At 24.1% G+C, this 130,749-nt stretch overlaps 10 protein-coding genes across 10 annotated transcripts; 7 read left to right on the top strand and 3 right to left on the bottom strand.

The window, feature by feature from the left end:
- Positions 1 to 9,252: 9,252 nt before the first annotated feature.
- On the bottom strand, positions 9,253 to 12,475 carry LOC128961766 (F-box/LRR-repeat protein 14-like). Its single transcript, XM_054308033.1, has 2 exons — positions 12,091 to 12,475; positions 9,253 to 10,401 (listed from the first exon to the last, which is right to left on the bottom strand). Exons 1-2 carry the CDS (start codon positions 12,397 to 12,399, stop codon positions 9,391 to 9,393), a joined length of 1,320 nt encoding a protein of 439 aa, XP_054164008.1. The 5' UTR covers positions 12,400 to 12,475; the 3' UTR covers positions 9,253 to 9,390.
- Positions 12,476 to 16,766: 4,291 nt separating this feature from the next.
- Positions 16,767 to 40,842, top strand: LOC128961262 (protein Wnt-5a-like). The gene is made up of 7 exons (XM_054307479.1): positions 16,767 to 16,840; positions 25,264 to 25,664; positions 36,200 to 36,334; positions 36,588 to 36,745; positions 39,926 to 40,024; positions 40,417 to 40,661; positions 40,728 to 40,842. Exons 1-7 carry the CDS (start codon positions 16,767 to 16,769, stop codon positions 40,840 to 40,842), a joined length of 1,227 nt encoding a protein of 408 aa, XP_054163454.1.
- Positions 40,843 to 42,156: 1,314 nt separating this feature from the next.
- On the top strand, positions 42,157 to 51,207 carry LOC128961263 (DNA polymerase zeta catalytic subunit-like). Its single transcript, XM_054307480.1, has 11 exons — positions 42,157 to 42,338; positions 42,434 to 42,627; positions 42,692 to 42,908; positions 42,980 to 43,054; positions 43,112 to 43,193; positions 43,259 to 43,765; positions 43,812 to 45,216; positions 45,287 to 45,878; positions 46,076 to 49,543; positions 49,611 to 49,751; positions 49,831 to 51,207. Exons 2-11 carry the CDS (start codon positions 42,456 to 42,458, stop codon positions 51,188 to 51,190), a joined length of 8,019 nt encoding a protein of 2,672 aa, XP_054163455.1. The 5' UTR covers positions 42,157 to 42,338; positions 42,434 to 42,455; the 3' UTR covers positions 51,191 to 51,207.
- A 1,370-nt stretch (positions 51,208 to 52,577) lies between these two features.
- On the top strand, positions 52,578 to 56,333 carry LOC128961830 (nuclear hormone receptor HR96-like). The gene is made up of 8 exons (XM_054308120.1): positions 52,578 to 52,657; positions 52,887 to 52,977; positions 54,602 to 54,672; positions 54,760 to 54,864; positions 54,934 to 55,617; positions 55,707 to 55,838; positions 55,914 to 55,975; positions 56,060 to 56,333. Exons 2-8 carry the CDS (start codon positions 52,920 to 52,922, stop codon positions 56,301 to 56,303), a joined length of 1,356 nt encoding a protein of 451 aa, XP_054164095.1. The 5' UTR covers positions 52,578 to 52,657; positions 52,887 to 52,919; the 3' UTR covers positions 56,304 to 56,333.
- Positions 56,334 to 57,241: 908 nt separating this feature from the next.
- LOC128961264 (intraflagellar transport protein 88 homolog) lies at positions 57,242 to 60,311 on the top strand. Its single transcript, XM_054307482.1, has 7 exons — positions 57,242 to 57,337; positions 57,397 to 58,027; positions 58,124 to 58,238; positions 58,322 to 59,203; positions 59,360 to 59,510; positions 59,570 to 59,685; positions 59,753 to 60,311. The coding sequence occupies exons 1-7, from the start codon at positions 57,254 to 57,256 to the stop codon at positions 60,309 to 60,311; spliced, it is 2,538 nt and encodes an 845-aa protein (XP_054163457.1). The 5' UTR covers positions 57,242 to 57,253.
- A 241-nt stretch (positions 60,312 to 60,552) lies between these two features.
- On the bottom strand, positions 60,553 to 62,467 carry LOC128961826 (CCR4-NOT transcription complex subunit 10-like). The gene has a single exon (XM_054308111.1). It carries the CDS (start codon positions 62,323 to 62,325, stop codon positions 60,553 to 60,555), a length of 1,773 nt encoding a protein of 590 aa, XP_054164086.1. The 5' UTR covers positions 62,326 to 62,467.
- Positions 62,468 to 62,746: 279 nt separating this feature from the next.
- On the top strand, positions 62,747 to 63,715 carry LOC128961836 (probable ribosome biogenesis protein RLP24). The gene is made up of 2 exons (XM_054308126.1): positions 62,747 to 62,984; positions 63,187 to 63,715. Exons 1-2 carry the CDS (start codon positions 62,904 to 62,906, stop codon positions 63,658 to 63,660), a joined length of 555 nt encoding a protein of 184 aa, XP_054164101.1. The 5' UTR covers positions 62,747 to 62,903; the 3' UTR covers positions 63,661 to 63,715.
- A 202-nt stretch (positions 63,716 to 63,917) lies between these two features.
- On the top strand, positions 63,918 to 67,613 carry LOC128961824 (protein CLEC16A homolog). Its single transcript, XM_054308109.1, has 10 exons — positions 63,918 to 64,096; positions 64,159 to 64,287; positions 64,353 to 64,486; positions 64,564 to 64,818; positions 64,892 to 65,018; positions 65,088 to 65,878; positions 65,946 to 66,089; positions 66,163 to 66,512; positions 66,576 to 66,696; positions 66,769 to 67,613. Exons 1-10 carry the CDS (start codon positions 64,026 to 64,028, stop codon positions 67,530 to 67,532), a joined length of 2,886 nt encoding a protein of 961 aa, XP_054164084.1. The 5' UTR covers positions 63,918 to 64,025; the 3' UTR covers positions 67,533 to 67,613.
- Positions 67,614 to 67,744: 131 nt separating this feature from the next.
- Positions 67,745 to 69,414, top strand: LOC128961266 (5'-nucleotidase domain-containing protein 1-like). Its single transcript, XM_054307484.1, has 2 exons — positions 67,745 to 67,797; positions 68,217 to 69,414. Exon 2 carries the CDS (start codon positions 68,224 to 68,226, stop codon positions 69,412 to 69,414), a length of 1,191 nt encoding a protein of 396 aa, XP_054163459.1. The 5' UTR covers positions 67,745 to 67,797; positions 68,217 to 68,223.
- Positions 69,415 to 128,002: 58,588 nt separating this feature from the next.
- On the bottom strand, positions 128,003 to 128,997 carry LOC128961835 (uncharacterized). The gene is made up of 2 exons (XM_054308125.1): positions 128,899 to 128,997; positions 128,003 to 128,823 (listed from the first exon to the last, which is right to left on the bottom strand). The coding sequence occupies exon 2, from the start codon at positions 128,799 to 128,801 to the stop codon at positions 128,091 to 128,093; it is 711 nt and encodes a 236-aa protein (XP_054164100.1). The 5' UTR covers positions 128,802 to 128,823; positions 128,899 to 128,997; the 3' UTR covers positions 128,003 to 128,090.
- Between the last annotated feature and the right edge of the window lie 1,752 nt (positions 128,998 to 130,749).

Genomic DNA, 130,749 nt, shown 5'->3' on the forward strand with positions numbered 1-130,749 from the left:
TGTTTGTATGTATGTGTGTATGTGTGTATGTATGTGTGTATGTGTGTATGTGTGTATGTGTGTGTGTGTGTGTGTGTGTGTGTGTGTGTGTGTGTGTGTGTGTGTATGTGTGTATGTGTGTATGTGTGTATGTGTGTATGTGTGTATGTGTGTATGTGTGTATGTGTGTATGTGTGTATGTGTGTATGTGTGTATGTGTGTGTTAGGCTAGAAAGAGGATATGCCAATTGTGCAATGGATGTATGCATCTATGGATATATGGATCTATTCTGACTCTAATTTAGAGAAAGGCTGTCAAATGCTGAGCACAGCTGCACTTTCCCTTCACTATCGCACACAAACATCATTCACTCTCCTGTTCCTCCAATGCCTTCCCTTTTTCCATAACATGCATACATCCAATTCCCTTAACATTGACTTATTTGCTATATTTGGTACTTATTTTTAAGCATTTCTTTTTCCATATTCTTTGTTTTTACAAAATATATTCTCAAAATGAAATCAAAATAAAAGTTCCAAAACTTTTTGTTTTTAGCATTTTATGTATTGTTTTTGTTTTAACTGTTTTTATTTTTTAAAAGTAATATAATTTTTTCATTTTTTTCTTAAAGAATTTTCAGAATTTATATATTTATGTGTGTGAAACATAAGATATTAATAAAACCGCAATACATAGATATTTTTCGATATAATCATAGAACATATAAAACAATATAATAACATATAAATATTACAGCATTATTATTATTTAGAAAGAAASAAAATAATAATAATAATAATAATAATAATAATAATAATAATAATAATAATAATAATAATAATAATAATAATAAGAGAGAGAGAGAGAGAGAGAGAGAGAGAGAGAGAGAGTACCTTAAATTAATGGTATCTTATTTTATTGATTAATGAATTTATATAAGATTTCAATTTACGATAATAATTACCTATTGTTTGAAGCATATCATCAATACATGTGTACTGTATATTCTGTACAAAATAATATCATAACAAAACATTTTATACACATATACAGTATAATATTATATATTAAAGACTACAATACCTTAATATAATATTACAATATACTGTTAGGTATAATATTAATATAAAAAATGCATAAATATATATTACATTTAGTTAATGTCTAATCGTCTTTTATTTTTAATATATTACTATTTCTGTTGTTTTTGACATAAGTATTAATATTTAAAAAAAATATTTTTTATGTATATATTATCTTACATTTTAGCCAGTTATGAAATATAATATATATAAATGTATAGTATATATAATATTTATTAATTAAAATTCAAAAAACATTTTAAAAATAAATATTCATATTTTTGTTGTTAAAAATATCTCACAAAATTGCTTATTAAAGTCATTACAGCAGTTTTGTATAGCAATAAAAATTACATTTACTTTTTAATGTTTTAAAGTGATAGTATGTATATAATTTAAATATGAATTTCCGGTTAAAATATTTTTATATTGTCGTGAATTTTCTTTCTCCATCTTTTGAATACTAAATATAGATTTTATTTATTGTCATTATTTTTTATAATTTCATTAATTGCATTAATTCATACCACAATCGTAGATATATTTTTTGGTCATAATTTTGTGGTGTTTTATAAATATATTAAAAATATAAAGTATTTATGTAAACTTTTTGAATGCAATGATTATTACTATTATTTTTTAGGTGTTCATCAATAATCATAGAAATTGTATATTTTTGTTATTATGAGACTTTGTTTTTATTGTTTAATATTTTTTAATGACTTTGCAATTATGCTAACAAAGTGAATGAGATTTTCATTTTAATGATGTTTCTATTTTTCAACTATTTTTCTATTTATTTTTTATGTTTTTATGTTAGTTATGCTATTTCTTAAGGGTTTTTATTTTATATTCCCATAAATAATTTCACTCATATTGTCAGTGTTGTTGTTTGTATACCTTTTCTTGACTATTATACGATCAATGATTATTGTATTGTATAATATATTAATTAGCTATAACTTATGCCAATAATACACTATGTATTATATAATATTTAGTAGAAAAATATTTTAATAAATTTTAAAATACAATATTACTTTTTTAAGATATAAGATTTATAATATAATTTCTTGATAAGTAGACTTAATGGCCAAACAAATTTATGACATTTTTATTTTAATTGCATAATTATTAAAATATACTTAATTTTTCGTTACTTAAAAAATATGAGATATTTTATGTAGACTAATGAGCTCTCAATTGTTGCACTCATTTGTAGAAATTTTGATAAAATATATATAATTTATTTAAATATAGAACTATTTGCCAATACTTTGCATAATAACTAAGTAAAACCCAAAATATTATTAAAACAAATGCTTACCTGTTTTATGAGTTTTTTTGTTTTATGATTTAATTTTTACTTTTTATTTTAATCACTGGTTTTTGTCTGTGGCAGCACTCAAACTCGGCTCTAATTTATTTGTAATATAATAATAATAAACAATAAAAATAATAAAATTTTATAAATTGATTGCATTACTAAATATTCAATAAATGAGTTAAATTAAATGTGAAAATTATTCAAATTTCTAATATTAAAAACAAAGTTTTATGTAATTTAGTCGCGTTTTATTAATTTGATTTATATCCTACTTTAAGTGCTATCAAAATAATATTTTCTTTCTTTTATTATTTTTCTATTCAGTCATAATTCATAATACTGTATAAACTAATGGTTAYATTAAATAAAATACAAATGTATCATCTAAGACAATAAAATTACAATTATATATTATTAAAAATTAGAGATAAATTATTATTATTATTATTATTATTATTATTATATTATTATTTTACTGTAATAAATACTTGTACTATTAAAATAATATTCAAACTTAGAATCTATTTGCAGTTAAATATAAGAGTATAATAATTATAAACATATAAAAGTTARTATTTCATTTTATTTACTATTAATATATAAATATTACAAATATATSAAAATATACGGTAAATATTTAATACTAATTTTTATGTTRCGATTCAAACTCTTATAAATTTCAGATTTTAAAATCTTTCATTACATATACTGTACTATAAAATACAAATATTTTTTTATACAATCAATCGAACTGAACATTAGTACCAAAAATGAAATATAAATAATTTATATAATAAAAAATAAACAATAAATAAAAATTCTATTTAATATAATAAATGTATAGATTTTGAAAAAAATTAAAAATAAAATATCCTTGAGTTTTATTATTACACAATAATAATAATGTTGTTTCATAGAAATGTTGTTGTGTTTAAATTTTGTCGCTATTTTTCTGCTTCTCTTTTATTTTTATTATAAGATTTAGTTATAAAAGAGAAGCAAAGTTTTTATTTCTTTTTATTTCATTTAAAAAATTATTCCCAATTGTGTTCAGCAAATGAATGACATAAGAAATATATTCAATACATTTCATGTTTTTTTTAAATAGCTGTGAATGAGTGGAGATATAAAAAATGTTCACTAAATTGGTCTCTATATTCAACWTTTTATTTTTGTTTAATAAGAAACATATACAATATAAAAATAAGCAAATTTTTACAAATTTTAGAAATAACATAATTTGATATAAATAGTAATATTTTTATCAARTTTACGTATATAAAATATAATTTTATTTATTTTTTCTATATAATAACTATTAAAGTATTGAACTGTTTTTCTGGTTTAAATATATAATGTTTATAATATAAAGAAACGATATTTTGTTTGATGAATAACTAACACTCTTTTTGCTTCTTTATATAAAATAATTTCTATAATAAAACACTGGTACCTGTCGTGAAGGACATACCTAACACATTAACAACATACCTGGCCTTATGTTTTGTATAAATAATTATAATTTTATATTTTAACTATTATGTCGTCAATATAATAATGCAGTAGACTTACAAACAAAATTATATATAAAACTGAAAATATTGAATTGTATATTAATAAATATACGATTCAAGTTATATGGAAAATAGTGTATTTAAAAATATATCATGGTAGATTTTAACTAATTATGCATAAAATTAAAAAGTTATAGAAAATTACAATAAAATTAATTAAAAGATTGTTTTATTTTAAAATTTAGTCATTATATCTAAAGTATATTTGATCAATAATATACAGTAGATATGTCAACATTTGATATAAATGAAAATTGAATAGACATTTGTATAAATATAAATAAGTCGATTTATACTTTAATCAAYATAATATTATATTTTTTAATTATTATTTTTTTGTCAAAAGCTACTATATTTTGTAAAGTTTTCTTTTCTTTCGTGAAAATTTTATGTTAAAAAAAATTAAAACGAGAGATAACGTAACAGTGAAGAAAAATATTGTCTGTCATATTATAAGACATGATATGCAGTAAATTGTTAATATTATTTTACAACTAAACGTCACCAAAATTGGCATAAATTTTTTAGAGATGAAAAAATTGATTGATTAGTCATTGTTGCCATTAGTTATTTTTTGACTCAAAAAATTTATTTATTAAAATATTAGTGAAAATAACAAATTAAAAATTGATCAATATTATTTTACCGGTAAATAATTATATAACCTGTTAGGTCAATGGTATACATATTTATAGAAAATAAGTCAAATTATAGCCCATATGGTAATTCATCAATAAGTCATCATAGATGTGGTAGTGATGTTGTTTCTGCTGCTTCAAGCCCTGCACATCACCATTAGGTTTAAAGATATATATCTACCGTTTGCTGATTAATGCAATACAAGAATCAGATGCAATATACCAGTGCTGTCTCTCGTTTTCACTCAAAACATATATACTGTATAAGCCTTAATGCATGTGAAAAGTTGAAGCGATCGATAAATGTTATGCTTCTGTGACCAAACTTTTTTGTATTATATATAAATTTATATATATATATATATATATATATATATATATATATATATATATATATATATATATATATATGTGTGTGTGTGTTATAGCTCACTGTAGTTATAGTCATATATGATCATATATCTATATGTATACTCACCGAAAATGCCATACTATAACCAACAACGATAATATACAGTACACATACAATACACTTATATTATTGGTAGTATTCATACTGTGTCTACAATAACTAGACATTAAACAGTACGGTATATACCAGTGTTGTTGATCTAAATTTTTTTCTATCGAAATTAGTGGCACTAACTTTGACTATACATTTATATACAGCACTACTGGTATAATAATATAACTACAGTAGTTTTATACTGTATGTTATACATTATATTGCTCTATATTAAGATTATTATTTTTTGTTAGTTAGTGTATAGTACACGACTGTATCGTTAAAGGTTGAAATACATTAAAAAAATAGTTTTTGAGCTCTTTTTTATGATTTGGTGTATGACTCCTGATATTGTCTGTCAGATATATATATATATATATATATATATATATATATATATATATATATATATAAGTGAAAACAGGAAGCGAATGACAGAAATTTATATATTTTTGTACATTATTTGACTGTTGATTACTATATAAAACTATTGGCGCAATGTTATTGAATGGCACAAAAATTATTGCCAATAATTTCACTTGTTTTTTATGCAACACTATTTCCACTTCAATATTTTGTTTATAAAACAATTGAAACAAAGATAAATTATTTTTTTGGCACTAATTTTCTTATATTTTTATTACTTACTTTTTAATCCATAATATATTTGTCCTTTATTTCACTATTATTTTCACCGATAATTTGGCTAATAATTGTTTGTAGTTTGAAATTATAAATTATATATATATAATAGAAAAACAAATTGATTCTTAAATTTAATCTAAAAGCAATATCACAAAAAATAAGATGATTATATTTATTTAATATTATAACAATGTTTTTATTTAATTAATCAAAAAACAATAAAATTAGTTTTAGACAAAATTAATTAAATATACATTTAATTTATTACTGTACATGAAATATATAATATATATTTTCCTTTATTATTAATTTTATTAATATTCACATTATTGTTATTAAATTTTTGTTGTTTTGTCTGTTTTTTATTAATTATATTATACTGTATTATTAATTACCAATATCAACTATTAATTTAACAAACAGTTACTTATATTTTTTATATTATTTTCAATTAAAATTTGATTTAATATCTTTTAAAGACTAACTGCACTGTATATATACAATGAAATAAACTTTAAATCAGTTTATTATTATTTTATACATAAATATATTATATTACTGTTTCATATAATTCTAATATTTTTTAAGTTATTTTACATAATTTACATGATTCATATACATAAAAATTTACATTACATTATAATTGTAATAAATATAAATTTTATTAATTGAGCATTTTTTCAATATATTTATATAACATTTCAGAGAATATTATATAACTTTCCATATAAAAATTTCATAAATTATTAATATATATATATATTTGAAATTTTGTTTTATTTTGGTAAAATATAAAAGTAATGCTTAATTTTAATAAAAAGTAATTTCTCGTATTATTAATAAAAATAAAACCTTATGTAATATTCAAAGTATTATGTAATCATTTCCACTATTTCTGTCTCCCATTCATTGCCTTTCATTTAATACCTTTAACAGTATATCTCTAGATCTGTTGTTGTCTTTTGAAATTACTTTTTAGGTTATTTTACTTTTTTTGCAAAAATTAAATAAAAAGGTTTATCTGCTTTTTGTAATACACATAGTATTTGTTGCCATAAAGAATAAGTTGAATAAAATAAAATTAATGCATTTGTTATGTTTTTATCATCATATGTCAAAGTGTATGTATTTGAGTGTGTGTGTGTGTATTGCCCACACAAAATTTGAGTTGCTAGCTGTTACAAAACAATTTTCAATTTAAAATTTATCCATCATATATATATTACTATAGCTAATATTATCAATGGCTACTTCATCTATGATACTATATTTCTTTGAGCCCATCATTCCCTCCAACAAAACCCTTGAGATGGTTGATGTGCTATACATTAGCCCTAAAAATAACTAACACATGACATCATATGCTAGAAGATATTATATACAGTACTAATAATACAGTATAAGGGGTACATTTGCTGGTATTTGATTACACAACTGATATAAAGCCCCCTTACACTTGTATGCACTGGTTATGGTTCAAACCCTGGTCATGTTGTTCCTCATTGCCTTATTAATGCATATACAGTACACACTATACCTAACATATATGTACCGTAATATTGGTCTCGTTTTTAAAAAAAAAATAAAATTGTCTGATTTATCACAAAAATAATTGCAATAATAAATATATTAAGTTTTAAAAATACTGAAAAACATTATAAATACGCGGTTCACATATGGGCTGTTCATCACAACCCTAACAACTCATGTGGTGTTAGACATTAAAGTGAAATTAGTTTTTGCTTATTATTTCTCTATACGTTGTTTTTAATTTATTTTTTATATTAAATATTTCATTTATTTTACAATATATAACTTTTATATTAACTTTTGTTGTTATAATAAAATCCATTACTTTTTTCTTAAGTTATATAACTTAAATTCAATGATATAATCGTAATATTTGGTGTGTTATGTAAAAGTGGGCTAATTCTCAGTACTCGACGTGAATGTTGACTTCAAAGACATTGTCTTTGCTATTAATCCTGAAAGACATTCACTCATTCATTCATTCATTCATTTATTTATTATGAAATATACATTATATTCAGTAAATTCATAATAGTTTAGTGTCTCACATATCCTGAATAGTCAACAACAACCCTATTATATAAAGTATATATATTTTTACAATGAAATGGTATATCTAAAAGCCAATGCCTATTAATAATTAAAGCATACATTATTCAGAGACACGCATACATAGCTTATCCCTATTCCTATAGTTTTAAGCTCTTTATATATACTGTATATAAAAGATATTTAAGAGATTTACTTGTTGTCTATAAAGTCTCAATATTATGCAATTCACTTGTGTATAACATTATATTTTAAGTTCACTATAACTGTAAATACCTGTATTCAGTAAATATAACATATATTTATATAGTTTATGTMAAAAWAAAATTTATTTGCTACCAGTGCTACTTTACTAGCACTATCATTGCACAACATATACACACAAAAATAAATTACATAAAATATATTGATACATTGAAAATCTAAATATATATACTATGTATACATTATTATCAATATTTTTTAGTTGACTGAATGATTTTCATTTAAACATATATGAATTATAACCCAAAAATAGTTTCACAAAATAGTAGACGTTTTTGAATACTTATTATTTTGCATAAAATTTCACATTTTGTTTATTAGACAAAAACTTTTTTATTAGTATTTTAAGCAGACTCTTGTTATTATTGAGGCAAGTATTATGTATAACACAAAAYATAGCAGACAATTTTAAAGTCAATTTAGTTATATTTGTGAACTACAAAAAAAAGTATATCTAATCAGCAAAAATATATTAAAACTTTATTTTTCTTGATTTTAGTAGTGACAAACTTTTATGACAACTTRTATATATATAGCATTATATAACAAAATATACAGTATATATTGTATTTTTTATATGATATATATAAAAGCAAATATACGGTATAGAGATAGTAATGCATATTTCTTGGTTTCCACATATGTATAGTATACGTAATCAAACAATAATAGTATTTCATAGACCATCATATACTGTATAATACAGTACACAACATACAGTGTACATACAATTATATCAACTCTAGTGTTTGATATTTAATTTCAATTTTCAAAGACATGTCAATACTGTATGAAAAAATTCACTATTTTTCTCATTCAATATTAATAACTATGTCATTCTCTGGTTATTAATAATAGACACTCATATACAGTACATTATACCATATAGTATGTGAAATCTCAATGATATTCAAGGGTTTCAATAAACTACTTTCAATCAGCAATGGTATTCATAGATTTTTCAGCTATTGTCATATTTTTAGCCTTTCAAACATTGAATATATATCTATAGTTATATTTTTTATCATATAACTTTTTATATAATAAATGAATCAAATTAACACAATAAAATAAATAAGCAAAAAATAATTGTAATAAAATTAATTTTTACTAAAAATAATTTTTATACACATAAAAAGTGGTTATAAATTCTCTGTTATTTCATTATAATTAAACTTAATTATATTTTTTTATTACTTATTGTTATTAGTATGTTGTTTTCGTTTAATTACAATTATTATCATATATATAATAAAACAAACAAACAATAATCAATAATCAAAATTTATGAGTCTCTTAACACTGATTAGATGACTGGCTGGTGATCTGTTGATGCTTTTGCCATAACATTAGATTTAGATTAAGATTTGGTAATTGCATTATCTTTTCGAGTCCGACAGTCGTTATTCGGGAACAGCCGTAGAGATCAATGTGTGTTAAATTGACTAAATGCTGGCCAACAGCGCACAGACCTTTGTCAGTAACTTTGTTGCACTGGCCTAAGTTGAGCACTTGTAAACCGGTCAGTGTCCGCGCAATTTTTATGAGACCTTCATCGGTCACACCCGAACACGCGTTAAGACTCAGGCTCTTTAGATGAATCAGTTTTTGTGAGATATGCACTAATCCCTGGTCACCAATCTTATCACTACTAAAACTCACGTCAAGCACTTGTAGCTGACGAGCCGTACCATCGCATAGATGAGCGAGACCTGTGTCTGTGATGTTGTCACAACTTCTTAAATTGATTTCCCTTAGGCTGAACATCGACGACAAATGTTTGAGACCATAGTCGGTGATCGTCGAACAGAAACTCAAATTTATTGATTTCAGTTTATGTAGTTTTGAAGCGATGTATCGCAGAGAGTCGTCACAAATTTTTTGACAGTCCTGTAAACCGAGGAACTCAAGTGTTAAGATACCGGCGCCTATCGACTCTGTTTGTTGAGTGCTACCAGAGATGTGACCGATGCCGGTGTCCGATATATTTCGACAGCTCCGGAGGTTGAGGTATTTGAGGCGTTTTAGTGATTTTGATAGATGAAGAAGTCCTGCATTGGTTATGTTGGAACAGCCACTCAAGTCCAGTGTTTCTAAGTTCCTCAAGAACTGACTGATCTTATCGAGACTGTCGTCAGTAATTGGTTTACACATACTTAGGTTGAGCTCAGTTAGTGTATCGACGGGACGTTGCAATGCATTGGTCAGCCACTCGTCCGTCAAATTATAACAACCGATAAGATTAAGACTTTCGAGGTTTGGCACTCCGTTGACCACTTCTCGTACCGATCGACGTATGCTTAATATCTATACAATTCATTGATTGCCATTATGTAAGAAAATATATATATTTATTAGTAAAGTATCTAATATATCATTAAAGTTTTCACATATCTTTATTGTTTATGGTATTAAAATTTTGAATATTATTTTTAATTTTTATTTTTTCTTGTTTTTATTTCATTACTATTTCAACAAAAATGTTTCTAATAAATTATTAAATATTTTAGTCTAATTTAAATACACCTGTATTTCTAAGCTTTAGCTATAATTGCAATAACAATCATAAACGAGGAAAAGTTGCACTAAAATTATCTCAAGATTTTCATGTGAACTGCTATTTATTGCTTTCAACAAATGAGAAAAATGAAAATCTAAAAAAAGTTTTACCTTTTAATGTCTATATTCACTGGTTAAACAATATATAGTATTTATACAGTATAATATATATTTATATATATCTGTAATTATAATATCCATAAATAAAATTTTAAAAAACATAAATATTGTACATAATATAAGTACAATATTACTTAAAAACTTATTTACGTCGAGTGAGAGTAATAAAAATAATAAAAATATTTTTTATGTGTTTCGATATATGAGTTATAAGTCAAGCATAAAATGAGTGAATGACAGATACCTTAAAAATGTCTAACTTTATATACCATATAAATGAATATAACGTTATATATAAATTAATATAATGTCTATATCGCACCTGAGAGTAATATTTATTTAGTACTCAAATATTAAACTAAAAAACTAAACTAAAATAATATATATATATTTCATATAAATTTTATACTGCCTTTTGCTAACTATCACGACTATGTGTTGTGAGTGAAATGAATAGAGAAGAAAAATCTTAACAAATCATATAATAAAAAACAACTTTTGATCAAATCTTAATAGTATAATAATAAAGCATATATAGTATGATATTGTTTGTGTGTGTAATATAAAATTTATAATATAAATATATACWATATATATATATATATATATAAATAATATACACACTGTTTGTATGATATTTGTATTGAATAGATAAATAGCCTAAATATCTAGTATATCGTGAATAATAGAGAAAGCATATGAATACATATAAAAACAACACAACATTGAAACAACAAAATATCAGAACAAATAATCCTTAAAATCAAAACAACATATTTTGCAAACAGAAGAGAAAAAAGAAATAAAAAGAGAGAAGAAAAACAAATAAGAAAACAAAAGAAAAAAGTTTCTGAAAAACTCTTTTTTTTTTTTTCTTTAATAATTTATATTATATTATAAGAAGAAAATTATAATAAATATCACACATAAATATATATAAATTTATCGATAATATTATATAAAGTATGTTTGGATGTTAAATGTGGATAATATTTATGACATATTTAAAGCTATTTTTCGTCTCATAAAGCAATTCAAGTGATTTTCATATGTTGTTGATCTCAAAGTTGTTCATAATTTTTGCTATTTTTCAGACATTTTTTACTAATAAAAATTAAAACCTATTTTATATAATATTTTTTGGTGTTTGTAAGCTTTAAAAATATCAAGGTTTTAGATGCTATGGTTATCTGTGTTTATTACCTTATTTATTATAAGTGTGTTTTGTAATGTTATGTATTTATACAATATTCAATATAATGTATGTTTATTATAGATATCATATATATGATAGTAATTTGTGTGTTGAGGACATACCTGTATTTTTTTGATGCCTCGAGTGACCAGACTCTCGAAGAGTGCGTTATGCAGATGACTATTCAATGGACATTCACAACGTCTTTGTTCACATTGTCTCAGATGTATCTTAGCCTCGACACCCTTCCAGACTGACTTATGATAACAGGCATCCCTCCACGTCCGACACACTTGTGCGGCACTACCCTTGTCTCTGACGTCGAGATAGCCGAAAATGAGGGCCAATATCTCGGGATAAAGGCATGAGATGTGAGCTGTCGGCCGGTTGTGCCAAATGACATAGTTTTGGTGTTTGTTTCGTCGACTCATATCAATGAGTGATCAGTCAATTAAYTTATGGTGATCTTAGACACTCACATATAAAGAGGACACCAATACTTTTTAACAAAACAATTTCTACACAATATTAATGATAACACATATATTTWWWAAAAATATTTTAACAAAATTTATTTTAACTCTATTTTTATAACTTAAACAAATTGTCAAAAAATTATTTCAATACATTTGTATTTATTGTTCAATAAATTGTTGAATATTTTAAAAAAATCAATTTGTTGTTCAAAACATGTGATACACTCTCTCATTATTTACATATTAAAAAACTTAAGAAAGTTATTCAAAAACAAAAAATACCAAAACTTTGTTGAAAAATCTCTTAAATTTCAAACCAATTCAGACTTTAGTCTTATTTTTGAAAACAAAATACATTTATTAAAATTGTTTGACGAAGAAGTAAGAGATGGTATGTATGGTATCGTATATATTGGTGTGTGTTTTGAGAGAGTAATGAGAGAGACATAAGAGGAGAGCCCTAACCAATGGTTGATATCACGCCTCTCTTTCTCTCCCTATATATATATATACACATTGAAAGCACACATGCATTGCATTCACGAAATGAGGTATAATATTAAATACAGGCTTTATATCTGTATGTGTTATATACAACAGCAGTACACTCGACATACAGTACTAGTGTTCACATTCTAGTGCTGTGCCTCACACTCGGCGTTATATACAAACTGAGAGTCTGTGTATAGCAGTTCCCAAACTTGTCTGCCTATCTGTAGTATATTTGCCAACATTTTCCAACCACTCTCTCCAGTATTCACATACCAACCCATATGTATGAAATGAGATCGTCTAAGCCCTTGAGGCACTGTTGCAGTTGCAGTACATTTAACACTACCTCTCTCTCTCTCTCTCTCTCTCTCTCTCTCTCTCTCTCTCTCTCTCYCTCTCYCTCTCCTAATGTATGTGCCATAGTTGGTGCACAGACACTGTACCACAGATAACTCTACAGCAGTACAACTATTGTTGACTAAACTCTATACTAGATGTTATACTCCCAGTTCTGCAGGAATTCATGTTTAGGATAACCGAACAAATATTCATTTAATTGAATATAAAATATATTTAATAATGAATGCAATAATTTTTTATTATAAAAATATAAATTAGTTTATTAAAAATAGTTATTTCTATAATATTAATGTATTTTCATTATTACATTAAATGTTAGGTACTATTAATATATTTAAATTAATTATATAAATATATACAAATTTTTTAAATATTGAAAATATTATTATACATAAAAATAATAAATTTTATAATAAATAATTATTTATGTAATAATAATAATAACATGTAAATTGATATTTGGGAGAGTGTTTGAATCGGAAGGGGTGGGACACCAAAAATGTCTAAAACTCGGACGTCTAGTTTGCACTGAGAATACTGTATATTCATGTATTAGATTTGCCTTTATATGTATATTCTCTCTCTCTCTCTCTCTCTCTCTCTCTCTCTCTCTCTCTCTCTCTCTTTCTTTCTTTCTCTCTATATTGAGTAGAATCGTCTATACATATATATTGTATGGAATGGTATGGTTTTATGCCTTCCCTCGGTTTACAGTATAGCCTGTGACTGCCTTCAAGCGTCACATATATAGACAAGTTATGGTTGGCTGAGTTCAATATCTATGTGCCGGTGCGGGTGAGCCAGTGATGCTTCGTTTAGTCCTCTAATACCTTTGCTATCAGTTCCCAAAAACAAGAAAATACTGCAAAACATTAAAACCTATGGAGATATTTACCGTGAATTCTAATGGTTTTAATTATAAATATATACCGTATATAACGTATAAATAAGTTTATATAAAACACATTCATTTTATATTTAAATCAATTCAATAATTAATTCACAGAATTAATATTATATTAATTAATTTTAGTATTTATAATAATATATACTGTAATATATTCATTGATATAATGAATATTTTTATGTTTGCAATATTTTTTGACAATTCATGTGAATTATATTTTGATAACATTTATTTGTTATCATTGTCTGATATAAAAAATAATTATTGTCTTTACCTTTTGAGACTTATCATAAAAATAAATATTTTTGTTTTATATAATATTTTATTTATAAGATACTATATTTGTTGAATTCATATAAATATATTCTAAGCTAAGCTAAAAATTTAAAAGTACTGCAAAATACTATACTGTAATATACTGTATTAGGTTAACATAAAAAACAGTATATATTTCGTATTTTTCATTAATATAACTTTATATTTTTTGTTTAAACACTATACATACAGTATATAAACTATAGGTGCTGTATATACTGTATAAATAGTAATTATTTTTATTTTCATTAACATTAGTAAATGTTAATAATATATACAAAACATTGGAAGACATGTACAGAAAATATTAAAATTCAATAAGACATTTACGTAATGTAAATCCATTATCAAACAAAAAAGTCTGAAATAACATTTGATTACTATTTTTTACATCGCTTTCCTTAAAATAATAGTTATAAAAATGAACATTTTATTAATCAATTTTCATATATTTATAAGAAAAAACCATAATTGATAACAAAATAAACAAAAATATATTAATCTATTAAAAAGGTTGACTTCAAATAAATATTGAATATAAGTTTTACCGGAATTTATATAAAATTTTGTGATAACACATAAAAATGTATTTCATTAGCCATTTGGCGCCGACATGTACTTCAATAGTTGATTGCATATATATATATATACTGTATATATGCATATATGTCGAGACTTGAAAAATCAGCATATATTGAGAAATAACAAAATTTTTGCTCATATTTTTGTGGCCAAAAATTGTTTATCAGTTGAGAGAAAGACAACAAAAATGAATCGGATGTTTAGCCAGAGGCTAGTTATCAAGGGTGGCCTCTAAACACTCATGTTTGACACATGAAAAAAGTTCCCTCCCATTGATTGGCATCATTGTATAGCGTATTATGCCTTTTATAATTTTTTAAATATTTTTTTCAATACTCATATTTATAGAAATAACTTTTATTTTTATTCAATGTATTGTTATTTAAAAATGTTATTTTCTTTAGAGACATCAATTTATATATTTATATTGTATACAGGCATATAAAAATTATCATAATAAAAAATATTAATTAATAATAAAATACAATTTGAATATTAGTTAAATCAACTTAACATATTGAAACATATGATTAGCTAAATAATAAATTATTAATAATTTGTTATTAAATAACGTTTATTGATATATATATAGAGTATAATTGTTTCCATGAATAACTAAATATTAAAAATGATTAAAACTTATTGTTATAAATAATATAAATTTATAGTAAACAAATTATAAATATAAAATAATTAAAAAATAAATACATTTTAATAAATAAATAATAAAATTAACAAAATTTTAATACTTTAATTTAAATTTTAACTTATTTAAACTATTATAAAACACATTTCAAACATACAGTAGGTTTATCAATATGAAAGTATTTAAAAAATAATAATTTGCATCATAACTAAAAATTAAATAGCTAATTCAATTGATTAGCTTATTAAATTTTAAATTTCAAATTAAAATATTAAATTTTATAATGATATTATTCAACATATTTATCAAATATATTTTGTTTTTAATTTTATAAATACAGTATTTGCAATGTTATACTTTAAATTAAAAATCTATCGATATATCGACATTATTCAATATATATATATATATATATATATATATGCGATTGAATCAATTTTTCAAATTTGAATATACAGTATATTATAAACTAATGCAATAGTAATATAATTTAGTACACAATACCCGTCCTCTAGTGTTTGGCGAACAAAACAATTGATATTTTTGTGATAACTTTTATTGAGTAGTTGTTTGTGAAGACCATAGATGTCGATCATTGTTGACATTAATATCATTAATCAATGATCACATTATTGCCATCTATTATATTGAAAGTAAAAATAGTTTTGAAATTTTATTGGATGTCAGATAGTGGTGCCGACCGCCCATTCAAACACAACTTACAGTTTTTTGTCGATCATATCGTTGAACTGTAAGCACTCTGTGGACAGACAGTTGCCGAGAGCTGCATCCAGGAGTCAATTACCGCATCACATATATAGTTATAAACTATAGTTATATGCATATTGTATGATAATTATGTAATTAATAGTTTTTTTAAATTAAAAAGTGTGAATATTTAGACCGAAAAAATTCACTGTTTAACCGATAATTGCTTTAGTGTTAATCTATAAAAAAATAATAATTTAAAATATAATAAAAAGAAAAATTGCTGAAGTTTTGGATATATTGTGTTGAATGATGAGTGCAAATCAATTGGGATTACTTTTATTCACATTATTCCTATATATTCCATGTGTTGTCACCGTTTGGTGGTAAGGATTGAACTAATTTTTTTAAAAAGTGTATAACATTTAATTTAATGATAAAATTTAAATAATTGTTAGTATATAAAAATTTTAATTTTGTTATTTTGAAAATTATTAMGTTAAATAAATAAATTTATTAAATTATTGAAATTTCTAAAAATTAATTTTTTAAATATTTAKTGAATATAAATAAATAAACTATTTAGTTTTAAATCAATAATATTAAAATGAAATAAGATATCATTAGAAATATAATTTTATCAATTAATTTACTTTTTTGTAATTAATTTTGTTGTTTTTGTGAAATTTAAATCCACTTTCTAAATAATATAGCAATGTAAAGTATTTACATATTTTATGTTTTATTAATGAAAATAATGCTTAAAATTTCATTCATTACATAAAACTATTTGTTATTACAAAAAATATATATATTTCAATAGTTAACATAAATACACATTTACTATATAAATCTAAATACAAATTTAAAGCTTTTCTTTAAAACGAACCGCACTTTTATGTCATAATTGCATACCTTTCCACTCACTTTATTATATCAATTGTATGTGTAATATAACATAAGTTTTATAACTTAAAAAAATAAAATATCATTTATAAAAAAATAATAATTGTCAAAATTTAGTTAATTATTGATATTATTATTGGTATAAGTGGTTATTAGGTAAAAATAATAGTCATTATTGTTAATTTAGTAAATTTGTCAATTATGTTATACATTAGATAAAGTCATCTCTTATTTAATAAATCTTATAATTTCTTTCTCTATTTCTTTCTCTTCACTAAACATTGTCTTAAGTTTTTAAACTGCTATTTAATGTCTCAAAAACACAAGAAAATATGATAAATTGTTTTAAGAAAACATTTAGTTTGATGTTTGAGTCGTTTTTTATTTTCTTCAATGTTTTTGACAGAATATAATAAAATAATATATTAATATAGATATAGATATAGTAAAAATAATAATATTTTTGTTTATTACTAAGTTTTATGTTTAACTATAATTTTCAAACACATTAATAATACTGTTTTAATAAAATACATATAATTGAATCACTGATTTAATAAAATACATATTTATTTGTATTTTAAGCAATAAAAATTAAATCTATTATATTAATCATTTTAGTGTTAATGTGTTTTGCCTATATATATATATATATATATATATATATATATATATATTTATATTATATATATRTTATCATTTAATTTTAAAATTACTGGTTGCATATAACAATTTGTTTTTTATATGACTAAAATTATCTTTAAAACAATAAATTAAAAATAAGGTTTATTTAAATTTAATTAGGTTTTGTCGTAACTTTTTTAAATGTTGTTTTTAAAACATTATAAGTGTATTATAAATTATTATAAATGTTGCAAAAATATTTTTATCATTTTTTATGACAAATAAATATCAGTCCTAATTAATAGCATATTTAAAATTATATTATTATCATTTAAGATTGTTTATATGTTTAACCTGTTTTACAATTGATCTGACAATTAACATTTGGACTTTAAATTAGTTTAAAAAATTTATTTCATATATATATATATATATTATTATAAAAACGATAAATGTTATATGTTTTGGCATAAATAAGTTTATATATATATAATATATTAACATAATTTTCTGGTCCATTGTTGTTGGTCTTGTTGTTAACATTGGAAGTCCTCTTTTAAGGTTTTACACGCCGTATGTTTATRTATAGTATATTTATGGCAAAAATAAAGGAGTTGAGGAAAGGTGTTTAACAACACAGGTCTACACTTTTTTTGTTACTCTATTGATGGCTAATTTGAATCACAACTCTATTTAAAGACTCAAAATATATTTGGTTAGAAAAAAGTTTTTATGAATTTAAACATTAAATCCAATGACGAGAAAATGTTTTTTAAATTTTTATATATGGGTTGAGAGTCACSCTGACAGTGCACAGACCCTCTGCCATATCGAGATACTGTATATATCTATATATCTCTATATATTATATTTATAATGGTGTAGATCTCCGGTGACCTCCCGGTGTCTGCCCAGACATTGAATACATGAATTGTGAGTCACAATTAGTACTACAATCAGTAATGTGTTGCTTTAACAACACAAAAGTAGCCCAACATTTGTCTGATTTATGCCATTGATTGTATGCACACACCATTCACTCGCCCCTTGCAATACCCCATATATTCAATACCCATTGAGCTAATCAATTAAAATCATTTCAACCATATTTTTATGTGCTATTTCTCTATTAAATCTCAAATCGTTTTTTTCAATGCTGTTGTTATAATTAACATTATAAATGATTTATTGATTTGAAACATATTTTTTCTTTTCCACAATCAAATGAGATGAGACTTATAATAATAATAAAAGTTTTTCTTATTATAAAACTATAGTTTTGTTTTTTTTTTATATAAAATTATTATCGTTATTATGTTCTTCTTCTTAAAATATTTTTTGTATTTTATATTTGTCTTTCTATAAATATAATCAAACTATTTAATCATTATTATTGTTTTTGATAGATTTGAATTGAAACTAACTATGAAATCCTTTTTATTATATTTTCATGTAATAAAGTGTTAGTAATGAGGCTTTTAGTGTTTTTTGGTTTAGTTTCTGTTGTTGTTGTTGTTGACTACTTATTAATTTACAAAATATGTGATTTTTTTATACACGTCTGTAATTTAAAATATGAATTGTTTTTATTMWAAACCTAAATACTTTATTTAAAAATTTATTTATTAGGGTTGTTAAATACTAAAATGATTAAAAAAATATAAACTGTGCAAACAAAACAAAGATTAGAAAATGCCAAATACTAAATTATCAGTTGACTAAAATTTATTAAATCTATATGAAAATAATGACAATTTTTAAAAACTAATGGTTAAATTTTGAATAATAAGAAATTAATAATTATTACATTATTTCATGATATAAATTTTAATTGAATAATTCAATAAAACTAATATACACCTAATAGTTATTTAAGGTTAATACAATATATCAATAGTTAATGTGAATTTAATATTATTTATACACTAATAATTAAACAGAATTTTTAGACGTAGAATACTATTTATTTTTTTATAAAACATTGATATTTACTAATAATTACTATATTTGTGGTCTAAATATATTTGTCTATTAGACTCACTAAAGGAATCATTTAACTACTGTAATAGCTTTCTGTTTATTTGAAAAATGGTTTTTTTTGGTTAGACTTCTTAAAAAATATATTTTCACACAAAAAAGTAAAAATATTTTTGTTAAACTTGAAAACACCATGAATTTATAAAAATTATAGAAAAAGTACACTTCTATTTAGTACTATTTAAATCAATTCAATATATTAGGAGTTGTCCCTTTTGGGTGGCAATAATACCCTATATAGCAATTAAGACTAAAAATATAACTATATATAAATACATTATACTGTAAATAGTATTTTTAAGTTTATATTTTTGTGGTCTACAATAGCAAAGATTTGAATCACGATTTTGAAAAAAACTTTAATACAGTGACAATTAGATTGTAAATTACAGAAATTATATATTTTAACAAACTCTCACTTTTTCAGTCTTAATTTAATTTGTTTTTGAGTTCATTAAAATGAGAATATAATGTATATAAATACTGTACAATGTTAGAAATTGTTGAATAATATATAAATTATTTTTAGTGATTGTGTGTTGAGATATAAATTTTGATTCAAACTTTTATATAGAAAACCACACCTTAAATTTTCTCCTCTAAATTGTATTGTATATTGTTATATTATTATAATATTTTTTTGATTTACTTTATTACATTCAATAAGGACAGGTAGGACCCAAATGCACAGACTAGATTATATATAAAGCTATGTGTGTGTGTGTGAGTGTATGTATGTGTGTGTTGTGTGTGTGTGTGTGCTGTGTGTATGTGTGTGTGTGTGTGTTTGTATGTATGTATATATGTGTGTGTATGTATAATATTGTATAACATTGTATATGTGTGTGTTTTGAAGTTTTATATAAGAATCRATAATTTCAACAAATTTTTATAAATGATATTGTATTTATACACTCAATTTATTTGTTATATTGAACCCAGAATTTGTTTTCATTTATTTGACTACCAATTCAATAGCGTGTTTGATATTATATTTATGAAAAATATTATACCTTTTTTGTATAACTGTTGTCATATTTGTTTTTTTGTGAATATTAACTATTTGAAGGGTATATGTTTGGCTACCTATTACAAGATGTTTTGCCAAACATATTGTTATATTTGTATTGTATGCATGAAACGAGAGGTCCAAAAAAAGAGGGGTCAGTTAAATATCGTATTTATGGGGACAACATATTTGTGAAGTGAAATCAACAAAAATGTGAATAATAGGACTACTATTAAGTGAGGACTTMTAACCAATAMTGACAACACAACACTTGAAAACACTGTTTTGACCGAYAGAGTGAAGTTCCCTAACATTTATTTATTACTATACAATTCAAACATATTATTAAAACATTTGAAATACACTCTCAGTTTTCCTAACAGTTTTACTCTTCATTTTTAATTCATTTTATATATTAATGTCTAAAATGAATGATGAGTTCTCGTAATTCAATTATAATTAATGACTTATATAATGGATATAATTTGGATAAATGACTGACCATTTTTATCATAATATATTGGATTTAAATCAATGATTATATGAAAATTAAATAAATAGTTTATTAACAGCATTTATCTGACTATTACATCCTATTATTTTATACACTAGGATTATTTGACATAAATAATTGAATAGCTAATAAATAATTCATAAAAAATTATCATAATGTCAATTGCATATCAATATTTAAAAAATATGTATCTTAKTTACAAACATTTTAGAGTACATTTAAAGTTTCTTTTAATAAAAACATTTATTAAGAAAACTAAATTGTGTTATGATTTAAATAGCATTTGTTTTTAGCTATCAAGTTGAGAGACAACACATTTTGATAAAATATTTGATTATAGAGATTGTAATTTAAATTTTAAAATTGCTATTTGTTTTTTTAAAAACAAATTTGTCACAAAATTATAATTTAAAATAAAACCAGAAATACGAGTCATTGATATAGGTTTWSAAATCAGTTATAAAAATAAAAACTTGTATTATTTTAACACATTATTTAAAATGATTGATGTCATCTAAAATTAACAGCAAAATGTGAATAATTAATTAACGACAAGTATAAAGTGTTATATTTTAATAATTATTATGTTAATTATAGATTAAAATTTTTATAACATGTAGTTATGCAAATTATTTATAAAATAAAATTTTTTAATATTTTAAATATATTAATATTCTCGAAAAATTAATTAAAACTTTCATTTTTTGATAATATATATTTTGCTTAAATTACATTTTAGTTTTAGTAAAACAAAATAATATTAGTAAAATAGAAATTCAAAAATAAATGATACAAAAAATTAATAGATTGTATTAATGACACATATGTACAATACATGACTTGAACATAATTTATTTAATATTCTGTAGATATAGTATTATATGTTTATTTAATAATTATTACAATTTAATATTATAGTATTAAATATAATAACATATAATAAAACTATGTTTAAAAAGCTTTACATTTTTACTTTACTTTTACTTAACATACATTTAAAACACTCATATCATTAATACTGTATTTTTCCTGTATTTAAGGTGTTTTATTAATAAAAACAGGGAGATTATGAACAATAAAATAAACAGTTATAAAAAATTTAATATTAAGTGGCTTGAAATAATACATAATAATCATTTATATTTGTTATTATTAATATTTTTATTGAATTTTATAACAGGTATTTAGTATTATATTCGTAGATTACATAATAAGATACTATATTTTAAAAATATATTTACATAACTTATTTTGTACGCTATATTGTTTGCACTTATGATATATAAATATAACATTAAGAAGCATAAAATTTCATGTAATAATTATAATATAACAGTACAACAGGTGATATGATTTTGTATTTAATAAAATTTACATCAATTATGAAAGCTATTTGAGAAAAATATATTTATATACTAAATAATGTGTTTAGGAGTATATATGTATACAATATTACCTATAAATTTATACAGAATATTACTTAAATATCACTTTTTCCTGTAAATAGAGGAACGCCTGTCTATCGCTAGTAGTCTATCGTCTCTCTCTCTCTCTCTCTCTCTCTCTCTCTCTCTCTCTCTCTCTCTCTCTCTCTCTCTCAAACTCTGACACTATAATTAATGTCTAAATTGATCTCAAGACAGTACATCTTAAGTGGTATACATTTAGACATATTCTTGATATTCASTCTATACAGTATACACTACGTACTGGTAATTGTTGAGAAAAGGAGACTATTTTTTGCGGTAAAAACTGACGATTCATGAGAGCACCCGAAGTCATACTAGTGTTGCTCTCATTTACTTTATTTTAGTCAAGTCTTAAAAATATACTATTTTTTAGTTTTTATCCTATAATAAAACACTGTTTGTCAATATACATAATAATTATTTGGTAAAATTTCAAGTATTTTTTTGCTAAACTAATTAAATTTGCAAAACTATATGTATATAATTTTATAAATTTCTGTCTCAACTTTAACCTCGAATTTGAATTGTTAAGAGTATTCACTAAAAGATTATAAATTTATATATAATTATTTTAATATTATTTTGTTTTGTTGTCTAATCTCGCAATAAAAACTTTTTTGTGTTATAATATTGAGTGACTATAAAAAAAGATTGAAAAATAAGTAGCATTTTTTTGTTAAACTCATTTATATGGCTTACTTATTACCCAAATCATGCAAACAATGTGTGTGTATATCAATATATGGCATAAATTTTATTGTCATTCAATAGCTCCCCAAACATAGGCAGTCATTCACTATGAATGGTCAATACAATGGCTGTGCCGGTGGGCACTCATACCATAAGTAGTTGTGATTTTTTTTCTCGTCATTTGCTTTTTATGTATTGCCTCTACTGATGGCGTAACAGATATAATAAGCCAACAAATATAATAAAAGTCGAAAAGTGTTGTTTAACACTTGACTTCAATATATGCAAAGCTGTGCAATTCAAAAAGCTCTCTCTCTCTCTCTCTCTCTCTCTCTCTCTCTCTCTCTCTCTCTCTCTCTCTCTCTCTCTTTCCGCTCACTCACTAATCTCTAAAATTTTTATTTAAGTTTTCCATTGATATGAAACTACAATTAAAGCATCAATTGGGAGCAATTATTTATTTTTAATATTATATACTAAATTAAATATAAAACAATTTCATTTTGGTTGAGTTTTTTCCCCTTAAAATAATATTTATATTATACAAAATATTTTGAAGAAAGAGGTTAGCAATTTAGCAAATAATAAAATATCATAATATGAAATGTCATAAATATTTAAACCCATACAAGTATGTACTGTTAAATTGAAATCTCACATATAATAAAATCCATTTAAAAACTATAAGATAAAAATTATTGTAACTTTTACTTAGCATTGCTATTAAATAAATTCTTATATCACTTTAAAAAAGTTGATAAAATGTTTTACACCGTCAATATTGTGGCGACTAATCTCTTCTCAGACTTGGGAAACACCAGTCAATGGCACAGGTATTGAGTGTCTGTTCACCGGGTGGTCACCCAATGACAGGGAATGGCACTCTTCTTCATACATAAAAGCATACCTTTCAACAAAAAACTGATAACATGTTTATAACTATTACTCGAAGTTATTTTTATGTTAACCACAACTATGTTTTTGTGTAATGTATATCATATATGTTTAGTACTGTTTATAATTTATATATAAATTTATATATTATATATTGTAAAATCTAGTTTAGTTTGTTATTTTAAAAAGTATTGAATTTTTTAATATCAATATTAAACGTGAGTTTTATAAATAAAAATAAAATCATACAAATGACAAAATTAAAAAAACAATTTTTATGCTATATTATTGAAAAAATATAATTAAAATTGTAATTATTTCTATGATAATTAAAAAATACAATTATAAAAATAAACAACAAAAACAATTGATTTAGTAATTTATTTKATTTTTTTAGATATGGTTTGTCTTATAAATTATATTAAAATATGTATTTATGTCAAAACTCAGATAACAAAAATGATTAATCATTAGATAAATAAAAAGATTAATCAATTATTTTTTTGAAATAATATAATAAATAATAAACTGTTATTATTTACCTCTTTCTTATTGATTAAGAAAATAAAATTAACATTTGTTTTGAATAAATGATAAATACTTATAATTAAAWATATATATAAATAATAATTTTTATGTATTATTTAATATGAATACAAAACATAGGAACCTCGGGATGCAAGGCATAGGAATTATGAATAATGGTCTCAATCCGTCAGATCTATCATCTTATGAGACAATAGTTGCGGGAGAGCCGGGTCTCACTGGTATTGGTCTATCAGTGTCACCATCATCAGCATCGGCACAATTGCCAGTCGATAACAATATGTTAACATCTGCTCCCCAGCTCTACGCACAGGACAAACTAAAAAAGTTGCCCTGTGCTCAGTTAAAGGGACTTAGTAAAGGACAAACACAGTTATGTCACATATATCAGGACCATATACCACATATAGGACAGGGAGCTAGACTTGGCATCGGTGAGTGTCAGTGGCAGTTCAAGAACAGGAGGTGGAACTGTTCCACTGTTGATGACTCATCTGTCTTCGGACAAGTGCTTACAATCGGTAAGTCTATGTGTTTATCAATAATAATAATAATACTTTTGTTTTTATCTCACAAATTATTTATGTATTAATACATTATTTTAGATCAATGACTTCTATATTACTTAAAGCCATTACTATATTTTTTTGTGAATATTTATTAAATACTTATAAATGAGAACAAATTAAATAATAATAAGATATTTAATTATTTTTATATTTTTTGGTTATATCGCTAAAACATTTTTTTGATGATTTCTTAATTAACAAATTAATTTTATCAAATTKACTGACAATTATCTTTATTTTTTGTCTATTTTTTATATTTTATTCATTTATTTTGGTAATTACATTATCAAATTACACATTTTAATAAAGTTTTTCCAAATATTTGAAATAAATAAAAGTAAATAATATTTAGTATAYAAAATAAATTGTTGTTATATAATATGATGTGTGCTAAATACTTAAATGTTGCTTATATTATACTGTATATATTAAGACAAAATTATCTTTATAACTATGTTTCAAATTAGATTTAAGATAAAAATTTTAATTTATTTTAAAGATTATAACATTTTTGAATAACTGTTTAATAACGTGATTGTTGGATAAAAMATGCATTTCTAATTTGATATAACTTGCAKTATATTATCAATTTTTAATTGACTTTTTTATTTAGAATTAATTAATCAAATATATAAATAAATATATTTAAAAATTAACAAAATTTATGATGATATTAAGTAAATTGAAAATAYARTTTGTTTATTATATAAATCTAATTATTGTCAGAAAGTGATAGAAATATTTTTTTAACATTAAACTTATTAATTGACAGAAAAATCGTTAAAGTCAATGAAACTCAAATTAATTAAACATCTAAACATAACAACAAATATATACCAAATTTAGTCATAAATAAATCATTAATTTTGTTTTTTCTTATTTATTTTGGCATCAAAAACAAGAAATACACAAAACTAAAGTTAATTTTCACTTTATTTAACACAAAACTTGATGTCGATTCAAAAAACATGCTAAAAATAAACAATTTTAGTTTTTATTAATTTTTAAAAACTAACTATAATTRTTATGTGTTATTGTTTGCATACAAACCTATAGCATATTTTGAGTATTAATAAAATATATAAAGTTACACAAAAAAAGATTTATTTTTAATAAAAACTAAATTTCAACAAATACTGTATTTTAATACTCATGACTAAGTAATAGTTTTGATTTTTTTGTTACAATAATCTTTAAATCACGAAATTTTAAATATCAATCAAACAATGACTTAAYCATTCATTCAATACAACATTTAGAGCATATTTKTCATTATTTTTATTTATTGAAATGTTTAGGCGTGGTTCACATATTACGTTCGCACTTATGAACTTTTAGACTTTAAGAACGATCGCATTTAGATAATACAGTATCTTATTTCTTGTGATGGGGGGGTAGCGGTTAGGGATAAGCGAACGTAATTTTTTTAAATGACTACATGCGAACAATTGCGAACATATCTAGATTTCTTAAAAAGTGCGAACGTAATATGTGAACCATAGCAATATGTTATAAAATACGATAAGATATGTGACACATGGCTTCATATTTTACTTACAAATATCAATATTTTGTTAKTTGTCAAAAAACTTCACATATAGTAAAAAATATTTTAAAATTTWGTAATATATTTATTATATATGATATTTATAAMAATTTATATMATACAACCAAATTTAATCTAATGRTCTTTTACATTTAGCAAATGATTATTATGCTATTAAACAATATATATATATAATATAAAACAATTTTTATACAATTACTTAAGATCATTACAAGCACTTGTTTTTTCTCTTTGAAAACTAGAGTTTGGATGTAATGATAATTTGATTAGTGGGTTATGTCAACAAATGGCCACAGATTGGCCATAAATGCCTAAAATTTTATTGCTTTCCCAATATATGACAATATAAGCTTATTTTCGGTCCATTGATTTATAGATAATAAGGTATTAATCGCTATTGAATTAAATTATATTTCTTAATAGTGAATGTTGTATAGAGAAAAATGCYRTAAATGTATTGTTTGCCAGATTTATGTTCACTCAGATACACAGTTTGTAWGACTATAATAGAGGGTACTATTGATGGATATACAGTATTTATAAATGCATAAAAGCGGTGACAGTTTTATGTTAGTATAATATAACAGCCCTCTTATATAACCATTTGGACCCGTTTTTAACATCTGTACCATAATATCAATCATTTTCATAACAATAACTGAGYAATAAAAACTTTATAAATATTTAATGATAAATAATTTTACAACAAAATGAATGTTTTATAATTRTTACTATAATTATATTTATAAAAAACTAATGTTATACAGTATGTTAACAATTATAATGAAGATTGACAATGAAATATTACATTTAAAATACAATTATATATTAAAGTGTCACATGTCATGTCATTAACTTAATTTAATGATGTAATTAGAGCTAATTTGTTAATATTTAAAAAWAWAWATATTTTATTAAATAATTTTAAAATACAAATTTAAAATAATAATTATATGCATATAATTTACTAAACAGAAACTATTAAATATAGTTGTATTTGATTRCTTATTCATATGTGTCAGTTTAAATTATATGCTAATTTAATAATACTGTATATTATAGTAAAATATGAATTTTAATATATAATGTAAAGMAAAAAATATAAGTAATATAAATTACATTAATATTTTAAGCTAAATTTACATATTATRYAGTGTTTACTTATTATTAGTAAATACTGTATATAAAATATACAGTATTGATCTATATGTACAGTATTATTAAGMTAATTTTATAATTTTTTTTACAATCAAATATTTTTATAAAATTAATTWCAATAATTTCSAAGTTTACAAATTTTTAAAACTCTTCCATTAATTACAAGTTTTTGTTATAAGTAATTTAAAACATTATTTCTATATAAAGTACTAATAGGTGTTGATGTTTGTTGTAAATAAAAATTRTAATATTGTTATCAAAAAATGTTTTAAAATATATGTTTATATTTGAAATTATTATATACAAGTTTTTCATTTATTAAGTTAGAATAATAAGTAAAAATTTAGTTGTTAAAATAGTTTATTTTTTAATTTATTATATAATAATAGTGATGATAATAATAATAACTTTTAATGCCTAAACACGAAATRAAAATCTAATGGAAAATATTTTTTTAGTCTAAACAACTCTTTTATGAAAACCGCTTCTATTATRATAAATATATACAGCATTACATCTCTCTCTCTCTCTCTCTCTCTCTCTCTCTCTCTCTCTCTCTCTCTCTCTCTCTCTCTCTCTCTCTCTCTCTCTCTCTCTCTCTCTCTCTCTCTCTCTCTCTCTCTATTTATTTATCTCTCTCTCACTTTCATATTTCTATTTACCATTTATTGACATAAAAATGTATAATGAGATCTATAAAAAACATCGTTTACCGTATAATATATAAGTTATTAATTTTACTAAAACGTTAATTTATATAATAKAAAGCATATATAAATACTAATATTATTCAATGCTTTCTAAAAGCTTAAAGCAAAGGTTCGTCGCTCTTTATAAAACTTAATTATAAATATAGTGTCCATAAGTTTATAATATTGTATATAATTTATTTTATTTTGTATTCAATATTATAATTWGTTATAAAGCATTGTTTACAAATCCTARCAGATTTTGGACCTAATATTACTTAWATATTATTATAAATAAAGGTTTTATCTTTATTTATCCGTTYACTAACAATAGAAAGTATTGTATTTTTGACAAATGTGGCATTTATTAATATATAATATTTATTAAATTAATTTTACTTAAAAATAATATATATCAAAAAACTTTATTATTTATTCTATACCCGCAACAAATTTCTCTAAAACTTTTAATTCTAATAACTTAATAAAATAATCAAATTTATATATTTAATAAAATTATAATGAATAAAATATAAAATAAAATATAAACTTTTACTGTATAAAATAACTGTAACTAAAAACTACTATTAATATTACTATAATAACTACGTTTTTATTGTGTCGCTAAACGGCTAGTTTAGCGATACTTTTGAGAGTGATTTTAATGTTCAATAGTGTCCARTATTTATACAAAAATTAATATTAAACTTTGATTTATGTCTAAAATTATATGTTTTTGTGTCCATACATTTCTATWTAATTTTGTCTATTTATTTCTGTTTTAATGGAAAATTAGTTTAAAGTAATATTTTTTACAATATTTATGTCCATAGTTTCACTGATGGACATCACTTGTAATTGTGTTGTGTGTGTGAGTGTGTGTGTGTGTATATTTAAAAACAAGTAGTGTTAAAAAGAGAAATTTATAAAATAAAATAGAAATTTCTAGATAAAATTTGTAAAAGAAACTTCTATTAATATTACTATGTTAATTTTGTTTTTCGATATATGTTATTATGTAACAATATATTGGTTTACAAGTAATAATTAAATATTAGTATTAATATTTTTATTATTATTTAAACAAAAATTAATTTATTTAATTATCTTTGATTTATATATATAATAAAATGATTATTAAAATTTTAGAAAATATTATTATTAAATAATATAATTATTTTACATATATTTATTTTGTTTAGTGTAAAGTTATGTTATATGAATAGTAGTATTGTTCATTATTTCTATATTATTTCAATAGCTATAGATATGGGGAGAATAACAATAAAGTTAAATTTCTATAGAAATTGTGTTGTGTGTGTGTATTATGTGTACAAAACATGACATCTTTTATTAAAAATTCATAAATTATAATTAATAGTATAATATCTATGTTTAAGAAAAGAAATAATATCATATACAGTAATTCAATGTACTYTATGTAACAAATCGTTTATAATTTATTGAAATTTGTACTTGATTAATTTTCTAGTAGCAATCTAATTTTAGAAATATATTTTATTTGGATCCATGTTTTAAATTATAATTATACAACAAATCAGTACAAACATTATAATTATATTATACCATAATTACATAAATTAAATATAAAAAATTGGTTTAATTGCCGAAATTAAAAAAATTGAAAACTAAATAAAATACTGTTRTATATATASATAATATATATAMTGTATAATGTTATAAATGGAAATTATTGTTTGCTTATGTAATCAACATAAAAACTTATGGATATAACTGAGTTTCTTCTTTAAATTAAAATATGATTTATGATAAGCTAATCATTTAAAAATCATTATATTATACAGTATATTAATTTTTGTATGTTTTCAAAACAAAAATAAAATGTATTCSTTATATATTTATAGTATATTTAATTTATATATTGAGATAATGTTATTCTAAAAAAGTTTATATTAAACTATTTTTCTTATTTTTGTTATTAAAATATTGTTTTATTGCAAAGGTTTGTGTGTTGAGTGTATTTATTATAAGACAAGAAAGACGAGATTATTGTATAATAAAAATTATATTTATTTTTGTTTATTATTTATTATATGCATAACTATATTTAGACTTACAAAAGTAGTAGTTTTATTATTTGTAAACTTTATTTTTTTGCAACATTATGTATTTAGTCTTGAAATTTAATCAAAAAGTGATTTATTGCAAATTTGTATAATAAATTTTAACTTTTATGTACATTATTGTACGTCATTTTGGTGTTTTTAGTATAAAAATTAATCTTATCAATATTTTTGAAATAAATGATAAATATCTAAATATTATTTAGTTTTTGTAGCAATTTATTTGTATACATATTATATAATAAACTTAATACAGGATACTGTAATTACAGTATTTTTACATAATTGTAAAGATAATTTATATATAATCTTATTATATTGTATATTATAATAATGTTTTTTAAAATAAACTTTGTATATTTTAATTTCCTAACACTTTTCTACATACAWATMATAATTAGAGTATATTATTTAAAATTATATTTTAAAATTRCAATTATTATAAAATTTATATATGCTAAGCGTATTACGTATGCTACATTGATACTTAATTTGAAATTGATGCCAATGTAAAACAAATCATATGTTATATGAATGAAAATTTTTCCATAAAAACTGAAWTTTTGAAAAAGCAATAAGTTTTTTGATTGTTTGATATATMGATTTCAATTTATTCAATGGTAAGTTAACGGAGATATGAGTTAAATGACTGAAAGATTGTYATATAAAAAGRTTTAGCTCTAATTAAATATTTATATTACTGTATATACTGTATGCATATATATATATACATAACAKTGTATATAAATTAMAYATATAAACCCATTACTCGTGATCCCAATGTTTGTATTTTGTGTACATTCTGTATCACTATATGTACTGTAYATATAAATGCTTAATGGTTTTCAACACTGTTTCACTAAAAATTATTGAATTTGTAATTTTTTGTGCAAACTTTTTTCAGTTTATTGATTTTACTCYTACTAGTTATATACAGTATAGGCAAATGGTTTTTTAAAGTATATTTTGTTTAAAAATATTACATATGCTATTTTATTGAATATATGTTAAAAAATATGTTCATTAAATTGTGCGCTTATTTAAATATTTTGGTTGGTTTTGTAAAAATTAATAATTTTCATATTGAAAACTTTCTGGTAATTTATTTRRCATTAATGTTAAGCATCAGTGTGTTATATATTTGTACKGTATATATAAATTATATGACATACACTGTATATTATATTAATGTTTAATCGATGTCCAAACAAAACATTAGAAGCAAACAAAAATGTTTTCTTAAACCATATCATTATTTTCCCCAAAAATAGTAGTCAATTGCTATTTTTRAAAAGAAAAATGATTTTGTATTTTTAAAATTACATATTAGATATAATAAGTGCTAAACTTTATGTTTGAACTTAACTTTTACAGTATATCCTCGTTATACTGTAATTTTTAATAACATTTTCAAAAATATTATTATATATAGAAATTATTCTTATTTAAAAAACAATTTATTTTAATCGTTCAAATATACTATTAATTAAATACACGAATTCATGAGTTCTRAATTTTCTTAYTATATTTTTAACCAAAAATATATGAAAACCAAAATTATATCCAAAGTTTTCAGTGTAGTTTCAAATAAAAAAATTCTATCAACAAATATTTTACTATTTAAAAAACTTTACGTTTAACTATACGTTAGACAAAAAATGTGTTAAAAAGATAAATATATATATATATTGTTTTTTAAAATTATATATATATATATATAATACAATGTGTTACTTGTTTTTTGTTRTAATTTTCACGACTATGTAGAGCCAAATGTTGCCTTTGAATTGTATGCTATAAATTGTTTCTCAAGAAAACCTTACACTTGTTCTCCTTTARAGAGAAACTCAACTCAACTGTTATTATAATCAAAAAGAGGTAATCATTATTTGGCAGACAATGACAACTAGAGAGTCAGTTATTTTTCAAATGTATTTTTCTATCCATAAAACCTCTAAAGAGTCCTAATTTTTTCAGGTTTATGGGGTCTATGGGAGACACTATATAATACAAATAATGGAGTTATAAATATTATAAATAGAAATGCATTATTTTATAGTTTGCAACAWATTTATCTTATTTGAARTATATTTTTMTTGTTTATATCTATTTAATGTTTTTGAATTAATTATTTATATATATAATATTCTTAGTATTATATCTTTTGTTTATTTTAATTTGTATACTAATTAGAAAATACTAATTATCACTTGATAATTGAAATATGTTAATAATAKCAATAAAATGATTATAAAGTATTTTTATTTATRARTAATACCTGTAGTATAAAAATAAATAAAGTATATTAGCATCATTAATATACAATATTTTATAATATATGTAAATTTAAAATGAAGTATCAGCCACTATATTACACAATCTTTTATTAATACTATTTTAAATGTAAATTTTAACTATTTGTATGTCRTAAATAAGACATTTACAAAATAATTCAATAATGCAAATTATAACATTGAATACAAACTGTTTATTGCTAAATACAAAAACAACTTTATTTAAAAATTACTAATTTTGGAGAAAAAAACTGAATTCATTAATATTAATGTGAGAAAATATAATAAAATATTTTTACAATATTATTGCTATTATAAGAATAAAACTAAATCCTATTTTATACCATTTAATATTTTTACACAAATTATATAATAATGCATTCAAAAAGAGAAATATATATAATTTGATTCTACAGTATATGTTTAGTATTAATATATTTATTATATAATTTTATTTATTTAAAAAAATAATGTAATACACGCAGTATATTTATTCATTTAATTAAAAATAAAGATAAATTTTAGTGTTATTTATAATAAGTCTAATAATGTATCATAAAGTGATTTATAATATATATTTATAATTATTTAAGATATAGCAGTCAAGTTTGTATAAAAAATTTAGCATCTAATTTATCAAGCAATTAGCACCAGTATTTAATAGCCTTATTGACCAATCTCATGATTGTATGTCACATTAAAATAATTAACAATAATCCATAGTATACAACATTGTATACATTTATTTAGCTTAAAGTAAAAATATTTAGCTTTTTATTAGCAAACTGAGATTTACTATTAAAATATCTAAAGACTATTTTAACATATAAGATATGGATCATAAATAAAAAATATAATGTATATAAACTTTATATGATATGATATATTAGTATTACTATTAGAGATTTGCCCACCTATTAGTGTCTCTTTTTAATAGCGTTTAATGTGTTAGGTTTTTGCCATATCTGTTATCATTGGCCAGAGATTTCTCATCAAATTGTCAATAGTCTTGAGATTTTCCTATGCTTTCATGTCATCCCAATATTACTGTCAAAATTTAAACACACAAAACAACTCACGTTTTATTAGTTGCAGAGTTTTAGGGCATCTTTTTGAGTGCAATTTAATTGCTACTCATATAATCATTGGAGTATTAGTTCACTCAACAAATATGTAATGACTATCTTATTGCAATATTTTTTAAAAAATTATTATATTTAATGTATATATTATATTGATACTATTATAGATGTATTATACAAATTACTAAAAATTGTTTAAAATAATCTTTATATTACTTTTTTCAAAATGAATGAGTTTTATACAATATTAATATAGTATTTGATTTGTTTAGCGCTAAACATAGCCTTAGGGGCGCTTCTATGCAATGTCTATATGTGACTCAAATTTTTGTCATATAATCTCGTGAATTGATTTAATATAATAGAGATTATATTATTAATATTACACAAACATGTATTCTCTCCTTTAAAAATGATAGGAATGTTAATAATAAACACAAAATYCAATGAATTACTTGTGTATGAAATGAATTAAATGAATGAATAAAACTTATTTTAGTAATACACGAAAAATATTACTAAAATCATTAYAAAAATAGTTTCTAAATATTTTCTTTTTTTATACATTCATTTGATTCATTCCTCAGATTTTTATTAAGACCAATGTTGTATTGTGTTGTATAGTCTAACGTATATAATATATAAATATACCAACAATTATTGTATCATTAAATTTCAATTGTAAACTTTTAATGTACATAAAATTAATAAATATTTTGTATCCATTTTCAAAATATACAATTATTTTACAAATAAGCAAACAATTTAGTTAAGATAGTTTGTTCATTGAATAATACATAAACAGGGGTTTTCTGCTAAATTTTTACTAATTATTATACTGTATATTATTTGTTATGTAATGTATTATATATAYACACACACACTTAATYGCATAWGATATATAACTGTATTTATTTRTWAAATTTAGATTGTTAAAAACTTTAATTACTATATCAATCAAACAATATAATACTTTTAAAAATAAATAAAAAGCTATGTATTATAATAACGTTTAACAGCTATTTATACAGCAAAATGTTTATCTTATAATTAATATATGTATTTTTAAAAATGTTTTTACATCTATTGTTTTTTAAATTTTKCTAATAAAGTGTTAAATTTAATTACGTTACAAATTATTTGTAATTATAAATCTTTAGAGCTATCATAAAGTTAGGACTTAAATATAGAATTGAATAAMTATAMATCTAAAAATATAAAGATATTTCTAAAAACATTTTTAAATGATTTTAATTTTAAATAGCATATAGTATATCATATTTAAATATTTAAAATTATAATATAACTTAAWTAATTTTATTTTTAGGTTATTTTTATATGATAAGGCAAATTTTAAATAATATCTATATTTTAATTTTGCTTTAAATTAAATACTTACAAGACTTATAGAAAAAGAAATTTCTAATAATTTTTTTATTTGTAATTTTTATTTACTAAACATTAGTTAAATATAGTTACATGACTTAAATCATTTTGGTGCTAATGTTTAAAAAACATGTATAAAATTATTATTTTAATAATATGTTTTTTGTTTATTATTTAATAATTATCTTAACTTTTATAATTAATAGCCTCTCGGGAGACGGCATTCATGCACAGTATAACAGCCGCTGGTGTTGTTCACGCCATAGCCCGGGCCTGTAGGGATGGACAGTTAGCACATTGTGGATGTAGTCGTGCGGCCAGACCTAAAAATCTTAATAAAGGTATTACTTGAGTATTTTAAATATGTAGAAAATTTTTGATATATATAGTTAATAATAGTTACTAAAAACATAACTTTTCTATCATAATATCAATTCATAAGATTATCAACTTTATTTGATTATTGTTTTATATACTTTATAATAAATTTTTTAATATATTTAATTTTCATAATATTATTATATGATATTTCAAAAATGTTAATTTGTTTAAYTATTGAAAAATAAATTATTTATTATAAAATTTGATGTCTAGAGTGGATATGGGGTGGTTGTGGTGACAATATAGAGTACGGCTATAAGTTTGCCACACAGTTTGTTGATGTTAAGGAACGGGAGAACATCCATTCTAAGGCTTCCCGAGAACAGGGAAAGAAACTCATGAATCTACATAATAACGAAGCCGGGCGTCGAGTAAGTCATTATTTTAATTGTTATGTTATTTTTATAATTTTATTTTTTAAGTAGTTATTAATTTTTATTTTTTTAAAGTTTTAAAATTTKASCACTTAAATTTTTTAAATGTATTGATTTGTATATTACTAGTTAATTAATTATAATTAAATAATATAAAATACATAATTTATATAAGTGCAATTAGTAAAYCTTAATTATTTTAACTCAACATTGACTATACTATTGGTAATAAACATATCACAAAAATACACAATTTCTGATATAATCTACATTCAGGATCTAAAACTTATGTAAATTTAAAGATATTAATTAAAGCTTAATATTTWTCTCATAAATGTTTTGTGATATTCATAGTTATAAGTCAGTTAAATTAAATTAATATAAAAATAWRYATAATAATATTATATAATGAATCACTAATTATATGAACATGATATTCATTGTATCGTTGGATATAATAAATATATWAATTATTTAAATTATAGGATAAATGAAATAAAAAAAACGTGAGGCACTTAAAAAAGTGATAATTTCTGATGAGTTTAATTGTTATGACAAACCAGACACTATATGTGCCATCGATACACAATAGCATACATCGGTAATGGTTGACATTACTATTGTATAGATATAGTTGTATAACAAATTGCTTGTCACTAACTGTTCACTGATTACCCGATTCTTTATATTATTTTATGAAAAGACATTTTTGTGTTGAAGARCTCATCTATTGTTTGCCGCAGATATTGCACTCATTTATATGGCATTTCATTTGCAGTAATATTTTCGGTTGCTATAAATTTCAGCGCCTAATATATATATGGTATGTTTGATGCCCTCCCTCACCATATATATTGTGTATGATATGTGTACAGAATTTATATGAAAAGAGATTAGTTGTGTATCCAAACCCCACTTTTACAACAGTAATGCCGGTCTACCGCTCTTTCATGTTAGGACTGTGTTGAGCACTATTATGGCCACTGTGTTGGAAAAAATAGTGCACACAATTGTTATATACCGTAGCACAAGTACCATACCATACAATTATTATTATTATTGTATGCCATATGAGGAATGGCAGTTCAAAAAAGAAAAGAGTCTCTTATGACTACCATTATTAGCCATACCGTATAGTATACTACTCTCTGACTAAAACTACTACAAGTGCACTCATATAACATGTCCCGGTCATACTTAACTCAGGTATGCCATTGAATACAATCGCTCATTTGATAGGCCTGTGAACATTGATAACTAACTATATATTTATTTGGAGAATTAGCTCTCAATATAGCCTATGCTGAGCTCATATATCATTCGTAGGTCTTATTTAAGAATTACTAGTTATTCACTTTGAAAAACATAAAACTTATTACAAGTTATTATATATAAGAATTATCTTAAAGAAGCCAACATTCCTTTTTGCACATATACTTCATATATCAATAGAAAGTCAGATACAGACAAACATATAGATAGAGACAGAGAGAGASAGAGAGAGAGAGAGAGAGAGAGAGAGAGAGAGAGAGAGAGAGAGAGATTTAGCATAGAGTGCTTATTTCAAGAGGTTTTTACTTTCATATACTTTTTATATAAGGTAAGCGCTTGTAATAAAAAAGCCTAATCTTAATGTTAGAGCTAATAATAATATTAGCAACTCTACAGTATAATAAATTGTATATATATATACAAAAATATACTATTTATATATAAACAAGTAGTAGTAAGTTATTTGCGGTGATATTGATAAACTAAAGCAATAGTATTCTAATATTATATTAAGATTTGCTAATATTGCCATTTATGACAAAGTACTGTAGTTTTACACAAAGTATTATTGACACAAACTATTTTAACAACTTTCATGATTTGTATTAYATTATATATCCATATTGTAAAAGTATGTAAAGTAAAGTAATAGTCAACATATTTATAACAAAATATATGTCTTATTTGTTGTTGAATATATTTAATCTGTTTTTTCATAATCTGTACAAATCATTTCACATACAACAGCATATTAACTATTTATAAAACGAAATGTTTAATATGTATCAAAAGTAAAGATGTTATTTGAAATTTTTATAGTAAATTGAAGCACAAGCTGTGTATTTGAAATATGAGTTTTTAACGAAAATGTTTTTAAAAACTACCAAATCTTGTAATTCCCTAAAGTATTCAAATATTTTTAATGTATTAGTAGCACAACTAATCACTAGGTATTAGACAACTATTTCACTTTTTAAAAAAGATCAATATTTTTATTTTTACAAACAATTTAAATTATATATAGTWTATACTAGTATAGTGTATGACTGTATATAATTTATATAAAAATGTATATTTAAATTAACCGGTATATATGTAAATTTAATATCAYATAATGCATGATATAAAATCATACTATTTAATAGTACTTTATATTCATTTTATACAATTTTAATAATATAGAGCATTCAAAATATTTTCATATAATAAATAATAAAATGAAATTAAAACTATTTAAAATTTAATGTAATTTTTATCGATTCATATGATAATAAATTGAGTCTCAAGAAGAGTGAAGTGWGTGARTGTGTGTGTGTGTGTGTGTGTGTGTGAGAGAGAGAGAGAGAGAGAGAGAGAGAGAGAGAGAGAGAGTACCTAAAAAGCGAAACTTGCATTAGGCCTCACTTTCGATGATTTAAACTTTTTTCACTTTCGGTAAACATCAAAGAAACAAAACTTATAAAAATTTTATMGCAACTTAATGCATAACTTTTACACTATGACTTAAATTATGCATAATATTTTAGCGTTTTAATAAATTTAAAAAAAAAACTTTTATTAGATAATAAACATTTAACTTGAGAGCAAATATTACTCAATTGTTGCTATATTTATAAATATCTGAATTTATTTCAGAAAACATGATAAATTAGAATTATATTAATTTGCAAAATATTTTTTTAATAATATAGCAATTGATTAGAATTAGCACATACTGTATAATAATTACATTAACTGTATTAATATATTACAATAAAATGTCTAAATCTTTATCCATTATTTATAAAAATTAACTATAGATACGGTTAATATTTTAAATGTATAAATGTTTTGTATTTGACACAAATATTTGTGTCTATATTAGTGAATGACATAAAATGAACATGTACAAATTTGTTAATATAGGCTGTTATACGTAAAACACGGGTGACCTGTAAATGTCACGGTGTGAGCGGTTCCTGTTCACTGGTCACCTGCTGGCAACAACTATCCAGCTTTCGGGAGGTAAGAGACTCTATCGTGTAATATATATGTCTAAAGTTAGCACTAAACTGTCCCTTAAATATCTTGTAGTACAGTATATACATAATAATAGGCACTTTACTTTCAGTTTTGTTGACAACCCCTCCCCAAACATAAGGTCATTCATTGAGACACAACTTTCTTAGTATTTTTCACTAATGATTTGTTTTAACAATCAATAGAACCATAAATTTAGTAATACCTATATCTATACCWATATATAATATGATTATAATATAATATGATATGATTTGAGTAGTAAACCTAACATATAGTGTATAATATAAGTTTTGCAAACTTTGTTGCCTTTCTATAWCCAATTGACAACTTTCTCCGGTCTGAACCTCTATTTGGTAAAAACCACTTAACAAAAGGTCGGAGACTTTCTTAAAGACAAATATGACGGCGCGACTGAAGTTAAAATAAACAAAAGATCAAAATTGCAAATAAAAAACTCGCGCTATAGTAAGCCAACCGCTGAGGATCTACTTTATATGGATGAGAGTCCCGACTATTGCATTGGCAGCGACGAGAGGGGCACTTTCGGCACACGTGGCCGACAGTGCAATAAGACATCGCCCGGAACTGATGGATGCAATCTTATGTGCTGTGGACGAGGGTATATCACACTGTCTTTATATAATAATATTTTTGAYATTAATTTTTRTTTTATCTTATTTTTTAGATATAATACACATAAAACAATGGTTAAAGAGCGATGCAATTGTAAGTTTCACTGGTGTTGTTATGTCGAGTGCAAGACATGTACCAAAACTGTAGACATCCATACTTGCAAATAACTGCAACTATTAATTGCTCTGCCATTAAGTTCAACTGATCCACGCAATGACCATCACTGCCATCAATACTGATCATCATTACTCTCATTACATAATTTATCACTTTATATACCATGAGATTAAAAGCAAAATGATTTATTTGTGTGAATCATATATATATATATATAAATATAATATATACCAAGTATATAATTAATGTCATATTAATATTATATTATCATTTATTGTATATAATTTATGTTAACGTAGTTTTATATCTTAATTTTAATTGATTTTTTKCATTTATTAAATATATAGAAATTTGATATAAAAATCTATAATTTAAATTTACTTTTTATTTGATTTATATAAYTCTTGTAAACAAATCATTAACAATAATTGATAATTTTGATCAATTAACATAGAAAATCMTTTTACAACCAATTAATTAAATTATTAAWYTTTTTTGCTAATGTTTTTTATATATATAAATATATACACATTAATAGCCTATAAYTGCTGATTATTCTGTATTATCAACACTTGTATTTATATTGTATGAACTGACAAATTACATAACATTATTATCATTTAATACAGTATAGATTTATATATAATTTATTTTATACWGTATATTATATAATAATATTAATTAATGTATTTATAACATAATTTAATTGTATAARCAATTTATGATTTTTATTTTAAAAAACTGTACATTAATTTATTAATACAAATATAATTAATATCACGAAATTTTATGGTTCAGTAATATATTCAATCAATTTTTAAAATTAAACTTTTAATACACTTGTAATCTTGAAAATTGAAATCTTAATTATTTGTTTTTTGTTTATTTAAATAAGTATTGTAAYAAAATTTTATTTCTAYCAATATATCAAATAAAATACTATTAAGTTTTTTATGTTAATTATGTTTATAAAATACAGGTATAAATATAACAATTAAAAACATTGAGAATTATATCCTAAAAAATATTAATTTAATTATTACAACCAATTTCTTCAACTTATTTATTTATAAATAAAAATTTATATTTATAAACAAATCAAATTAAATTAGACTAAATTATAAATACATTTTTATAATAAATATAAATATAATTTATTACTGGCTTATCATATGTGCAACAAATGGATTAAATTACTTTAAATAGTAATGAAATATATTTATTAAAACTAAATTTATTTGATTTTCACTATTGAATAGATCTTATTATTTAAAAACTTTATATTAATTATATATAATAAATATATTAACAATTGGTTATCAATTGAAGTGACAATAGATGGCGGTTTCATTGGTGCCAAATGTGCGGCATTTTGGTTGACTTGGATTGCAATGCAAATCGATATACAATACAAAACAAGTACTCAATTGTTTGGACAATGTTTTCAAGCAATGCCTCCAAAGCATTGATTTGAAGATCTGTTTAACCAATTGGTTGTTATTATCTGTTTGTGTCAATGATTATCATCGCATTACTTCATCAACTGGTTTGTTGTCAAAACATTTATCTTTTTATATAACTTTAATAATAAATAGTAAACACCGACTAATTTGGCGCTTATTTATATGTATTGTTTGTTAGCATTGGTCACATCACCGATAAAATGACGACAACTACCGATGAAGACAGAGGTCACACTCTTCGTCTTCGTATTGTTAATGTTGATCATTATCTGAGTGAACCGACTGTCCGTTTCGATGATGTTTACTCTCTATTCAGAGAGACAGACATCAAACGAGTGCCTGTTTTGCGTGTTTTCGGTACCACTGATGATGGTATGTGTTATCTTTGATATATAGATATGTCGATTGTGATTGGTTTTATTAAACCACTCATTAGGTCGTAAAGCATGTCTTCATATACACAAAGTGTATCCATATTTGAGTGTCAAATACGACGCCCGACGAGACAACTGCGGCAATAAAAACGATTACATCAAACAATTAGTGAATTCAATGGAGTCTAATATTTTCCCACAAAGAGTTCGCACCAGAAATGTAGCTAAAGATGTAAACAGTGATCAACTCGTATTTGATGTACAAGAAGTGGATTCAATGTATTTAAATGATATTTTTCTAATGAAAATTTCTAATSCAATGTTTGTTTTAATTTCTGTTACAATTACAGACCATTTTATGGTTACCACGAAAACTATGAAAAGTTTTTGCGAATTTATTTCTACAATCCRTTTATGATTCAAAAGTATTARAATTTTGAAATTAAAAYAATTATATCAAAAATAATGATTTTGTTTCTTAGAGTTTCTGAACAACTACTCTCTGGAGAGATAATGGATCGACAGATACAACCACATGAAGCGCACCTCAATTACACACTTCAGGTATTTGGTCTATAAATTATTAATAATGTGTTAATTAATGRTTTATTTATTGATATTTRCGACAGTTTTTTATTGACAATAACTTGTATGGTATGAACTTTTTGGAAGCAAAACATGTTATATTCCGTAAAACAGAATCRCTTCCCGAAAATGTTGATTATTCAGACATTGAACCCATGAGTTCGTGTCAGTTGGAGTGTGATATTGATTACAGAGATATCATTAATAGAGAGACAATGCTAGACAACCAACGAATACCCGGCTTAGAAGCCATTTGGAGGGAAGCATTAAATAACTGCAAAGATTCACAAGAATTGCTTAATCTTAACGCCAATCCATCTCAAGAGAGAACTGATATTACAGTTAACGAAAGAGAAGCAAAGCTTATTCAAGAATTGTTTGATGGTTTGGCAAAATTGGATATAAAGCAAGATTGCAGTCAAAATAGTGGATTATCATTGCAATTGTCGTCATTTAATGAAGATATAAATGAAAATGATTTCGCAGATATTGTTGTTAATTGCATCGATGATAAAAATGATGATCTAATAAATAAACAAATTAGTCGAAACCATTGAAACAGTGATTAATAATTCACAGACACTTACAATCATTCAGACTATTGAAGATGTTATAAATGATTCACAGAAATCACAAAAGATAAAACAAAAATCGATAGCAAAAAGAAATAAGAGAAAGAGTGAACAGAACTCATCCAGAAGACGGTTGGTTTATATYAGCTCTACTGATGGCGATACAGATGTTAGCACTGAAATTGATGACACTATCGATGAGATATGTGAACCTAAACTCAGTTATGTCGACGCCGGTACCCAAACCGACATTAAGACTGAGTTCGATAACTCTTTAGATCCATTCTTAAACTCGGAACAAGAAGTAGAAGAAGTAGTTTGTGATTGTGATTCTGATGAGTGCTGTGATCAATGTTGTGATCGCGGATCAGATCAATGTGAATGTGATTGCGAAAGATGTGAATATGAAAAATGCAAACGTATTCCACAATTGGATGGTATGTTTGACTCGGATTCGGGCTCTGCGTCTGACTTCAAACCGAATTATAAAGAAGACTCTGGAGATGATTCTGACTTTGAAATGAGTTCAAAGAAGAATTCTAAGAAAAAAGGAAAAAAGAGACCACAAACTAGTGGCAGATCTAACAAACGTAAGAAGAAATATTCAAATGCTTCGGATTCAGACAATGAKTTGCTTAATGAAGTATATCGCGAATCAAAGACTACACCAAAGCGTAGAGCATCCTCTTCTAAAAGACAAGCATCTCCTTCACCATCCATTGATAAAGACGATAACGAAGATGCCTTTGAGTCGAGTTCGGGTCGAAAAGTAAAGCCCAGCAAAAATTTATCGTCACGTCTTTGGGATCGATTTAAACCATCGACAGCTAAAAAATCAGAGAACGAAACACTTCATATGTCGTTCTCTGAATCAGAAGGAGAAGAGAAAAATACAACTTTGACTTCATTTTTAAGTGACTTTTCAGCGAAACCCAAACAGAACTCCAAAGCACATGCGGAAGACGACAATAGATCTGAACGTTCTGTAACTCCATATTTGTCTAACGAGTCAGAGGATGAAAAGCCACCGAAAACGAAAGCGGGACCTAAGTCGTCAAAATCAGACTCAGTTTCAGCGAGACCGGGACCTAAGTCATCAAAATCAGGCTCAGTTTCATCGAGACCGGGACCCAAGTCGAGTAAAATAAGTGCAACCAATTCAAAACCGGGTCCTAAATCCAGTAAAGCCGGTCCAAAATCATCAAAACCTGGACCTAAGTCTAGTAAACGGAGAGATTCACTAATTTCTGATAACGAATCAGATGTTGAATCGGATTTATTCACGACAAGCACTAGTAGTCGATCGCGAAGAAATACATCCAAAAGTGTTAATTATGACGACACCATTGAAAGAACGACTTCTATTTATACTGAAGAACCTAAATCTAAAACAAAAGCCACTTCTAATAGAAGCAAAAGTTGTAAATCAGGTTTGCTTTGAATTTATATTTTGTTTAAAATACTTTTTTACAGTAATTTTTTTAACGCATATTTTTATAGCAAAATCAGAGTTAGATTCAGCACTTGATTCCATCACTTCATATGTAACTCCATATGAATCGTCTTCATATACCACTGACTATCTATCATCAGATCTGGTTTGGAAAATCATTAACACTGATATCATATCATATGACGGCAATTATTATGACAAAGATGTAATAGAAACGGTTGGTTTTGAACAGTTAGACATCAAATTTACTCCGGATTACATCGTCAATCCATATCTAAGACGATATGAAGAAAATGTTGATTATTGGAAGGAAATGAAGATAGAAGTCAAACACGAAATAGAAAATGGAATTACAAACACATCGACCAGAGGTGGCACCAAAAGTAAAGGTGCGCTCAAAGAATTTTATACTTTACCGCAATTAAATGATTATAAAACTGAAAGCAAAACTAATGAAAAGACAGTTAAAAAAGTAGAGCCTAAGACTCCTAAGACTACTATTTCTGATAAAAAATCAAACAATAGTACCGTTAAGACGGATCGAATTGCGCGCCTACTAACTGAAGCCTCTTATATAGTCGATAAGCCATTAAGCAAAAGAGTTAGTCAACCAAAAGTGATTCCAAGACTAAAGATGAAGTTGTTGTCAAAAAAGCATTGCCTAAGCGCGCCGTTATGTCATCCAAATCTAAGCCAACGAAAAAAAGTAGTGTAAAGTCTGGTAGTACTCAAAAATCGCGTTCACGCGTACAACGAGGAGTAACCAGTAGTACAGTATTTAATACAATTAGTTTACCGTTTTATGATTCGGATATAAAACATGTAACACAACTTAGCGGACATAAGAAACTATCGTATCTGAAGTCACTCTGTGATGACTTTGAGGTTGATGTTACTAAACTGCCCGATCATTATCGCAAAAGTTATGCCAAACATAAGATAAGTCCACTTTTRTTTGATAACATCTATTACAACGACTATAGCGGACATCTTTCTAATGAAGAGAGTCAGGACACACAAGACGTACTCATTGTTATGAAAAATCTTATCAATGATGTCGTCTCTGTTTCACAATGTGTTGATAGTGTTGTCAGAGATATTGCAAATGAATTGGAACCGAAACCAATGATTGATACTCAAGAAGAGGAATTTTTCGAAGACATGGAACCATCTTATGAGGATAACGACGATTGGAATTATGATACATATAATGAAGAACAAGATGTGATAGGTATAGCTGTTGATGAAAACGGAGAAGCAATCGGTGCAGTCGAAAGAAATGTTGATCCTTTCAGTGATACCCAAAAGATAGAAGAGCCTAACATTCAGGGAACTAACGATTCATTGAGTGAGATATTAATGGAAACATTTGGAAACAATGAGAATGATGTGTCTTATAATGGAGAAGCAAATACTACACAGAATAATGAACAAAATAACGAGAATTGTWTGAAAATACAAGTGAATGARTATCAAGAAATTGAAAAATCAATTGTMGACAAACCAACTTATGGTGAAGATATCAATGAAAATATATGTCAAACCTTAGATGAATCAAATGGTATGTGTGAACAGTCTAATTCTCCCATAGAACAGGTTGATGGCTATTCCAATAATAATAATAGCAATGAATGTATTGAACAAAACACTCCTCACTTTCAGTCAAATCCATGTGTAGAAGCAGAGGAAGAAGACAATGAAGAATCAGATAATGAAGAAGATARCAATGAAATGATTACAGAAATGAATTACCAAAAAGAGCATCAAATGACTGCTCCTAATCCTCTGAGACAATATCGAATACATTCGACTACCGGTGCATATGCTAGTGATGGTTACAATTATAGTGGTAATCAATCGCAACAATTTCAACAAAATCCACTTCAAAATCCAATTGTACCAACACTTCCAATTCAGAACAACAATTCATCTACTTTTGTCAATACCGGGAATATTTATTCGGGTACTCAAAACTGGTCAAACAATCAACAATCGATGCAATCAATGGGTGGCCAACAATTGCATTATAATATGAGTTCACAGCCAACTCCTCAACCCGATTGCGAGTTTGATGTCGATAACTACTCATATATGCCATACTATTCAAACAATTCAAATATTCCTCAATTTGATGGTATTTTTGATGACGACTCGTTTCATTCGGAAGGAAATAAATTCAATGATAAGTATAGTATTGACGATACACTCGAACATCTGAGTCAAGGTTCAAGAAGTGAAGAAATGTCAGAAACTGTCAACAAAAGTATATCGGAAAGAGTTAAGGAGGCATTGCTTACGGGAGATGACGGCCATAATGTGGCCAAAGATAATGAACGGTATGGATATTATATTAATGGAGTCGTTGTTAAAATTCCTAAATCACTTCCAGAGTCATGTTTGCGACAATTTGGTCGCGAAGTACTAACAGTGAAGCGTTCCGCTGGTCGTGAGTTTAATGAAGAGGACGTCAAACATTTCTTTCAAACACCATTAATCGGACACAAAAAACTCCATTTTCTTCAATCACTTTGCAATAAAGATATTAGAATTTGTTTAAAAAGACTTAATTTTCAAGATTTTAATGATAAACTAAAAATTAATTTTCCATATAATTCACAATTTGTTGTCACTTCAGATATTATTTCATCGAAACAATTATATACATTAAAAGATAATTTTTGTTCTCAAAATAAACCAAATGTTTTAATTAATATTTCCCAAAGCAATGCCTCCGATCACTCTGAATGTAGTGAAAGACCAGTTTCTGACAAATCTATCGAAATGCCCGATGAAATACCTGAGAGTCCATTAAATGACATTACAAACCATGAAACAAATGATGAGATCAGTCAAGAAATCTCTAGTTTTCATTTAGATAATACACTTTCACCAAAAATATTAAAATCGTTATCCAATACACAACTTTCCAATAATACAATAGACAAAGTTTCCACTCCTATAACAGGCATATCATCTAACTTTAAGAACCACTCGACTCCTGTTAACAGTCAAAAGTGTAAACCATTTTCACAAACTTTGAATGAGTCGACCAAAAAGTTTGATTTTCAATTAAGTAACGAATCTCTCAATACTTCAAAATTGACACCAAATATATCACAAAAAAGTCGTGCAAAAGCAAAGTCAGCTTTTTATAGGAATGATTCAATTATTGAAGGGCCAACCCTTTCCAATGAGTTTGCCTTTACTAGTGTTGATGGTATCTCAACTACGACTACCACTAACAATGATTGCGATTATCAGTATTTAACGACAATGAGTGTGGAGGTTCACGTATCAACTCGTGCCAAACTTAGTCCTGATCCACAAACCGATCCAATTGAAGCCATATTTTATAGTATTCTTTGTGATCAACCATCAGATGATATATCGCAATCAAAATACATAACAGGAGTGATAATTGTTGAACCGGACATCGAAAAACTTGAGTTTGAAAACGATTCATTTAGTCAAATACGGACGAGTCGACGGCAGGCACCGCACACTATAAGCGGTGGTCAAAATCTAGTCGTAGATCACGTGGACGATGAAGTAGTTTTGTTGATAAAGTTTGTCGAAATTGTTAAACAATGGGATCCMGACATTGTTGTCGGTTATAAAGTAGACACACTTTCGTGGGGTTATATTCTTAAGAGAGCTAACGTTCTAAATATGTCTATAATGACAGCCCTTTCCCGTATTAATGACGAGACGAATACAGAGAATCAACAAAATATGAATTTTTGTAGACTTTGTGGAAGAATTACATTGAATTTGTGGAGAATTATAAGAAAAGAGGTTACACTGACTCAATACAGTTACGAGAACGTGCACTTCCATGTCCTCCACGAACGCATCCCTGTCTTTAATTTCGAGAAACTGACACAACTTTACACAAATCGTCACAATCACTACAACAGACGTCGAGTTATTGATTACTACCTCACCAGAGCAGTTGGATCTCTTAGACTTTTAGATAAATTAAATTTCATTGAGAGGAACAGTGAATTTGCCAGACTTTTTGGTATACAATTTCAAGAAGTTTACTACAGAGGATCACAGTTTGGCACGGAGTCCATTATGTTGAGGTTTACAAAGATGTTTGATTATATAGCAGTGTCTCCCAGTACACGACAAGTGCACAGTCAGAAAGCAATAGAGCACATCCCTATGGTTCTGGAGCCATACTCTAAGTATTATAGCGATCCAGTTGTTGTACTCGACTTTCAAAGCCTATACCCATCAATGATGATTGCATACAATTACTGTTATTCAACGTGTTTGGGTCGAGTCGATCAACTGATCCAGTAATGAATTTTTATCATAATAATGATATTACAATAATAATTATTGATTTTTACTAATTATTTACAGAAACAACGATACCTTTGAGTTCGGTTGTCTGAGTCTTGAAGTAAAAAAACAATTGCTTTATAAGTATCGCAATGATATACATATATCACCCAATGGTGCAGTATTTCTCAAAAAATACGTTCGCACAGGAATTTTACCAAAGTTTGTATCCATTTATTATTGATTATATTAAACAGTATTATATATTAATTAATTTATTATTTTTAAATAAAATTAACAGAATGTTAGAAGAAATACTTGATACCAGAGTTATGGTTAAGAATCAGATAAAAGCAAATAACAGAAAACAATTGCCAAACAAAGCATTACACAGAAAACTGGACGCCAGACAACAGTGTCTCAAAAATATGGCAAATATGACGTATGGCTATACGGGCGCCAGCTTTTCGGGTCGTATGCCTTGTGTTGATATTGCCGATGCTATTGTATCCAAAGCTCGTGAAACACTTGAAAGAGCTATAAATTTGGTTGAGAGTAGACCTGATTGGGGAGGAAAGGTTGTCTATGGAGACACAGATAGCTTGTTTGTGCATTTTCCTGGTTTGTCGAAAGAGGAGGCATTTAAAAGGGGTCACGAGATCGCCGAAGAGGTCTCGCAATCAAATCCAAAGCCCGTAAGACTAAAGTTTGAAAAAGTATATCTTCCGTGTGTTTTACAAACAAAGAAAAGATACGTTGGTTTTAGCTATGAATCACCCGAACAAACAATACCTAAATTTGACGCAAAAGGTACTGAAACTGTAAGACGAGATTCGTGTCCAGTAGTGGCGAAACTTTTAGAAAAATCTTTACGGATATTGTTTCAAAAAAATGATTTAAACGAAGTGAAACAATATCTGTTTCGACAGTTCCAGAAAATATTGGACGGAAGGGTAGATATATTGAATGACTTTGTCTTTGCGAAAGAATATAAAGGAATCGAGAATTATAGCGATAAATCACACGTGCCTTCGGTCGAGATTACTAAACGCAAACTGGCAGCTGATCCCAATTGTGAGCCCATGTTTAAGGAACGGGTGCCATATGTTGTCATTTGTGGCGCTCCTAATGATTCACTTTATAAGCTATTTAAAGAACCGTTAGAACTGATCAATGATCCATCTCTTAGACTTAATGCTCAGTATTACATTGAACGGGCAATTATACCGGCATTGAGTCGGGTATTTGATCTAATTGGACATAACGTTGGCGAGTGGTATCGGGAAATGCCTAAACGTATTCATTATAATCGCTATCAATATCTGTTGGGACGCCAAAAGTCGGCGTCGAAGACAACAATAACACATTTTTTCAATACAACTCAATGTATTGTTTGCGACTCTAATAGTAAAGGCAAAGACTTTTGCGAAGACTGTCAGCGAAATCCTCACGAATCGATTCGTTCAGTGAATAACAACATCAGAAACATTCAACTAAATTATAAACAAGTCGTTGATATTTGCAAACAATGTACCGCTTCTATGGGTACAGACATCGACTGTCAGTCCATTGAATGTCCAAATCTGTATCGCTATCAACAGTCAAAACTCAATCTTATGAATGCTAACTATTTGAGTGAAGTTTTGCAAAAGTATTTTTGATAATTTATAATATATCAGCAAATGAATGAATTTCTTAATTATTAAAAATATATTTAATTTTATGTATTAATAAATATGTTTTATAAAAATAAATTATCATTGCAATTGTGTTTTTAAAATATATTGTATATTATGATATTTTAATTATCATTAGTATATTTAATCAAATTATATAACATTAATATTTCAATTTTATATTAATCATAATATTGTTGTAAGTTATTTGTAAAAAATGAATAAAATTACTATATTTAGTTATAATTTGAAATGTTTAGTTTAAAATTTTATTATTATGATGTAATTTAATTAAAAGATATATAAAGTAAATAATGAAATATTTATTTTAAAAATCTCTACTCATAAATTTATATGTAATTTTAAATWTTYTTATACCGTACCTGTAATTATTTTTTTAATATATATATATATTTATGAGATTTAGTTCATATGATCATTAGTTTAAGTGCAATTGTTAATATAAAATATTTTAGATTAAGTAATTTTATTTAGTGATTTGGATCAAACAAGTTTGGATYAAAKGAATGCGATTAATATATAAGTATCAGAAAAAAATATTTAAACTTACTGTAATTGTAAGAAATATATTTTTAATATAAAATAATAATATTTACAGTCAATCATAATATAAATAACACTTAATAAGYATACATTAAAATCTATATATAATATATACTTTAAATTTTAAACTTATTAAGTAAATGTAACCTTGAAAATTTACTATATTTGTTATATAATTATATCTGTCAGTGCATAATATTACTGTATATATAAAATTTGTTAATAGGTTTATGTATTTATAGTATTCACTGGAAACAAGTTTTAAATATTATTGAAAGGAATAGCGATTTATTATAAATTATAATTACAGTACAAGTTATTACACTATATATTGATAAAAACTATTGATAAATCAAATGCAACTTTTGTTGAAGCGTTTGCTCTAAGTTTTCACTTGAATTATGTAAACATTTTTATACGCAAACGCTTTAATGTTTTCATTCATTACATATATTTATGATTTTGTGTTTCAATTGTATTACAGCATAACGTTTTTACTTTTACAATGAAATGTTATTATTAAATGTCTGATTAAATATAAAATATATAATTTGTCATTTGTTTTAATAACAAAATAATTGTTTTCATAAATTTTCTTAAATGTTTTTTTTGTGTGTATAAGTTTGTGATACATATTTATGACATGTGTGATGATTATTGACTATTTTAATGCTAATCTACTGTATATTCTCTACAATTATACGAAAAAAAAGTTTAGACAAATATTTAAAAACTTGATAACTATAATACTGTAGTTGTTTTGATAACAAGTATAAATTGTTATCAAATTAGTTATCTATTCAGTTATTACAATTAATTACACCAATACTATGATAAAATAGTATCACATTATAATAATATATTGTAAATGATCCTACACTACAACACGTTTGTTTTTAATTTTTTTATTGATTAAAAGTTCATTTAAATCATATTATTTTTATTATTTAATTGTTATTTGTGTGCTATCATACTGTAAATTTTATACAAGTAAATTATATATTACAGTACAGTATATGATAATATAATCAAGTTATAGTAAATTTGATTTTATTATATATGATATATTAATTGTCATTAACTTTTGTATTAATTTTGCAAATATATATTAATACAGTACTGTATATATCACGTCATATCACAAATAAAAATGGGAAACAATAAGGAATTAATGAAAGTGTGTGTCATATGTGGGGATCGGGCGACGGGTAAGTCAAATGTGGACTTTAATTTGTTTGATACCTAACTAATAAAAAACTATTTTAATCTTCAAGTCATCTATACTTAAAAATTGGGTGCAAATTATGAAAGTCAATGTATTTAAGGAATTGTGTTAATAAGGAATGGATTTATAAAACAATTAATTATTTGTTTATTTGTTAATCAATTTTTGTCATCAATAGCTCATCAGTGAGCTATTGATATGCCCTCTAATAAACAATTGTTAAATTAGTCAAAAAATTTGGCGCAAAAACACAATTTAGTCACAACTAAGACAACCACCGGATCAACACAATTGGGAACGAAATCAACGGTAAGTTTAATTACATTTAATAATTATATTAACAATTAATTAAATATTATTTTATTTTTTATCATTAGATTAGACATCAGTGGACACATTGACGACAACAATGGCTTCAAATAAGGTTTGAATTGTTTTTTATTTAATTTAGTAATCAATGGTTTACTGATTTGCTATTAAGGAATGCATTAGTAAACCATTGATTCACACATTTTTAAACATAAATAATGTAATAATAATATAATTTATTATAAAATAAAATAAATTAATTTATTATAAAATAAAATAAATTAATTTATTATAAAATAAAAAAAATAATTTATTATAAAATAAAAAAAAAATTAATTTATTATAAAATAAAAAAATATAATTTATCATAAAATAAAAAATAATAATTAATACCGTATTACCAACACATATTATGTGTTTTTTCAATTATAATGTGTTTTTCCAATATGTACCGTAWTACCAACACATATTATGTGTTTTTTCAATTATAATGGTATTTTCCCATATGTACCGTATTACCAACACATATTATGTGTTTTTTCAATTATAATGGTATTTTCCCATATGTACCGTATTACCAACACATATGTGTTTTTTCAATTATAATGGTATTTTCCCATATGTACCGTATTACCAACACATATTATGTGTTTTTTCAATTATAATGKKWTTTTCCCATATGTACCGTAWTACCAACACATATTATGTGTTTTTTCAATTATAATGTGTTTTTCCCATATGTACCGTATTACCAACACATATGTGTTTTTTCAATTATAATGTGTTTTTCCAATATGTACTGTATTTTGGTAATACGGTACGTTTATATATTTAATAGTTATTTTAATTAAAATATTTTATTTAAAAAAATTTTTATTTGAGGTAATACGGTATCATTTTTATATTTATTTTAATAAAAATATTATATTTTTTAAAAATTTTATTTGAGGTAATACGGTATCATTTTTATATTTATTTTAATAAAAATATTATATTTTTTAAAAATTTTATTTGAGGTAATACGGTATTTTTAGTTTATAAAATATTTTTTATAATAATATATTATTTAATAATATAAAACAATATATTAAATATTACTAATTATTTATTTTTTTAGTCACGTTATTGATGTCCATTTTGGTTGATATTAGTATTTTCTATTCTTTATATTAAAATTAATTCATTCCTTAAATACATTGTTTAACATATATTTGCACTAATATTTTCGCATATTTTTACTTTAATAAATCAATAAATTAACTGACTTTGGGTTCATTTATTTCATTTATTATTTTCAGGTTATAATTTCAATGCCGTTTGTTGTGAGTCTTGTAAAGCATTTTTTAGAAGAAATGCCTCTAAATATGATGTATGTATCGATTATTTCATATTATATATTATATAAAATAGTGTTTTAGTTAATAATTATTATTTTGTTTACAATTGATTGGTCCAGAACTTCAAGTGTCACTTTGAAGGCAATTGTAAGATAGACTTAGTTTCGCGTAAATTCTGCAAAAAATGTCGACTAAAGAAGTGTTTCGATGTCGGTATGAAAAAGGTATGTCTAATAAAAAATCATAAAATTTTATTAAAATTTATTTGATATTATTTTTTGTTTGTTTAATAGGAATGGATTTTAAATGACGAACAAAAGCAATTGAGAAGAACTAAGATTGAAGAAAATCGTAAGAAACGTAAGAATAGTGATTCAGACAGTGAAAAATCAAATGACACTAAAGATAACAATAACAACAACAACAGTCCGATCAGTGATACGGATCACTCAACAATTATTGTCGACTTTTTAGATCTATCTCCCAGTTCTGCATCGACTACACCAAAACGTTTTAATGGTGACTTCGATGGCAGCATTGAAATAATGTGCAAAAATCTACTGAATTATCGGAACAGACCGTCCGATAATATTCATGAATCAGTCTATCAAAAAACGGCTGAATTTGAGATGTCTGTTATCCCGATTGCCCGACCCATCGATGAATTGACAGAAAAGTTTAACGATTTAGAAATTAATCGTTTGGTTGAGTTGTTGAACGCAACCCATAAGTTAAAGTCGCCAGAAGTTCCGATCACATCCGAGGCCATGACTATTGAAGACGGATGCAAAGTGTGGCGATTTAAAGTGGAACAAGAGATCCACAAAATGATTAAAATGTCAAAAGTATTGGAATCGTTTCAGAAGATGTGTGAGAACGACCAAATAGCTCTCATGAAGTATGGATGCATTGAAATCTTCTGTATGAGACTTACCATGAATTATAACTTCGAGAGAGAACAGTGGACTTATGTCACAGTATGTTCATCCATGTCATCAAGTTTTTCATAGATTTATTTTTATTGATTGAAATGTTGTTTTTTATGATGATATATGACATGATTTAGGACGACAGTAGTTCAACAATAATGAAATTGGATTTATTGAGATCAGCAAAGTATGAACTCTATAGGGCTTACAAACGATTTCTCGACAAAATAAGACCCGAATGGGAATCCGATACAATTATTTTGGATCTTGTAATTCAACTATTATTTATTTATTGCAAAAAAATTATTAAATGCTAATATTTATTAATATTTTGTTTTGTTTAGTTGACAGCAATTATTTTATTTAATCCGGATCGACCTAATCTTATGTACCGAGAAATGGTTAAGTGAGTATTGATTTTTTTTGCCCAAACAAACAGTTACCCTAACTTATAATATGTATTATTTAATTGTTTTTTATTAACAAATAGATTACAACAACACATTTATATGTATTTATTGCAACGCTATCTTTATATGAGATATCCGACAAAATTTGAGTCGAAAACAAAATTCTTGAAACTGATGAGTACACTGATTGATCTTCATGTGATCAAAGAGATTCATGTGACTAATTGTCTCAGAAACGACAGGGATCAGATCAGTCCATTGCTTAGAGAGGTTTGCGATGTCGACGACAATATCAATAATAATATCAATCAATTGTGGAACTAATACTTCTCTCACTTTTTAATAGTATTATTGATGTATTTAATTATTATATTAATAATTGGATAGTTTTTTAAAAAAATAATAAATCATTGAAATTTATAGTTAGAATATATTTTGTAATTATATCCCATAACCATATAAAATATAGAATTATTTTTTGCATTTCATTATATTATAAACTGGATAGTTATTAACATGTGGTTAATAATTATTAAGTAAATTTTAATGTCTTAATTAATGATTTTAATTTATTTACAAAAAAAAATCATTCACTAGTATTGGGCAAATTTTAAAAATAAATTTTTTATAATGAGATTTTTTATTGAGAAATTTTGCAAAATATCTATTTTTAACAAATATTTTATTATAAATAAATTCACTGTAAGTAATCAAAAACAAAATATTCATAAAAATACCGGTATATAAAATAATAACTTACTGAACAAATTATGGTATATTATTGATGTTATAATCAACATTATAGTACACTTATGTAATATCAAATTATTTTTAATGAAAATGAAATAATAAAATTAATTTACATATAACTTATGATATTATATAATAGAAATTGTTAACAATAAAAATTATTTGACTGAATTGTTGATTTATTAATTTATTGAATAGAAATTATATTAGTCATATAATTATGTTTTTATGTGTGCTATTCATACAAATCATAGATTAATTTGTTAATTAAAACATTGTGTCTAAAGAGTCGGTATATAATATTGTTTGGTTAATGGTTCGCAAGGATATTGTGTCTAATAATTATTGATCCGTATATTTGTTATGAATTTATTGCAAATATACCTGAATATTAGGTACCCATAGAAACAATATTTTATATATTTTTTTATAACAAAACATAACATCTTTTGAATGCGACTTTTATTTTTAGACTTATATTTAATAAATATTTAATGTAAATATTATTACAAATTGTCCAAAAAATGATGGAAAAAGTGATTTTAGCCGATAGTGATGATGACTTGTACGAGGGATACAATGAGTTTCATCCGGCGCTCGACACTAGAGTTGTTTTACTAATTTATTATCTTTTATAACATTAAACTAATATTAAGTTTATATACAGAATCTACAGAATGATGAGGGTTTCCAACAGGCAGTCCTTAAAAGCAGTTATGGACGTAAAGGTGTCAACACTGGATACAAAACTGCTGCCGCATCCAGAATGGGAACTAATACGGGATTCAGGCGCTCATCAATTACAGCAACTGCTAATCAGAGAAGAATTACGGGAACGGCAGTACAGGCACAGCCCCCGTCCACTGCCAGACCCATGACTGCCGTAAGAGGCGTTGGCTATACATCTCAAGGTAATCGCGGCGCCACTATGTTTGACCCGTTAGGTCAGGCAAAGTCCATGGTATCAGGTTTTCAAACAAAAGATGATTCATTACCTGAAGTAAAGATAAAACAATTGGAGAAAAAAATAAACGATTTGTTAGAGGAAAGTGTATTCGCCGCCCAACGACTGGAAATTAGTTTAGCCCTCGAAAAGGCCAAAGAGTGCGTCCAAAAGGAAAGATCGTTATCCAGAATGAAGGAACAGTCGGGTTTGGCTGAAACTATTGCCCCAAACAGTGACTTAACATTTGCGGTACTTTTTAATTTGGCCCTTCAGTACACTAATTCGGATATGTATTCAGAAGCTATTAATACTTATCAATCAATTATTAAGAATCGCACCTTTACTAACACAGGTATTAATTATCAATAAATGCTTTATTATATATTCAATATTACGATTGATATACTTTTGTAGTATTATTAATGTATCGAATATTTATTATTTAAAGGAAGATTAAAATTAAATATAGGAAATATTTATTATAAACAATCAAATTATCCAAAAGCTATTAAGTTTTATCGTATGGCTTTGGATCAGATTCCTAATATACAAAAAGATTTGCGGTAAGTATTATATTAATTATTTAATTTTGTTAAATATTCTGTAAATTATTCTTTAAACAAATCTGTATTGTATTGACTATTAGTTTAAAGATAATGCAAAACATTGGACTATCGTTTGTAAGACTAAACCAATTCGCTGACTCAATCACTTCGTTTGAATATATAATGTCTGAACGCATTGACGCCGTCACAGCCTTTCATCTGATTGTCTGTAATTATGGTTTGGGTGACAAACAGCAAATGAAACAGTGTTTTAGTAAACTTCTTGAAGTGAATATTGACGACACTTTTGACGACAAATACACAGTTCATACAGATTTAGGTGAAGATCTCACAAATCATATGTTAGTCGAAGTGATTAAAAACGACGATTTAAGAAAATTGGAAAAAAAGAAAAGACATGACATTGAATGGTCTATACTTACCGGCGCTAAACTAATAGCACCGGTAATTGGAGATACGTTTAGCCAGGGATATGAGTGGTGTGTCGAACAAATACGAAACTCCAGTTATTCCCATTTGGCTAATGATTTAGAGATTAACAAAGCGGTCAAACATTTGCGTAAAAGAGAGTTCAATGAAGCCATCTCTACACTCAAGTCTTTTGAAAAGAGAGACAATAAGAGTGCGTCGACTGCGGCCACAAACCTGTCGTTTCTATATTTATTGCAAAACGACATATCGATGGCTGAAAAGTATGCTAACGAAGCAATTAATGCCAACCGATATAATTCTGGCGCTTTAGTCAACAGAGGAAATGCCTATTATAAGCATCAGGACTACGAACGCGCTAAAGAATATTATAAAGAAGCCGTTAATAATGATTCCCAATGTTTGGAATCTATGTATAACTTGTCGTTGGCTTTCAAAAAGTTGGGCTCATATGAGGACGCATTGGACTACTTATTCAAATTACATACACTCACCAAACGGCACCCGCATATTATCTATCAAATTGCTAATATGTAAGTAAAAGTATCTAATTTTGTATTATAAAAATACTTGAAATATAAAAAATATATAGAGTATATCAGTATTAAACTACCATGATAATTTATGATAAATTATGATAAATTATGATAAATTATAATAAATTATTATAATACTGTAAATACCGGTAGATATGAATTACTTGAAAACAAAGACCAAGCGCTTGACTTTTACCAACAATTGTTACATTTTGTACCATCGGATCCGTCACTTTTGGTCAAATTAAGTGATATGTGCGACTCTGAAGGAGATAAACAACAGGCGTTTAGTTATCTGACTGATGTAATCATTATAATAATAATTTTGTTTAAAAACAGTTTTAAATGTATTTTTCAATTCAGAGTTATCGCTACTTTCCATCGCATATCCCAACCATTGAACGACTGGCCGCACATTATCTCGAAAACAAAATCTATGAAAAGGCTATAAAATACTTGGAAAGGGCGGCTCTCGTTCAGTGAGTTAAATAAAAAACACATTTGTTTAAACAAATTTCAATTTAATTAACATTTATTACCTAAAAGACCAAAACAAATCAAATGGTTACTAATGGTAGGCGCTTGTCATCGACGCAGTGGTAACTACCAAAACGCCTACAATTGTTATAAGACAATCCATAACCAGTTTCCCGAAAATATTGAATGTCTTAAATTCTTAATCCGGGTTTCAACTGATTTGGGTCTTAAAGAATCTTATGAATACTCAGATAAATTGAAAAAATTAGAGAAAAATAAAGAGATTAAAGAGCAGAGAGTGGTCAGTGGTCTCAACGGTACCAATGGTATCATATCGCGGAGCACAAGCAGAGCATCTCAACGAAGATCAGCTACCAGTTCTCGTGAAGGTTCGGCCAGCAGTAGTAGTAGTGGTTACCTAACATCGGCGAGTCCTAGAAGTACAGCGTCTAAAAGTAATTCACAGAAAAGAGAAGTGGATAACAATAACAAAAATTTGATTGATATGTCTGTTTACGAAACATTAAATGTTACTAATGAAAGACCGACCACTTCTTGGAAAAGAAATGCTATTCGAGATGAGGATGACTTTCAAAATGATGATATCGTTGATATACTGCCTGATTAGGTAATCAATTACAGTAAAAATGTTGTGATAAAATTGATACTTACTGTTTGTTTTAATGTTTATTCAAATAAAGTTTATTTTGTTAAAACTAATTCTTCAAATTTTATATGATTTGAAATATTTTTATGAAATTTTTAAACAATTACCAAAAAATGAAATCTTTATTGACTCAATAAAACTAGTTATATATTATAATAATTACAAATGAATTATAAGTCAAAAAAAATTACTAAATTACTAGTCATCGGTATTGCGGAAGCTGTGATTTGATTAAAGTTTTGGCGCAATCAACGTTTCCCTGTTGTAACTGAAGATATACGGCTAACATGAATACCTGTCCCGTAATGTTTTGGTCCGACACCTGTCCCACTTGTCGTAACGTTTCACTAGCTTTGTCATACTCTCCACGAAGAGTATATGCAATCGACAGGTTGTATAAAAGAACCGCCTTTCCTGATGTCCCACTAAACCACTGAGGAGTGTATATTTTGTCGACTTCGGTGTTATTATTTGTTGTATTATTACTGTTATTGTTATTATTATTATTATAGTTATTATTATTTGTCAAAGTATTAGACTGATTAACAAATAATTCAGGATTGAAATGACCGATAGCTTCACTTATTTGGTCCAAATAGATGAGTGCTTCGCCGGCATACAAGTGTGCCAACACTTTCTGATAGCCCAATGGCGACAATTTCAATGCATCGTTGGCGTGCTGTGCGGCCAACGAATAGTCATAAAGTGTTAGATTGACATACGATAAGCACAACAGAATGGATATCTTCAGACGATTTAACTCAGAATCTGTCGGTGGATTCGATGGCAAAAAGTTTCGTTCGTTCGGAAAATTAATTAATGTCAACGCATTGGTTAACGATGAACGGCAAAAGCAAAGCGCTTCTGAATCACTGTTAACCGCTTGAGAACTACTGCTTAATATTAGTTTGCGATGAATACCTTCACCGATATGTTCATTCACGACATCGTGTTTACGACGACACAAATCAAAGTCTGTTTTATTATCAATAATCACAGACTTTCTTAGATTACGATACTTTTGGAGACGACTTTCAGCTAATCGAAGCCAGAGTTGAGGATTCTTGCGATAAAGTGGTGCCAAAGTGTATAATATATCGAAAGCACTGTCAGGATTTCCCGTAAATAAATGAAAAATTGCTAAATTGTAAAGCGTTTCGGGATTTGGCTTAGACTTCAATGTTTTAGCCATCAAAAAGACGGCTGTATTTCGTTTCCCTAAACCAAAGTTAATGAGAGCTTCATTGTTGACATACAGAGGATTTTGAGAGTCAGTACACGTCTGAAACACTTTCATTGCTTTCTTATAGTTTTGTCTTTGAAACTCCAGATAAGACCGAAGTAGTGTCTGTCCTCCCACTGACTTAAGCTCGCGTTTGGCGGTCTTTACGGACCCTAACTGTAGATAACATTTGGCTTTCAATTGTTGCAAATTATTTGGTACAGAACTCGAGTCACTTTTATCTGTAATTGTCTGCAACAGTGGTAACGCTTTGTTCGGGTCTTTACGTCGTTCGAGATATAGGATGACTAACAGATGACACACTTTGATGGCCAGCTTGTCGTCTACGAAGCCGAACATCGAATCATTGGTAAAGAGATTTCTTCTCTGTTCGAGCAAATCGATGGCCTCATCGTATCGGTGCAAATATTTGGCCAAAACTAATGCCCGATTATAGTCAATAAGTACGTGTTGGTCAACATCCATATCTTCACTGGTGATGAGTCCATCCAAAAGTGTGTCAACATTTTGGTCGTTTGCGAACTGAGTAATGAGTCGGTTGTGTTGAATGGCTTTATTGGTGCCCAACGTTTCCAACAGATCCAGAACCAGACTGTTATTGCCGTTTTCGTACTCGACCTGAGCCTGAATGGCGACCTCCCGGTCCTTATCCTTCTCCATATCTTTGACCGCCGCCAACAATGACTGACCACCGGTTTCATCACTTATGGGTATCGATACTATTGAGTCCATCACTGCTCACAATATTTTTTTTTTGACAAACAATGACTATTTGGTGACAAATGTCTTCAATAAAAATAATAATTAATTAATTTATTTATATTAAAATTAATTAATGAAAAAAACACTTTTAATAAATATTTGATTGATATTTGACGCTAACATTCAATGAATATTAATATTACTTATTGTATATTATATTTGACACAACACTCACATACATATAGTACGTCATAAACACACGTTTACTATAAATTGAGACAATTTTTTATCAAAAATTTTAGTTTTATAATTAATAAAATTATTTAGTAAATAATTAATTAATAAATAAACTATAAAACTCGTCATTAACTTGAAATACATTTAATTTGTATAAATAATTAGTAATTTATAAATAAAGATCCGATAGTATGTATTAATAGGACATAATTGATGTGAAATATAGTAAATTGAATGCAAAACGTGTTCACAAAATGTTGTGTTTTGTGTGCAAAGCATGTGATCATTGATTTCAACTATAGTTTGTTGTCATCGATGGTATTGTTTGACTAAATTGTGATCACATTTGTTGATAATTTAAGTGGTAAGCCATGCGTATCGAGAGATGTTACTTTTGTTCCCGTCCTATATATCCCGGTCACGGCATTAACTTTGTCCGCAACGACTGTAAGGTTAGTCATTGCTTTTGTCACTACAATTTGATCGCCAATTATTAACTTAAATTGTCATCAATGGTATTATCACTAATCGGATGACATATTATTATTGACAATTTGACTAAATAGGCGATCAATTATTGTGATATTTGTTGAAATGTGTTTTCTGATAGTTTATTAATTATTTTTTGTTTCAATGTCTTGTGTTTGCCAACAGATCTTCCGTTTCTGTCAAAGCAAATGTCACAAACAATTCAAACATAAGTGTAATCCGCGGCGCAAGAGATGGACAAAAGCTTTCCGTAAAGCGAATAACAAAGAACTTAAAGTTGACACAACTTTTGAGTTTGAAAAGAGGAGGAATATTCCCGTCAAATATGACCGAAAATTGTGGACAGAGACCATTGAGGCCATGAAGAGAGTTGATATGATTAAACAGAAAAGAGAGTCATATTTTCTTATGAATAGACTCAGAAAGGGAACAGTATTTGAGAGGAATAGGGATCGTAAAGAAGTTGCCAGAGATATGGCGCTTATTAAGTCACCCGCCGCTGGACTCGTGAGAGAAAAACGCCAGAGAGATAAAGGAAAGGTTGTTATCTCGAGAGGCAATGAAGAGGATGAAGAAGACTCAGATGAAGAAATGGCTGAAGAGAGCGAAGATTCCGAGGCAGAAATGGTGGCCAATTGAGACATTAGTTTATTTTATAAATTATATCATTTTTAAAAAACTATTATATGAATAACACAAATAAAAAATTATTGTTTTTATTAACTTTATATCTAAATAGTTGACTAAAAACAGTCAATTGGTATTAAACTATTGATTATTGAATTTAAGATGAATTGTTACTTTGATTACAATATGAATCAGTATATTAATAACATATCATTTAAATTGTTGTAATAGTGTTAGTGAGTGACCCCTAATATGTTTACAATATGATAGCCTTTAATATCATGTGATAAATGAATGCTTTAATTGAGTGAAAAATATTTATTTTATAACTCAAGACATAGTCATCACAAGTGACGGACTATTTAGTGGTGAAAGCGATGCTTAAACCGAAACAATGGTTCGGGTGGTCATCAAAACCCAAGAATCCACACTCACTGGAACAGCTCAAGTATGGACAACATATATCAAACTAATTTAATTAATTGAATCAATCAATCGTTAATATTTCAGATACTTGTTTAATGTGATGTCCAGAAGTCAAACAGTCACCGAACAGAACAGGACTTTATTAGTCGAGACATTGAGATCTGTGGCAGAGATACTGATTTGGGGCGATCAGAATGACAGCACTGTCTTTGAGTAGGTCTTCAAACAATAAAGGGTTTGTTTTTTATTAACAGTTTTTAATTTACGTCTTTTGACAGCTTCTTCCTCGAGAAGAATATGTTGTCCTTCTTTCTAAAGATAATGAAGCAAAAGTGTGGTTCATATGTTTGCGTACAACTGCTTCAGACACTAAATATATTGTTTGAGAACATCCGTAACGAGACATCACTTTGTATGTGATTTTCATTTAATATTATTTTGTATAATTAAATGACATTTAAATCAGATTAACAATTAATTTGTCTTCAGATTATCTGTTGTCCAACAATCACGTGAACTCAATCATTGTTCATAAGTTTGATTTTTCCGATGAAGAAGTGATGGCTTATTACATATCGTTTTTAAAGACATTATCACTAAAATTGAATCCACACACCATTCACTTCTTCTTCAATGAACACACCAATGATTTTCCTCTTTACACAGAAGCCATAAAATTCTTCAATCACAGCGAAAAGATGGTCAGAATTGCAGTCAGAACTCTTACACTAAATGTCTTTAAAGGTACAGTAAATACAAGATATTTATGTAACGGAAATTAAAGTAAAGGATTAATAATGAATTTTCTGAAAATCAGTGGACGAGAAGTCAATGTTAAAGTTCATTAAGGACTGTACGGCAGCGCCTTATTTCTCAAATCTTGTTTGGTTTATTGGCAATAATGTCATCAATATTGACAATTGTTTAGTCAATGACAAACTCGAGTAAATCTTATTGAATTCTTAGACCTACTATTGAATTATAATTAAATATATTATAATTTTTTTATTCAGTGGACAACAAGTATTGATACGTTTGGATGACTTAGTGGCCGAACATTTGGATCATTTGCATTACTTGAATGATATATTACTTTTAGAGATCAGTAATTTGAACAGTGTTTTAGTTGACCATATGCTCAATCGATTACTTATACCATTATATATCTACTCAATGATGGGCAACATACCGGCTGCCACTCCGTCCTCCTCCACATCTAACAGACCACATATTTCACAAACAGTTTCACTATTCCTTTTTACACAAGTTTTTCTTATTGTATCCAATAAGTCATTGCTCTTGAAATTAGTTGATATTCTTTTAAATAATGATAAAAAGATATTTGAATTGCCAGAGTTTGTAGCGCCAAATGAGACACTTGAAGAGTCACTTATACACGCTGTCAAAGCACAGAATAGTGATGAAAATGACTCGAATAGTGACGAAAATAATGAAAGATCGACGAGTAATGTCAGCCATAATAATGCCAAACATAATAGACTGTTCAGTAATGAACAATCCGTGACAATAGATGCTAATCATCAGAACAATATCGCTATTGAGAACAACGATAGTCCTCCTCTAAGTCCTGATAGATTGGATATCTCGATAACAGATATGACATCTCTGACTGATGAGGAAAAAGCGAATCTCTCTGTGAATCGGTTATTAAACAAACAAAATCTTACCGAAAACAGACCTTTTTTGGAGGCAATACTCAGTTCAATGGATTGTGAAAAGATAACCGACGATCGATTGTCTCTGTTCTCACTTTGCCTACTCTATGCTATTATCAATAATTCAGGTAATAATGATAATAACTATTTAAATAACTTACAGTAAATTAACCAATATTTCTGTTTATTTCAAAGGCATATCTGAGGATATGTTTCAAGAAGTTATACTTCACGACAAGTCATCTAAAGCTACTACTAGTCAATCAACACAATCAGAGAATCTTCACAATGAGTTGATTAATATATTAATTGAAATTATGCGCAAATGTTGTCAATATAGTAAGTTATTTGATATCAATATAAACAATGATTAAAATAATTGCTAAATTTCGATTGGTTTTTGTATTAATAGATAGTAAGATACGATTAATAACTTTAGAGATGAGTATATTATTACTTAAACGATTAGTATTAAGAAAAGGCAAAAGTATTTTATCAGACCATCACTTGGCTGTCTTAGAGCAGGCAAAAGAAGAAGCCATACTTATTCTCAGAAATTTCTATAAGAGTGAGGAAGAAATGTTATTTTTGGATATGTTTGAAGACGAACACCAGCAGCTTCTAAAGCGACAGCTTAATGTCGAATTTCTGATGATGGACTCAAACTTATTGCTGCCACCCAACCAATTAACACCACTAATGATGACTGGAATTGAGTTTAACCGACGCCTTCCCTGTGCTGATGTTGAACGGACCCGTTATGTAAGATAAATCGTTTTTCTATATTCAGTATAGTATCGTAATTATCATTAATTTATCTTTTAGGCCATTCAAGTATTTTTTTTATTGAGAAGTCTGTCACAATCTCTTAGAGATGAAACTGAAACTCAATTACCACTCACTAACTATGATTCGTGTACTAAAGTGGATCAATTGCTTGACTTAAGTGAGTCTCAATAAAGTCTTACCGGTAATTAAATAAATCATATTTGAATACATTATTGTGTTTGTTATATAGATAATAGTGATCTCATTGCCTGTACTGTAATAAACAAAGATCAGCCAAAATTAAGACGCTTTATGGTTATAGACGCACATCAGCTCATTCTTATAGAGCCGGACACCAAACGGCTTGGTTGGGGAGTCGCCAAGTTTGTCGCGTGGCTTCAGGATGTCGAGGTTAACGCAGATAAGGATGACTCGCGTTCACTACACATACAAATCAGACAGTGTTCTCAGACAAGTGCTGTCCGTCGGGCGCAACTCAATGCAAAGTTTGTCTTTGATGATCATATTAGGTGTTTGGCAGCAAAACAACGACTCACGAAAGGTCGACTGCGGGCTCGACATAGAAAAATGCAACAAATCGCTCGACTCATTGAAATATCCACAATTGGTACAAATGATTGCACACAGTCTTCGCGTTCGTCCACTTCATCCAATCGTGACATTCCTCGCAGTCACTCCAATCACGATGGAATCAAACGTCAGACACATAAGCCCTTATGTCGCGGACCAGCCATCCCTGGATCAGCTGTTGTTGCAGATCATCAAAATAAGCACTTAAAGCCTTCTCTACATCGACGCCGATCGGCTTCCAACACACCACCCAACGGCTCTCAGAGTCGCGATTCATCTCCGCGACCAACACTGGCTGAAGCTGAAGAAATGATACCATTGGAAGACATGTCACCAAAGAGTAGTCGAAGAAGAAGTCGTTCAAAGTCTGAAAACAGATTACAAAATGTTTTAGCTTTCGGTGACAAATGTGATAGAGTTTGATAACACAAATTGTCAATTAAGTGATTCACAATTGTCTCTACAAGTGATAGTGTTTTAGTTATTATACATATGTTTAATAGATATATAGATTTATTTAAATATTATACAAATATTGTAATTAATGAAATAATAAATATATAAATTTGTCTAATAATTCAAATGATTTAGCATTTTTGACTTCACGTATATTATCGGTAATTATTTTTAAGGCATTGAAGATCATTAAGAATGAGGTCATATATGTTGCAAAAAAAACAGATAAATTGTAATAATTTATTTGATTTCATTTATTGTGTCAAACAATGTAATGTTGGCATTAATACAATGGATTATATTTTAAATGAATTGAATCTATACTAATATACTGAACAATATATTACAACAATCTTACAATTATTGTATTAAATGTTATAAAGTATTACATAACGAATCATATGTTAAGTATTGAATAGTTTAACACATGTTTGATGTTTACATACAATGTTGACCTCAAGTCTGACATTCAAAACATTTGACATAAAATTTGAGTAAAAGTTATGACAATTGAAAATCATTTGATAAGATAATTGTTAACATTTTTATAGTTATTAATTGTGATTCAATTATATTTAAGATATAATTCACTAATTTAGTCAATATATACAACAAATTAAGTCATTTATCTATTTAATTGTCAACCAATAGTCAAGTAATGTCATCGACGGTAAACTCATTTGATTTGAACGCATATGACGTGATTGCCATCGATATGGACAACACTTTAGTCAAGTATAACCTGAAGAATACGTTACCATTGATTCACGAGTTGTTACAGAAATATTTGATCGAGAAATACAATTATCCCGAAGATATACGACAAGAGTTTTGTCCGAAATTGAGTCAAAAAGGTTTAGTGATTGACAAACAAAACGGAAATGTACTCAAATTGGACGCCAACTTTGCGGTGATGTCAGCCAAACATGGCTTTACAGACTTAACAAAGCAAGAGATTGATAACATTTACGGCAAAGTTTATGCCGAAAAACTAACAGAAATACTTGAATTACTGGTTACGGGAACTCTTTATATTGATTTTGATTTTGCGGTACTTAAAGACTACTTTACGAGTCCGGCCGCACAGGTGTTTGCAAAATGTGTGGATGTGTTGGACAAAGTAAATGTCTCGTCTGGTAATGAAGTAAATTACTGGCAATTATGGACCGATATTTACAATGGTTTGTGTTTTATGTACGAAAGACAACAATTTAAAGCTCGAAGTGGCGGTTGGTTTCCCGAACTTATCGAAAATCCCGACAAATATTTAGTAAAAGCATCGGAAAGTGTTCGACAAATGCTTAAGAATTTACGCCAAAAAGGAAAACAAGTACTTTTGGTGACCTCTTCTAATGTTGACTTCACAAGACATCTGATGAAACACTGTTATGGAAACCAATGGATTGATTACTTTGATTATGTGCTGACTTACGCCCGAAAGCCTACATTTTTCACATGTGATCGCAAGTTCTTAATTGTTGATTCAGATGATAGTATCGGAGACGCCATCGCTGTAGAAGATTTGAAATGTGGTCATATCTACGCAGAAGGTAATTGGGCTGATTTGAAGACATTTGCTGCCAAAATGCTGTCCAAATCTCAACCAAAGTGTGTATATATTGGCGATAGTTTTATTGATGATTGCATTGTTCCTGAAAAGTATGTCAATTGTCATACAATTGGAATCGTTGAAGAACTAGAAGCAGAAAATCGTTGGGAATTAGATTCAAGTTATTGGAAGTCTTTTATTGATATTAATAAAAACAATACTCTTTGGTTTCAATTACTTCGAGATCACACACAACTAATTGTCCCATACTTTGAAAGTTTAGTAAATTATTGTGTTTAATGATATAATTTTATTTAAATTATAAAATGTTTTAATCCTATTGACATAAATTATATAATTTGCAATAAATAATGTTACTGTAATTACAAACATTAATTTATTTGACCTTGTACAAAACTAGTGAAAATTAAGTTATTTTAAGATAATTAAATGAAATTTTAAAGGTCTATATCATAATCAATAGAGTTTACAATTTCATAATTATCTGAATCATTCAATTGATGATTACGATCATTGATAGATCGGTTCATATTATTGAGGACAAAGACCAGTCTCTCCATATCAATACTCTGTTGTTGTCTAAATGATTGAAATTCATGTCTAACATCAAGACCACAATCTCGGATTAATTGATCCATTTGGTTAAGTCTGTCATCAAAATTTTTGTGCTGATAATCCAATTGTAAACTAATATTACTTAATTGTTGCCTTATATTATGTCTACTGATGTTATCTCTAACATGTTTTAGTAAATTTATGAAATACTCTGTGGATGTAATTCCTTTATCGATGACATTAATAAGTTCTTCAGCCCTGTCCATAGCTTTACTGGTTTCCAAACAAACTTTTGCGTATTTATATATATCGTATGCAATGCCGGCCACAGCAATGGCAGCACAGAACTTACGGACAAAATTTTGTGATATGTTTAATCCCAGTCCCATTTTATTGGCCACTTTGGCCGACCATTCAGCTATTTTTTCCTGAGCGCCCTTTGAGATAAGCAATGGCATCGAAGTATTATTTATAGGATTGTGTTGTTCCGGTAGTGTTATATTGATTTGTTGGACAGGTCTGAACTGTCCCGTAAGCATTGCCATAATCAATAGTATGGCCGCGTGATCGCTGTCGACGCCCTGATCCACAAGTCTCATCCTTTCCCTATCAAACTGGTCTTTCCTATTGCTGACTGTCTTTGCGACGGACATCGCATCATTGGCATTGGCCTCCATTCTTGTAATAAATTCACTGACCTCTTGTTTGTATTGTTTATCGCACCGATAGTCACCATACATTGTTCCGCCATTTGCCGCAAAAATGATGCCACCGACGAACCAACCAAAACCTGGTAGAAAAACTGCGATTCCACCGCATGCCAGGGCAACACATTTAACACCCGTCCAAAACAACTTATTCTGCTTATAATTATTGTTATGTTTAATACAATCCTTATAATAGGCATTCTGTTGTCTCTTAACATTCAAGAGATCATCCTTTTTGGATTCACAGCTTAATATCAGTGATGAGATGTGATCACACAACTGATCCGCATTCATATCCATCAACTCATTCAAGAATTGCATTTCACTATTTGAATCATCAGTTGTTGTACTGATGTTAGTATTGATGACTATATTAGTTGCCATAATTGACAAATTGTTGATTTCTTAAATGTTAATTATATTTCTAAATTGCTTTTTCAGATAATTAATTAAAAACATTACAATTAAGTAATACAACAATACAAGAAAGCTATTAAATTCAAACTAAAGTAGTCTATGCACTATATATACATTATATGTATATAAATATAATGTATTTTATATAGAGTATTAAATTAACATTGATGCAATTTTCATCAATTTCATTATCATTTAATATTAAATAATTTCAGCGCATATTTGTCGGCGCATTAGATAATCCTATCATAACTTGAAGGCCACACAATGGTATCCTATTATAATAACCGATTGTAATATCAAAAAATCATAAAATACCGTAAATTAAAAAAGTATTAATATTTCAAATAATTGTAAAATAATTGTATTTATTTAAAAATATAAATATAATATATGTTTTATTTTTTATTATATTTATTAATTTGTTTTATTATTAATACAATATTTTATAAATTATTAACATCAAGATTCAAGATAACACTTTAAGATATTAATCTCCGGATTTTTGTATGACACCTTTCCCAACAACCATATTTTAATTCAAATCTAAAAATGTATTGTTAAATTTTCAATTTTTTTTAAAAGTAATGTTATTTCTATGGGATATTTTAAATGTTTACTGAGCACTGGTAGGTTTTGAGGACAGGTAGGCAGGTATTGTGGAATTACATTTTGCTATATTATATGAGTCATAGGGCACCGGGAGGTTATTTTCTCAAATGCAAAAATTTTCAAATTGCAATTGCAATTCAAATTAAAATTGCAAAATTTTTGCATTTGAAAAAGTCCCATAGTATAAGCAACCAAATGTTAACTTAACCGTATTTTGACTATGGGACTTTATCAAATGTAAAATTATTCTCAAAAATGATTGAATTTTCAATTTTTATTGAAAGCAATGTTAGCTACATGGGCTAAATTTTTGTAATTTTTTTTCAAATGCAAATTTTTTCTCAAAAATGATTAAATTTTCAATTTTTATTAAAATTATTTAAATACTGTCTATATTTAAAACTATAACTAAAATTTCTCAAAAGTTTAGACGAATTAATGTGTTCAGTAGTTTTGTTACATTAGGTTATGTAGTAGTTGTATAAACAAATTAAGTCTCATTCAAATTACTTATGATGAATATTTTAAAATTAGTAAAAGAATTGCACGGCTATACTGTACATGTTGTGCGGGACAATCTAGTTCTATATAAGATATTTTTAGCTTAAAACTTAATAAATAATTATAGAAATCCAAATATTAATTGATTCAATTTTATAAGTTATTTACTGTATAATTAAACTCAATTATTAATTATAAAAATTAATAAATAAAATTAATTTTTTAGTTATTAATATATTTAAAAAATAATAATTATTATTATAAATCTAACAAAAATTTAATCATATTTTTCTATTAATTGTAATCAAATCATCAAATGACTCAAATGAATACAATGTGCGACAGTTTCTATACAAACAATATGTCATACATTAAGACTTTTTTTTTTGTGAATTAAATGAATTATTCTGTCAGTTAATGTAAAACATGAAACTACCGGTGCTTTACTCGCCTTTCATACATCTATAACCACTTGATATGTAAATCAAATATGGATTTGCATTAATCATTGGGCTCAAGTAGGTGTAATGTTGTGGCCTACAATTAGTGTTGGCAAAAAATAGAAATTTATAAAATAATAGAGAAATTTCTAGAAATTTCTATCTATTGAATCCCCATGGTTAATTTTGTTATTTCAATATTTTTTATCTTGTAACATTGTTATTACAAGAAATAATTAAATATTATTATTAGTATTTTAATTCTTAATTAAAGTAAAAATTAATTTATTTTATTATATTTAACTATAATATAATAAAATGGTGAATAAAATTTTACAAAACTGATTATTATTAGATAATTATTTATATAGGTATCCCATTTGTATAATATTAACATGTACAATATTATGTCATTAATATATTTATAGTATTTCCAATAACTATAGATATGGGGATCCCATAGTATAACAATAAAGTTAAATTTCTATAGAAATTTATTCATGAGAAATTTTCTAGAAACTTTCTCACGGAAATTTATTAGAAACTTTCTATTTGCCCATCTCTACCTACAATGCATACAATGCCTACAATATGGCAATTAGACAATCAAACTAATCTTTATGTAAGCCAACAGATTAATGTATACATACGTGTGATTAACTTCAAGGAGTCCTTAAATTTGAAATATTTGCTGTCAAAGTCATATGTTGTATAATACAAAATTCAACTTAATATAAATTAATTTTCATGTTTGCATTATTTTCAATGAACATTTAAATAATATCATATTTATCATAGAATTACTATGATATATAGAAAATTAGCAAAATAAACATTTTATATACAGTAGACTACATATTATTTAATATAATAATGATTATTTTAATTAATAATTTATAAACTCAAAATGTATAATTTACAAAAAATAATTAAAAATTCAATATATCCTTATTAAATAATTTATTCAATATGATATGTTAAATATAATTATTAATATAAACTTGATAAATATAATTTTTGTTTAATACATAAAATCATATCTATTTATGTATTATATTGTATTTAATTTAGTTAGTATAATGAAATAATATAATGAAATGATATATACTCTATATATATATAGTATTTGGTACTAAAAAGGGATAAAATTTAACACTCAAAATAAGTTTTTTGTGATAAAATATAATATTATTAATAGGAAATGATGGGGAAAGGGATGCACTTGATATGTGTTGACTAAGCAAATGATGATTTACTATATCTCTATGCTGTGACTAATGACTGGATGCTGTTTATTGTGTTATGTATTTGTATGAAAGTGTCGTAAATGATGCATAAAAATGAGTGAAATGAGTGCTATTAAGAGATAAAATACACACAAATATTGGCAACAAATACACTATACTTTTAAGTAACAACAGTATTACTTTGATATCATATCTCACATTACAAACACATTAAAACTTTAGTAATTCATAAAATTAAATACATTTTGTTTTGAATTGTTTTTTTTGCAAAAAATTATATTATTTAGTCTTAGGTAGAGAGAGAAAGAGAGAGAAAGAGAGAGAGAGAGAGAGAGAGAGAGAGAGTCTTTATTATAAATTTCTATATTTGTAATTTATTATTATACTATGGGATAGCCATAATCTATAGCTATTTTAATATTGTATTAACGAGACAATACATGTCTCACTAGTCGATTAGTCTACACCAGGGTTGGAAAAATACAATGTATTCATGTATTATACAAATTTTAAAACTAATATACTGTATATTATGTTAAGAATTACTTTAAAATATTTATTAAAATATAATTTCTAGAAAATGCATTATTATTATAATCGTTATTTCTACGTTATAATAATCAAATAATTTAAAATAAAAAATGAATTTCAATAAAAAAAACTATATTTATTATAAAACATGATTTACTTTGCTTATATCAATGTTTTTAGCACTAGGTGGCGCTAAAAAAACTTTGTAAACCAAATTGGTCATGTATTTTACATTGTATTATACTGTATATTATCTTTGTATTATACAAACATTTTTGTCTTTGCCAACACTGGTCTACACTACACTACTATTTATGAAATGGGATTCATAATATGCATATACTATAAATAAAATTAATACAATTATATTTCTTCTAAAGTTTTATTAAACTATAATGTAATTAAATATATTATTTTTTACTTTAAATATTAATTAAAATACTAATATTAATATTTAGTTATTTGTAATTATAATTTATTTTAAAAACCTAATAAATATTGGGTTAATAAAATTAACATGGTGATCCAATAAACAGAAATTTCTTTTAAAAACTTTTTAGAAGTTTTTCTATTATTTTAGAAATTTTTTTTTGCTAAAATATAAGGTAAAATATTTTAAATTAGTTACAAATAACATGAATTACTAAATGAGAAAACAATATTCAAAATTACTAAAAACATTTTTTTCAAAAATTTTGAAGTGACACTTAAAAATTAATTTTACTAAACAAATAACAGAAACATTAAATTTTGTTTAAAAAAATTATAGACTATAAAAATAAATATTGATAATTCTAAAAATATATATATATATAATGGACAATAATATGAAGTATTTTATTATATTAAACCTTTTTAGAAGATTAAAAAAGGGAAATAAATTTATATTATAAATACATGTCTGTTATGATCATAAAAACATTTTTCATACTATATTGCATTAAGTAATTCATTGAATAGTATCGAGTATTGCACTGATTTATATAAACTTTTTTAACATATATAGACTCTATGTCATAGAGTAATCTATAGACTTAATAACTTATATTGTTGTGATAGTCAAAACAAATCATTATATTTATTGCCGTCACTTATTTATGTCATTTAAATTTTAGTAATAGTTTTATTTAATCACAGAATTGATTTAGTGGCACACAAACAAAAGATTATAAAATATAAATAAAGTATTAATAAAATTAATATATTATATTAGGATTATATTTATATATATTTTCTTTATTTTTTAAATTGATAACATGTAATATTAAATTATACTTATATAAGGTACAAGTTTTTAAAGATACATATTATACTTGTATTTTTATTTTATTTCAAATATAAATAACCAGCTGAGAATGCTTTAAAAGCATTTCCACACGAATTCCTTAACTTAAAAAGGAAAAAAAATTTAAAAAATAAAAAAACAAGTTGAGAATGCTTCAAAAGCATTCTCATACGATCTCCTTAACTTAAAAAAGAAAAAAACCAAAAAAAAATCAAAAAAAATTTTGTAGCTGAGCCTGGATTCGAACCTATGTCCTCGTGGGACAGACAGACAGACGGACAGACTTTTAGAATGCATATACGTATTCCTTTCAGGAATTCGTGAAAATACATACATGATGAAATATATGTTAATAGAAATTTTAATTTATAAATACAAAGTTATTTATTTAAACCATAATTATTATTATTACTTTTTATAATATTTGTAAAACTTGAATATTAAAAATATTCATACTATTATTTTTGTACTAATTTATTGATTATCCAATAAATAAAAAGATAATTAAATATTAATTTTCTACTTAAAACTGTCTGATGTTTGTTACACTAATATATAAATTATGTATAAGTTTTTCACACTAGAGTTTATACCAATATATAAAACTTTTATATAATAAATTTGATTTTATTTTGACTGAAATCTCTTTAAAAAAAACTAAACGGAAATTCCAATTAAAAACTTTTGCTAAAAAATAGTAAAATATTTGCATATTTTGATTGATAATAATCTACGTATTTCTCTTTCTTTATTTATCTTATATTTTTGCCAAACGTTTTACTGAATCCTAATTATATGTGAAATACTAGTTTGTTTCAATAGTTTAGTTGTAGAGATAATAAAATGAATTTTACTTATAAATAGCAAAAATAGATTTATGTTAACATTCTCTTAAAGTGTGCCATAAATTGTGTGGTTTGTGTTGACTCTTATTTACACTAGTTTTTTGTTTCTGCAAATGTTTACTGAAATATCTTTAAACTTAATTAACATTAAAGAGATTGTCTAAAAAATATAAATTAAAGTCAAATAAATAAATTTACTGTATTTTAATTGCATAATAATAATAAATATTATAAATATAACAATAAAGTTAAATTTACTATGAAACAACTATGTATACTAATAAATTCAAAATATTCAAAATTTATAAATCACTTCAAATACATTTATTTTCATATAAAATATATTATATTTATAAATAATAATCATCAAGAGATTTAATCTCAATTATATAATATTATACTGTATTATAATTTATAAACTTTTTCTAATTTGTTAGACTATTTGTTAATTTTAAAAATATAAATTACTTAAATTACATTTCAAATAATTTTTTGATATATTTATTTGTTTGTATGAAATTCCAGACAAATAAATAAATCTTTTGTTTTAAAACAGTGGTATTTAGGGAACAATTTAGTTAATAAATTAGAAATAAAGATAACATTATTAATATAAATTTTAGAAAATAAAAAACTAATCGTATAATTGTATCAAAAATATTTTAAAATTAAGTGACTTGTTATCTCATTCAATAAATAGCAATAGAAAGAGAGAGAGAGAGAGAGAGAGAGAGAGAGAGAGAGAGCACCGGGAGATAAGCACATAAATCAGTGAGTTAAGGGACAGGAATGTGTGATTTGTATCATTGATATATATTTATATATAAACAGAAGTTATAGTTTTAAAATTCTCTCTAAAGCTAACAACTCTTCGTTAAAAATAATGTCTCAAAAAAATGTAAAAACTATACAACAAAAAAAACTTTGGTATGAAAACAGCTACAGAAGCGAAAAAGTACTGTCATTTTCAGGCAATCGGTTACAAACAAAATCCTTATGTCGACAAACATTTCATGCAATATATCATTTGATTTGTGCCAATATTTTTCTAAACAAAACTTCAATAACTGTTGTTTTAAATATTTTGTATTTGATGTCAAACGAAGAATTCCCTAAAATTTTTAAAATAATTATTTTTAGTCAATTAAAGTACATATTATCATAAATTTCAATAAATATTTTTAATTATATTAATTTAAGTTAATATTTATTTAATACCGTATTATTAACAGTCTAAACATTGTTTCATAACTAATAAGTAGATAGCGTTACTGACTTTATTAAATCTATATCTTAAAAAATACAGTATATTATAATTTATAATTAAATTAATGCAGTTACTAAATAATTGTGATAGAAAATTGGTTAAAATATAATACAATAATATAATTATAGTTATGTTAATAACAATTTATTAATATTTAGTATTATGAGAATTATTTCGATTGTTTGAAATATCAATTTTTCTTCAATTTGTTAATAAATAACTTATAAGTTAATAATTTTCTACAACTTTTTAAATAAGTATAACAATTGATAACAATTTTAATGAAATATGTTTTGACATTTTTACAATTTAATAATTTTTTGAACATTGCTTTTAACAATATATTGCAGACTAACGATATATAGTATATATAATAGAAAATAATAGAAAATGATAAAAATATAGCCCAAAAACATTTGTCAATCTTATTGTAAATGATATTTTCTGTGCAACTCATATGTCGTTCCCTTTGAAAAAGGTTTTGTATAGGAATTTAGTGAATGATTGAGAGAGACATTCAATAGTTTAAGGAGTCATTCACTCGTCATATCATATAATAATCGACATCTAAATGACATTTCTGTAAACAACTAAATACAACAACAAATCTATTGATGTATTTTCTTCTTCAAAGAAGAAGTACTATATATTTATCTCAATATAAGAAATGGTCATTCATTTGATGATAGCATCACTTGAATTAGCAATAGGTCTGTGAATAATAACATTACACTAAAAAGTAAATATATTTATCACTTATAATGATTTGTTATAAGTATTGATAATAATAATAATAATAATAAACATAGAGATTATTGATAATAATATTTGTCAATTTAATAATATTAATAACAATAAAATTTAATGATTAGATAATAAAAATGTTGTAATTATTATTAAAGATTTTATTTAGTTTTGTTAATCTATTTATTTGTTTAGATGAAATTATTATGATTAAAATTGCTATACATTTTTTATTTATTAAAAGATATATTATTATTATTGTTATCATTATGTTTCAAATATATAAATTATTTTATTTTATCAATTATATTAAAAGACAAGCACTAATAACCAACGATCCATTTATACCATTACATGACATTTACTTTTTTAAGTCAATTTTGTGACAAATAGTTTTCACAACATTTTATTTTCTGTAGTTTTAAACAAATGACATTTTAAACTTAAAAAGAGACAAATGTTTAAAAAACACAAAATAAAAAATTTATAAAAAAAATATAGCAAAAAATAAACAACTATATTGTGAATGTATTGTTTAGGATAAAATAAAAAGAGACTAAAAAGTATCAAAAAATCATATTTACTACAAGTTTATAACTGAATTTATCAAATCTATCTATCTTTCTCTCTCTCTCTCTTCAAAATTGAATTGACTTTATTTTATGTGATTTATTCAAAAAACACAGAATTTTATTTTCTTTACTCGTCTTTTCTTGCTTTAGATATATTTTTTGAACACTGGATATCAACTATACGCCAAAATTGTTAAAATATTTGCAAACATTATACTCCTGACACATAAAACTACATATTTCCCTCTGTTTTCAAAACATTATTTTCATTTCTTTCATTAAAATATATAATATTTTAATTGACTCATTTGAATTAAATTTGAGATAAAGTGCTAAACAAATTGTCTAAACGATTTTTTGCCATTTAAATTAGTGAATGAAATTAATGAATAATTTGAATGAAAAAGGTATAGTATTTTGGATTTTAAAATTTGATAGACATTATACTGTATATACGAATAATGTTTTTAAAGATAAATAGTTTAAACATATGGTGACAAACAACAACATTATTATAAATAGAAAAATAGAAATAATTTTAAATATTTGAAGTTAGATATTTGATTTTAATAAGAAACAAAAAATAAAATATTTATAATATTATATAATTAAATTTCTTTGTTAAATAAATAAATAAAAATTTTTGCCGCAATAACTATATCTGTATATCAAAAACAATATTATGAATGTCTTTCTTAGAAATAACTAATCAATTGTAAGGTTAGTGTTGTATTGACTCAAATCTACTGAATCGACAACTTCTGTGATGTTTACGTGATTTCTTCATTTTAACGGACAAAGGCTTATAAACAAAGAGATCGGTTGTTGTGTTTGTATGTCAAACATGTCGTTAAAATAAGTCAAAGAGAGTTGATTTTTTTGTTTCAATTTTTTTAGTAAATAACATTTATTTTTAAAGATATCGTTAAATTTCATAATTTTTTCTACCATATTATATAAACCAGCCATAAGTTTAAATGTTTTTGTTGACTCAAACAAACCATTGATAAATTAAGAGACATTGAATTATTTTTGAGTACTTTTGATAAACTTGTAAAAACATAGTATATATATATATAATATATAAACTGAAAACAGTCGTCACATCTCAATATCAAATGAAATGTTAACTTTTGACCGACTCTTTTGCCGGAATTAAATGCAAACAAAACCTTTTTATGTAATATACAGTATATTACTAACAATTGAAGGCAAAGAAATACAGAGAAAGTCAGGCAATACCCGGAGGTGTTGTCCACCTCTTGATTAAAGTTAGTCAAAGAAAAACAATGATAGCGATCGACAATAAGTTAGTATAATATTTACTTAACTGTCCCACTGTTTCGTGTCATTGCCATTGCAATACTAGTTTTATTTTACTACTAGATTTAGATAATTGTGTGTCAGTCTAAAAATCACAATATAACTCAACGATGCTATTAACTATTTCTAACCAAACTAACTATTAATATATTTTTTAAATACAGTATATATATAATATTTATAGTATATTGTACTGTATTATTATTAGTAGTATAATTATTTAAATTATAGAGTATAACTAAAAGTTTTTTATCTAAATAAACAATAATTACAATTATTCAATTAACAGTAAAACACATTTACTTTATTAGCAATCAATAGTAAGTATGATAGCATTGATGGCTATAATCATTGAACGATTCAATTGTTTTCTGAATAATAAAGTTTGATTGTTGCAAATGATTATAGTTTTTGGTCCAAATAGAGGTCAAAACATAAAATCTAATTTTCAGGAAACCAAACACCAAACCAAAAGTCTAAATATCAATCTATAGTAAACCAAGTTTATTGCTATTAATAAATTAGACAATTTTTCTGAAAATAATTAGATACTTATGAAATTAATAGTTAAACATAATATTAAGATAAAATAATTTTAATTTGATTAATAAACGTTTTATCAAAAAAATATTAGTATCATTATTGTAATACTTTTTGTTATAAATTCCAAATTAAATTTATTTTGGTTTGGTTTAGGTTGTTATTACCAATTTTAAACTATCTTTTATCTATTTTTAAAATAAAGATAATTGAGATGATATATACATTAAAACCAACAAAAAACAAATAAAAGACAATTTAATAAAATAGCATTGAATGTAAACACTTTATAAAATGACATTTTGAAATAGAGACACAATTACATTGAATTTTATTTTAAATTAATATCATTTTATTGTCAGCTATTAGATTATAGTATATTTTCAAAATAATTTGTGCTTTTATTTTTTTAGGACAATTATTATAAGTTCAATTGAAATACTCTATTACTTTTGTTGGTAACTCATTATTTACAGCTAAATATTTAATAAAAATAAGCTATTGATTTGCACTTCATTTAATTTTTAAATCTTTAAATAAATTAATTTACTTATATTATTGTGTTTAAGTGCTAAAATTTGTTAAATTACTGAATTTTATGCATTGCTTTTAAAAATAGTTATTTTTATGGTACAGGTATTTTTGGTAGTACTGTATACTGTATTACTGTATTTATAAAACTTATTGTTGGGAATAGTAGAGTTCAAGTGCTGCTTATATTATAGTAAGTTATTATTATTAATAACAATAACTACAATAATTTAGTCAAACTTTGCTTATATATGTCATTATTATTGTTKCTAATCATAAATATAATTTTAGGGTTTTCTTTTAGTGTCGGGTGCGAAAAGTCATATAATTTTTCTTCTAATATAATATAATAATTTTTTGATTTACTGATGAGTTTAATATAAGAGAGTTGAGTCTCGCAAGTGATGAGTGTTTTTCACATGAATTGTAATTATGACTATAATAAGCAATATATACAATAGTAATGATATACTTAGAGTTATTATGTAGAAAACAATATAGAGATTAACATAAATTTTTATGATCAGTAAAAAAATTTAAAATATAAATAATTGCATGACTTTTTCATATATAAATTTATTTATTGTTATTAAGTTTACAAAAAGAATTATTAAAATATCATTTAAGTTAACAAAAATTTCAAATAAATATATTAAAGAAATACATATTTTTGGTAACAATAAGAATATCGATAGTTAAAAAACAAATCCTGTTTTGTTACTTAAATACTGATTTATGCATAAATTATATGATAGAGTCTAATACAATATAATAGTCTAATATTAAAGGGATGACATTAATCGTATATTGTATTCAATAAAAGATTTTTATGTGAATAAAAAACATTTTCTCTGCGATACATACATACAATAACATACATTTTAATACATAAGAGAGTATACATTAAAACTTCATTACTATCGACCGGTGCTGTTGTGTTAACCATAATATTCATGTGAACTCTAAAATAAATGTACTTAAGATTAAAACATATATACAGTACTGTAAGTTATATTATATAACTTATATAACTTATATATGATTATAAATTTTATATCAGGGTTAAGCAAGGGGGTATAGTATGATATTGCCATTTACCCCCTAAGATTTTTGGATTTTATCTCCCAGACTTATTTGACCAAATAAATAATTTGCTGCTTAAAAACAAAGAAAAATAGACCCCCTCTAAAATTTTGGCACCTAAATTTTTTCAAGTTTTAAAAAATTTATAATTATTAATTGATAATTGATAATTAACTGTTATTATGTTTTAACAACTTAATTAAATTAAATTATTAAGTAAAAATAAGTAAAATAGTTGAAATTATGTTAAAATAAATCAAAATATTACATTATTTTATTAAACATATGAAACTAAAATATTAAAAATAACTATATAATATTAAAAAGTAAAATATGATTTTAAGATAATTATATATTTTATATATTATAATAATAATAATATATACAGCATATTGTAATATTATTATTATATATTATATATTTTACATTTTAAATTAATAATTATTATATAACTTAAAAATTTTCTTTAAAATAAAATAATTGTTATCAATTTAACTATTAATTGAGTGAATATATTAACAGATTTAATATAATTTAATAATTTTCTCTTGTCCACTCTTTTAAATTAATAAAAAGTGCCGTTTAAAAATGCACTAAAAATGTCCACAACCCAACCCAACCCAACCCAACCTATACCCCCAAGATTTTTCAAGATTTTTTCCATTTTACCCCACTCTATACCCCTTAAAATCCAAAATCTTGCTAAACCCTGATATTATATATTGTATTATAATACGGTATATTTTGAGAACAAATTACATTACATTATATACAATAAATATAAACTTTTTATTTTATTCATTTATTAATAACTCATACATTATATAATTTACAGTATATATAACTTTTATATAAAGCATATCTATATCTATATCTTTGTTATATAAGTGACCTCCAAAAGGCTGATATAATGTAATAACAATGAGTTTATAAAGTATAATACAATCTATGCAATGATGTCTATTGCACGACCCGGTCATCAGGCAATCATATGTTATGTTTGAGAGATATAGTTGGAGTTAGAAGGGGAGGGTATATGAAATGGCATTGCAATTACATCAATGGCTATTAATACAGACATGATAACAGTGACCTGACATTCACCCGATGCTGTACTACATGTAAATTGAGAGCCAAAGTCATGGGTAATACAACAACAAAATCTATGTTTATTTAATACTTTCATGTTATTTAACGCACGAGTTTATATATCTCTCAGCTTATGTACCCTATAGACCACTATCCGGAGACATACCTGAGAAAAGAAATGCATTTTTATAAATTACTCAATACATATCCATTATTTATGGTGGAGGGGGTGGTTATCTTCACACACACACACACACACACACACACACACACACACACACACACACACACACACACACACACACACACACACACACACACACACACACACACATACATACATACATACATACAGACATACACACACACACGCAGAGAAAATGCTCATTAAATGAGTTATGGAGGTGAAGGAGGACCTAAACTCTAGCTATTTATTAGTTAAAACACAATGAAAATAATAAGAAAAAGTAAATTAAATAAGTTTAATATGTTTAGTACCAGTGTTTAAAAAAATATTATATAAAACTGCAAATGATTTTCAATAAATCTCTTTGTTTATTATTATTATTATTTTTCTGTTATATTATTGTTCATGAATTTTCATTTTGATAGCTCTGTGTAAACCACAAACTTTTAAAAGATAATATACCGGTGCTATTTAGCTAACGATCCCTAAGAAATCTTTTTTTTTAAATTTTATTTTATAAATACTGTATATAAAACTAATTAAATGCGAAGCCATGAATAGGAGGTAAATGAATCAAATGTTATTACAGAAGATTTGTCTAACTAATAGTAATTTATTTTAAAATGTATTTATTTTTATATACACTAAAGTTTTTAAATCAATGACTTTTTTCCTATAATCTTATGATATCTATTGTTTTAGTTATAATATATTTCATGAATATTTTATGGATATCATAAAGTTCTTATATAATTTAAACTCTAAAACAATTACATAAAATGTTGTACTAATACAAAGAAAAACAGTAATTTTATATAAAGTGAGTGCAGTATTATATAATAAAAAATCAAACAAAACCCGATAATTAATGTGACGAATATTTTATTATTATAGTTGGCTTTTGAAATTTTGTTATATTATCGTTAATACATTTTAATACTTAAGTTTTGTTGTTGTTTTTTTTGTTTGTAATAAACTGTGCAAATATCATAATATGATTTAATGTTTAATAGCGTGAAAATAAATTGAGACTATAGCCTTAAATACACAAATTATTTAATTTCATATTTAAAAAAAAATTCTACAACAATCACGATATTTATAATTAAGCACAAAAACTCTGATAATTAAATTTTGTTATTGTTTTTAAATATCTAAATAAAATTATTTTTTTTTATTTTTCACCGATAAACATATTAATGTCCGTAAAACAATGTATCACACAATCTTAAAGTTTAAGTCTATAATTTGTTATTATATTATTGTTACTATATTTAAGTTATATTATTTTTATATAATTTTAATTTTTAGATTTTGCTTTATGTATTTAATAATATGACATTCATTAAAATTAGTCTATTATTTAAAATAAAACCAAAGTCTTAATTAAATTTTATATTAAAACTAACAATTATTTAAATTATCAATTTGATATAATTTAAATATAATTAAAAATTTCTATTATAATCAGAGCATATCTTAATATTAAAATAAGTCATCTATTTATGTTTTATTATATTTCGTAATTTACTATATTTAGTCAAAATTTATATGATTAAGCTTATAATTGTTTAATACTAAATTAGCTTAAATAATTAATGATTATAAAATGTTAATAATTAATTTATTTGTAGCATTGACTTAAACATTTTATAATAAAAATATTATATTCATAGATCATCATAACTTAATAAGTATTATTATTTTCAAAAACAAAATATTAAATTATTTTGTTTTTCATTGAATAGGAATTCAAAAAAAATTAAATAACGTTATCACGAATTATAATCTGTAAATAAATATATAAATCTATATACTGTAATACATTTAAAAATTTAAAATATTTAGCTATAAAAATAAGTATACCGGTAAATGTTAGAAAATTACGTTGAAACTAATTTTTACAAGTTAATAACATAATTTATTTGATAAAAATCAAATAATATATCATAAGCATAATCTAAGCATTAAATCATATTTAAGATTTAAAAATAATTTTAAGACACATAGAGTACAAGTATATTAAATACTGTATATAAAATCTAAAAACAAAATGTAAGAAAACTAATTGATTTTAATATTAATAGTAAATTATAAATTTTGACATTACACGAAATCATATACATTATTACACATTATATTTCAATGATATAAACCAGACTTAGTATGTAATATGTATTACATAAGACTGAGGACAATGAGCTAACACTGACTTTTGTGATCCATAATCTCTATTATATTGTGTGTGAATTGGTTTAAAGTGGTTCACAATAGATGTCAAAAAAGTAATGATAACAATAGCATTGCATGACATTAAACAACACAAATGCATTCAAATAATATATACATTTAAATTAAATATAGAAAAGAGACTCAAAAACTTTTCATATGTTATTAAATGATAACAAATTGAATAAACAACGCTTTTATATATTAATTAGTTTTATATTTAGCACAATTTGTATTAATATTATGTGTGTTTGTGTCGCTAACAGTATTAGTATTGCTAAATATATTTTAATGAAAAATTTGAATTTAATTGCAATTAAAGAAACGGTTTAATACTATATTATTAATAACTTTAATATACTTAATACTTTTTAATGTGGTTTTGAAAATTATATATTTTTAGATATTTACAGTTTTAGTTAATTAAGTTAAAGATAAATTTGCTAACAATAGTCTAATGTTAAGTATTTAATACACCATTAAATAAATGGCGTGAATTTTTAATGTTATTAAAAAATATAATATAATAGTAATATCTTACTAATCATATCTTTTTAATAATATTACGTAATTCAAGAGTTATATGATGTCTTAATTTATATTTTTGTTATCTTGATGTCTATAATGATAACATTTGTTGTTTCACTGGTATATACAATACTAGCACACAATTAGTACATATAATTTCATAAAAACAATACATAATATACTAAATTTAAGTTATTTTTGTAAAGAAAAAAATATCAGACAATGAACTTCAACATATGTACAGAAAAAACAATTATACATTTATGAATGGTTTTGAAAAAATAAAATATTAACAAAAAATTAGTATTTTTGAATAAAATGAAAACAACAACAAATAAACATTTAAATCAATACAAAACTGAACCAAAAAGCGGTATTTCTTTTCGTTATTTAACAAAAGCTTAATTTATTGCTTTGAAATTCAAATTATTGGTCATTTGTATGGATTGACTAAAAATAACTATTGAATAATAAATTTTCATTGTTTTCGGTTAGTGTTTATATATTTTAAAAATTGAAAAACAAATGAATATAACAAATGTTTATTCATGTTTTCAATTGATTTTTAAAAAATATATATTTCTTTTTTGTTTAACTTTTATTTTTATTCAAAATGTTGTTTGCACTCCAAAATACTTAATTATAAATTGTTGTTAATTTAAATGATATATTCAAGTGAATAAATATTATAATTTATTCATTTTGTTTTTTATAAAACTTAAAAAATAATATTTGTATTAAATATATATTATTTTGCTTTAACTACTTTGTAAATGCATATATTTTTAAATAATACTTTATATTTTAGATGTAATGTCATAAAATATGATATACTATAAATCAATATATTAAAGTAAAATTTCGATAATTTTTTAATCAAGATTTTAAATGTTGTTTGAAATTTTAACTTTTTTTTATTAATAGCTAAAAATGCTAATTCACTAAATTTGAGATTTTAAGAAAAATATTATCATTTTTTGAATGATTCTATAAAATTAGTAAACAAGTCATACATCTCTTTGATGGTGATATCTAAAATAATTTTATTTTTAAATAAAAATACTTTAAGATAACGTTTGAGTAGAAAAAAAATAACAAAATATAAATTTTTATAGTAATTTCTAAAAAATAAGTAAAGATATTTTGATTAATATTAATATATAAAAAATGTATTATAAATTTTAATTTTATTATTGTCTGTCAGATATATTATATATATAAATATTTTGAAATTATATGATCAAAAAATATACAGTATTGTGGAACAGATTCAAATTAACAATATATAAAATAAAAACTTTAATTTAAAAAAAAAATATTTCAATTAATACAAAAATTTCATTTCTATTGAGTTGATCATTAAATTAATGGCAAAATAAAACAGAGACACGTGAGGGTAACTTTGGACCCATGGCTAACAAAAATACTCTCTTTTATTATTATAATAATACTAATACTAATAATAACAATAATGAATGTAATGATGAAGTAATTCAATTCAATTGAGTGAATGAGTGAATCTCTCTCTTTCAGCAAATCGTCTCTAATATTGAGTTAATATATGGGATCTATTTTTTGTGGAGTCTTTTACTATTGAAAGATGAGGGGATAGATATATAACTAATGAGTGTTTGAGAGATAGAAAAATAAAGATATATATATATATATAGAGTCGGGAAAAGGGAAACATTGCTAGTGATGTACTAAAGATTTAAGAGGACAGTGTGTGTGTGTGTGTGTGTGTGTGTGTGTGTGTGTGTGTGTGTGTGTGTGTGTGTGTGTGTGTGTGTGTGTGTGTGTGTGTGTGTGTGTGTGTGTGAAACTCAGTTTCCCGTAAATCATAATTTAGATGAAAAATTTGTAGCATTGATATAATAGTAGGGGCACTGCACTGGCAATAATAGATGGAAAGGTCTTTTTATATGTGTATCACTAAGTATTAGTGCAGTACGTGTTGGAAATATAAAGCCATAATAACCTATATATTAGTGACACAACTGATTAATTTGTCGGCAAAAGTCATACATTGTTCGTACCGTTCATATAATAAATAATCGAAATAACTGTATAATCGAAAAATAAGAAATTAATTTTGAAGTAATGATAATATTTGGTTGTAATAACTCATAAATATATTAAATCATATATACGTTTATAAAAAAACAAAATATTTTATGAAAACATAAAGTACTAAAAGATAAATTTCTAAAAACTGTAAAATATTTTATAAATAATAAATATTATAGAAATAATCATTTAATGAAAGACTAAGTTTTAATATAAATTAAATCTATTGTTTAATGTCTTATAATAAATATGTTATATTTATTAATGAATTAAACACTAATAAATTTAATATCTTTTATGTTTTATAATATTAGTCCCAAAACTTATAGTAAATGAGTAGAGAGGGAGACGTTGTAATCATTTATGAAAAGAATAGTTTTATATAAGAAATCTAATATTAATAATAGAGTATTAGATTTGAGATATTGTTTTGTACTAAAGTATACACAATATATATACTTATTATTACATTTCAATTTTGTACATTAATATACAAAATGTCTTTTATATTATTACAATTACTTTTCTAAAGTTAATGCTTAAATATCATATTACATATTAAACTAATTTAATCGATACTATATTAATTATATTGAAGATAAATTAGTTCATTTAATTAAAATTAATTTTTGTATGATATTAACAATTTAAATTAAATATGACTATTAATTATTTTGTTAAACAGTTACTTTCAATTGTGATAAATATTATGAATATTTTTCTTAACAAATGTCAAACTTATTGATAATAACAGGCAGTCATGAATTGTGAAGATTTTGTTATTATGAATCAAATTATAGACATTAAAAGGAGAGACAAAATGAAATGAGATGTAGAGTTGTAGTGAAAATGAAAAAAATTTATTTAATAAGATTTTTGTGAACCGAGTATTGCATTGAATACTAAATACAACACATTTTCTAATTTTCATTTACATCTCATTCACTCTATTTCTCTCTCTATTTCTCTCTTCTATACTATATTTTGCTACTAATTTCACAATCAAAAGCCCCGAGCGATAAACACATGCATTTAAATACACAAATGAAAAGGCAATGAATAGGCAATGTATATATTGTTATATTTGATATGAGAAGAGAGAGAAAGAGAGAAAGAAAGAGAGAGAGAGAGATCATATAAATTTATATGATATATATATATATATATATATATATATATATATATATACATATTGGATGCAAACATTGCAAAACAACTAATTAGTGATACTCTTTCATATATTGAAATCTAGAAAAGTTGTTAAGGAAACGAACTAAATTTTATAATACAGTAGATATATATATATATTTATGATTATAATATATATTTAATATTTATTTCAATTTATAACAAAGTTGTTACACAGTTATATACAACTGTTATATATTAAGTTTATATTTTTAAATATAAGAAACATTAGTTTGTTATTCATTTATTCAATTAATTTCTTCATTTGTTACGAAAAAGAGACAATTTTTTCAAAAGATTTTATCATTTATTTGCTTATTCATTAAGTCGGTATGTCTTGTATTATATGTGAGTATATATACACTAAAATACTGATATTTTGTAAACTATACTAATTATAACAAAATATTCTACGAGTTTACAATGTTTAGGGAAATATCTCCTTTTAAATTAGATATATCTTACAAACCATTAATTTACTGTTCAAACAATCATTTTTTTTTAAAGAAAAGACTTTTAAACACCAAAATTTGCTGTAAACTAATAAATATACACATAAAATATCGATATACTGTATGTATGAAAAAGTTTTAGTAGTTAATGACATAACATCATTAAAAGTCAGTTTTTCAATAATTTTTAAACAAAAAAAAAATGCCTAAAGTTTGCACATTTTCAGTATTTTCTTTATAAAGTTAGAAAAAATCCATTTATTTTAAGATACAATAGGAATTGTAAGGCATATATAAATTTATTATCATTTTGTAAGTAAAAAATAAAATAAATACACTATAATTTATTTTACATAATATATTTAAAATCTAGAGATATATGACATAAAAAATTGTTATAAGGATAGTAAGTATAAAAAAGAGATTTTAATAGAATTCAATTAATGGTAATAATCTTTTTAATAATTAATTACATAAAAAGTCACATCAGTAAAGTTAGTAATAAATAAATTAATAGAATTCAGCATTTAAAAAGATATCTAATTATAATTATGAAAAATATATTTAATGTGAAAAAAGCTAATTTTGAGAGAGAGAGAGAGAGAGAGAGAGAGAGAGAGAGAGAGAGAGAGAGAGAGAGAGAGAGAGAGAGAGAGAGAGAGAGAGAGAGAGAGAGTAATGTTTATCAAATTGTAAACGTAAGCAAAATATAAACTACATGTCCTTTAATTTGTAGTACAAGTGTTTGGGCTCATTTATTTGGAGACATAAATTTGTATTGACTTTAACCCATTGTGTTTTATCACACAATTGCAAAACCAATTTTTTAATGCCATATAATATCTATGGTTATCATTATAATAGCAAACTGAGCGAAAAAGCAGTGGAAGAGAAGGATGAGTAGGTTTGACATTACATATAACTGTAACAGTTATATACACCGGCATCTCATTTAAGTCCTATTATATTAAATCTCATTTCTCATATGTAACACTCGTTTTACATTTACACTGACTTTTGTTACCCAGAAATTAGTTTTCAGTACAAATCGATTTTTACTAATTATAAAATAGGGATAAAATTACATCAAACACATAGATTAAGGGAATTGTGTTCTAGAATTAATTGACTAAATAAATAGAAATTTGCTTTTTTAATGCCCATATATTTATGTCTAATCGCTTATAATGTCTATAAAAATTCATTTTCATTATTATAATCATAGATGCAATACATTACTAAACACATATAACGAATATTCTGTGCGTTAGATTAGATAAGAAATAAAAGTAAAATTTGAATATAGATTTGTATGGAGACTTATATTGAAAAACATTGACTAAATCATTAATTTTATTAAACATCATTTTAATAGTCATTTTAAATGACAGAGAAAGTGAAAGAGATTCACATATAAACTACAATTTTGAAACCTATTTTACTTTGAATTTTGATTTTCTTTTGCCTTCAGACTGTTGGCAGAAAATTTTTTTTATCATTCATTCATGTGTTTAAACACTTAGCAATCAAATAACTGCACAAATAATTTAAAAGTCAAATACAAATTTAATGAATACGTAAAGAGAAAGTCATACAATGGGGTATATATTGTGTGTGAGATAGTGATAGAGAAAAAATAGGATGACATCGATTTGAGACACTATTAATAATGGCTCAGACATAAGGGAGAAACTGAGTTATATAATAGGAGTAAAATTTAGCCACAATTATAATGCATTTTCAATAGTTTAAATTGCACTGTATGTATGGCAGCTATTTTATGATGTATATACCAAAACAACTGATATATTGTAAATATATATCTATATAACATACAATTGGATAAGTCGGGCATAACTTTAATTTCCTGCACTGAGTGCCCAAAAAACTAGTGATTCATCAGAGCTTTACTCGTGTAATACATCGTAAATAAGAGGAAAGTCTATGTTGTGCCCGAGCACTGGTATTTACTGTATAGTGAGATATATAGATAAGCATATAGTAGAAGTGAGATCCAGTGGTTCTTCAGTTGAATACATTTGTGTGTAAAATATCAGAGAGAGAGAGAGAGAGAGAGAGAGAGAGAGAGAGAGAGAGAGAGAGAGAGAGAGAGATCAATATATACTGTATATAGAGATAGAAAAAGTTTAGAAGAGAATGTTTAAAAAAGAGATAACAATTTGAAAATTTATATATTGAATGCAATTTTCATTTTAACTGACTATGATATCAGTCTTGTATTGAAAAATATTATATTTCATAAGTTTTTTTTATAAAAAAAATCACTAAAAGTTATTTGTCTCCTTTAACTTGAATGTTAAATGTTTAACAAATGTTAAAATATTGTATGACTTCAATATACTGTATATCTGATTTTATATCCAATTTTTTATAAAGCTTTTGTAAAGTATTACACAAATTTATTTGCTAAATATTTATCATTTATTACAATATATAATAATACATTTAATTATCTATTTAGTTGATTGAAATACATAATAAATTAAAAAATTATTTTATTATAATATATGAATATATAAGATAAAAACTAATTTGTATTGTACAGTATATTGTATTTTCTTTATATATTTATATTCGTCATATAATATCACAATTATTTGCTTAATGTATGAGTCATATATTATATGTATACCGTCGGCACCCTTTCAAGTGTAATGTATCTGTAAAGTCAGTTTAATATAAAAATATAATATAATATTGCATTTAAATTGCACGACAAAACACTTTATTGGCAGTTATAAGGATCTAAACATTGCGTGAATGCAACACATTATCGCAAGTTAGTGGTCACAGGTATGAGCAAAAACATCTGTACGTCAAAGTTGTTTGGGTCCAAAATATTTCAAATTCATAATTGTTTTTTTATTTTTCTATATTTTTGTTTACAAATTATAGTGTTTTGTAAGTAATTTTCTCACCTTTTTTTTAACAAAAAAACATCAAACACTGTCATAACTTTTTTGTTTTGTAAAACAAGGTTTCACTGAAATACATGGTATAAACCAATTAACTGCACATTTATAACACATCACTTGATGTCAAAGTTTAAATTGTGGTTATGACCAATGCTATGATCATCACTGAGATAAACATGTTATTAGATATTTATATAAAGTGCTTATAAACAGATGTCAGATTTAATTTAAAATTATTTTTTGATAGTATAAACAAATTTATACATTCATTACTATACTGTATGTATGAAAAATGATTTTCATTAATTTACATAAATAAATAAATTTTGTTATACTTACATTATTAATATGAAAAATAAAATTAATTAAAAAATAAGTTTTATAAAAAAGTTACACAAATTATCATATGTTATGATGTTATACACAATTTGGATTTTAAGATTTAATATTAAATATATTAAAGTGTTAAATATTTATAAATAATTTGTAATTTATTTGTATATTTGCATTCAAAACTTTATATAATTTGCTAGCCATGCATACCTTTTAAGTGTATCTCTAAATATTTTTTTAATTTCAGACATCAAATATGTAATGTTAATAATGTTATGACATTACTATATATTACTCGAGTTAAGCGCAGAAAGTGTTTGCCATGCATTTGATGGCATTATTTGAGAAAAAATTATTTATAATCGTAATGTAAGTTTGTGTCACTCATTGCCAGTATATCTATAAGATTGAGATACAGAAAGAAATACTGAATAAGAGAGAGAAAAGTTATACTTATAGTGATAGAGATCTTTAAAGATGAATACAAATAGCATTTGCATCAAAAACAACTTTTTAAAAACTGAAAGTATATCTCATTGATTGTATAACTCACGAGTCGTGTCTGATTGATAAGAGATTACCACAAAATATTATTATTTGCTAAAGTGATGGCTTGACTCAAATAACTAAATAACTAATGCTTGCCTTTAGTCTAAAAAATTGATGGCATAAATGTTATGAGAGATAATGATTGTGATTGCAAATACTGTAGCAGTTGTATAACATAGATATACTTCAAATATACAGTATATTTATTGAAAGTTATAATCTTAGTACACTTATTGCATATAAAAATATGTTATAAATATTGTTAATAATAACTAAAGACAGTCTTTTTATATATTAGTTTATATCTAAAGTGTCTTTAGTCAAGACATTCATAGAAGTAAACCATTTAGTTGATAGCATTTCCCTAAATCAAAGAAATTGTATGCTATAACTAGTGATAGACATATCTTTATCATCAAACAGACACACATACACACACACACACACACACACACACACACACACACACACACACACACACACACACACACACACACACACACACACACACAACATATACACACAATTATAGCAGTAGTATTGTTATAATCAAAAATGAACACAAGATATCCATTGCTATTGTCTATTATTTGTCGCAACTTTTATATAGTCAGTGTTTGGCCATTAATTTGAGCACTAAATTGCAATACCGATGCCATCCATGTGTTTATATTTCTTAAGCAATCAATTGGTTCGGAGTGTATGTAATCACTAACAATGTTTGCTTATTGTTACGTAAGGGGAGAGATAGAGATAATATTTAGTAAAGTTGTCTATAAGTAAATATTAAGGAGTAATGCAAAAGGGAAAGACCATTAAAAGTGTTGGCACTGGAGATATACCGACCAAACAAATATTAAGTCAATGTTCATCAGTGAGTCTCTCAGTCAAACAGTGTTTATGCCTTTAATCATAATAAAGCTGTCAAAAGAGGATTTCACTCTCTCTTTCTTTTTTATATAACATTATTATTATTATTATGAGATTTAAGCCATTTTTCGCATTTTTATATATCATATCAAATAAACATTAAATCCAAAGCCGGTACTCATTTCGCATCTTTAAAAAACACATTTTCTCCACTCATAACCTCTAAGACGCTCAGTGTGTCTATCGTTCCCATCCCTCTCCTTGTGTTTAAAAGAAAGTAAAAATATTTTCAAAAATTCAATGTAAAAGTATTACTATGAAAAAAGTGAAATACTTTTATCTTATATTTTTTAAAAATACAATAACTAAGAGCCTCTGCTTATCCTATTAAACAAGCCGTCAATGACAACAACAATATAATAACATTATATAACACAAAAAATAACATTACATCCCCACCCATACCCACTGTTTTCCAATACATACTGTAATTTTAATAACTCATACATTAAATATAAGTTATATATTTTGATAAGTGTTTCACCAGCAGAAAGGAAAACAGTATTCAAAAATTTAGATGAACTTCAAAAACTAGTGGTTTGAGTCGTCCAGAGAGTAGTTAACACAACGATGTTATATAATGTATTTAAAGGCATTATTTTAACCATAAATTCCTCCCAAAAAAGGCTCTCAAATAGTAGTGATCGATCATCCATTTAACTGATTAACGTCTGAATTTATATATATATCTCACACATACCAGTGCCATGTCTGGGGTCGTGTCAGATCACACCACAGATATTACCAAAAATGCTTTTAATATGTGTTAGTTGTTTGAGAAGTATATGTAAAGTGAAAGTTTCAGCCAAATAATAGGTTTGAGATTAGCTCTTAGTTTTTATCGATACACTGTATTGAAAGTTATGGTGCAATCATTACAGCTTTGGTAATGCTATTATAACTTTCAGTCTATTTAAATAAAATGCATTTACAATATGATTATGATTACACTGTTTGAGGTTAAATGTGTTTGAGTGTTGTCTATTTTATCATTCATTTTTTACAAACAATCAAATAAACAGATTAAACAAAAGTGTATTTTATGGCTATTACAATATGGAGAGGTCAGGGAGGTTAGCCATAGCGTGTTACACTATCTAAAGCCATTGTGATCACAAGTGAACATCACTTTAAAAAAGATATTTTAGATTATTTTGAAATTAATGTATAAAAATAAATAAAACATATATTTATGTTAAGAATAATAAAAGTTAATACAAATAAATATAAAAACCAGAATTAATATAAATTAGATTATGGTTTGTGTAATAATAATGTAATGCAAAGTGTATTTAAACAGAAAATTTTTTAAATCAAAATTTAAAACAATGAAAACATAAATAATAAGTAATCAGTTAAGTTTGAAAACTGATCTAAATATCTTAATATAAATTAATAATATCATTGCATATAATATATAACTTAACTGAGAAGTAATTTCTCTTTTATTTTGATTTTGTATACAAACTGTGAACAGAAACATCATTTTAATGTATTTAATGACAGTATATTAAAAATATAGAATAATCATAACAATAAAAATCAAAATTATAATTAATATTTCGTGTTTATTATACATATATTTTTATTATAATATGCTTTGTTAGTTAAAAATATTATATAGTCTATAAATCAAACATTAATGATGACACATTTAATGATAATTATATAATTTAAAATAAATACAATACCTTATCAATAATCAATTAAATAATAATAAAAATAAATAAAATCTAGTTTAAGTTTTTAATGATTTTTATTTTGTTAGACAACTTATTTATAATTCCCTTATTTATTATTAAAATCTTTCAATTTTGATTTATTAAGTTATTTGAATTATTCATTATTTTATTTGCAATTTTTCTAGATATAATATAATATACGTATTTAGACATTTGAATATTTCAAATATTTGAATTTTAAGTAAAATTAAACAATAGTTTAAATAATAAATGACATCCAGTCTTAAACACCTGCTTTTTGACAATGACTTCAAAATATTTTTAACCATAAATTTTTTATATAAATATGTTACTCTTTGTGTTTATTTTATATTTGTTATTTTTTGTAACTTTTATTTTCAATTTATTTATATTATTATTTATTTTAATTTTTTCAGTAGAAATATTAAACTATAGAAGTTACTAATGAATGCAAAATGCAATTTACCAAAAATTGTTATCCAATAATATATTCTGTAAAAAACCAATAAGTTTTTTATTGCAAATTTAACAATAAATTTAACTAAATAGTCAAATATCTATTTTCAAAAATAATGGGTATATTTACTGACAATATATATATTTGAAATTGATATGAAAGTAAGCGGACAAAAATTATAATAATAATAATATCTTGACTTAAAATATAAGAAAATATATAAATTTCTTATATATTAGTGTAATAACAATGAAGAGGGAGAAGAAACATAAACCTAAGACTTAAAGTAATAGATTACAGTTTTTAAAAAAAAAATTATAATACATATCAATACCAATGTCTGAGCGGGAGATTGTCTTCAATGTATGGATTGAGTGGTGTCTCACATATAAATTGCATGAATAGACAGAGGATGTGTTGGCACTGGTATTGAGTGGAACATTAGCTGAAAAACACGTATAATAAGTATAATGACATAAAAGCCTTTTATGCAGCACTTGTCATATCATTGCTTAGGCAGATATGACATCTTCTTAAGTTTGGATGTGTGGGGAAAGGGAGAGACATACATAATATTAGACAATATTAGGTCCGATTATAATACAGTAGAAAGAGTCGTTGAAATTGCTTTCATGTGAAAAATATAATTGATTTGTAGATAAGTTGCAGAAATAGACATACCATGAGTTTCTAAGCTTTGAAATATTATATTTAATGAAAGTAAAAATTTTATCTATATTTCAAAAATAAAAACTAAACTCAATGTCCACTCGGGTTTTACAATCAATATACCTCAATAATAGCTCATATATTTGAACGTCTAATATATAGTAATAAAGTGCACATATATCATGACAATAAAAATAGCCCATTCCTTATTTATTGGCTTTCCAACATATTTTGCAACAATTTTATGTATTTCACTATAAAATACTTTATATTATGGATAAATGTTAATATTAAAATAGCTGCAACTATTTTCATGCATTTATAAGCTATACTTTCTAAAAATTGAAATAAAAGACAATAATAATGTGATGGATTTTATTTTACTATTTTTGAAGCAAAATTTTTTATATATTATTATTTCATACATTTTTTGAACCGTAAAAGATAAATGAGATTAGCATACAATGAGGAAGCAAAAGCACCGGGAGATAGCATTTACTATATGTGCCACACTATTATGTGATGAGACACATACATAGATACCACAGCAAAGTTATTAATGTTATTCAACAACAAAATATTGTATTCATAAAAATTGATTATTCATTGAAAAATACATACAAAAGATATACTATATTCTGTATATACCAATGTTATGTCATATATAAAATACTAACACAATTGTGTGTTATATACAACACGATTACTGGTGTTTCTCAAATCATAAAATAATATGCATTAAAATATTGGGTTATTTGTAAATATCTCTATTATTTTACTTATTGTTATTATCCGCCAAAGTATAATAAATTTAATAATTTAATAGTTTTATTGTAATCATCAATGTTATATTATATGTACTACGACTAAAATTTATTGCTTTATTTTGAATTCAATAAAATAAAATACAGATAATTTAATATTTTACTATGTTTTTAGTCTCTCTCTCTCTCTCTCTCTCTCTCTCTCTCTCTCTTTCTTTCTTTCTTTCTTTCTTTCTTTCACTCGCAATAACTCATAAATTAAAATTCAATTTCATTATGCATTACATTAAATATAAATTTTAAAGATATTTATGAGATATATAACAATATAATGTAACAACTCGTGTGATTCAATTGAGGAAAATTAAATTTATAGACAATTCTTAACTTTAACAATGCATTGATTCACATATTAGACTCTTATGAGTAAATCATAATTTTGGTCAGCATTTGATTGCTTCAAGGCTTATGTTCATCAATGAGATGAAAACATTGAGAGAGAGAGAGAGAGAGAGAGAGAGAGAGAGAGAAAGAGAGAGCACGGAGTATGCAATCAATGGTGTAGAATAAGGTTCTCCTTATTCTATACCATTTCTTCTCTAAATAGATCTCTTAAAATTTGTATCATATTGTATATACAGTACTATAGTATATAAAATTGTACACAAAATTTATGTAAACGTCGTGACCACTGCATGAACCACATCCTGCTTTTGCCAATAATAGTCATATAATAAGCAGTCAATGCTCTCCCCTTACATCCAAACATATGAGTTCCCCAATCATTCAACTATTATTTATATATATTTCATAAGCTTTTGTTGTTATGTTAAAGACTGGCCATTCATTTAGTTAAAGTTCGCCAATTTATGGCCAATATTATGATATTATAGATATAATATATAATGACTTTATATATATATATATATATATATATATAGTATTAAAGTTAATTATAACTATGAAAATTAGTTTCATTTTATTTATTCAAGTGATGTCTGTGTGTCAATGCACTGACATTATAATACTGATGATAAATATGGACAGAGTTATCAAAGCAATGGTTATATCATATTACTGTTGATTTGTATACACTTTCAATGATATCCATACCGTATGAATAATAAAATGTTTTATAAATTAATATTAAAATGACAAACAATAAGCCATGTAATTTAATATTTTACAACATTATTACTGTGTTTTTTGTTTTTACTATTGTTGGACATCTCATATCCATATAAACTACATTTAATCAACTAATATAAATAAATATGCATATAAAAATAATTATTTAAACAGTATAATTAATTTTATTTGTTATTACTAATAATTATAACTCAATTTTATATTGTTATTAATAAGAATTTGAGTATAAATTTACAATAAAAAATAACAATGTTTTCAAATAATCTTAATTTGAATGTCATTTACTAAATTAAAGTTTTATAGAGGTATAAAAATATGTGTTTATTTTTCATTATATTTAATATAAAAAATAATTAACAATTTTTGTGACTAATATGTGACTAAAATTAGCTTTGATTATTTTCAAAAAATATTTTTTTAAATAACATTTTACAATATACAGTATACTGTAATATTCTGCATTGAAAAATTATTTTTTAAAAGCATACAATATATTATATAACAAATAATTTTTTTTAAATAATGTGTACTTAAAAATCAAGTCATGACTTTCAAAGGATCTCATCATTGAAGGGATGTTTAAATTCAGTGTTTTTTTTTGCTAATATTATTTCAATAGATGAGTACATATACTGTACTTAGAGGAGTATATAGGGGTTAAAGAATACTTAGAATAATATTTATACAAAATATCGAAAATAAATGAATTGAATATACAAATAGATTGGGAGGGAAAGGGATGTCTGAGAGGCACTGTATGTCTAAGCAAATAATAATATGTATATTTTGGATGTCAAAAGTTGTGGTTTATTTTATATATAAAAATATAGATTTATTTAAACAATACTAGAGATGGCATACTGTGAGAGACGGTTAAGTTTTGTTTAGTTTATAAATCATAATGATTTGGCACTAAAAATAATAATATTTAATACTATTATTTTGTATTTTGAAAATATAAATCACTCATAACTTTTTAATAAAATATAAATTATTTACAAATATACAAATTTGTAAGACATATGTGTATAAATTATATATTGTATTATGTATATGGTTTGCAATATAAATTATATACTTTTGCAAAATTTATAAAAACATTTTTGTAGTTTTAAAACATAAAAACTATTATTTATATAATTTCAAATGTTCTCTCTCTCTCTCTCTCTCTCTCTCTCTATATATATATATATATATATATATATATATCTCAAATAATAATTTAATGTAAACTTTGTTGCATACCCACCAAATATATATATATATATTATGTATTTTAAACATAAGTAAATTTAATAATAATTTACTAATATAATCTGACTTACACACTATTATTTACAGAGTAAATTTATATAATAAATTTCATGATTTTTACATTATATACATAATAATAAAAACGTTATCAATGCTTACATAAACTAAAACAATGTGAAATATGTAAATACCTGTTGACAATAAGTTATATTTAATTTAAATTTTTCAAATATTAAATATGTATAGTAATATAGAGTATATGAATACAATGCAAACTAATAATACATTATATCAACTATAATGCATAAACTATGCCAACAATAAAAGTGGAGTTTTAAATTACAATATAATGTTTTGTCTGATATTTTTAGTGTCACAAACATTTTTAACAAAAATAGTAATTAACATATTATTTTAATGACTTAATTGGCAACACAATTCATAATTAACTTTAAAACCTATTTGTCTTATGGGAATAAGGTTAGGGTCAAGTGCTCTATTGCTTTTCATAAACAATTTTCATACAATTTAATTAATGATATATTTTGATTATTATATAACTTTTAATAGACAACCCTTTAATTGTGATGTCAGAACTGTCTAAAATAGCATATATTTTATAAGATAATATTTTAGATGATCAGTTAATATACAAAAATCTCATAAATTAACCATTTATGGCAAACGGATTTCATATTAATGACAACTTCAATAAATTCAAAATTGTTTTCATTGATTAAATGTTTTATGCATTAACCAATAATCGTAAAAATAATGAAATTTTTGTTTTTTTCTCCACTGATGAAAACATTTCCGATGTAATAATTATATATAACTTATACTAAGTTTAAAATTATATACATATCTCTAACCCTCGTATCCTATTTGCTGTAGAAATGAATTATTTTAATGACAGACTCAATAATTCACCCAAAGTTTACAATAATAATAGCAACAAATAATATTATAATTACAGTCAGCAACAGAGTGTTAGCAACAAAAAAATAAAATAAGAAAGTCTAACAAAAATAAATATAATTGCATTCAATTTTAATTTAAATGTTAATAATCTGTCATTTAATATAAAAAAAAGTACAAAAATAGTTTGTATAAGAGATGATTTTATTTTTTATTTTTCATAATTTTGTTGTATTAAATCATTACTTGAATTGAAAAAGAGTGTTATTTTAACCCTCAGACATACCACACAAACAAAACAAAAACTTTTGAAGTTTAGCTTTTAATAACAATATTTATAATAATCTCATATGAAAAGAGTTATGAAACAAATAAATATAATGTAAATATTATTATTATTTTAAGTTAAATTTTCTTATCTATTTGTAGAAACTAAAAGAAAGAAAGAAAGAAAGAGAGAGAGAGGGAGAGAGAGAGAGAGAGAGAGAGAGAGAGACTAATGAAAACATTAAATAAAAGATAAGTGTATTAAAAATCAAAACATTTTTTTGGGTGCGACTCTCTAACCAACCGACCAGTTATACCAGTGCCGTGAGTGAGTTGTTATAAGTTATACTGTACTAACTTATAATAAAATATAAAATATTATTATTATTATTGTTTTGTTATAATAATAAAAATATAAAATTAAATTATTTTATCGCAACAAAACTTTTGTACCAAAAAGAACAACATAAGTATATACTGGCAGTACAGCACCGGTATACTAAAAGTTAAGGGATCAGGTAATAGTAATAGTAATAATAATATAAATAATAAAAAATAATACTAAAGATAACATTAAATTCTTTTCTTAGTTTTGCTTTAATTCAAGTTCACGACATATCTCTGGCCGTGCATTACATACCGGTGCCGGTGTGCCATACCATTCGTGTGATGGCTAAATACATGGCTATAGCTAACAAAATAAATTTAATTAAATTTTTTATTCATTAGTTAGATAAATTTATATAAAAAATTAATAAAATTAAACATAATATTACAATTATTGTATTACAATTCAATTAAATCATAAAACAGATCTATAGTCAAATATACGTTATACGTTATATGTATTTTTAAAATAACATTTAGATTGCAACCCCAATGTCAAACATAATAAATGATTTATTATTGGATACAATTTTTTTTGTAATACACAAATAAATTAAGTTTAAATAATAAATAACTAAAAAAGATACTAACATACAAAATATATACATTTATAATATAATAAAATTTATTTAAATTATTGACAAACCAGCTTAGAGTTAAAATTTTCGATAAATATATTATACAAGTGAATTGTAGTCATTTTTTATATTGTTATTTTAAATATTTTATTATTACATTAGTTATTGAATAAACTTTTGAAAATAAAAGGTATATATATATATATATATATATGGATCGCACCCCTAATCTGTGTGTCATCTTTTAAGATCAAGACTTTCATTTTACAACAATAATATACAATATATAATAAAAATTTAATATAATAATAATACCTGTATTTCGCTGACTTTTTTTTTATTGTTATATTAGTCTATAAGTAGAGGTTTAAAAACAGAGTGTATGCATAGGGAATGGTAGCCCACACACCAATATGTGTACAATAATAATATAAATTTTTTGTTATTGTATTATTACATTTGTCTAAATTTTATTTATTATGAATGTTTAAGCTATATGTCATTTACCCCGATATATGACTTTAATATAGCCTAAAATACAGTATAAGCAAACTTGAGTTACAATAACTTAAAACACACATTTCTATTATAGTTAAAATATATCAATTGAATTATTTTCAAGTTGTCTATAATAATAATAAAAGTAATACCAAACTATTTGTGTGTTATACTATACAGTATATATCCTTTATTCAAACATACATTTGATTAATGAGAAATACATTTAATACTATTGCCATACTATGAGATGCCTTCCTCTTAAAAACTAAACACTACAATGTATTGCATATTATGTTTGGTTTTGGTTTTCACTACACAATAAACTAATTTCTATGATTGCATTCAATACATAAAAATCTGTAGTCGACTTTCATTATTATATCGCCAAAAACTATAGCTTTTATGATATGTGCGGCACATAATGTAAACGATGATAATATTGTAGAAAATATTATTGTTATTTGTCGCTAAAATATCATTTACACAAACTATTATTATATTGTGAATCATTTTAATATCAAACTTAATGGATATATTAACGAATGCTTTAATGGCATTCATAAATGTTTATGTAATACTGTATATAATATGTATAATAAAATAAGTTTGTTTAAACTTAATTCACATTTTATTAATTAATTTTTCTGCATTGTATATAATTTAAATATAATACCTAATATTAATTACAATTATAATTATAATTATAATAGAGCCATTAATTTTGTTGAGTGTCATAATTGTGTTATTTTTTAAATTTCAAATAAGAGTTTAGTTTTTATGTTTATTCTAAATTTAAACCGCATTATAATTAACTATATTTTGTTGTTGTTTTTGTCGGTAAAATTTGATTTTTATTTTAAATTAATTTTCTTCATCAGAGAGAAAGAAAGAAAGAGAGAAAKAGAGAGAGAGAGAGAGAGAGAGAGAGAGAGATTAGTTACACAAAACAATAAAAATGTATAATTGAATTCAAAAATGATGTTAAAAGCACTAAAACGTTATGATTTGATAGTATTGTAGACAAACACAGTTAACAACTATAAAACAAATGATCAATTATGATGTGTGACCACAAAAGGCAGATCCACAACGGTTTTAGTGGCATTTTGGGTGCACTTATATCGACAATTAAAGCTACCAGTGCCACATCATCTCTCATTCAATATGGTATAGTCTTTATACTATAGACCCTCTCTTGAGAGCACAGTTTGGTACTGTTTTGGGCACTGTTGGTGGCATACCAGACAACATTTGTCATCTATGGCTTATATTTATTTATTTGGTTGGCCTAAAGCCTTATGTTATTCAATGTGTTGTCCTAAAGTGCTATCCATTAATGCATTACATTATATCATATGTATTGTAAAGATGAAACATTACACGACTTTGGCATTGCATGAGATTGTGTTATACTATGAGTGCTTATGTCCATCAACTGACTGCCACTCCATGAGAAACATACCTTTTGTTATCACCATTTGGTGCCAAACCAAACAAAATATTATAAATATTAGAGGAAATTATATGTAATAATAAAAACAAAACTCTTGATACCAGAGCTAACATTAATTGTGTTTATGGCTTATATTATACTATACTATGCAATCCATGGTATTGCTTTCAAAACTATTATTTTAATCACATGAAAGTCGATATTTAATACTATTAAATAATCGCAAAACTGTTTACTGTTTTAGACACATAAAAATTATTTATTACCCAATAAGTCATTTCATAACAAAAATAAAATGATTGATTACTTTGGCCGTCAAATAACAAAATCTCTGTTAAAAGGGTTGTCAACATATCTAACCATAAGTTTGAACTGTTATTTGAATTTTTTCTCTAAATCTTACAATTTCTGCAAACATCAGCTGTTATTTACATTTGATTTTTAAAGGATTTTCTATACATTAATTAATTACACTTTTCACAGTTAGTTGTTATTCGTTAGTATTTCTTTTAATTGAATTATTAATTATCACAAATCATTACACATTTTAGTATAAAATATTGTCCGCATATTTGTCTTATGGCTTTCAAAAAATGTGTTAATCTTTTTACAATGTTTTCTCTCTCTCCGACAATAATCGATATGAAATAGTTTGTCAGAGAAAGCCATTAATTATAGGATTTCTTAAAAGTTGCCAATAATTAACAATCCTATTAGTAAATTAATATAAACCTTACTATAGCTTTCACACATTTTGCAACATTTTTTTATTAATGATCTTTTTTTGGTCAACTATTGATATTCAACTTTATCTATAATATATATATACTGTACACTAAATGTACACTTAATCTCATCAGTTAATTCATTTAAGCTGTTTTTCCAAGTATTTAATATCACATTTATACAGTACATTGCATCAAATATTGCAAATCAAAATAAGTTTAACCATTAATGACAAAATATACTGTAGTTATAATAGTACCATGTATAATTTATATGATCATAAATCTCAATCTACTTTATATATTATTATTTATTGTGTAAACTTTTTTTAAAATTTAATTTTTCTAAATAATATATTTTTAAAATATATTTATATGAAATATTATTCTTTTATCTAAAAAAATATAATTTAAATTTGGTTATTATAATATTCAATACAGTAAAGGCATATCGTAATAAATTTTAGACTTTAATTTAAAAATTTTATTTCGTCATTTTTTCTGAAAATTTATTGCAATAATTATATGTTTAAATATTTACAACTTTTTTAACTTTTATTACTTTTTATGGTTAATTTAATAATTACAAATCTCATTGTTATAAGTAATATATCCAATAAATATTTGATTATATTTATTTTTAACAACAACTAGATTTATTTTTAAATTTATTTACTTATTATAAATTGCACATAAATACATATAAATTATATATGGCGTTGTTCGCATATTACGTTCGCACTTGAGGGGAGGGGGGGTTGGCCAAAGCGAACTTTTGCGAACGAGGGGGAGGGGAGGGGTATAGTCTTTAAGAACGTTCGCATTTAGATAATATTTTATTTCTTGTGGTGGGGGGGTAGCAGTTAAGGACATGCGAACGTAATTTTTTTAAATGACTACATGCGAACAATTGCGAACATAGGGGAGGGAGGGGGTCTAGATTTCTTAAAAAGTGCGAACGTAATATGTGAACCACGYMTATATATATATATATATATATATAAATAGATTATATATAATACGGATATGCATGAGTGAATAACAAAATTTATTATCTGTGATACCCATCATTTAAAAAGATAAAAATATTTTATTTATGTGTTTTTATAAATACTATAAATATGTGATAACATTATCGTAATGAGCACTTTATTTAATATGTATGCAATTTATATGTAACCAATAAATGTTTATTATACTGTATTAAAATCAATATTGTTTTAATACAATACAATACAATACAAACACAAACTATAGATTAAAGTAAATAATTAACTAAAATCACACTTTAATAAAGTTAATAATATAAATAGTAATATTTAAATTTTAAAGTTTCATTAAAAAATAATTGCTTAAAATTTGTGAATATTTTATAAGATTGTTATTTTGAAAATATTGTTAAAACGATGTCATCTCTTATGAATACTAATTGTTTGCCATAAAATGCTATAAATATTTATTTATTATTTTAATGTTATATTTTATTTTTACTTTTACTGCAAAAGAATTTCAATTACACAACAAATGGTTATAAAACACATTATTAATACACAAAAATATTTATTGTAATATTTGTCATAATTTTTTTTAAATATTAACAATTATATAAAGTATATATTATATTTCGATATAAAGTTTTTTAAAATTTATAATAAATATTATTTTTATACTAATTTATTAATAAAATTTGTTTAGTTATTATTTAAAGCCTTGATTACTATTAATATTAATGACTTCATTATTTACCTTTTAATAATAGACTGTAACTATCATAATATTTGTTAAAAACAAGGTCAATGTAATATGTGCTATAATATGTGTTAAATTAAATTAAATTAAATTATAATTATTTTTTAGTAAATATTTCAATTAATGAATTATTATTAGGTAGTAATTTTATTACACATTATTATAATTAAAAAAAATACTAAAGCAATATCACTAACTACTTATGTAAATAATAATGTTTTATTAAAAATATAAATGAATTTATTTTTGCTAAATTTTAGAAAACAAATTATTAATTTTTTTCTTTTTATTTTTTTAAAATATAAGTACAGTATTTACAAGTATAGTATATGACATATACTATATATTAATAATGATGAACCAAATTGGTAATTCACGCATTTATGTTATCTGTATTTTTATACAAATCTTTATGACCTTATTGTAAGTGTGAGTAAATCAATAATACTTATGATTAACAATAAAAACAACATATTTTTTATCTGATTTAATAATTTGTAATTTAAATTTTGGCTTATTTTCAATATTTTATTCAAATAAAAAAAGATATGATTACATGATTACAATCATTTTCATAGCCAATAATATTGAGACACAAAATCCTCATTTGTTTGTATGATTTAATGAGATTTAATGTTCATCTGTGCCACAAAAATATATATTTATAGTAAAGTAAATTATGATTTATAAATGTTTTTTAAAATCTCAAATAGATTTTAAATATTTACAAAACGTTAACAGAGATAATCTCTAAGATTTTCAAAAAAGTAAAAGTTTATTGAATTTTACATAATTTGTCATAAAATATTTAACAATTTTTAATATAAAGATAAAATATTATTAAAATGTTTTAAAAGTATAACTAAGTATAATTATATCCTTGAGGTACATCAACCCTAAGATTATTATTATTATTTATGCCAACAAGTGATACAATTATGCAATTTTTTGATAGTACTGTAAGGTATAAGCAATTTCATAAAATAATCTTTATTTGAGATTAAAATAATTTTCTAATTTTGCTTTTACTTTATAATGCTATTAAAAAATTGAAAAACGATTTAAAGATTTTGTTATGAGATTTGAGTTAGTTATATGAAATGAGACATTGATTTTAGTTGGTTTGAGTATAGAAAGTGAGTGTAAGTCAAAGTCAGTGATATTTTAGTAAATTTTGTATGTGTTTTGGATATAGAAATCAAAAATTCATAAATAGTTTTGTTTAGAGATATCAGGGCTGAAAAAGTGACAGTTCAGAGTCAGGGATGTGGTGGCTGTCAGACAAATATTAGGAAAGTCAGTGAGAGATGAGTAGTATAATGGACAGGGATTTATTTGAGAAGGGAAAGGGAGACCAAAATATATAGTATATATATATATAGAGTAAATGCTTTCATTTTAATTAAATGCATTGAAATTTTTTGCTTAAACTTAATTAGAAATCTGAGACAAGAGACAAGTTTTTAAGTCTCTACCATTAAATGACTCTCTCTCTCTCTCTCTCTCTCTCTCTCTCTCTCTCTCTCTCTTTCTTTCTTTTTTTCTTTTTGCTGTAACTATAAGGGCAAGAAATAGCAGTGGTATATACAATATATGGAGACAAATGTTTGCGACAGATCATGATTTTGATGAGTAAAACTCAACATTTAGGAAACATAACTTCACTACTTTATGATAGCAAAAGTCATATAATATTTTATCTCAAACACCACTTGTATTAATACCAAAAAAGTTATCATTGAATGTCAAACATGTAGACAACAAAATATAAACAAATCTTTAAAAATGTCTAAAATTTTGTGGATGTGTTACAAAAAAATTATCAACAATTCAATGAATAGTATAGATATGTTTATTTTCTCAAATTAATTAGATAAATCTAACAAATTTCCAAACAATGATTTTTATGACAATCATAAGTGAATTTTTAATAAAACATTTTTATATTATATATTTAAAATAAAATACATTTTATTTTATATCTTATATAACGTTTAAATTAATTAAATATTTAAATTATATAGAAAGTAATATAATACCGTATTGCATAATATTATACGTATTATATGTATGAAATTGTTAACAAAAAAACTATAAAAATATCTATCATTTAAATGGACAAAAACTATTATTTAAAATAAGGTTTCATAAATTTTCTAAAAATACAAAAATTTGATAAATTTGGTTTTAGAGTAACAAAAACATATAATTTAAAAATTTTAAAAATATTTTATTTTTTGTACAAAAAATAATTTAATAGTATAAATAAATATTGAAATTCTTTAAAATAGACTAATCTGTAAAATCAATAATTAAAAATTTATTTTGTATTGTAATATAAATTTAAAATTTTAAAATAGAAAAATGGTGTTACATGTAAATGAATTTTATAGAAGTTTATAAAAATTTTAGGCAATTACAGCTTTAATTAATTTTGTTAAAACTTGATATAAAATATCTTTAATTATATTATACTAACATATAATTTATAAAATGAAATAATAATAGAAACATTAATAATGTATTTAATTATTATAATAAAAAATATTATATAAAGTTAATTGTAATGTCAAATTATGTGATTACTTAAATATTTAAGATTTATTTTACTGATAACACCCATTTGATTGACAATTTTTAATCTCTGATAACATCTAAATGTATTTGAAGTATCACTTATATAATTATAATGAATATACAGTTTATATATTAATTATGATTAGTCTATTTGACACATACTATGGGCTAAATGGCATCACAAGAGATTGACGTGAGAAATGTCTTATTAATAATAGACTTATTTGTGAGCAAAACATTATATGTATGTCTTATTTATGCATTTATGTTAACTCCCAAAGTGTCAGTAAATCACTATTAGTATTAGTTATTGAAAATTGCAAATCAAAGTGAATCAGTTAATCATGAAAAATGATTTTACTTTAGTATCACAACTGTTATTATTAGCTGATAAAACTTACAAATCCTTATATTACAATAATATAGTATTACATAATAGATATGATATTTGTGCTTATTTTATATACAACATATTTTATTGTTAACGCTGTAAAATTGTGTTTTATTGTATTTTTAAACTATAAAATCAATTTTAAAATCATTTTTTATAATCCCTGTGTTGAATTTTTTAGCCATTATATGTTAACTATTCAATGCATTGTAAAAATAATTTTCCATTTAAAAATAAGTTTTAAATAAGGATACTTGAATTCATACATTTATTAAAAGTTTATACATTATTTCAGATTTATTTTCAAATTTTTATCTTTTAAAATATTCGTTATTCTAAGTCATAAACCAAATGAATAATTAAGTAATTTTTTGAAATAATTTTTAAAGTTCATAACAAAAATTAATATATACTGCATCTATATTTATATTAATTTAATGCAATAAAAATATTATATATTTTTATTATAAAACTTTTGATATTATGAACACCTTTTCCCTCTGTCAATGTGCTTAACTCCTAATTATTAGCTAACGTTGCGAGCAATTAAAATATATTTTTAGTTTATTATTATTTTAAATAACAATTGTTTTTTACTTAAATGAAGGGTAAGTAAACAGGATTTGAATGTACAGTATATATAATACAAGTCTAAAAATTTATAAGAATTTATTATATATATACTAAAAAAATGGGAAACAAATGAATGAAAATATTTATATATTACACTTTTATAAAAAAAAACATTTAAAAATGTTTAAAAACTTTATATATATATAGATTTTGTTGAAATAAATAAATTGAAAACTTAATCAAAAGCGACGCCCGACTCATTGCAAGTGCGCCCATAAAAGTCAAAACAGTTAAAAAACACTTTTTATATTAAGATTATTTAAAGGAAAAGGGAGGTTAAGGAGTGTGCCATCAGTATATGTGTGTGCTTTTGAATATCAAAATGCATTGTGTTTTTACATTTTATATATTTAAAGTGAAAAAAATCATCAATCAGTTGAGTGTTTTTAATAGTCCTGTTTTGTATATTATCTGTACATTTCATTTACAATATAAGCAATGTTTGCGAAGATTTTGTCGGTAATGTTATATCTTATAATAAATATTAAAAAGTGAAAAAAAACAAAATATTCATTATTTATCAAACAATCTGGTGATGAATACATTTGATATTAATCGTCATTTCTCACTGTTTTTCAATAGTATTTATTGTATATATATATATATATATATATATATATATATATATATATATAGTGCAAGTAATGTCTTAAACAATAAATTTATAAGATATACAATTTGAATAATTCATTTCACAAACACTTTTGACAATAAATATAAAGTTATGCATTATATTATATGTACTTGAAATTACGTAAATATAGTACAATACATATACTGTATATACTGATGTATATGAAATGTTAAACATTAATTTTACAATAATTATAGCTTTTAAATATTAAAAATAAAACATTTAAATAATTATTTTTTCTTATTTATTATGATTTCAATATCAAAACAATTTATAAAAAGATATAAATTTATAAACAATAAATTTTATAAATAAAGTTACATTATATAGCTTCCTATTAAATTATACAGATATATCAATAATATATTTACATTAAACTCATATATTGTTTTTGTTATCGACTAACTTTACACTTATTAATGCATTAAAAAATCTAATTAATATAATTTTCAATGCATTTCTTACGTGTTGACTATCCTTTTGAAATTACAAACTATTAAAAACTATTTTAAAATTTTTGTCTAATATAATAATATTATTCTTAAGTTTGTAAATGTTTAACTTTAAATTAAATTTTATTATACAATACTTGTACAATAGATAATTATACAGCAATATTATAATATGTACTGTTTATGATGTATAATGTTTATGTAGTTTTAATATACAGTCATTTATACAGTCAATTATAATGGATAAGAACAGTTAGACACCGAAAATTGTTATTTAAAATAATCTAAAAAGCATACGATATGTTTGAATTTTTTATGCAACTGTATTATATAATATACAATTATTATTAAACAGTTTTTAAAAACGCAATTAGTATATCAAATGACTATAAATATGTGGTAGAAATAGCTTATTATATATTATGACTTTAAATAATTAAATGATAAATTAAAGTTATAATTGTATCAAATGTTAAGTATTTTAAATTTAAAGTCAAGAAATAGATTATTAATTTAATAGCGTTTTCTAAACAGTAAAATCATTGACATTTACAGTCACATTGCGTTTAATAAGTCCGCAAATTTTGCTTTATTAATAATTATTATTATATTTATTGTTATATTTTAAAACAAAAATAATATCAACAACATTATGTATCATTAACATTAATTGATTATATATACAGTATAATATAACTTTTGATAATTAAAAAATAATTTTTTATTTACTATAAATTATTTTAAAAGAAATATTTAATTTATTATAATACTAAAGTAAATAACTAAATATATAATTTAATTACATTTATATATATATATAAAATAAAATATCATAAAACTAATAATTTGCGTGAAATAATTGCATTTATATTTTTAATGAAAACAATAATCGTGTATTTAAAGTAACATATATAAAAAATTATATAGACATTTATTAACACTATATATTGTATAAATTTTATATACATTTTTTAGAATTAAATTGTGGTTAATTTATTTAAAAAATATTATAAATTGAGTTGATATAAAAAATATTTATAAAAATAAAAATAAGTAATTTATTATTATATTAAGTACAGCATATATTATGTGCCATATAATAACAAATTTGTAAATATCAATAATAAAATTTAAATTTAAATTTTTATTATTATTAATAGCAATATTACTATTATAGTTCATGTATTGCATAATAAAATTCTATAGAAATATAAGCCTTTTATATATTTTTTTATAAGATAAACAATAGGGATAGTGTTGACAAAAAAGAAAAATTTCTAAAATAATTGAGAAATTTCTAGAAAGTTTTATAAAAGAAATTTCTGTCTATGGGATCCCTATTTTAAATCTGTTTTTCTCAATTTTTGTTATATCGCAAAAGTGTATTAAATTATTATAAATATCTTAATTAATATTCAAAATAACAGAATTATTTAATTAATAAAAAATAATAAAATTATGAATAAATTTAATAACTAATTATAATAACATTATTTTATTAATTTTAAATATAAGGATCCCATTTCTATAATAGTGTTGTGTAAATTATTTATCAATAATAAAGTTACAATAACTTCACATAGATCACATAGAATAGAAATTTATTTCTGAAAAACTTTCTAGAAATTTTCTTAGGAAAATTTATTACAAATTTCTATTAGCCCATCTCTAAGTAGAAAACATTATTGAAAATATTAACTTATAATAGTCATTAAATATTTATAGTAAATGTATGATTTATAATTTTAGTTACAATGATACATAATAAGATATTATAAAAAATTATATATATTATTAAATTAATTAATATAATAATGTATCTATTTATAAAACAAATACAATAAGTATAGCAAATTAATATTAATGATCTAAAAATTAAATAAAGTAAATTTTTATTTTGTCAAAAATGGTTATTTTTACAAACAGTTTAATAATCTTTAATTTAATCAATTTTTACAAAATCTACTGGTAAAAAATCTTTTTAATATAATATACTGTATATATATATATATATATATATATATATATATATATAATTTATATATATATATTGTTTGTCATATTTTTATATGAAATAAAATCTCTTAAAATCTCTTAACACTCTTTTTTGTATGACTTTGATTTTGTGTGGTATGTCTTATAGTTTAAAATCCCTTTTGTTTGTATACGAAAGCACTCGAAAAAATAAGAGACAAAAAAGCAATTTTATACTCAATTCCTAACATCCGATCAGTTGTTGTTATATAACAATACAAACGCTTGACTGCTAACTGACCGACAATTGTCTTAAGCGGACAGTACTATATATTCAACAGAAAAATATTTGATATTGAAGTTAAATAAAATTGATATCAAAATAGTGAAAGATTTAAGTTTAGTGTAAAAAATTTTCAAAACTGAAAGCTAAATATTATATATATATATATATAAATAGTTAGAAATATCTCGTTGTTTTCTTACATGTAATCCTCAAAAGGCTTACAAACAAATAGATATAAAGTTATTATATACAGTATATATATATATATAAATATATTGGGAAAAACTAAAAAAGATTTTATGTGTAAAATGTGTTTTGTTTTGTTTTGACAATAAAGTCAATACATATCGTAATAAATAAAATATTTTTAAAGTCAATATATAGTTTTATAACGTAAACAAATTCAAACAATAAACCTATCAAAAGTCATTCAAGTGTATGTAATATACAATATATCTATAATCTCTTAGATTTTGTTAGATATTATCTGAAATTATATTATTAAAAATATATTATCCGGATATTTAATGATATATTATAAAAAATAATATTATATGATTATTTTTAATTTTTATCTAACTTTTAAATCTTATTTTGAATTTTTTATTTAGATTAAATACAATAAATTTTATAAATACTGTATGTAAATGCAGTATAATAATTATAAATCTTAATAATGAACATTATATATAACAATTTAAATATTAGATTATTATTTTATTGAAATAATTTATATCAAATATTAATCTTTAATATCAATATTAATCCTTAATTATAATCAAACCTGTCATTAAATTGAAATTTTAACTTAAACAAACAAATATGTTATTGTTTAAATCATATTTACTAATAATCATAAATTAAATAAACATTAAAGTGTTATTTGCAAATAATTACAATATTCATGAATGATTACTTATGTTATAAAATAAATAATCCAATTAGATAATTGACATAATTTTATATATGTAATTTTAGTATATTGTATTTAAAAATATATTTGATAGTTTTAACAAATACAGTATTAAACATAAAAATAACAATAATTCAAATTTATATAAACTCTACACTTTTTTATAATATTGTATTTAACAGGAAGTATTATTTTGCTGTTATATTTATGGCTAAAAAATCCAAAAATATATATATATATATCTACAATTGCCAATTTCAAGTCTAGTTTATAATTATTGTAAATATAAGTTTTAGTATAATGTTACAGTTATCTATTTTATAAGTTTTTATATGTTATTAAATTCATAAATCATTTTATTGATACTGTATTATATTTAATGTTATACAGTATATATATATATATATATATATATATAATATTTATATTTTCTTGTTTAAACCTATCAGTAAACCTAAGGTGTGAAAAAAGATGAATACTTTCAGAGAATTATACCACAAAAAAGTCAAGAAAAATGAAATTTAGTGTCAAATTATAGGGCGGACAGAGAATGGTAGGGACAGTCTGATTGTAAACGGGCAGTGACTGCAGTTTATAGCTATTGATATTATACAACATATTATGTTTATAGCCACTTATTTTATTTAATTATATTTTCTATTGTATTTATATGTGAGTGAGTATGTGAGTGAAGTGACAGAGAGAGAGAGAGAGAGAGAGAGAGAGAGAGAGAGAGAGAGAGAGAGAGAGAGAGAGAGAGAGAGAGAGAGAGAGAGAGAGAGAGAGAGAGAGAGAGAGATTTTATTGAAGTTTAGTATAATATTTAAAGACATAACATTTATATGAATGCAATATATTTATATATTATATGACATATAATATAAAGGTTTTTCTGAATAAGAATTGCAAAATCAATAAAACAAGTGATTTTTGTTTGGAAAATATGGAAATACATATCATTTAAATTATTTATACATTGAATAATATATTTTGCTTTTAGTGATATGTAAATTAACAAAATAATTTTTATTATAATTTTTATATAAAATTGATATTGTTGTGTTAGAAAATTTAACTAATAATAACAAATTTGAATTTAATATTTACAGTATTTTATAAATACTTTTTATATTTGCTTCAATAATCAATATTAAAAGCGATTGACAAAACAATAACACGGCTTAACCTCAAAAATCAAACAATCCATAAAAACAGTGACTTTATATAAATATTTAATATTTTAGTTTTTATAGTTAGACAATCAAATTGTTTGTTTAACTGATTTATTTTTTGAAGCGATTACCTTAAATTAATATAAAAAGATAAAAACTTACAAATGCTATATTTGTTATTCAATTTATGACATATTTAAATTGCATATTTAGTATTTTGTAAATTATAAAATACAGCAAATCATATGGAAAAATGTTTTTCAACTTAAATCTTTTATTTATTTATTTATAAAATTGTTATGAAAATGTAAATTTTATAATACTGCATAAAATACTGGATAGTATTATTGATAATATACAGTATATTAATTTATGTAATAAATTATAACTTATACAGAACTACTATATTAATTAATTATTAATAAATAATAATTTTAATTTTATAAAATAAATGATTTTTATTTTAAAAAATAAATTTCGTAGACTTCAATTCAAAGATTTTAATTAATTTGAAAACCATCTAAAAATAAGGTATTTGTAAACATAACAGATGTTATATAATAAATACTGTATATGTGTTGTCATATAGTTTATGTTACAATCAAAAAATGACTAATAATTTTTAGAAAATTTTTTTTGGCCAAAAAATATTAAATAATAATATTAATAATAAATTATGCATATTTAATAATATATTACAGCTATACTAATATTAAAAGTTTATTATATTTTTCGAGTTGATATTTTCTACATTTATAAAATTATTTGTGTAAAATTACACGACAAATATTTTGTGTTAGTTTTTAAGTATAACAATAATTATTAACAAATATAAACAAAATTGAATGTTAATAATTAATAAATAATATAAGAAATAATAATAAAATAAATAAATAATTGTAATAATAAATATTATATTTATTTACTAATTTATTATTAATAATTAACAATCATTTGATCAAAAGTATAAAAACCAAATAAAATAGTACTTGGATTCAAAAATAATAATCACATGTATGTTATGTGATATGAATTGTATAATTAGTTTGTTATAATTGATATCTCTCTAGAAAGTCTAGTTTAACGAGTAAAATGTTTACAAATGGCAAAACATGACTTACCCACACATTTTATAATATATACTATTTTACATATAGTAATGTTTTACATGTAATTATCTATACAGTATATCCAGATACAGTATATATATAATTATGTATTGAATATAAAGGAAAACCTTTGTTTGTTATGAACCGTATGTATATTGAGACAGTATGTATAATATGTGGGCGCAATTAGCCGTTTAAAACATACCGACTAATACAGTATATGTTTTCTCGTTGCATATCAATAGTGTCTTTGAGTTTTTTTTGCATTTTGTCTGTATATGTGTCTCATCTATACAAACATTCAACGGCTATCAGTGCTCACCAAATGAAAGACATAAATATATGAGACATACATTCGTTTACTCTTTCCGGTCGTTCTTTACTTTACCATTGATTAGCCTTAGATAAAGACAGATAGACTCAGTCCTAATGATAGTTATTAATAGTATGGTTGACTTTGCAACCATTTATAGTCTATTGTGTGCTAACTTTTTTTCAGAGAAACTAATTATTGTCGTGTAGTTTCCGTCCAAACTTTTTGCGAACAATTTGTGAGACAATTGTGAGGACAATATGACAATTGTCTTAAATTTAAGTGCCGGTCATCACATACTAGTGCTATAAATAACATTAATCATACAAAAACTTTTGCAATCAATAAATGTTAAGACAATTTTAGTCACTATATTATTATTAATTTAATTAATTATAAAATATTTATGTAAATATTTTATAGACATTTTTGATAAATAAATTAATTTATTAATATATAAATAGTATTTTGTAGAAAAATTGGTCTTTAAGCGTAATATCTCTCATATAAATACTATAAATTAAATTGCATTTTCATATATATTATATAACTACTAAACAAATGAAAAAAACAAATAAAATATTACATGTACAGTATATTATATATGTTATAACATTTTTTAGTATTATTTATAAAGTTATTAATAATTAGATGTTAAACAGTAAAAAATAGAGATGAAATCGTAACGGGTTGGGTAATTGTTTAGTAAAAAGTATTGAATTTAAACCTAATTTTCTATTTTTAATATCGATTTTATTGTTACATTTTTATTTAGATTTACTAACTATGATAAATAAATTTCTAACAAAAATTTTAAAAAATAAACTATTAATAAATGCATTGTATTTATTAAAAAAAACTTATTTTATTCTAATTTGATTTTTGATACCGAATTCACTAAATTTGTGTTCTTTACTAAAAATTATATTAATTGATGTTTTTTTTAATAAAAATTTATTTTATTTATAGTATATAAATACTGTACAGAAATATAGAGTATTTATATGTAAAGCCTAAGGATAAGACAAATAATAAAAACTTTTTTTTGTGTCTGTTATCTAAGTTTTGTTTCTATTATTGAGTTTAGTTAAGAAAAATAATAAAAACATTAATAAAAATTTGTAATGTATTTTCATTAATATTGTATTGTATTATAAATAATTGTTATATAATAAAAATATATAAGTAATTTGATAAATAATCAAGGTTATTAGACAATTATAATATTATAGATTAGATTATATTTTGGAAGTTATTTCAATTCCATCAAAATTTAGTCAACAATTAATACAACAATTCGCTAAAAAACACAAAATAAATTGGGTTTCAGTTCATTAGGATTATCACTAATAGATAATACAGTTTATTATTTATTTAATATTTTATGAAATCTTGTGTACAGTATTTATAATATATAAAACTATATAAAAATTTGTGAAATTTTAACATTTTATAAATATTTTTGCTTTGTTTTAGTAAATATTTTATCAATATTTGAGATAATTATACCTAAAAACATGAAGTATATTTATATTACATTACAATACCTGTATAATTTGTGTACAATATAATTAAATATTTATATTTTATCATTTACTTCAATATAAATATTAAATAAAGTAAATGAGTTGAGAATGCTACAAAGCATTTCCAGAAAAAGCGTAATAACAAATAGGTTGATAACCATTAGTTTGTATAGTCATAGCGGATATATAATAACTTATAAAAATTTGAAACCCAATCATAACATATATAATAATTAAAATTTACAATTTATATATTTTGAAAAAAATTTAAACATTTCACAGAGGATTCTATTGTCAGTAAATTGTAATGTAAGCCAAAATCAAATTTATTAAATAATGACTATAAGTATTCACTCTTAAATTAATAAAAATCATTTTCTATGTTTAAGAATATTGTTACCAAAAATAGACTAAATTTAACCAAAGATCATATTCAACAATATATTTGATTTCATTTTTATTATAATTATCATTTAAAATAATTTAAAATATTTTTTGTATTCATAATTATTTTACTACTGTATACTTTATAATAAATATTTGTAAATAAATTTTCTTAAGAATCACATTACATACACTTACACACATATACACCAGGGTTAAGTAAGGGGGGTAAGGCCAAAATACCCCCCCTAAGATCGAGAAATTGGGATTTTACCCCCAGACTTTTTGACTAAATTGGAAAAATTGTCGCTTAAAAACGACGAGAAATGACCCCCCTAAAATTTCGGCGCCGAAGGCGGCGAAAATTTTAATTTTAATTGATACTATTTTAGTAAGTGTTTTTATGTTTTTAACATTTATAAGAATCTAATTATTGATTAAAAATAAGTAAAAAAAGTTAAAATAACGTTAAAACTCTATTAAAAAATAACATAATTTTAATTAAAATATTAAACTAAAAAATTAAAAATTACCTATTTGTTAAAAAGAGTAATCATATTAAAATTTAAAAGTTTTAGATAGTTTAAGAAGTTAATAAAACAATAAATACTTATATTACAAGGTTTTTATTAATAATTTTTAAAATTTTAACTAAAAAATTTAAAATATTTTCAATTTTATAATTAGTATTCAGTCAGTATTTATATAAAAATAACATTAAAAAATAAAAATATATATCTATAATATAAACTATAAACATTACGTATTATTTTAAAAAATTAATTATTTTAAACGTTAAAAATTACTAAAATACTAAAAAAACTCATAGTGTATCATTAATGCTTTTATCAACTATTTTTAAGTATTAAATACATTATTTTATTTTTTGTTAAAAATTAAGTTTTTATTAATTTTTAAGTTTTTTTTGTATTTTTGGAAATTTTATCTATTTTCCTGGGAATTTATACAGGAACTTATGGGAACTTTATCGAATTTACATGAGAATATTAGGGAATTTTCTCTTGACCCCCCCTTTGATTTTTTGAAAAAATTGCCGTTTAAAAATGCAATAAAAATCTTACCCCACCCAATACCCCCCCCCCCCCCAAGATTTTTCGAGAATTTTATAAATTATACCCCGGTCTACCCCCCCTAAAATCCAAAACCTTGCTTAACCCTGATATACACATACACTGAAAAAGACTCATACATTTCAAAAAATTTTTTTTTTAATATTTATAAATAAAGTAATAAAGTATTTTAATAAAGTAAATATATATAATTTGCACATGGCAATATTTAAAAATATTGTGCAGTATATTAATAATTCAAATGTTTATATATGTTATAATATTATAATAATAATACTGTATTTTATTACAGCATTTTATAAATATAGTATCTATTTCTAAAATATCAAATATATGTTAAATGCCGGCAATGAAATTGAATACTTAATACTTAAACATTATCTAAACTTTTAATTTATTTATATATAAATAATAAATCAAGTATAAAATAAGTTAAATATCACACGAGTTTTATATACTAAAATAAAATAAACTGTATATAAGATTAATGTAATTAAAATTATTGGATAGTTTTCTCTGATTTTGTGTGTGTGGGCTCATTGATACTTATTAAAGGTTGGGCACAAAATACATATCTTAATCATTCAAAACAAAAGTACAATTTTATGGTAATTAATATTAATGCAATAATTTTACTTTTAAACCAATAAAAATAATTTAGTATTAATGACGATAAAAATAATGATTTCATTTGACAAATTGATTCATTGACTTATTAAATATTGAAATTGGTTTTAATGAAACAATAACTAGATTTGAAAAATTATACAAAATTTATTTACCTAATCATTTAAGTTTGTACTACTATTGGATGAATAATTATTTGTATTTAATGATCACATTTTTCCATATTGTATTATAAATGAATTTACAAAATACTAATAATATTGTATACAGAAATGCATTACTTTCAAAATAAGATTATAAATAAAATACAGTAAATATTAAGGGAAAGGTAGTCAAAAGTTGTTTTTAATACCCATACCGATATTATATCATATAATTTATATGCAAGAAACTTATTTTTATTTTAATCCAAATGGCGTCAATCATCGGTAAATTGCATTTATAATAAACAATACACACGTAGGATATAACATATATATATATATATATATATATATATTAATTGACTTAATTTTTATTATTATAATTATTGTGCAAAATATATAAACCAATGATTAAATATCGGAATTAAATATTTAAATAAATTTCAATACATTATAATCTAAATATTTCGTTAACAATAATTAACATAAGTTTTAAATTAATTTATTGATTTAACTATTTTTGAGATTTGAGATCTAAAGCATTGTCCAATCATTGCTGTCTTTGCTGAGCAATTCATCACTTCGAGACTCATTAGATCCTCTTAGGTTAAGACAGGCAACGTTTAGGCCGTGACTGAAATTTTGTCCGACATTACTGTGACGATATCGCATGGCATTACCCCTCGAAGATCCCGTATCTCTGGCCCATCGCTCCGGATTCTCTCCTATGTATACAAAAGTCCATGTATTTTGAGTCTCGTGTCCAGTGATTATATCTTTCACTTGTTTTAAAGTCGTCTCTCGCGATGAGTTTTCTTCTCCGTCGGTCATTATAACGCAAATCACTCTTTCGTCGGGATCTTTGTCTTTGTCTGCCAGACGTACTCCTTCAGCGATGGCATCATAGAGTGCTGTTCCACCACCTGGTGTATAGTCAGCACTTGTGAGCTCCGGTATCAACTCCAATGGTATACCTTTGTGAACAACATTGACCACTGTATTGAATGTTAATAGATATAGACGACCCGTATCAGTGGTTAACTTTTTTTGCTCAACAATAAAGTTATTAAATCCTCCCAAAACATCGGCCTTTTTCGGGCCCATACTTCCACTCTCGTCGAGGATTACTATAATTAATGTTTTAGTCATTATATTTCAAATTTTTTAAACTAAATAAATAAATAAAATTTGGACTAAACTTAATTAATATACTCTTATGACTTATAAATTATAATTGATATTCAATTTATAGGCTTCAGTTAAATGATTCAAATATAAACATTTTAAAATAACGCAATTTATGCTAAGGGGCGATTCACATATTACGATCGCATTTTTTAAGAAATCTAGACCCCCTCACTTCCCTATGTTTACAATTGTTCGCATGTAGTAATTTAAAAAAATTACGTTCGCATATCCCTAACCGCTAACCCCCTCCCCCCACTACAAAAATAAATAAAATATTATCTAAATGCGAACGTTCTTAAAATCTCCACCCCTCCCCCTCGTTCGCAAAAGTTCGATTTGGCCAACCCCTCTCAAGTGCGAACGTAATATGTGACCCATCCCTTATGATAAAATATTATTGAATTAATGACAAATAATGTAAAAATAAATTTTTATAAAATGTGAGATTTTTTTTTGCAATGCAATTCTAAATGTTACAACATTTAAAAAATAGTATATTATTAATAATATTTAGTTATAATTATTTAATGTGTTAATGTTTCTATATTTTATTTCATAAAAAGTGTAATTTTTAGGAAATTTTTATGGAAAAAATGTAATAAGTTATTACAACACAATAGATAAACATTTGACACAATGTAACATAATTATCATTTGCACTTATTAAGCATACAGTGTGTGAACCTATGAATTGATTAAATTATTTAGTATATTAAAAATAATGCAACATTATTATAATAAAATAAAATTTTTGTTTGCATTACTAAAATCAATAAAATAATAGCTAACATGTTATTTAATAATGTTTTCAGTCATTACTATATAATAGTGACAATTATTCAATTTCCGGTCAATGACTGTTAATGTAAGTTTGACCCATAGACAGACCAACCGATAATTATAATCGCTTCAAATAACAATTTTTCTGCACTAAATATTTTATTAAATATTGATTGCCAGTAATCACAACTGATTTATATGTGTTTGTTGTCTAATATTAAGCAATCAATCACTTGGACTGAGCCAATGGTCAGCAATATTATATTGATTGACAACTTTTTTTTATAAACATCAATTAATAATTTTCCGTATCATAACTTTTATTATTATAATTATAATATAAATATAGTGAACACTTAATTAGTAAAACTAATTAAATAGAATTTAATATTTAATTAAATTTATTATAATAAAATAACTAGCAATATAAATTAATATTAGTTTATAAAAAATATAATCAATTAATTTTGATAGTTTACAAGTAATAAAATAATTATTGTTAAAATATAACATAAATATTTGATAAAAACATTTTTAATACAATTTTAATGACTTAATAAAATAGTAAAATAAACAACATTTAAGATTCAATGAGTACATAGTATTCAATATTAAGATATATACTGTATTAATAAACAATACTATTCTGTGCTTTATTAATATTATTATATGTTTTTAAATTTTGTATTTATATATTAATAGTATTATTGAATAATCAATTGAAAATTGTTTTTATTAATTATATTAAAAGGTTATTAATCTTAGCGGCGGATGATTTTCTCAGATAATATACACCGATATCAATGAACTCAAAATGAATGTCTTCAGAGTGACGACAATAAGCCAAACAATTATGAACGGATAGTCCTATTTCTTGTGCCCAATGATCAGGATTTTCACCAATATATATGAAATTTCAATCACCTCTGGCCTCTCGTTCAGCAATATTATCTTTGACCTGTCGTTTGGTTGTCTCTCGGGAAGAATTTTCCTCTTCGTCTGTAATTATCACACAAATAACCCTCTCTTCCCATGTCTTGTGTTTGTCATCCATTCGTATTTCTTCAACGATGGCATCAAACAGAGCTGTTCCAACTCCTGGTGTTTAATCGCGATTCTTTAGATAACATACATCATTGATATTAATGCCATCGAAGACAATATTGGTGATAGTATTAAATTTGATAAAATATAATCTACCATGATCACTTTTTTTAAGTTTTATTTTTGTTTTTCAATAAAACCGTTAAGACCGCTATTAAATTATAATATATTTCTATATTTATAATATAACGTCAATATAAAATATTTTATGATATATTTAATTGTTTAGTTATTTGGAAATAACTAGAAATATTTGATGTCATTATGTTTACATAAATGCTACTTAAATATTATGTAATACCGCATTGCAGTATTTGATCAAGGTCAACATATGGTCAACATTTGTGTATCAATTTAATTATAATTGAGTTTATCTTAAGTAAATATTAAGTCGTAAATACAGTATATAATAATATAATGTTATAAAATAAATTAATATTATAGTAATGATACAGTGAATATCATATTATTTTATTTATTATAAAACATTATGTAAATTAAATAAATTGTTAATTTTAAGCCATTTTAATAATTTTTTTATAATTAATAATGTAAGAACTATATAGAAAATATTGTAATAAAAAATCTTTGTAAGACTATAAGAAAATTAATACTTTATTGCTATACATTATATTACAGTATTAAATAAATTAATAATTTAGATAATTATTTGTAAAAATATTATATTTATCACAGTTAGTGATAACAGAAAATAGTACATTAGACTAGTTATCAACGAAAAAAACTGATATATTATTTTAATTTAAAAAATCATATCAATATTCAATGTTTTAATAATTGTAAGAAAATATCAAAAATATTACAAATATTATTAACTGAACACATTGTTTGAAAACATAGTAAACCTTTACCTGAGAAATGACAAACAAAAATGCAATCAATTAATAAAATTACTTTTCATTTTGTGGACATCTTTTTTGTTTATCAATAAAGTCATTAAAACCTTTCAAAATCTTTATCTTTTTATATTTGAAACTTCAACTCTCACTGTAAACTATAATAAATTTCGTTTTTATTATAAATTGTTTTTTGAATAGAAAATGTGTGAAAACATTGTTATAATTAATTATATTCATACTTTAAAAACAACATTTATATACTTATAATCTTTAAATATTTTTTTTAATTAAAATTATGTGTTAAAAATATATGATGTTTTAAGAATTTTACATAAATTACTAGTTATTAAGTAATACGACTAAAATGTATTGTATCAAGGTCAGTAATAATTTATAATTTTTATATACATTTTATATAAATTATTATATATTATTATATAAATTATTATATTTCTATATAATTATACTTACGGTAATACAAATATTAATAAAATAAATTAAAGTTATATTTTTATTAAAGTTAAAATTTAATAGTTATAACTTATAATCTTTAGTGAAATCTAATTAATTCAAATTTAATCACAAGTAAATAATTTTTAAAAAATGTATTGAATTGATTTTTCGTTACTTATTGTATATTAGTAACAATTTTTAATAAATAAATACGATATATCGGTACAATATTTCATCAGTGAATAATACAATTTTATTAAGATAGATAAGTTATAGAGTGGTATTTAATAGAGAGATAAAATACATTATTATATATTATTTTTAAATAAAATTTTTATATAATATATTACTTTAAATTATATATCATTATTATAATTTAATTTAATTTCTAATTATATTTAATTGAAATTACTTTTTATAAACATTTAATAATTGTTGACATTTCTGAAGCCTAAACTCCGTGACTCCGAAAGCCATTTGTTTCAAATTACTTTTGACATTACGGTCATCATAGGCCACGGCATTGCCGAAAGACATACCGGTTTCTCGGGTCCAACGTTCGGGATTTTGGCCGATATAGAGGAAAGTCCAGTCGCCTTTAGCCTCGTATCCGGTAATTACATCTCTTACCTGTTGAAGAGTTGTCTCTCGCGACGAATTTTCTTCTCCATCAGTCATAATAACACAAACAACTCTTTGGTCTTCAGTTTTGTCTTTGTCTGCCAAACTGACGGCTTCTGCGATAGCATCGAACAGAGCTGTTCCACCACCCGGTGTATAGCTAAGGCCATTGAGTTGTGGCACCAGTTTAACATCAATACCCTTATAGACCACATTAGTTATAGTATTAAATTTGATCAAATAAAATGTGGCCACATCTTCATCCGACAGCTTTTTCTGTTCGTCCAGAAAAGTGTTAAAACCATCCAAAACGTCGGTCTTCTTCGGCGACATACTTCCACTTTCATCCAGTATTACAATTATCAGTGTCTGAGTCATTGTCACCACTTATACTGTTATATATATGATAATCAATACTAAATTAACTAATTTTTTAATTCAAATGACTAACACATAGATTGTGTGTTTAAACTTTGAATTTTATGATATACACTGTGTATACGATATATTCCAGTGTTCAGTATAAATGTTACATTAGATCAACGAAATAGTTAATGCGTTTATTATACGATATAAACATTTTTATATAACATTATACGGTATTACTATATATAATGCAATACTTGTGTATATATATCGTATAATACTGTATATATCATTAGTGAGTTGTTTGTAACTTACAAATTGTAACACTGATTAATATCTCAACTATTTTATGATTCTGTAATGCATTTTAAGTTACGTTCAAATAAATCAAATGTATTATATATACTGAATAATATTAAACAAATTAGTAAATTTTTCAATTAAATAAATCTTATTTATTTTTATGTTAAAATCATTTAATATTTTAAGTACAAATAATAGTTACAATCGTTACAATACAGAAATAATAATTATAATCAAATCAAATGAATTAATAACAATATTTAAATATTATAAGCAATTTAACAAAAGTTAGAAACTTTAATTATAAAATAATTTAAATAATAATAATTATTATTATTATTATAAGGTTGAATGAAAATCTTATGATTTGATTCAAAATGTTATACAGTATAAGTACATTACATTGTTTATATTATTTAGTAATTTTCAATATTAATGTTTTACTCTATTGTTACGAATCGTAACTTACGATATTCACCTTACATTTTATTATAATTACTTTAATATTAAGTCATTTAAATTTATTATTAACTTAAACAATAATTTTCATACTAATTTAATAAAATGTGTATTTTGATATTTAATTAATTGAAATTGAAATTTGCACACTATAATTAATATTAACAATATAAGAAATTGCATAAAGTCAATTATTTTCAAATAAAATTTAAATATTGTCAAATAAATTTAATTTTTTGGTAATTAGATAATTAAAGTATAATTTAGTTTAAATTTTTTATATTAATCAATAGACAATTTTTAATTGTTAAACAAATTTAATTAATATTGAAATTTACTGTTCCTTTGTATCATTTGGTGTGACTGTCGACAGATCGGACAACTGTTTGCTATTGGATGACCTGAGCTCAGAGCATAACATATCGCCCGTCATATAATTTAAATCATAGTTCTGGGCATTGAATTGCATGACATTGGATGTGCTATACGAACACATGGATAAGTTTAAACAATGATTTATTTTTGGATAGTCTTGTCTAAGATAGTTAATAGTTGGTTGACTAATGGGTACATCAATTCTAGTCATTTTCATATCTCCTGTCCAACGATCGGGTTCTTCGCCAATATAGACGAAACTCCAGTCACCTCTAGCCTCGTGTCCGGTAATTATATCTCTAACCTGTTGTTTGGTTGTCTCTCGCGATGAGTTTTCTTCGCCATCAGTCATAATCAGACAAATAACTCTTTCATCGTCAGTCTTATCGTTATCGGCCACTCTTACGCCTTCGGCAATGGCGTCATACAGTGCTGTTCCACCGCCCGGTGTATAGTTGGTTTCCGTCAGTTCCGGAACCGATTCCAATGGTACGCCATTTTCAACAATAGTAACAATAGTGTTGAATGTTAATAAATACATTTTTGCCGCATCGGTCACCACTTTTTGCTGATTATTTAAAAACGTATTAAACCCTCCGATGACATCACTTTTCTTTGTAGCCATAGATCCACTTTTGTCCAACAAAACAATTATCAGTGTTTTCGCCATTTTATTATTTCTTATTTATTGACTATATTAGAAATATTTAGAAAATAATTATTGATCTATTAGTAAAATACTTGAAAAATACAATAATAATCAATACTTTTAGAATATTTAGTCAAATTTAGTCAAAAATTCATTTATAAATTATAATTATCTATAAAAACAATTTTTATTCATATTATTAATATTTTTGAATAAACTTGTGAACTCTTAAGTAGAAATTATTGCTAATTATTATATATTTGTCAGTTTTATTTAGAGGTTATTGTTTAAAATTATTAATGTAAAATCACTTTCAAAAATTTATTACATTTGCTTATTTTTAACTTAGTCAATAATAATTTAACCATACTCATATATTAATAATTTAAATAAGAAAATAAACAGTTTTAATAGATAGTCATAATTCTCATAAATTTCATATAAAAAAACTCATAAATATCACAAAAATATAAAAAGTTAACTTTTGGTTTTATTTTATTAAAATTTAATTAAATATTTAAATAATTATAAAAAGGGGTTAATGACATTAAATTTTTTATTTATTATAAATGATAATTGTTTATTGTATGCTAAAATACTGAAATAAAATTTTAACTAAATATAATCATGTAAATTAACATAAATTTTTAGTTTAATAATAATGTTAATAAATTTATATTATAATAGCACGTTTTGAATAAATAACACTATATTTAGATTTAAAAATAAATAATAATAAAATTTTACAATCATTTATAATCTTTAAATTAAATATTATAAAAATAATTTGCATGAACTATAGAAAATAGTAAATGTGTGGGTATAGCAAACAATACATAATGTAAAATAATTTTTAGCACTTTCAATGTTTTTCTAAATATATAATTTTTATTATATTTAAACATAAAATTATTAATTTAATTTTATTTTATTAATTAATGTTTTTTTTAAAAATATTTAAATAAAACATTTTTATATAAATTATAATAATTTATTTATTTAACTTAATACAAAATTACAATAACTTTGCTTATATAATAATCAAACAATTATATTATAATAAATAATTAACTATAAAACCATAATGAACATAGAAATTTAATTAAAGTTTAGTTAATTATATAATTTTTTACTAACAAGTAACTGAAATTATTCAATTTACATTATTAATTAAAATATTAGTAAAAGTTTTCATAAATGTAACTAACTTAACATAGCTTACAGTAAACACAATTTTATTGTAGTTATTAATTTTATTTATTATAAATTCTATAGACTATTGTTTATAGTATTGCAAATATAAAGTAAAGCAATTTCATAATGTAATGTCGTAATAATAATACAAATATTATAAAATAATTATTACAAATAAAGTGAGAGGTGTTTGGCATAAATAGATAACGCTTATATGAATCGATGAGAAGGTATTATATGTAATTCAATTGACAATTGTCTAAATCCCTTTCCCGTCTCAATCATAGGACTGATGTTTTCATTTTAGGACTATTATAGATGTAGTCATCACAAGTTTTTGTGTCATTGATTCAAGTATTCATTTAAAGCTTAATTATACGCATATATGAGTAGCAATTTTTTGTCGATAACTTTAAGGGAATGGCTGTAAATGCTGTCCCTCTCGGAGTCCAACTCTCTGTACTAATGTTTATCTCATTTTCTATGTTTGACTGACTAAGTACTGGACCACCAAATCGACGTGTTTTGAAGGACAGTTGGATATATATGGTTGTCTGTGAGTCCAACGATCCCTGTATTGACTGTCACAGAGTACACCACACCATCCTCTCAAATATGCAACGGTTGGCAACTTTTTTGTCCTTAACTAATAACATGTGGAAAGCCATCACTTTCCTCTTCATGAGCTGAGGCACTACTAATCATGTAATCCATACTTAGCTATAGTTCCCAATACATGGTTTCGGTACAAATGAGAGGAATCCTTCAAATTTAT

This window comes from Oppia nitens, unplaced genomic scaffold, assembly GCF_028296485.1.
Source record: "Oppia nitens isolate AA-2021 unplaced genomic scaffold, nextdenovo-longstitch-racon4-pilon3 scaffold5_pilon_pilon_pilon, whole genome shotgun sequence".
Taxonomy (NCBI): Eukaryota; Metazoa; Arthropoda; class Arachnida; order Sarcoptiformes; family Oppiidae; genus Oppia; species Oppia nitens.

Coding starts and splice junctions, on each gene's coding strand:
- LOC128961766 (XM_054308033.1), bottom strand. CDS start 12,399: ATGAGTCGACGAAACAAACACCAAAACTATGTCATTTGGCACAACCGG. Junction 10,402..12,090: donor GAGGCATCAAAAAAATACAG/GTATGTCCTCAA, acceptor TGAATTGTATAG/ATATTAAGCATACGTCGATC.
- LOC128961262 (XM_054307479.1), top strand. CDS start 16,767: ATGAGTGCAAATCAATTGGGATTACTTTTATTCACATTATTCCTATAT. Junction 16,841..25,263: donor TGTGTTGTCACCGTTTGGTG/GTAAGGATTGAA, acceptor TACAAAACATAG/GAACCTCGGGATGCAAGGCA. Junction 40,025..40,416: donor AACTATCCAGCTTTCGGGAG/GTAAGAGACTCT, acceptor ACTTAACAAAAG/GTCGGAGACTTTCTTAAAGA.
- LOC128961830 (XM_054308120.1), top strand. CDS start 52,920: ATGGGAAACAATAAGGAATTAATGAAAGTGTGTGTCATATGTGGGGAT. Junction 55,618..55,706: donor AACAGTGGACTTATGTCACA/GTATGTTCATCC, acceptor GACATGATTTAG/GACGACAGTAGTTCAACAAT. Junction 55,839..55,913: donor ATACAATTATTTTGGATCTT/GTAATTCAACTA, acceptor TGTTTTGTTTAG/TTGACAGCAATTATTTTATT.
- LOC128961264 (XM_054307482.1), top strand. CDS start 57,254: ATGATGGAAAAAGTGATTTTAGCCGATAGTGATGATGACTTGTACGAG. Junction 59,204..59,359: donor ATCTATCAAATTGCTAATAT/GTAAGTAAAAGT, acceptor AAATACCGGTAG/ATATGAATTACTTGAAAACA. Junction 59,686..59,752: donor GAAAGGGCGGCTCTCGTTCA/GTGAGTTAAATA, acceptor ATTACCTAAAAG/ACCAAAACAAATCAAATGGT.
- LOC128961826 (XM_054308111.1), bottom strand. CDS start 62,325: ATGGACTCAATAGTATCGATACCCATAAGTGATGAAACCGGTGGTCAG.
- LOC128961836 (XM_054308126.1), top strand. CDS start 62,904: ATGCGTATCGAGAGATGTTACTTTTGTTCCCGTCCTATATATCCCGGT. Junction 62,985..63,186: donor TTGTCCGCAACGACTGTAAG/GTTAGTCATTGC, acceptor GTTTGCCAACAG/ATCTTCCGTTTCTGTCAAAG.
- LOC128961824 (XM_054308109.1), top strand. CDS start 64,026: ATGCTTAAACCGAAACAATGGTTCGGGTGGTCATCAAAACCCAAGAAT. Junction 64,487..64,563: donor CCGTAACGAGACATCACTTT/GTATGTGATTTT, acceptor ATTTGTCTTCAG/ATTATCTGTTGTCCAACAAT. Junction 65,019..65,087: donor TTAGTCAATGACAAACTCGA/GTAAATCTTATT, acceptor TTTTTTATTCAG/TGGACAACAAGTATTGATAC.
- LOC128961266 (XM_054307484.1), top strand. CDS start 68,224: ATGTCATCGACGGTAAACTCATTTGATTTGAACGCATATGACGTGATT.
- LOC128961835 (XM_054308125.1), bottom strand. CDS start 128,801: ATGGCGAAAACACTGATAATTGTTTTGTTGGACAAAAGTGGATCTATG.